This window comes from Notolepis coatsorum, assembly GCF_963971535.1.
Source record: "Notolepis coatsorum genome assembly, chromosome: 6".
NCBI lineage: Eukaryota > Metazoa > Chordata > Actinopteri > Aulopiformes > Paralepididae > Notolepis > Notolepis coatsorum.
Window position 1 is genome coordinate 69,320,933 of NC_140170.1, and position 127,500 is coordinate 69,448,432.

At 44.7% G+C, this 127,500-nt stretch overlaps 3 protein-coding genes across 4 annotated transcripts in view; all 3 read left to right on the forward strand.

Moving 5' to 3' along the window:
* The window catches only part of srgap2 (SLIT-ROBO Rho GTPase activating protein 2), a gene marked incomplete at its 5' end in the record, with an annotated part of 224,006 nt that extends 220,748 nt beyond the window's left edge, over positions 1 to 3,258 (forward strand). Inside the window, 2 exon segments of the mRNA XM_084315613.1 lie at positions 148 to 258; positions 2,399 to 3,258. Coding sequence (XP_084171739.1) covers positions 148 to 258; positions 2,399 to 2,968 — 681 coding nt within the window. The 3' untranslated portion in view covers positions 2,969 to 3,258.
* Positions 3,259 to 41,121: 37,863 nt separating this feature from the next.
* ikbke (inhibitor of nuclear factor kappa B kinase subunit epsilon) lies at positions 41,122 to 98,194 on the forward strand. 2 transcript variants are annotated; one of them, XM_084317454.1, is made up of 22 exons: positions 41,122 to 41,295; positions 41,642 to 41,733; positions 42,052 to 42,173; positions 43,165 to 43,302; positions 43,530 to 43,659; positions 49,553 to 49,734; positions 53,298 to 53,458; positions 62,890 to 63,000; positions 65,038 to 65,217; positions 66,251 to 66,447; positions 70,333 to 70,391; positions 72,074 to 72,165; positions 73,179 to 73,280; positions 73,527 to 73,584; positions 73,699 to 73,811; positions 80,244 to 80,320; positions 84,178 to 84,217; positions 85,005 to 85,106; positions 87,406 to 87,502; positions 89,548 to 89,642; positions 94,209 to 94,280; positions 94,388 to 98,194. In XM_084317454.1, exons 3-22 carry the CDS (start codon positions 42,063 to 42,065, stop codon positions 94,449 to 94,451), a joined length of 2,181 nt encoding a protein of 726 aa, XP_084173580.1. In that variant the 5' UTR covers positions 41,122 to 41,295; positions 41,642 to 41,733; positions 42,052 to 42,062; the 3' UTR covers positions 94,452 to 98,194. The 2 variants fall into 2 exon arrangements, with proteins under 2 accessions (XP_084173580.1, XP_084173581.1); XM_084317455.1 differs by lacking the exon at positions 41,642 to 41,733.
* Positions 98,195 to 117,293: 19,099 nt separating this feature from the next.
* The window catches only part of rassf5 (Ras association domain family member 5), a 113,636-nt gene continuing 103,429 nt past the window's right edge, over positions 117,294 to 127,500 (forward strand). The window contains 1 exon segment of the mRNA XM_084315614.1: positions 117,294 to 118,205. Coding sequence (XP_084171740.1) covers positions 117,350 to 118,205 — 856 coding nt within the window. The 5' untranslated portion in view covers positions 117,294 to 117,349.

The following is a 127,500-nucleotide window of genomic DNA, read 5'->3' on the forward strand; positions in this document are numbered from 1 at the left end:
ATTCCACATTTTAGCTTTTAACTGTCGATTGTTTTATCTTAATCTATTTCTTTCTGTAAAAGGTTAAAAGCAAAAAAAAAGGAAATACAATTGCTGTACAAGATCTGTTTGATTGTATTAAAGTGTGTGCCTTTGTTTCCCTTTTAGGTGGAGAGCCCGCAGTTACGCAAGACGAACTCAGCGGGGCGTTCTAAGAGCTTCAGTAACCACAGACCACTGGACCCTGAGGTTCTCTCCCAGTTGGAGCCCAGCTCACAGGTAGCAGTCGCACCTCTCTGTACCATTTCAAATAGCTTTTCTTTTGGTTAACAGGCGTACTACTGTCAATGTAGTAGTAGTGTCAATGTGTGTAGTAGTAGTAGCAGCAGCAGCAGCAGCAGTAGTAGTAGTAGTAGTAGTAGTAGTAGTAGTAGTAGTAGTAGTAGCAGTAGTAGTAGTAGTAGTAGTAGTAGTAGTAGTAGTAGTAGTAGTAGTGTCAATGTGTGTAGTAGTAGCAGCAGCAGCAGCAGCAGCAGTAGTAGTAGCAGTAGTAGTAGTAGTAGTAGTAGTAGTAGTAGCAGCAGTAGTAGTAGTAGTAGTAGTAGTAGTAGTAGTAGTAGTAGTAGTAGTAGTAGTAGTAGTAGTATTAGTAGCAGCAGCAGTAGTAGTAGTAGTAGTAGTAGTAGTAGTAGTAGTAGTAGTAGTAGTAGTACTAGCAGCAGTAGTAGTAGTAGTAGTAGTAGTAGTAGTAGTAGTAGTACTAGCAGTAGTAGTAGTAGTAGTAGTAGTAGTAGTAGTAGTAGTAGTAGTAGCAGCAGCAGTAGCAGTAGTAGTAGTAGTACTAGTACTAGTACTAGTAGTAGTAGTAGTAGTAGTAGTAGTAGTAGTAGTATAGCAGTACTAGTGTAGTATTCAGTCATCACACACAATACAAATTATGCACAATCATTCCAGACTGTCAACGGTCTTTGATTCTGGCAGTGACTGAAAAGGTACAGGCTGAAGTATAATGCAGAGTCAGCGGGTGGAAATCGATGGGTGGTAATCTGGACGTTGTGGACAGCGACTCCTACAGGTCGGTTGGGGACGCCTGCACAGCAGAGACAGGAAGTAGCGGGGGTAGTGTGAGCCTCCCACACGTTACACCTCGCCCAATGAGAGTCCGTGCTGGCAGGTGAAAAGATGTGACAGGCGGCCTCCTCGTGTATCGGAGGGGACACGTGATGCAAGGCTTATATCCTCCCTACAACCGGGCAGTGGGGCCATATGCGAGCAATGTTCAAGACAGGGGAGGGGAGAATTGGCACGGCGAAATTGGGATGGGAGAAAAAATAGAGAGGAGAAAAAGTGGATACAAAAAAATCGAATATTCCAATTAACACTTTGAGTGCCGGGACCCGTCTTTAGACGTCTTTGCTGGCCATGCTAAAGTTGCCGGAGGACGCGTTACGTCGTCCTTATATCAATATTTCAAAAATCTGCGATCGGATTCATATGTCCCCTCCGCTGGCCTGAGATCCACCAGCAGGACCCACTGAGCTCTCTGGCGGTTCAGGAGCGCCATCTGGTGGCCGATCGGCGCAATCGCCAAACAGGATGTTGAATAGAGGTTGTCATGACGACCGTAGTACTTCCGGGCGCTCGCTATAGTTCATGGGACTCTGGCTCGTCACGCTACACGGTGATCGATTGGCAATAACTCGATAAACAACATGATTTGGACGTATATACCATTATACAAGCTGGAGATGGACCGGGTAAAAATATATCCCATAATGATAAGATTTCTACTCGACGATGATCGCCCAACGGCGCGCGGAGACTGGGGTGAGTTTTAGCGTGTAACGTTACCGTCTTCGATACTAACTGCTATTATCAACATTTGACCCACATTAGATGATTGGTATAACGCTGCCCACGGAATTATAAACGCCCCCTCGCCCATCCGGTCAACATCAGATGACGTGTAGTAACTTCTAGAAGTACGTCTAGTTGGAATTTTTTATATCGCGCTGATTGCCATCAAACTGTATTTCATCATCAATATAATGCATTTGGGGCTATATATCACGTTCTGGAGAAAGCTGCAGAAAGAGATGAAAACATACATATACATTAGACCATACTTTACTATGAATATGTGAATGAAAAAGTTTAACGTTGCTACACAATGAACAATACATATAGGACTTTGAATGGGCCCTAATAATGGCAATGTAGCAATAGAATTTAAAAAGTTATAGCCCTGCAAAGAAGGGGACTTTCTCCATAGACAAATAGCGCTGGCAATCTATGGTATATCATGAATTTAACCTTAGGCAGCCAAAGTGTTAAACCTCCAAAAACGAAATAAAAAGTATTCACATTTGCAACTTTTCAAAACAAGCTTTACAAACCACGTTTTGTCACGTTTTTGCAGGAGATCGAGGCGGCGATGAGCTCCGCGCTGAGCGAGCTGCGGGAGCTGGAGAGGCAGAGCGCCTCCAAACACACCCACACCCCCGACGTGGTGCTGGACACGCTGGAGCAGCTGAAGGGCGTGTGCGGCGGGGGGGGAGGGGGCGGAGCCTCGGAGCCCTCCAGCCCGCTGCACTCCCGTCTGCTGCGGGACAGCGAGGGGGGCGGCGTCTCCGGCCACGGCCACCCGCTGCAGCGCAGCGCCTCGTCCGCCAGCGACGTGCCCTCCTCCTTCCGCCCCTCCAAGAGCCAGCCGCGGAGCCCCCTGCCCTCCTCCACCTCCCCCTCCCTCTCCTCCTCCTCCCTCTCCTCCTCCCTCTCCTCCTTCCGGGAGCCGCGCCCCCCCGCCACCAGGCCCAAGCCGGTGGTCTTCCCCAAGGGCGGTGGCGGGGGCGGGAGTCCCGCCATGGGCTCCCCGACCTCCACCGTGCCCCCCATGCCCATTCCTCCCCCTACCCACTCGCACTCTCTCCCTCACACCCCCCCTCCTCCGCCCCAGCCCCAGTCCAACGACAAGTCCTGTCCGGCTTAGGACCCTCCCCCCACCCACCCTGACCCGAATCAAACCCCAACCCCAAACTCACCCTATATCACATTTGATTCATATAGCTCTTCTTCATGTACATCATAGGACTACCTAACCCACTATCCCATGTGTAGCATCCCCCCCCCCCCATTCCCTTCTGGACTGCCCCCTACTGGCAGCTCTGATCATTGCAGCTCAACTACCACCTGCTGTAGACTAGCAGATGGATATCACAGGCAGGTCCTCCTCTCCTCTCCTCCCCTCTCCTCTCCTCTCCTCTCCTCTCCTCTCCTCTCCTCTCCTCTCCTCTCCTCTCCTCTCCTCTCCTCTCCTCCCCTCCCCTCCCCTCCCCTCCCCTCTCCTCTCCTCTCCTCTCCTCTCCTCTCCTCTCCTCTCCTCTCCTCTCCACTCCACTCCACTCCTCTCCTCTCCTCTCCTCTCCTCCCCTCTCCTCTCCTCTCCTCTCCTCTCCTCTCCTCTCTTCCCCTCCTCTCTCCTCTCCTCTCCTCTCTTCTCCTCTCAGTGAGTCCAGGGATCTGGACTCAAAACCACCTACACAAGGGAGCAGGACTCAGGATGGACATTGCATACAGGCGGACCTGAGGGAGAGCCCCAGAGCCTACATACACTAGCGTGTGTGATGCTTGAGTGTGTTTGCGTGGGCGTGCAAGAGTGTTGACTTACCTTTACACATACACACACACACACACACAGCTTTGATTGAGGAACAAAGAGCACTGTTTGATTTTCTTTTGTATAGTAGTTTCTATGACGACCCCCGAGTACTGGACTGGCTGGGAGCGTCGGAGCCTCTCAGAACAGACTGTGAAGTGCTGAGCTCTCTTTCTCACTCTGCAAACCCAACACACTGACTCGCTGCTCCAAACGGCAGGGGGGCGGGACCAGAGCGTGGCGGACAGACGGCCAGACGAATGGACGAAGAGACCAAAAAAGAAAATGAACATAAGAAAAAAGCCGGGGTGAAATCTCGCCATAAATCACACGCGATCAAGAGCTCGCGGCTTCTCTCTCTTCTCTCCTGCTAATGGGACGGCAACTACCCTCCCCCTCCCAGTAGGAGCAGCATAGCAACACGGTGTTTCAATAATACCTATAGCAGTGATCTGATGATCTCTGAATCTGTAGCAATAAACAGAAGACGCAGGCGGCAGGAGGTCTCTCTCCCCGCGGCCCGTGTGTCGGGGGGGGGGGGGGGGGGGGGGGGCGTGGAGACCCAGCATTTACAGAACCCACGCACCACGGTGAAGACGCACACACGGCGCGCATGCACGACCCCCGAGGCAGGTGTGTGTGTGGTGGTGTTTCTGCGGCAGCTATAGACCGTTCAGGTGGTCCTTGCATGCTTGGGCCACAGCAGGCAGACTGCATTAGTGAACTATATCTATCCTCTTTATCCAACAAGTTCAAATACACCTTTAGGGACCGTTAACGACACACAAAAAAAAGATTAAAAAACGTATAGCTTGCTCTTCTCTCTATATACTTCAAACTTTAACAGCAAAAAGGATATTCTTCTTATTATTTTAATGGTGTGTATGTATGTATGTATGTATGTTTAATAATCATAATGATAACTGGAAGCGCTGGGCTGAGGATCTGGGAGATTTGGTGAGACCGTAGGATTTAAATTAATAGAGCGTTCCCGTTCAGATGTGTGTTGTTCCGGTGGTTTGGCCCGGTGCCTCTTACAGACGTACCGGATGTTGTTTTTACTGCCCCGTGTGCCGCATCTTAAGGTGGTTTTCCGTAGGACGTGCGATAATGTCGTCGCGGAGAACCCGGCGGTGGTTTGTGACCCGGCGGACGGTATCATTCGGATGAACATTCCAGTGGCGGTCGGTGTCGGACATTCCAACTTTTTTCTTTTTTCTTCTTTTCTTTGTTTTTTTCTTTTGCATCTCCCTCTCTGTCCACACGTGAGACAATGCTACCAAATATAATTCTAAACTTTGTTTGAAACGTGGGGTATTTTGAATCTTGAATCAAGATTTAAATGTGGTGACATTGCCGTTTGTATTATGTATGTGTGTGTGTGTGTGTGTGTGTGTGTACAATTAATTCACTCTTCGTTAATGTAGACATTTAAATCTGGTCAAACCTTAAAATGATGCCAAACTTTGGACACCGGATTCTCCTGTTTGACAGCATTTTAAAGTAAGGCGATGACTATGAGGTCACGATTATTTTTCTATTTTTAGAGGACCAAATATGAGGTAGTATCATATATGCACGTTGCAAATATCGAAAGCTCTGTTGGAATACCACGCTGAGCGCAGCAGCCCTACTCGTGTTTCCGTGACGATATGAGAGTTGTATGGATGTGGTGTACAGTAGGTCGTATAGGAAGAGAATGCATTGTGACGCGCTAGCAAAGACTGTTACTCTCCATGCTACCCCTGCGGCTGAAAGGAACTATCTTCCTGAGGGGCGTTTTAGATGGAAGCACAACCAACCGCCTCATCCAAACTAGGGATGTTCGATATTGGCTTTTTTACCGATACCGATATACCGATATTGTCCAACTCTTAATTTCCGATACCGATATATGCAGGGTTTCCCCCCCAAAGAACGGAATAATTTCAGGTAATTAACATTACATATCTCTTGTTGTGGAATTAACACAACATTATGCATACTTTTGACAATAAATAAAATCTGAATTTGTTCTTACTTGCTTGCCTGGGTAAATAAAGGTTAAATAAATGTAAAAAAAAATAATAATTGAAAACCGATCATTTCCGATATCACATTTTAATGCCAATATCGGCCGATAATATCGGACATCCCTAATCCAAACACATCCTTAAACAACAACAGCCCGATTTCCTTGTAAGATAATGTAAATAAAGTACTAATCCACCACAGGAATTGGTTATAATGTTATCATAGCCAGTACCGTAATATATTGACTCATTTGCTAAATGTTTTGAAAAATGTGTATGTATTACAAATAATTAGATATATTACATATTCAAAGAATTTATACTTTTAACGTTTTCAGAAAGCTTTTGAGTTCCAGGAACCCGGGGCGGAGTGCTTTTACCTCGAGACGACTGAGAGACACTTCACTTTTCACCCCAAACCATAATGTTCTATCTTAACCATAACAGTTAAGCGTTAAAATGAACCATCATCATAGTATTGTTGTGTTTGTATCTGGGTGGGTGGGTGTCTTAGTCTAGTGGTCAGAGCACTCGCCCACGACCACAATCATAGTTTGTTTTGGATTTTCGCCGATACGATTTGCAAGACGGAAATATATTACTCATGGCTATAACATTACGTACATTATGTACCTTGTTTCCTGTGGTCGATTAGTACTTTATTTACATTTTCTGATGAGACTGTTGTAAACAAAGATGCTTTTATGATTACCTTCTTCCAATTGTTTATTAACACTCAGAATATACAGCATAACGGTAGAATATTGATCTGTGTAGCTGTCGGTGTGTGTGAGCATGCATGCATGAATGTGTGTGTGTGTGAGCGTGCATGAATGTGTGTGTGTGTGTGTGTGTGAGCGTGCATGAATGTGTGTGTGTGAGCGTGCATGAATGTGTGTGTGTGAGCGTGCATGAATGTGTGTGTGTGAGCATGCATGAATGTGTGTGTGAGCGTGCATGAATGTGTGTGCAGATTACTTCATAGTGAACACATTTTAGGGTATACCTCTTATGAAGGGAACCAACACAGAACTTGATGCGATAGAATGGCTTTCCCTGGTACACCATGACATGGCTGCTATAGAATGTTTGATATTGTTGTCACGAAAATCATTATTGGTTTGGTGCATGAGAAACAGAAAGTGTGTGTGTGTGTGTTTGTGTGTGTGTGTGTGTGTTCGCGCACCAAAGGAATCGCTTGGATGAACATTCCGGTAGTTGTGTTGGAACATTCCAACTTTCTTGTGTACGGTACGTCCAAGGAAACTATAAAAATAAGGAAGGGTCGGTCGCCCGGGTGGCGCACCGCAAACAGCACTACGGTGCAACACGGCCGTCCCGGGTTCGACTCCCGGACCCGGTGATCTTTGCCGAATGTCTTCCCCGATCTATCTCCCATTCCTCCTCTCTCTCTCTCTCTCTCTCTCTACCAGACTGCCCGGTAGCAAAAATCAATAAAAACCTACAAAAACATAACTTAAAGTAACATTCAAAAAAAATAAGGAAGGGTCATCACGTCACCGTGTAGCACATTAGTGACAAATGTGAAAACCTTCGGTTCGGACGACATCGATTGGATCACCATCTCCTTGTTTATGACCATTTAAACGTGAACGGGTCATTGCCTCGGATGTCAATCATCTGCAATTTGTTGCATTGTTAACTAGCTAACGTTTGATATATTGGTTGATGTATATTTCCTCAGATAGCTGGTATATTTAGAATTTTAGTACAGGCGTCAATAGAACGCTGTTATTCTGACGTGATGACCCTCCCTTCTCTTATATAGTTTCCTTGGGTATGTCCACACAAGAAACGATGTCCGTTTCCGTGACAACGCGATCCAAATTCTTCCGGCAGCCATCTCACAGTGTACCAGAGGAGATTCACCTACGATGCTCTAGAAACTGCCTTTTTCTATCTCCTTCTAGTTCTGCGATCCAACAGACTGCCGTCTCTGGAGACCGGCGGCGCACACAGGAATCACGCCTACGTCTCCCGAGAGCTCAAGAACACACAACATGTACCGTGTACATGTATACATACGTGTGATCGGACCCGAAACGCTAGAGACACGTGATGACGCGCGCCGGTCTCCGGTCGCAGCTCTCTCTCTCCACACCAGAGTTTAGAGAGGAGAGTTTACCCCGAGGCGTCATCTTCTATCGTTTATTCTTCGGTGTCTCTCCTCGCCCAGACCTGAAACCCAAACCTATAATTTGAAAAACGGTGCCATATATTTGGAAAAAGTTGAGGTATATTTGTTTTTGAAACGCGGACACATGCCTTGTGAATTCAGATGAACGAAGCCCTCGCATATATATATTTTTTTTTTTTCTTTCCTCCACGTTTTCAAAAAGTGTACCATCTTGCCCAGGTCTGTCCTCCTCTTCTCCTCTAATCGCTGCCAGCCCTCCCCAGGAGAGACACCGGAGACGTTCTGGATGAAAGTGCCATCACTTCTCACACCATTTCCCCCCCAGGGTCACTTTTAAACGTTATGGTTGCTTATAAACCTAACTCTTACTTAAACCCTTAACGTTAACCTCGCTGGAGACGTCACGCCCTGCCACTGAACATTTGACCCCTCCCCCTACCTCTCCCCACTTTTATTTGCTTAATTGACCTATCTCAAACCCTGCCCTCTTTTCTCCATCCTCCAATCACAGCTGTCGCTTTTCTCGAGGGAAGCAACAGCTGCGATTGGAGGATGGGGAAAAGAGGGCAGGGTTTGAGAGAAGTCGATTCCCTTGCGCTCGGTCTCTACCAGGTGGTTGGAATATAATTGTAAAGGTTTTATCTCTGTATACTGTATGTGTATTACCTGATGTGTCACTCTTACCTCATCATTACAACTGGAGGAAATGTGTGTGTGCGTGCGCAGGCGTGACGTGTGGCGAGGGAATATGCGTAGAGACATTAAATCACTTCACACACACACACACACAAGCACGCACATACATACACACACACACACACACACACGGCGGTTGGTGTGTTTTGGGCCCTGGTGGTGCTGTGATGGAGCCGGGAGCCTCTCTTCTTTGTTTCCACGCCGACTGTCACAAGTTTGATCAATCAATCATCGTGCACTTGAAATGACCGTGCGTGTGGACCGACCGAGTGGGGATGATTCGTTTTTTTTGTTGCCTTTTTTTTATTGAATATTGTTAAATATGCATTTTTGTGTCCATTTTGAAAAGAGCAGAACTGAAAAAAGAAGAAAAGGAAAAAAAAGACTGTAATGTCAAATCTATTCATAGTTGTCTCTGTATTACTGGAGAATCCTGTGTTCAGATGTACTTTGTATATACAATGTTGTACATTACAGAGGTACACTCTTTTTTTGGTACAATATTGTACAGTAATAGCAATAGTAGTTTAATCAAATAGGCCTTATATAATTCTATGTGTAGTTATTGTAGTAGAACTTTTTTTTTAATAAACATTGCTTGCTACAAAGGTCCTTGGTCTGATGGTTATAATCATAAAGTTGAAAGATTCTCTGAAATAATAATCAGTGTAATCTCAGTTTTTTTTTTATCCTTCACACGTGTGCAGGATTATTATTATTATACAATTATTAGAGTATTATTATTTCAGAGTAATTGAAAGTAGTGAAGCCAAATGAAGGATAAAATTTAAGATGAGATAAGATATTCCTTTATTTATTCAGGCATCATAGCAGCATGGGGAGGGGAGGCACCACAGGTATGGGCAGGGTAATAGTAGAAAGATCTGACTATAAAAATAAACGGTGTAAACAATATAATTAACTCTGAATATAAAGATATGAGAAAAATAAACTGTGTAAACAAAGGTGCAGATGAGGGTCTATATGCCCTATCGGTTATATTAAAAGTTAAAATAAATATAGGCAGGGGAGCTCCAGTAGCTCACCGCGTACCTCGAGCGCTATTTCGGCGCCGGGGACAACCGCGCTCGTCACGGATCTGGGGTAGCAAGTTCGATTCCCGGACAAAGCCGTAACTTTCTCAGAGTGTCTTCCCCCCATCTGTACCCCCATTCAACCTGTTTCTGTCGGTCATTCTTGACCAGAGAAAAAGTGATAAACGCAAAAAGAACCAGCGGAATGGTCAAAGTTTAAAAAAAAATAAAAAATATAGGCAATAAATAATTTGAAACTGAACATATACTATGAGTACGAGTAAACGGTAAACAGTATACACCAGTATACACAAGGTACCCAAACTGGCATTCAAGATTCAAGAGGTTTATTCATCACATACATGCACAAGACATATAGTGAAATGAAGGTGGCCATGCCCGCTTGGATTGTGCAAAAAAAATACAAATAATAATAGAATAGAAATAAAATATATACGTTATAGTCCTTGTAGGTTTAGATGGTTAGAGTCGAGACACACTTAGTGGTCAGACATTCCTAATAGTTCTCCAGCTGCTGGCTGTGGTCCATGCCCACGGTTGTGGAGCCTGATGCCCGCCGGCACGAAGGGCTGGCCGAGGCTGACCATCATATGGCTTATAAATATACTATGTCTATTTCAGGCACCTACATTACAACCATATGTATTGGGTTCAGATGCCTATGGGTTTCAGAGTAGTGTTCAAGTTCTCTCTCTCAAATGATTTAGCTTAAGGGTTACATGGTTGAAAATGTGTACAGGATAAGACGAGAAGATGGGCCTACTATACACCGTCAGCCTGAATTGCTGGGTTTGTCTTAAGGTGAGAAGAATGATGGTCCAATAGTTACCGAATGTTTTCAAGGACCCCAAATATACTACAAATGAGTCCAGGGAACCCATTTTTATAAAACTGTTGCCAATGTGACACAAATCTGAGACGATTTTGTTTGAGATATATTTGTGAGATAATTATGGAAAGAGTAGGCTAGGTCAAAACATCAGAGTAGTCATTATTATATAATGTTACCTTCTAGTGAATAAAACAACAGTGAAATGAAACCACGAACACCTGGCCTAGAGAAACCCTCATCAGGGACCCTAGACGTCGCACTTTGAGAATATAATGAATATGAACCACTGGATGTCGCCAAACTCGTTTCATAAACCTGTCATTTACTTCAAAGTTAAACTATACAATACCGTACGACGTTACTTAAAAATCCCATCAAATTAACTGACAAGATAAAACATTCGTATTAAAATGATCTTCGTCAGGCTACAATATATTTTGTCCTTGTGTCAGAGTAGGCAATACGGCCACATAGCCTACACAATCATTCACAATGCAAGACACTATAAAAGAAGGAGTGATGTGACGTTTGAAGCGAGGCGTCCGTGCGTGTATCGCCAGGCGGCCTTATTTCTAAACCTAGCCGCATTTCTGGCAAGACGCTCTCTGATTGGCCGACGCCTGTTTCTACACTGGTTAAGCTTAGGCACTCTTTCGAAGTTGGTTAAGGTTAGAGTTTGTCTTAGAGCGTGACGGCAAGTTCTATCGACGGTTAAGCTTAGGCACTCTTTCGAAGTTGGTTAAGGTTAGAGTTTGTCATAGAACGCCAGTAGTTTGCAGGCTGTTTGACGTGGAAATGGGCAAAGACACAGCTCGTCATGCGATTGGGCAAACGCGTCAGTGGCCAATCAGAGAGCGTCAGTCAGTGCCAATCAGAGAGCGTCTGCCAGAAATGCGGCTAGGTTTAGAAATAACGCATCGAGGCGTGTACTGATGACGTCCGAAGCCGCGTGTTTCGCGTCACTGATTCAGGAAATGGCTTCGGGATTGGCACGAAACGTGAAGTGTATACGAAGATGCAAGGAAACGCAATGTCCGTTCCCTATCCATTCACACTTGTGTGCACATAGGACATCATTACGTGTTTGTTTTCTTGTTTTGCCCGTTTTTTAGCTAACTGCTTTTTTTGCAAACGTCTTTTTTCGCGGACTTTACTTCTTTTTTTGCTGACTTATTTTTTGTGATGGAGCCAGCAAGAAAGAGGAGATTCATGTCCGCTGCATGGAACCATTTCGATCTGATCTCTCATAATAAGGTATGCACATACTAGTATTGCACTATTTTACTCTGTCAGTGTCTATTCTATCTTACTCTTTTTATTATTGTCTTTTTTTTTTAACTGAACCAAACCATAAACAAGGTGGCCTTTTGGGATGTTAGATCCTAAAAGTGAAAAACTGTCTGCACAGCTCATTTTATGGCTGTCTTTTTTCTGTTGTGAAGCACTTTGAGCTGCAGTTTCTGTATGACAGGTGCTAATATAACGTTTTTTTATTATTATTATTATTATTATTATTATTATTATTATTATTATTATTACACAGTGTATGCCTTGTTCTAATTTATTTCTTCAATGTTTTTGTATTTTAAAAGGTGAAGTGTAAGTTGTGTTCCAAGGACTTTGGATACAACGACAACACCTCATCTATGCTGAGGCATTATAGAGCCGTGCATGAGAGCAAGGAGACCAACCAAGGTGGACCAAGCTCAGGTAAACCATTTTAGAATGCAATGATAAAACGGCATAGGGCCGGATTAACGGCCGGGCCGTTTGGGCCACGGCCCGTGGGCCTCTAGTGACGAGGGGCCCCTCGTCACTAGATGTTACAAAGGATCAGATTAAACCGAATATATATATTTATTTATTGATATATATTGCATAGTATTTGTATATCGTTTGATATCCCCTGTATATTCCTTGTACATATACACGGAATATCCCTTTAGCCCAGACCATAATAGTTCATTCTCCTATTGGACAGCGGTCCACCGGCGCCAGGGACCGGCCTCCGGAGCCACGGTTCAAAGTCACCGTCAAGATGTGTCTGGACATGCCCGGCCTTGCCCAGGGATACGCGACAGAAATGAGAGTGGAACTAGTTTGTTCACCGTGCGTATAAATACGGCGCAGGTGAATGTAGAAGCCCCTTACCTTCCTTAGCATGTTACCGATAAGTTGAAGCCTCACCCACGATACAACGTGCGGTGAAGTATGGCCTGTTTGGCCCCAGAATAGAGCATCGAGACCGCGTGCGAATTAATAACTGAATTGTCAGAGTTTGGCGCTATACCGTCGAGTGCGACATATTTCTATTGAGTCTTTAATAGTCTATTTGTGTATAGTGTATCGTGCGGTTAGAATTCTACAGGGACCAGCATCTCCAACGCTTTCTCGTATTAGCTAGAGTTCTTATCCAGGCTGGGCCGACCACATGGCGCTTTCACCCGAGGAGACCTAGACGAGAGCCGTATGGACATGTACACTGGATTAATCTACCCGACGACTACATAGCCCTTTGCGGCTGGAATATATTTGCTTTGGTGCTTTGGTGATTTATGGAGCGGATAATCGCCGACGCTTGCACGTGTTGGATTTACCCTGCGAGGAGTCAAGTCGAGTCGGCGTCTCAGAGAGCCTGAGGTCGACTAGCTTTCTTCACTGTGGAGCTACAGTCTACAAGAGAACCAAGCTGTATTCGTCTGTGGATCAAGAGGCTACTGCACCGGCTTCTGTACCTGAAGTCTCCCTAGTCATCGTTGACCAGACGTCCTACTACCGACAGATCTTCTACCCCCCCTGCTGGCTTACAACCAGTGGGAACCCCTTCCAGTATCTCCCGCTATATTACTAGTGTACCATAGATATAATTCCCTAAGATTCAGGTTGTATAATTACCTCCTGCGTAACCAGAGAATGGACATTCGTTATTGATTTGCCTACGCATACTCCTTTGCCTTACAAGTGCATTCAAAGAATAATGTAAAGTATCCTATGTACCTTTTGCTCCATTAAATACTTGATTAATACCTTTGACTGGAACCGATTTCATTGTGGGAAGTGTTCATCATATTCATATATCGTGTACTGTATGGCCAGTAATTAAAGTACATAAATCGGTAGTGGTTTAATGATACCATACTTATCAATACAGTCAGGGAATTGTACCCCTCAGTTACACTAGAGGCCCCAAATTTTATTTTTTTTACTTTTATTTTTAATTCTTTTGGAGGCCCCACGTCACTAGAGGCCTTTTGGAGGCCCCTCGTCACTAGAGGCCCCACATTTAAAAAAAAAAAAATCGTATTTTGGAGATCGATGTCATACTGTGACACTGAAATGAAAAAATATTTCATCAACTAAAATATACAGTACGTCACGGTCACACCCTGCCGTCTGCAAGTGGCTAATCTTGAGTATTTTTTCTCCTCTTCATAAGAGTTTGAGGTTTTCCGTTTGAGGTAAAAACAGCAATAAAAAGTCAAAACATCCCAGCCCCGACGCCTGAATACTTTTACCAACGGATTTCCAGTTCCACGTTTGCGTTCTGCGCTCTGATTGGCCACTGATGTTTCTGGTAGCGCCAATCGTGTGACGCCTCTTTCTTTCACCGGTTAAGCTTAGGCACTCTTTCGAAGTTGGTTAAGGTTAGAGTTTGTCTTAGAGCAGGGCGATAGAACACCAGCCCTGATTCCATACTCTAACCTTAACCAACTTCGAAAGAGTCGCCTAAGAAACGTCAGTGGCCAAGATCGCACCAGAAACGTCAGTGGCCAATCAGATCGCAGAAATCGGTTGGTAAAAGAATAGACGCAGCCCGACACGAATGAGGCAGACTGGGATCATTATTCATGACAGACAGCAGAGACCCGCCGGTGCTGATAGCGGATATCATCGAGCTCCCCCTAGTGACTAGGGGCCTCCACTACACACTAGTAAAAAAAAAAAAATTTAAATACGGATTTTTTTTTTTATAATCACTTAATCAGATCCTCATCCAGTGTTTACTTTCACAGCATCTATAGTGACTACTAGTATCATCTCATCTCTATCTATTTTTATAAAAAAAATTGTATTGCAAATAAAAATATGATTGATTGTTTGATAATGAGGGGTGAGAGACGTTGAGTCGACGTGACACTGACGTCCAGGTCCAGGGGTCACTGTCAGGTCAGATCAGGTGACCACTGACCGTGAGAATTGCACTTGCAAGTTGATCAAGTAGGCTAAGACTCGAGTAGTGCTGTATCATATGAGACTCAAAAAACATGGATAAAAAAGTTAAACGGTGGGAAAGCGGAGCTGCTAAGTTAAAATCTAAACTGGAAAGGGACATAAAGAGCGTGTTACTTCGGCAAAGCATACCGACTATCTCTACTTTTTTCACCCCATCAGGTAAGGAGGCGGATAGCCCCCTGGCTAGCACTAATAGTAGCAGCAACGAGGCTGAGCCAGACGCCGCGGGCAGAGAGGACGAGAATGCTAACATTATTATTGATGCTAGCGACAGAGAAGAGGCAGCGGCAGCCTCTAGTTCAGCCGGCCCACCACCACCAGTGGCTGCCACCTGTTCGTATACGCCCGCCGCATCTCCACAGCCCAGCCCCAACACCAACACGAATGACTCTGACTCTGACTCTGAGGCAGACCGCGATGATGACAGCCTGCCGCCGGCGGTGCTTGAACATGAAAACCAGGATTGGTTGAACAACGTTACGGATCCAGCTTTATGGGAAGACACGAGCAGCGATAGGATCAAATCTGTGCTTATTGAGAGAGGTGCGTGCAGCATATCTTGTTATAATAATATCATATATTTGCATATCGTATGTCACAAATGTAACAGTACTGTATGTCATGTATGTCCCTATGCCATAAATGTCATGATGATGTCATATATGTTGTGTGTCAGTCATAAATTTAAATCCGCCCTAAAAACATGGCTCAGCAGCAACTCAAATTGGTCTTAACACTTTCAGTGCCACCAGATGGCGCCAGAGTTAGCGCTTGAATGCCACCATCGGCGCCAATGTTAACCTTAATATCGCCTAATCTATGTTTTAAATTATGGCTATGTGTCTAATCTGCCCCGTCGCTTATCAAAGAATCTTTTTCCAGTCAGTGCTGTCAAGGCAGATTGTTTTTTTATCGCTTCATTTCCGTTTGAGAGCATTTTGAAAAGCACCCGTTTTGAGGTAAAAAACAGCCCATTTTGGGCCATTCTGTAATAATCGTCTTTTACTGGAATATTCCAGAACGTTGATATTTGTCGGCCTATTTATGAATCGTTTTCAAATAAACGCTAGATGATCAATATTATACGTACACGCACGCCCATTCGAGCCGCGCGCTGATAACAGCCTTGTTCATTTCCTCTTGGATTTTTACAGTGAAACCGATAGAGGACATTTCACAAAACAGCTTATATCTTCATCAAAATGAGTCTGATTATCCTAACACTGATAACATAGATTCCTTACCTGACATCAGATGGTATCCAACTGGTATATTCCAATTCCTGATCACCATTCGAAAAAATCGATAAGTGTATAGATCCAACGTGTGTACAGTAGAACACATGATGGAGGCTCCAGAATGAACTGTGGTAACCCCGGCTGCATCAGTGGACTGGAAAATGTGGAGTACAGGATTTTTTTCCCCATCCATTTTCATTGAGTCCATTCCAAAATCCCTTATGTCATCTGGGAGACGATAGGGGGCGAGTCACATCTGATCGCCGGCGACTCTCGGGTAGACTAGGGTAGGCTCGCGTGATGCAATATGATTTCAAAAATTCAGAGAAATCTCGTGAGTGGCTTTCAACGTGATATTAATAATTCAGAGAAAACTCGTGAGTGGCATAGAAAGTGTTAATATGGTTTTTAGCTCTTTTATCATAACTTGCTTTTATTTCTCTTTATCATGAGTTGCTTTTAAGGGTTTGCGGATTTTCTTTTAACATTAGTTGACTGTATGAGTTGTCAGCTTAGGTGTTATTGTACACATTTTTAGGATGTGTCCTGTCTAGTGTACATGTCCATTTGTGTTTTTGTGCCTTTTATGTTCCATGTATGGACCACAATGGAAACAAGCCTTGGCTTTATTGTGTTTTATCCATTTTTGACCAGCGTGTTATTGTTTGTCTTTCAAATGTTTGTCCTACGATTGTGTCAAAATAAAGTATTCAATCAATTCAATCAATCAACTATGAATTGAAAATGGGGGACCCTGATGTAAACAAGACAAATGTCTTTCTCTGGTCTGCATCCCCTTAACAATTGTGTGTATTGATTTGAGCCGTACTGTATTGTACCCATTCTGCAATCTGTTAAATAAAGTTTTCATTAATTTATTCATTCAGGTGCAGCAGTTTTCCAAAACCGCAGATCCAACTACCCAGCCTCTGCCAGGGATAGGACCATTGGAGGCAAGACTCGCTACTTTAACAATGATTTACGTGCTTGCTGTTTACCAAATGGACAGAGAGTCACGAGGGAATGGATCATGTACTCTCCATCAAATGGTAATATCTATTGTTTCGCATGTAAGCTTTTCTCAAACAAGTGTCATCAGTTTGTAGAAGGCTTTAGCGACTGGAAACATTCAGAACGCATCGGAGAGCACGAGAGGAGTGATGAGCACAGGAGCTGCATGTTGTCTTTACACCAGAGATGCAAGGGCACAGCGACTATGGATTCATCCTTAATCAAACAAATGAAAGGAACAAGGCAATACCGGAGAGAAGTCCTCAAAAGAGTGGTGGCTGTTATCAAATTTCTCGGGGAGAGAGGGCTTGCCTTTAGAGGTGACAATGAATTGCTGGGGTCACCTCAAAATGGAAATTTCCTCGGGATTATTGAGTTGCTAGCTCAGTTTGACCCGTTTTTAGCTGGGCATATAGAGCAGTATGGACAGAAAGGCAGGGGAAATGTGTCTTATTTGTCATCGACAATTTGTGAGCAATTTATTGATGTCATGGCAGAGAAAACCAGACGGACTATTGCAGAGGAAATTCGGGAAGCAAAATACTTCTCTGTAGTTGTCGACTCAACCCCAGACCTCTCGCATGTCGACCAACTTACTTTTATTTTCAGATATGTCAACAAAGAAGGGAAAATTGTTGAACGTTTTCTGGCCTTTGAGCCAATTGAAAGCCATACGGGTGAAAGTTTGGCTGAATGTGTTGTTGCTATGGTTGACAGTTTAGGCTTGGAGTTGTCAAATTGCAGAGGCCAGTCATATGACAATGCAAGTAACATGTCTGGGAAGTACAATGGACTTCAAGCGCATCTAAAGAAGATAAATCCTTTAATACACTATGTTCCATGTGCAGCTCACTCCCTGAATTTAGTTGGAGTCAACGCCATAGAGGCCAGCAGCCCAGAGGTTGAAAACTACTTTGACACGTTACAGTCTTTGTATAATTTTTGTGCCTCCTCTACAAGCCGATGGGGCAAAGTATTTAGCAAAACGAGCGGAATAAGTTTGACATTGAAATCCCTCTCAGCTACAAGATGGAGCAGTCGAGCAGAATCCACCAAAGCTCTATCTGTAAACTACTCTAACATAAAGGAGGCACTTACAAAAATAGCAGGCTCAGATGAGGATAAAAGGGACACTAGAAATGAGGCAGGAGCACTCTGTGCTAAACTGGAGTATTTGGAAACAGCATTTATGGCCCATTTCTGGAATGCAATCCTTGACAGATTTCAAGCCACAAGCGCAATGTTACAAAAAAGTGACATTAACATTTTGACGGCGGTGAATCTTCTCCAGTCCTTGCGTGCTTTTGTTTCCTCACAACGTGACCAATTTGACATTTATGAAAAAGCAGCTCTGAATGCAGGTGTTCTCCAAACCTACAAGCGTGACCTACAACGAAGTAGAAAACTTAAAACCTTTGCAGATGAAGGGGGTGCAGATGATGTAAGCAGCCTACGTGATGGTGGACGGAATCAATTCAAAGTTGAGACGTTTTATGTAATCATAGACAAACTGGTGAGCTGTCTTGATCATCGCCTCTCTGCCTACAAGGACTTGACCGATATATTTGGGGTATTATTCAGCAACAGTGAGATCATAAAGCATGCCAATGCATTAGTCGGTGCTTATACATCTGACTTAAACAGCGGCTTTGCCAACGAGCTGCTACAGTTCAGATCATTCATGTCGGCTGAGAAAGATAATAAGTCACAGTCACCCACGAAGATGCTTAACACCATGTTGGAGCTTGGCCTGCAACCCGCCTTCCCGAACGTGTATGTAGCATTGAGGATGTTTCTCACTTTGCCGGTGACAAACTGTGAAGGGGAGCGATCGTTTTCCCAGTTGGCGAGAATAAAAAATGAACTGAGGACGACGATGAGTCAACAACGCCTGAAGTCTCTATCATTACTGGCAATAGAGTCTGAACTTGTCAGAGAAATTGACTTCAATTATGTGGTGGACGAGTTCGCAAGGAGAAAGGCCAGGAAGAAGACCATCGGTCCATCGGTCCATCGCATAAAGTAAGCTTACTATTCTTTTTTTTAATCAATATTTTTATTGTATTTTTTTTCTTTTATACATACATACATACATACATACATACATACATACATACATACATACATACATACATACATACATACAGCCCCACCCCCACCTAATAGACAGTCTCCTCCCCACCGTATGTAATGTATATATTCTCTCCCCACCGTATGTATATTTCTCTCCCGCCCACCCACCCCCTCCTAATGTACAGTCTCCTCCCCACCGTATATACTCTGTCAGGATCTATGGATAACAGTACTGTATATTTGCATATCATATATGTCACAAATGCAACAGTACTATATACCTGTATGTCATGTATGTCCCTATGCCATAAATGTCATGTCATATATGTTGTGCATGTCATACATGTCACTATGAATTGAAAATGGGGGACCCTGATGTAAACAAGACAAACGTCTTTCTCTGGTCTGCATCCCCTTAACAATTGTGTGTATTGAGCCGTACTGTATTATTTGTACCCATTCTGCAATCTGTTAAATAAAATTGTCATTCATTCATTCACAGACAGTAACACAGGACAAAAACACATTTCAACCCCCTCCCTTCCCTAATTATAATTTAAATTGACATTCACGTAAAAGTAAGCTTACTATTCTAATATTATATTCTTGTCTCAAGTTTGTGCATGTTTTTTTTTCTTCCTGAGGATGGCGCCATCCCCCCATCTAAACATGATGTGTTTCTTTTCTCTTCTTGATTGATTGATTGAAAACTTTATTAACAGATTGCAGAATGGGTACAGTACAGCTCAATAATTGTTAAGGGGATGCAGACCAGAGAAAGACTTTAGTCTTGTTTACATCAGGGTCCTCCATTTTCAATTCATCATAACATGTATGACATACATGACATACAGATAGACAGTACTGCTACATCTTGACATACCAGATTTGCAAATACAGTACTGTTTGTGATACGAAAAGAGTCCAGAAAAGAGAGTATATACATTTGGCGTAGAAACTGTACATTGGAGGAGGTTGGGTAGGTGGGGGGGGGGTGGGGTGGTGGAGGGGACTGTACATTGGAGGTGGTGGGGGCGGGGGGCGGTTGGGTAGGATGGGTGGGTGGGTGGGGGACACTGTACAACTGTACAAGCAAAACTGTACATTGGAATATTGACAACCATACTTGGTAATTTACTGTACATTGGAGGGGGTTGTGTTAGGACATTTACAGGGGCCAGTTTCGAATTGCAGTCTCCCTTAGGTGTTCTTTGAGAGTGTTTTTGAGTGTCATTCAGGCAAGCATTTGGATGCAAGGTTGCCGTAATAGTGGACTGTTTTGAAGTTTTCCTTGAAAGGCCATCTAATTTGCTGGCAAGAGCACAAACCTGGTCCAATTATAAACACCATAACACAGTTACATTTCTCATTGGCATTGCTCCTCAAGGATATGTCACATACATCTCTCGTGCTTGGGGAGGGAGAGTGAGTGACAAGCAGATAACTGAAGAGAGTAGCCTTCTAAATAATTTGTTACCCGGAGACATTGTTCTGGCAGACTGTGGCTTTACTATAGGGGATAGTGTAGGATTTTACTGTGCTTCATTGAAGATGCCTGCTTTCACAAAAGGGAAGAGCCAGCTATCTGCATATGAAGTTGAGCAAACAAGAAAACTCGTGAATGTGCGTATTCACGTGGAAAGGGTCATAGGATTAGTGAGAAGAAAGTACCAAATTCTGCAGAGTAGGGCCCTGCCCGTTGAACACATGACTGTAAAAACAGGCGAGTCACTGGCGCTGATTGATAAGATTGGAGTAATTTGCTGTGCATTATCCAATCTTTCTGACTCTGTTGTCCCACTGGAGTAAGCAATATTCTATTCATCCAAAGGTCAAATAGGAAAATAAGATACATGCCCTGCATAGTTTTGCATTCAATGATTTGCGGTAGATTTATGATTTATAAACAATGGGTCGATGTTTTCTCAGACCTCCACTAATGGGTGGGTGTAGTTCTAGCCCGGACTACAAATAGTTTAATGATAATATTGAATAATAATATTTCAAATATATGTATATGTCTCCCTCTACCTGTCTGTATGTCATTATTATTTTATTGAAATAAAAATATTAATTTCATTCAATTCATCTTTGTCATTTTTAAATCAGTTCTAATTAGATTTGAATGTGTTGAATGGTTGTTTGTAGTTAAACAATTTTTGAATCAGTTATTAAATTATTGTTGTCTTGAGAATCATATTCATATGTAGTCACAATGAAAATACTGGTTCCAACTGGGTGCTTGTTGTAGGATGTAGCTTACACCTGGAAAACATGGTCCAACTTGGTCGCTTTCTTTCTTCACAACATGTGACCATTTGAGTGAATATCATGTAGTAGTTTTCAGAGGAAACGGCCTAGGGGAAACCCAGGCACAACATGGAAATGTAACTCCTCTTCCCAGCTCCCAAGAACCACCAGCAACAAGCGATGTGAAGCCCTTTAGAAGGTTTATTTTGATCAGGGTGGGTTAACAACAAAAATAAAACAACCTAGGAATAACTACACAAACAAAAGAAACAATTAATTAACCTAAACTACCTATATATTTCAGATATCAATTTATTTTATTTGTGCCTATATAAATAAAGCTGTAAGATTTTGACCTGTTGTGATATTCATATTCCATAAACTACCATTTATTTACAATTTATTACAGGAATATGCACAGATTAAAGACAAACATGATTTGGTTCACTTTGAAGTGCTGTCCCAACACTTCAGGAAGAACAGTGTCCGAAGAACTCTTGAACTTTGGGAATGACATTGACCCAGAGTTCCGCATCAGGCAAAATCCTCTCTACAAAGATGTAATTTGTGTTCCACACTACAAAGTCACAATAGTCAGCACCCACAATGTGGAGCTGAGCCTGTACTTGGTAGTAGTACGCATGCTTCCTGTCCAGTTTCACATCGTCCCCATCGTTGATGAGACAGAAGCCCAGCGCCCTATTCCCCGTACCTGGCTAACTGAGTTAGCCGGATAATTTTCAGCATAGCTTGACTTAAGCCAGACATTTCCGTTCCCCGACGTCGGATTTTCTAAGTCGCTATGGCAACAGATCGAAAAGTTTGAACCTGCTCCAGAGCAGGTTTAGTTGAGTTAGCTGGATATAAGCTGGCCACTCCCTCGGAACAAAATGGCAGCTCCCTTCCTCAGAGATTGATTGATTGATTGGAAACTGTATTAACAGATTGCAGAATGGGGTACAATACAGTACGGCTCAATACACACAATTGTTAAGGGAATGCAGACCCAGAAAAAAAGACTTTCGTCTTGTTTACATCAGGGTCCCCCATTTTCAATTCATAATGACATTTATGGCATACATGACATACAGATATATCATGACATTTATGACCAGTGATGCCACAGATTACTTGTAAAAGTAATCTGATTACTGATTACTGATTACTCCTTTAAAAAGTAATCTTAGTTACTTTACTGATTACTTGATTATCAGAGTAACTTAGTTACTTTGAAAGTAACTAGGTTACGAAGTCGTCGTCCCTGCTGCTGCCACAACATAAGAATGACAAAAAAAATTGTAAAATGTACTCAGTTTGAGTAAAAGGTACTAATAGGGCAGGTAGGCCTATCTATAGATCTATAGATTTCACAAAAGATAAATGGTCAATAACACCACATGTAGGCTGATATGTAGCCTACCTTTGAGGCCTGCCCTATTCAGATATGGTTCTAATGTTCCTAGTGATGCATTGTGTTCTGTTTGTTTTGTTTAGTCCCAGCGTCCTGTGTTACTTCTTACTCTAAAGAAGAACTGCTGAACATTGGGAAATCAATCCCACTTGACATTTTCCCTCAACTACTCACCCGCTCCACGGATCTGTTGGATGTGCTCGTGAGGGGAACCGCGGTCTTCATCCAGGCTGTGAAGTGGGTCAGGCGGCAGCGCGGCAAAAGGGCTGGCTCCCTGGCTCGCCTCCGCCGGAGAGGATCTCGTCCTCCTCTCCCGGGTATATTCCTCTCAAACGTGAACTCTCTCTGCAATAAAATGGATGAGCTCCGGTCCCTCGTAGCAAAGAGCAATGACTTTCGCTCAACAGCAGTGTTCGCGTTCACGGAGACCCATCTGTCACAACAATAACAGCCGCGCCCACCAGCATGGAACAACGTGAGGTTGCGTGCTGTGACGTCACTCCCCCAATACAAGGAAATACAGCTCCGAACGTATTTTTGACAGTTTAAAACGAAATAAAATACTGCATTCCGCCTGCATTAGGAATTTATGATGCGATAGTAACGAAATAGTAACGCACAGCCACTTGGACAAGTAACTGCAATCAGATTACTGGCTTTTAAAGATTAACGCGTTAGATTACTATTTTCGGGGAAAAGTAATCAGATTACTGTAATGCGTTACTTAGTAACGCGTTAGTGGCATCACTGTTTATGACATGCATGACATACAGATATACAGATATATCATGACATTTATGACAAACATGACATACAGTACTGTTACATTTGTGACATACAAGATATGCAAATATACAGTACTGTTAAACAGAGATCCTAACAGAAAATATATATAAGAGGGGGAGGAAACTGTACATTGGGAGGGGGTGGGAGGGGGTGTTTGGACATTTACGGGGGCCAGTTTAGAATTGCAGCCTCCCGTAGGTGCTCTTTGATCCCATTATACCATTCTGAATAATGTTTTTGCGAGATGATTTCCAGAATGTATTGATTTCATAGAATGTGTGAAATAGGCCTATAATTAAAAACAATTTAAATACATTAAACTGGTAAAATAAATGCTTTTGAAATGTAAAATAATAGACCTATTCTGATAAATCATATTCAGCCTATGGATTTCCTATACTGCACGACACCTGTTTGAGCTGCGGGATGAGGCGCGCTTGTTTCTGATGGAGAATGCGTCCCAGATCGCTGCCCACCTCCGATGCCGACTAGATATCAATTGAGGGGGAATACGCACAGCTATACCTACCTATTCGAAAAAAACATTATCTGCACTGATTTATATAAAAAAACAAGTACAGATCACGTCTGAATGAATGTGGAGGACGATCTTCGAGTCGCTGTCTCCTAAATTAAACCCAGACTATGCCCATCCATCTCATTAGGTGAGTTGAACATTATAGCCTTCTAAATGAAACACGCTATATGTATTCATTTTATGGTTGTTTGATTTGTGTTATTTTGTGTAGTTATTGTGCGTGTTAAAAGCCTCCAATGCATATGTGTGCGTGTGAACGTTTGCATGTTTCAACCACCTCTATATAATAGTGGGGGTTGCGGCTCTCTGACACCGTTATTTCGGGGGTCGCGGCCTGAAAACTTTAGGAACGATGTATTTATTATATTACATGATACCTAAGCGCATACAGTACAGATAAGTATCTATTAATTCGTATCAATTAGATATACTCTTTATCTTTGGGCTTGTTTTTGTATACTTATTCTGAAAGAGTTGAAATAATTATTTTCGCTAGCAAGATCTCATTCGATTATTCATTCCATTAAGCCTATTGCCAGCAGTTACATTTAAATAAATATAATCTGATTGATTGGGGTAATGAGAGACTTGAAATGTGCCTATAGATTATGTATTTAACTTGTCAGCGAGGCTATTGAGCCGTACTGTATTGTACCCATTCTGCAATCTTGTTAATAAAGTTTTAAATCAATCAATCAATCAATGCCGTTAGAAAATCAGGATTTCTGCGATCGACACCTGCTGTCTTTTCAACTGAAGCGGCCGCGCGCACTTATCCTGAGTATCAAGTCTGGTTCGAATGAACGAGACTGAATCAGCGTTCGAGGAACAGGGAAATCCCGGATTCAAACATCGGGTTAATTGAATCTGGATAATGGGACTTTTGATCGACTTAGTTGAACCAGGTACGGGGAATAGGGCCCTGGTCTCCAGCACACAGGCGTAGATTGGCCTCCTCCTGTTTGCTGTGTGGGCACTAAAAGTTCACAATGAAAATAGTCACTTCTTCTGCATAGTATCTCCTTTTCAAATGTTCAGCTTCAAGATCTGTTAATTTCTCTCATGCACCACGTGCTGTTTCTATGTCTTTACAACATGTAGGAACATAAACTTTGCATTGAATTACAAAGTACTAGGTTACTCTACTCACAAATCCCAGTTCCATTAGTCACAATGCCAATACACCTGCTCTACTGTGTTATTGAGGTGTCACGTCACAATGCCAATACACCTGCTCTACTGTGGTATTGAGGACGTCAAAACATGAATGGTAAATGCATATCCAAATCCATACTGAAGAAATAGCTGGTACCTTTATCTCACAAACCCCAGTTCCATGACAGGCGCACGTGACAACTCCATCGGATGAGGCTCCCATTTATGGCCACTTCTGATTCAGCAAAAGTCCACTGTCCATGCAGGAGAAACCCTCATGGTCCACACTTTGCAGTTGTTCATATTTTCTTCTGGCTGTTGCCTCATATTTACATCCATACCTGTAATGCATACAAGTAGCAATAGAAAGAGAGAGTTGTACAACCATAATTAGTAACTGATTTACTAAATGTGATGTAGGTCAGCATTTATAGGGACAATTGTAGTGCACTGGTTTACATCATCCTACTCCAGACCTCAAAGATTAAACATACTCCTAGCCAGCCCTAACCTATGTGTCATAATAGGTCAATTGCAGATGTCCTTGTCTTGCAATTACTTTCCCCTAATAAATACCTTGTCACAGCTGTAGAGAGCTTGTGTGCCTCTGGGTAGCATATGGACTTGACCAAGGACTTTGACGGCTGTGAAATACTTGTCTGTAGAACCTGCTTCAGTTTAGAGGCTGTTATCCTTCCTGCTCTTTGGCGGAACCAGATTGTTGATGAGCTTTGGTTTCTGGTCTCCTCTACTGCCTGTGACTGTGTTAGCTCTTCCAGTCTGAAATCCTGGCATGCTTTCTGCAACTCTGTTGGAGGTAGCTGCAGTGTCTCTGGTGTCTTATACGCAGTTAGTGGTTTAGGTAGCTTGCTCACAGACTTTGGGACAAATTCTCTGCAATATGGTGACCTGGACATCAGTGCAGCACTTTTTGGGGAGTTTCTCTGTAAAGCCTTGAAAAACTGACTATATGTTTCTGATCCTTGCTTCACTCTTGGACACTGGACTGTGGGACTCTCATGTGTTTGTTTCTCTATAAGACAGATATTGCACAGCTTTAAAGAGAAACTTGGAACATATTATTGCACAGGTATTTTGCATTCAGTACTGTACACCTCTGCTCACCTGTCCTCCCTGCAATGGTATGATCTAGTTTTTGCTTTTTAGATTTTGCAGATGAAAAGTCTATAATCGCAACTGGAGCAGCAGGAATCTGAAAGCGCGAGAGGCATAGAGAATAGAAACGCTTTAAATGTACCCCTACATACAGCTCACACTGAAACAAAAGTAAATTATGTGCATTTGATTACCTTTTTGACATGTGATGGCATTAACCACTTGCACTTTTCCATAGTGCAGGACTCAGTCTCTCTCATTTTAACACCCACTTCAATGGCGAACAGAACTGCTCCAACATGCGAGCAGGATTCTGACAATCTGTATGTCATGATGAATTGAAAATGGGGGAACCTGATGTAAACAAGACGAAAGTCTTTTTCTGGTCTGCATCCTCTTAACAATTGTGTGTATTGAGCTGTACTGTACCCATTCTGCAATCTGTTAATAACATTTTCAATCAATCAATCAAAGGATAATTATCGGGATAAACAGGAGAGGATTCGGGACAACTGCTCGTTGTTCTGGACGTCTGGCCACCATCAGACACCTTCATGCCAGCTAGTTAGCATCATTTTACAACAGCGTTATGTAGTTAAACATACCTTGCGTTATTATGACTTACCCAGCCATACAATCACAATGTGCTGTGACAACTTCTCCATTTCGTTTCGCCACGATCCACGTTTTCAGCGGTGTTTCACCAGACCTCTGAGAATGGTTGACCTAGTAGCAAGGTAGAAAATAGTAGCTACAGTTTAGCCAGCTAACGTTTAGCGCATAGCCTGACGCCAGTGGTGTATCCATGTACATTAGAGTTGAAATAGCAATATAAAAGAGTGATTCTCAAGTAGATTTACTCACCCGCGCAAAAACAAGACGACAGTCATTCAATGCTGCTTTCGATCCGAGGTCGTTGACCCAACCACACACCAAATAGTTATAAGCCTCCAGACTCTTGTATGCCTTCATCTGGCTAGCCGTGTAGTAGGAGGTCTGGAGGACGAGGTAATTTGTTATGTCAATCGCCTCAACGCCAGGCAAATCGGTCAAGACGCGAGAGAAATCGCTTTTCCTCAGCGTGTACGGATCATATCCAATATGTTTTGAGATTTTCTGATGATACCTAGTGCGTGTAGGCTCGTCCAGCGCTTTTGCGTATTGACTTTCCATTGTTTTAAATCACTGTTCTTGACTTCCTGCCCCCCAGCTAAGTTTCGCGCGTCATCAAAATCACGTGACTGCAAACAAGCTATTAGAAAACAGTCATTTATATTTTAAATGTGAGTAATTAATGACATCTGTAATTTAATACTGCTTTTGTTTTTGTCATCAGGAGAGAAGAAGGATGTGGATGAGGCCTTGGTCAATATGGTGATCGAGGATTCCCAGCCCTTTAGTGTTGTGGAGGACAAAGGGTTCAGAAAGCTGGTTGGAGCTTTGAATCCTACCTATGTTCTCCCCACAAGACAGGTGCGTATGTATGTGAGCACATATACTGTAGCATTCTACCCCATTTCCCTTTGTCATTCCAAGACTGTTCTCTTCTTTCCTTTAGGCTTTGAAAGCTATGGTGGACGTCCGATACAAGGAGTCCAAGGAGAAAGCTAAAGCCATGGTGTCTAAGGCAACTGCGGTTGCCTTAACATGGGATATGTGGACCTCCATCAACACGGATGCATATCTAGCGGTGACGGGGCATTTCATAGATGCAAGCGCCACTTTGCATTTGGTTGTTTTGGGGGTTCTGCATTTCCCTGAGGCACATACTGCTGTCAATATGGCTAGAGTGAAAGCAGAAATGATGTCTGAGTGGGGCATTACTGAGAGTGCATTGCATTGTGACTGATGGTGCACAAAATATGGGTGCCTATGTGACGGTGCTTAATTTGCGTCACGCACTTTGTGTGGCGCATTCTTTAAATGTAATTAATTAAAAGGCTCTTGACCAGAACCCTGTGCTGGCTGAAATCCGGGCCAAAGGAAGGAAGATAGTGGGCTATTTCAAGAGCAGCACCACTGCAAAGGAGAGCTCCTTTTATTTCATTGCAATATTCTAAATGATGCTGTTTTATTTAAGTTGCTGCTGCAGTGACACTTGAATTAATCACTAATTGTTGGCTAATTTTATAGGAGAGACTGACGCAGGTGCAGAACCAAATGGGCCGGCCGACACTGAAGCTGATCCAAGAGGTGGATACCCGCTGGAACAGCACCTACCACAATGCTCCAGCGGCTGTATGACCTCAGGGAACCTGTAGGAGCAGCTCTGGCCGGCCTACGCACCGACATCGCCCCACTCTCACAGGAACAATATGACATCATGGCAGAATGCCTCAGAGTGCTGTCCCCATTCGACGATGCCACAGTTGAGCTGTCGGAGGAGAAGAGTGTCCGGCTCAAAGGTAATTCCCCTGCTGTCGATGCTACACGCTAACTCAAGAGAGCACGGCCATGGCTCAGAATGTGAGCAGACAACTGAGGGACAAGCTTAGCCTCATACAAACGATGGGTATCGTGTCCCTGGCGACACTGCTGGATCCCAGATACAAAAAGATTGGATTCTTTAGCCCTAATAAGGCAGCAGAGGCGGAGCAGAGGCTCATAGTGGAATGCAGTAAATGTATTCCAAGCAGCGCTTCTTCTTCCGCCTCCTGCTCATCATCATCGGAAGCTCCGCAGCCTGTGACTCAAGGTATGTAATGGACAGACACATTGTACTTGTGTTATTGTATTCAATCACTTACAGCCCGTTTGACTATCCTAGGTAACAAACTGTGGCGTCGTTTGGACACCACAGTCAAGGAGGCCAGGACCCAGGACCCCAGTGTCACTGCAGACGCAACAGTGTGGAGGTCCATAAGTTCCTATCCGAACCCAACACTGACAGAATGGAGAACCCCCTGGAGTACTGGGAGAGACAACGAAGCGTGTACCCTAACTTATATAAACTTGCTGTAAGGTAGGGGTGGACGGTATGAACGGTATACGGTATAAACGGTATTAATTTGCGCTACGGTATGGATTTGGACTACACCGTGCAACCGGTAGAAAAGGAAAAAAAGCAGCAATGTCGTAACCACAGTGGGAGGCACTAGCAGCAATGCGACACGTGCGCAGTGCAGGCTGCTACTAGTCTCATACCAACGGAGAAATGGCTGACAACGACGAGGAGGAATTGATCAAAAAGACCGGTGCAAATTCCATTATATGGACATGGTTTGGCTTTAAAACGACAGACACCGAGCAGAAAACGGTAATCTGTAAATATATATAAATACAATAGAGTATATATATGCAGGTGTTAATGGATATAATGTTGTAGTAACACAAGCACCTTCTCCTCTGTCCCTGCCATCATTCTGTTAGAAAAACAGACACAATACTATTTGTTTATTGGCATCATCATCACATCAAAGCTTCACACACCAAAGCCATGGTATCATTATAATCACTTTGCCTGTTCTACATTTATTGTCCACTTGATGGCACAGTAGAGCAAATGAAACACCATGAAGCTTCAACATAGGTGTGGTACTATTGGATGGAAAGCCATCACTATATTAATAGATCAAACGTTAGCTTGTTAACAATGCAAAAAATTGCAGAAGATCCTGACATCCGAGGTAATAATGTGTTTAAATGGTCATCAGTGAGCTGGATACAATCCTACCTGGAGGGGAGAGAACAGATGGTGGGGGTAAACGGTACCCTATCCCCCCCCCCCTCCCATTGAGCTGTGGTGTTCCACAAGGAAGCATACTAGGACCGCTACTGTTCCTAATTTATGCAAATGACATGTCGTCAGCTTGTGACTGCAACTTGTTCCTGTTTGCGGACGACTCAGCCCTGCTGGTCTCTGACAAGAACAAGTTACAGGTTGAAAAAACCCTCAGCTCGGAACTAGGCAAAATCTGCATATGGCTCGCCGATAACAAACTATCATTACACATGGTCAAAACAGAGTCCATTCTCTTCGGTTCAAATAACAAACTCAGCAAGACCGACGGCTTCTCAGTTACAGTGGGTGACAATATTGTCACAAGGAAAGATGAAATTACCTACCTGGATTCCATCCTAGAGCCAAATCTTTCCTGTGACAAAATGGCATCCAATGTAATAAAAAAAAAGTCAACCAACGAACTCTATTCTTGTACCGGATCTCCTCTCTGGTAAACAAGAATACCCTGAAGACTCTGGCAGGAGCGCTCATTCAAGGGTACTACGACTATGCTTGCACCTCATGGTACCAAAGCACCTCAAAGGCACTAAAAACCAAATTACAAACGTCAGACTACTGCTTGACCTGACTCCTAGATCCCACCTCACCCCTGCCCACTTTGACAACCTAGGATGGCTTAGAGTAGACGACAGAGTACAGCAACTTGCAATGGGCCTGGTCTACAAGATACACTGCACGACCAAGGTACCCATGTACATGTCAAAATACTTCCCAAAGGTCAGTGAATACCACGATCACAACACCAGAGGGAGCTCCACAAATCATGTTAAACCCAGATTCGGCTCAAACAATTATGCCACATCAATGTGGAACGCCCTACCCAAAGCTGTAAAGGAATGTGAATCACTACCCACTTTCAAAAACACTCTCAAAGAACACCTACGGGAGACTGCAATTCGAAACTGGCCCCCACAAATGTCCTAACCCAGTTGTACAGTAAATGACCAAGTATGGCTGTACACTGTACATTGGAATACTGACAAAGGCTGCCTTTGTCAGTATTCCAATGTACAGTGTCCCCCACACCCACCTCCAATGTACAGTGTCCCCCACCCCACCTACCCAACCTCCTCCAATGTACAGTTTCTACGTCAAATGTATATACACTCTTTTCTGGACACTTTTTGTATCACAAACAGTACTGTATTTGCAAATCTGGTATGTCATAAATGTATAGATGTAGCAGTACTGTAACTGAGGGGTACAATTCCCTGACTGTATTAATCAAGTATTGATATCATTAAATCACTACCGTCTTGTACATTACTGGCCAATACCGTACAAAGGTATATTAGATGACAACACTTCCACAATAACAGGTTTCCACTCAAATACTCATTTAGAATATTTATTACATCAAAATAGTATTACATTATATACTTTGTTCACTTTAGATGCGCTTATAAGGCAAAGAATGTGCAGGCAAATCAATAATGAATATTAAGTAATTAGATCTAGGGATATTCTGGGAAGGGGGGGTGTACTACCGGTTGTAAGCCAGCAGGGGGGGGCAATGCTCTATGAAAGTCAATGGTCCACGGAGGCGATATCACCCTTGTGTCAGCGGGGAATGCAGCCTGGTCCCAGGGTGCGTGCCGCGTAGGTGAAAGCCGTGGAGGTGAAAGCCGTGGAGCCTCTGGTACGACAGAGGCGGGCTCGAGTGATGGTCTCACGGGCAGGTGTAGATCCCACAGTAACAGTGGGGTAGGCGGTTCTCTGCTCCAGCAGCTTGGTCAAAGCAATGAAGAATAATAATCCTTGCCGGAAAGTGGCACTGCTGGCGGGGTGTAAATCCTCCGTGGTGCGTGGTAGTCCACGGTTGAACTTGACGTTACTACTATCCTATTAGCACGCGGAATAAGTGCTCTATGTAGACGCACAATTACTCACTTCACGTGGTCTTTGACTCGTAATGAAGGCTTTACTAATAAATAGAGAACGATACGTTAAACCAACGTACTAGGATAACACGAGGCTCTATCTTGGGGCAATGCGAGCCCTACTCTGCACCACACGTTGCGTAGTGGGTGAGGCTTTACTCGGTAACTGAACCAGACTGAACTGAAGGCGAACTGAAAAGGAATTCTACATTTCTTGCGCCCTATTTATATGTACCGTGAACAAATAGTACCATTCGTATTTTGGTAGCCGTATTCATGGGCAGAAGCCGGGCATGTACAGACATATCTCGTCGGTACCCTTGAAGTCAGCTCTAGGGGGTAAGGCACTGGCGCCTGGGGATCGCTTCCAATAGGAGAACGAATATTATGGTCTGTCCTGTAGACTAAAGGGATATTCCGTATATATGTACAAAGAATACACAAGGGATATCAAACGATATACAAATATTATACATGGGATCTCAGGCAATAAATATATATATTCGGTTTAATCTGACCCTTTGTAACAAGTACTGTCTATCTGTATGTCATGTATGTCATATGTTATGATGAATTGAAAATGGGGGACCCTGATGTAAACAAGACACAAGTCTTTCTCTGGTCTGCATCCCCTTAACAATTGTATGTATTGAGCTGTACTGTACTGTGCCCATTCTGCAATCTGTTAATAAAGTTTTCAATCAATCAATCAAAAACCCTTCCTTCTCTTATAGTTTCCTTGACGTCACACATCATCAGTCATCCATCCAATGGGAGATAGGTGTATGGCGCATGCTCAGATTGCGCTGGTGGAGTGCACTTCCACGTTACATGGAGCTCGTGAGGGCGTAGCTATGGTAGCTACAACCACTTATGTCAAGGCTCTAATCAAGATTCATTCATGCCCCGCCCCCGCTCTCTCCTATGAGCTCAAAACTCCAATAGGGGGTATCTGCAGAGCCGCAGAGCCAGGCTGGACGGGTTGGAGGCGGTCTGGACAAGTATTAGTGGTCTGGACAAGTATTTGCACTACTGCGCACCATTTTCAACTTCACTTTCGTCTCGTTTACATAGATCCCCCATTTTCAACTTACCTTCCCCCATTTTCAACCTTAACTTTCGTCTCGTTTACATAGGTACATAGACAGTAATGTTACATCTAGACATTTATGACATGTAATAATAGAGTAAACTTGTACATAGACAGTAATGTTACATCTAGACATACCAGATCTAGTAATAATAGAGTAAACTTAACTTTCGTCTCAGTAACAATGTTCATAAAGTGTACATCTAGACATTTATGTGTACATAGACAGTAATGTTACATCTAGACATACCAGATCTAGTAATAATAGAGTAAACTTAACTTTCGTCTCAGTAACAATGTTCATAAAGTGTACATCTAGACATTTATGACATACCAGATCTAGTAATAATAGAGTAAACTTAACTTTCGTCTCAGTAACAATGTTCATAAAGTGTACATCTAGACATTTATGACATACCAGATCTAGTAATAAATAGAGTAAACTTAACTTTCGTCTCAGTAACAATGTTCATAAAGTGTTGAGTGCTACAGTGTAGGTTAGTTTATTAGGACAAGTGCATGACAGTAAGGTTAGTTAGGGTTAGATTTTTTTTATTTAGATAATGGTTGAAGTAGTGAGTCTTTAGTCGACGGCGAAAGATTAGACGGGATTCGGCTGTCCTAACTGGGGTGGGTAGTTCATTCCACCATTGTGGGACAAGGACTAAGAATAGGCGACTTCTCTTTGATGACCCGACTTCTCTTTGATGACCCTCCCGGAGCTTGGATAGGAGTAGGAATAAACTGTACATATACAGCACTGTTTGAACCTGGCACACAACATACTTCACATGTCATTTTTCTTTTTGTGGAGACGAAGATGATGAGTACCGGTCTTCTCCTCAGACATATAAAATCAGTTTTTCAATACAAGTACGACTCAAGACACAGAACATTAGTATGCAAAATAAAAAATGAACACAGATTTTGAGTGTGAATGAACTTTATTTCAACAAGATTGCAGAATGGGTACAATACAGTACGGCTCAATACACACAATTGTTAAGGGGATGCAGACCAGAGAAAGAAGTTTTGTCTTGTCTTCTCGTACTGAAAACGTGACTGTTAGCACAGAGACGGCTGCAGTTACACACAGGGCCATTTTTTTTTTTTTTTTTTTTTTTTTTGTATTATTGCAAAACAAAACTTATTAAAAGTCAGTACTCAACACACAATGTATAATGAAACTTTCAGTAAAGGTGGTTAAAATATATGCAAGTACAGAAACAGGATAAAACAAAAATAGTCAATAATAACATTTTAACTGTATACAGTGTATATCCAGCGAAGTTACAATTATATAAATGTTAGTATATAATATACCCCTAATACCTATTTTCTAAAACCCTACACACATATGCTCCAGCTCAAACCCCCCCCTCCCGGACCCCCTCTTGGATAGTACCTCCATTATCCCTCACTCCTAACCAGACACTACCATTATAGGCTAGCTTTTATTCTCTCCACCACTTCTAACCACATTGACATTTTGGATTCATTGAGCCCCAGAATTCTTGCTGTAGATATTTCTTGATATATCACATCGAGATATGTAAGAAACCACACTTTCCGGCACATTTTTTCCGGTTGAAACCAACGTGATGCGATCAGTTTTTTAGCTACTGTGATACCCGATAAAACCAATCTTTTTAGTTGTGGATTCACTGCAAACTCAAAAACATCATTCAATAGCAATACCGCGGGGTGTACAGGTATATTCCAAAATACGAGTATTGATAATTGTTGGGACACATCTTTCCAGAATGCCTTAACTGGTGGGCAGTCCCAATACATATGCATAAATGTTCCTTCGTCCCCATTTGTACATTGGGAGCATTTGGAGTCTTGTATAAGCCCCATTTTGCACAGCCTTATAGGAGTCAAGTATGTCCTGTGAATATAGTTCAGATTGATTTGTTGATGATCCGGGTTCCTTGATGTAAGTCGGACATTTGCCCAGGCTCCTTGCCAATCAAAGTCATTTTCCAGGTCTGGTATATCCCTCCTCCAGACATTGTCTAGTTGAAGGGTTTCATACGAGGACGTTAGTAATTGATAATAAAAACCTGATACAAAACCTCCCAATGTATCTCTTTCATAGAAAAATTTGTGGTATCTGTGGTGTTCAATTGGTATGTGTAATGGAACACCGTGAGATCTCATACAAAGTCGTAACTGTATGTAAAAAAGCCATGTGGACTCGGTGAGGTTAAACTTTATGCATATTTCGACATAACTACAGAGGCCCTTGTTATTAAAAATATCCCCTAATGAGTGTATGCCTCTCTTCCCATATAGGGAATCTTATAGGTCGTTTTCCCATTAAGAGAGCATTGTTATTGAATATGGGAGTGTGATTATGCCATACTTGAGGGTTAGGAAATTTCCTTTGTGTTTCCCGCCATGTCCTGATTGCATGGGTAATTATTGGGCCAAATTCTCGCTCACAATGCTTGATTGAAAGTTTAGTGTATGCTATGTCTTTCAATCTCTGTGGGGCTACTATGTTTTCTTCTAATTTTCTCCAAGATACCAAAGCCTCGGGGTCAAACCATATCTTCTTCAATGGTCTTAATGTGAAGGCATTAAAATATTGTAAAAAATCTGGGACTGCCATGCCACCGTCTGCTTTATTTCTCTGTGCGGTGGATCTTTTTATGCGAGGTGGTTTGTTATTCCAAATAAATTTGTATGTGGAGGTTTGTAATCTTTTCCAGTAGCCCTCTGGAGGAGGTAACGGAAGCATTGAGCTGAAGAAATTGATTCTTGGTAATACATCCATCTTAACTATTGATACCCTTGCCTGTACTGAGTTTTTAAGTTTTGCCCACCTGTCCAGGTCGTCTTTGATTTTGTTTTGTATTTTTGTGTAATTGTGCTTCACCGTTTGTCTTATGGTGGGAAATATTTCCACACCCAAGCATCTGAAATGTTTGACCATGGGTATCGCACCTGGGAGGGTTGTCTCTTTTTTTGCACTGGTGTTAAGAGGAAGAAAAGCCGACTTAGGCCAATTTATTTTAAATCCCGATAAATCACCAAAGTTCTCTATCAACTTGAGTATAAGCGGCAATGTGTTGTTGGGGTTTTGCATGAACAATATTACGTCGTCCGCATATAAACTAATTTTATGATGTGTGCCCTTGATTACTATTGGTTCTATGTGTTGGGATTGTCTTATAAATTGTGCTAAAGGTTCTAATGATAGATCGAATAGTCCGGGACTAAGAGGGCAACCTTGTCTGGCTGAGCGTGATACCGGAAAGATATCGGAGATGAATGTGCCTGTTGTAATCCTGGCCGATGGGTCCTTGTATAGTACTTTAATCATATCAATGAAACCTTTTCCTAACCCCATCCTTTCCAATACTGCCCATAGAAACGACCATTCCAACCTGTCAAATGCTTTCATAGCATCCAGGGATAGTATCGCCTTAGGTGTGATGTCCTCTTTGTCTGTATCTAGTACGTGCAGTATTCGCCTTATGTTATCATTGATCAGGCGACCTTTTATGAAGCCTGTTTGGTCCGGATGAACTAAAGACGTCATATGCTTTTGCAATCTGATGGCTAATATCTTAGAGTACAGTTTGACATCAGTTCCGAGGAGGCTTAAAGGACGGTAACTACCGCACTCAGTGGGGTCTTTGTCTTTTTTGTGAAGAACTGAAATGAGTGCGGTATTTTGGTGTTCAATGAAGCTTCCCTCTTTGACTGAGTATAAGATCATATTTAGTAATAAGGGTCCAAATATGTCCCAGCAAGAAATGTACATTTCTGATGGGATACCGTCAATTCCCGGAGCTTTGCCGTTTTTCATTCCGGATATGGCCTTCTTGAGTTCTTCTAATGTGATCGGTACTTCTAACTGTTTAGCGTCTTCCTCCGTAAGTTTAGGGAGAGTAATTTGATTAAGATATGTGTCTAATTTGTCTTGATCAAAGGTCGTTTCTGAGTTATATAAATCGGAGTAGAATTCTTTGAATGTATCGTTTATTATTTTGGGTTCTGTTACTAGAGCTTGTTGTTTCCTAATGGCAGTTATATCTGCAAATTTTGCATTAATTCTTAGTCGCATGGCTAATAGGTGACTAGGTTTAGAACCTTGGAAGTACTGCTGTTGTCTAGTGCTGCGTATTTGCAATTCCGATTTTTGTCTGTACATTGCTTTGATCTCTGTCTTTAGAATGTTAACTTGGTTATCTAGTCTAGTAGAGTTGTTGTATTTTAAAGAATTAAAAAGAGTTGAGTAAAGCGTTTCCATTTCAGACAGTTTTGTGTTTTGATTTTTGCGCAATATGGAGGTAAATCTATCCGAGAAATCCTTGATCATATTCTTTACCGACATCCATAATATTCTGGGATCTTGCACCGAGTTAGCATTATCTTGTAGGAATACTGTGAGAGCTTCTTTAATTTGTGTAATGAATTCCTTGTTGTTAAGCAGCATCGAATTAAAACGCCATCTTGGGGCCCGGGCAGATAGTGTACCAAATGTTGCTTTCAGGATTAAGTAGCAGTGATCTGATAGCGCATTGGGTGTCATTTCCACTTCATATTTATCAAATATTCTCGGGGATGCAAAGACGTAATCAATTCTGGATAGTGTGTTGTGTCTCGCCGAACGACAGGAGTACTTGCGGGTCATGGGGTTAAGTGAACGCCATAAATCAGTTACTCCTGTTGATTTCGACCAATCTTTTAATGCTTTAGATGAATTCTTTTGTTCGCTGGAGAAGGAAAGGTAAGTTTTGTCCATCCTTGGGTTCCAAATGGCATTAAAATCCGCACATATTATATATGAGTACTCGGGATGGTTTAACATTTCTCCTGTTAGTGAAGTGAAGAAACCCACTTCGTACAAATTCGGGGCATATACCGCTGCCAATGCAATTTTCCTGTTATTGTGTATAATCCTAGCTATAGTTATGCGCCCCTCAGCATCCGACCATACCCCTTTCAATTCGATATTTAATTTGCGTCTGACGACTATGGCTACCCCTCTAGTTCTCGTAGCAAAAGAAGAGTGACTAATATTATGGTATATGTTATCCGCTAACGTATTTATGTCTCCCTCTAAAATGTGCGTTTCGCCTAATAGAGCCACGTCCACATGTTCTTTTTTCATCAGTGTGAGCACGCTTTTGCGCTTGTGTTGTTTGTTTATCCCACCGGTGTTCCATACCATTATATTCAAACTAGCCATAGTCTATGCATGTTTTCGTGTAGTTTTTTGTAATGTTTCTGGAGTATGAAGCTACAATAGATGCACATCCAATTAATGAGGTCCCGTTGAGAGCTGAGCTTAAAAACATATATATATACAAATAAAAATCCCCTATTTTCCCCTCACCCAGAAAGTCGAACATGCCTGTGTTCCAAGAACACATCCTCCGCGATTGACTTTCTCCCATGGTCCACCGGATTGCCCAAACTGAGCATTGTAATCCTAATTTTCCTATGCTAATTGCCATAGGATCTAACATTTCCATTCTATTGCAATAGAATGTCGCTTTTGGTCTTGCACCTTCCCTTACTGTAATGAAGTATTGTGATAAATAACATAAAAATAAAAATAAAAAATAAAATAAAAAAAGAGAATAAACCTTTATCGACATATTCCTTTGAACCCTCCACTAACGTGTGGGGAAAAAAAAGGAAAAGATTGTAGAGCAATATTGACACCTTAATGTGAAGAACATTGGAAAAGAATAATGTAAGTTAAAATATATTTAAAAAAATATAGAGTAATATTGACACCTTAATGTGAAGAACATTGGAAAAGAACAATGTAAGTTAAAATATATTTAAAAAATATAGAGTAATGAGAAGAAAAAATTAAATAAAATAAAAATCAATGGAAAGATATAGATAAGGAATAAGAGATAAATAATTATCAACGTGGAGAAGCCACTAGAACCGATTTAACTGATTAGATAAGATAGAAAAGCAGCGCCTTTTAGCGCTTCAATGTGCCTTTAATGGAGTGATTACTTAAATTGTTAGAATAACCTTGCTGTGCTCATACGTTTATGTGTGGTTAATTTTAAAGTATTATTAAGGACTGATTGCACTTCATTTAATTTATTATCTGCTATGTGTATACACACCGAATGTTATTGTTAGAGTTGTATGCTTCGTTGTCATGGTGCCTTATATTCTAGAAGGTTGTAGAATATACTAGTGCCTAGACTATTTTACTTTCCAGAATGATCTAAGAGACCCAGGGCATTTGAGCGATAAACCCAGAATATTCCAGATAGATCTTTTTGCAATGATATTTATTTGTCCCCTCAGAGACCAGAGACTGAAATTATAATGTATTATGAATCGTATTATACACAGTACACTTTGTTATAGACGACTTGCATATCGTTTGCTACTTTGATGAACACAACAATGTCATTCCAACACTGGTGGAATGACCTCATTGATGAACACAATAAAGTCATTCCAACACTGGTATATATTTAGAGAGAGGCTTAACTGTTTCCGGCATTTTCGTCCTGCTTTGGGTTATTTGCTACATTTTGATTCAGGAAATCCTCAGCTTCAAAAGGTGTATATGGACCTGACCTGCGGCCGTTATTGCCCAAGAATGATAACAGCGCCGGATATGCTAGCCTTGGCTTGTAGCCGGCTTTGTACAGCTTTTGCATCACATCTTTGTATGGTAGACGTCGGATGATGGCCTCTTTGCTCAAATCTTCGTAGATAAATATTGGTTTATCACCATACTTCAGCTTCCCACGTTGGTTGCGAGCATATTTGATGATGTCATCCCTTGTTGTAGTTTTCCGCAGAGTGACAATGATGACTCTCGGCCCGTTGATACTTTGCCCCTGGGAACCGATTCTGTAAACTTGTTCCACTTCTGGCACTTTGTTTGGATCGGTGTTATCCAAAATCGTTGATAACTCTTTTGGAAAGTTGATGTCTTCGCAGTTCACTGCTTCATCAAGCCCCACAATGCGGATGTTATTCCGCCTGTGGTAACGTTGGGTTTCTAGTTGCCTCTCCATCGCTTCGTTTTTAAGCCCTTGTATTTCCCTCCGATATTCCTCTTTCACTCTTTCCATCTCTTCTCCCATCTCTGTCATGCCACCTGCGTTCGCCTTGACTGCTTTTGTGTTTTCTGTCACCGAAATCTCCACTGTCGTGATTCGCTTTGACTGTGCATCGATCGCTTTCTTGACTTCTTCTAATTTCTCATCGATGCGATCGAATTTAGCCTCGATGCGATCGAATTTAGCATCGACGTTTGCCTCGAGCGCCTTGATGTGTGTAATCTGCAGGTTGGACTGTTCTACCATCTGTTCTTTCATCAGGTTAGACTGTTCTACCATCAGGTTAGTCAGTGTGTTGAAATCGGGTGGATTTCTGCTTTCTTCAGTTGGCGGCATATGGTAGATAGATGCAGTGACGTTGGAATCCATAAATCTGGCTGCTCTCGCTTTCACGGAGCTTGATTCTGTACCTTATTTTATGTTGGTCTCTATTAACTCAATTTCGGGGACCGTAATCGATGATCCCGGTAAATTGTCCTCTTCCTTCTCCTTCTCGGAGCTTGTCGCCGTCGGCTCAGAACCAGCGACGGTTAGGAAGTGTCTTCCTCGTTTTGTTACGTCCTGCGCCGTTGAAGTTGCCGTAGTTATTTTCTCTGCCGCCTTTCTACCTTTAACCATTTTGTCTTTTGATATGGTTAGTAGAGGGTCTTAACAATACATACGATGTGGTCTATTCTCTTTCTTTACTGTCCAAATAATGTTTTTAAACGAAAATAGCGTTGGTGGGAGCGGAGCAATTGCAAAATGCGTGCACTACATGTTGTGCTAAAACCGGAAGTCATTTTCAGGGCCATTTTCTTGTTCTGCCGGCGCAGTGCGCGCACACCACACTGTGAAAGAGTTCTTCTTCTTCTTGTTGTGATGTGAGAAAGAGTTAGGAAAAAATTGACTCTTTATACTCTCACGTGCTCCAGTCCACACGCATGCGCATACACATTGCGCACTCCAACACATTAGCGAGAGAGCCCCCCCCCTCATCCGCAATACTTGTCCAGACCACTAATACTTGTCCAGACCGCCTCCAACCCGTCCAGCCTGGCTCTGCGGCTCTGCAGATACCCCCTACTCCAAAATACCGGAAGTGTTGCGGTGGTGACGCCTACCGTACAGTAGCTCCATGGTTTCGTTTAGCCTTCCACTGAACTCGGAAGTGAGAGAAACCCAATTTCGCTGTCCTCGCCTTTCGTAGAAATATCTAATATGACAGACATAATAATAACCGTGGCACTGTTCGGGTGCCTGTCCTTGGACTCGGCATTCAGATGGTGAAACTGAAAGATACTCTTTCAAAGAGAACTCCTCTTGGCCGCGATACCAGGTGAATATACACGTTTGATTGATTGATTGATTGATTGAAAAGTTTATTAACAGATTGCAGAATGGGTAAAGCATAGACGCGTACAGTACAGCTCAATACATACAATTGTTAAGGGGATGCAGACCAGAGAAAGACTTTCGTCTTGTTTACATCAGGGTCCCCCATGTACGTTGTCATCATAATATCTCAAGGGGACGTCACCTCATCCATATTCCATCATTTCGATGTATTATTTTTGTTTTACAGTTTGGGCTATTGGACGAACGGACTGCGTTTCTGCAGCGAGTAATAACTATGAGACCCATGCAAATAAAAAACTATATTTTGACATAACCTGACGTCACAGGTTCGAGACCCCGGGCGACAGTCTGCCGCGAGAGAAATCAACAACAACAACAAGACCCGTCAAGTCGTAATCGTACCTCGTTTCGATCCGAGGTACAACACTAATAAATATATACACGTATACAATAATTAATTATTGTATTAGTAACTGTGAAGAGTGAAAGTCATACCGACTCTTAATGGAACTCTAAACGTCATGTCAGCAGGTGTACAAGTTCAAGTTTTGTTTTGTTTTATTTGTCACAGATATAATAAGTACATTACAGTGAAATGCTTGGTTCTGTATGAGCCCCCCGAGAATGTGCTTCATACAGTAAAAATAATAAAGGCCAAACAGTATACAAAATATACAATATATACACAAGGAGGAAGTGCTTACTTGTGTCTGTTGTTTTCTCTCTGGGGTTCTAGGCGTTGTGTGTATGTGCACGAGAGAGACGGACATGACAGGCAGCACAGCCAACTACCTGTGGTCCCTGGATGATGTTCTGGGACAAGGCGTCACGGCCAGCGTCTACAAGGCCCGCAACAAGGTAGTGGCACCTGGTGCCAGTGTTGTAGTACTCGAGTCCTGGACTGATTTTCAGGACTTGTGACTTGACTTGGACTTGAGCACTGATGACTCGGACTCGAGCATTGACTGCATTCGGACTCGGAAGGTGCAGTCGAGGACTCTGACTTGTTAATTGATAAATACAGTTATTTATTTAATATCTTTTTGGTAATAGGCCCTAATCATTTGGCATAAGATATTGATGGCTAGTGCATTTGTTTTGCTATTGTGTCACAAAGTAAATAAACTCCCTTTGAAATGGTGACCGCTGTTGTGTCATTTATGTTTAATGTAGACCTTTTTTTATTTGTATGTCAGCTCTTTGACTGCCAGAGGGGAGTGGACTCAACCTTGATGACTTGGACTCAGACTCAGACTAGGGTCATGGGGACTCGACTCGGACTCGACTCTGGCTCTTCTTTGGTGACTCGGACTTGGACTCGGACTCGAACACTGGGGACTCGAGATTCTGACTCGAGTTTTAGTGACTCGACTACAACACTGCCTGGTGCTGTTCTTTCTAGTGTGCAGCTTTGATGTGGCTGTAGGTGCGTGGAAGGAAGGTGTGCACATGTGGTCATGAGTCAGTAGATGCTGCTGACGTCTTTGCTCTAGTTATGCGATGTGTGACGCACAGTGACACTGTGGGAAAACAAGGTGAACTATGAACTGCAGGTTGATCACAGTGCACTATATATATCAGAGCTGAGAGATGTCGCCTAACGTGTCATACATTCTTTAACTTTTTTAATACTGCTGCAAGGAAATGCTACCTTCATATTCGGTACACCTCTAAGCCATTCTATACTGTATATGTATATATATATAGGCTATGTCCATGTATTTATTTTCCAGAATAGTATTATTTTTTGTTTTATTTCCACAAAAACACCTTCTTTTCATGTAACTTGCATAAATGTGGAAGCAGGCAATTGTGGGTCAAGTGTGCGTGTGCGTGTGTGCGTGTGCAGAGGACATGGGAGCAGGTAGCAGTCAAGGTGTTTAACAGTTACAGTTACAGCCGTCCCTACGAGGTCCAGATGAGAGAGTTTGAAATGCTGAGGAGACTCAACCACATCAACATCGTCAGGCTGTTCGCTGTGGAGGAGGTGAGGAGAGGGGGGGTGGGGGGGGGGAGGAGGGGGGGAGGGGAGGAGAGGAGAAAAGAGGAGCGAGGAAGATAAGATGGGAAAGATAAAGAAGTCACATGATACATGGTCTGTCTCTGTTTTAATTTGTCTCTCTGCCTTTCTCTCTCCATATGTCTCTCTCCTCTCTCTCTCTCTCTCTCTCTCTCTCTCTCTCTCTCTCTCTCTCTCTCTTTCTCTCTCTCTAGCTGCAGTCCAAACAGAAGGTGTTGGTGATGGAGTATTGTTCAGGAGGCAGTCTGCTTGGTCTACTGGAGGAGCCTAAGAATGCATTCGGTCTGCGTGAGACCGAGTTCCTCATCGTACTACAGTGTGTCGGTAAGAGAGAGAGAGCGAGAAACCGAGAGGAGAGAGAGACAGACAGACAGATGGAGAGCGAGAGAGAGAGGCAGGGATGCATTGCTCATGGGACGGGGTTGCACCAGCTTTTGTGAGCAGAAGCGCATGCACGCACATGCACGGATGTCAGGCATTAAAGCGTTCCGTCTTGGGACGGATATCCGTCCATTTGATTTGGAGATTCCGTCATTTGATTCGGAGTCGTGACGGATTTTAACCTGAGCCAATCAGAGTCGTCAAATATCCTTTTTTTCCCCTACCACGGCCGCACCGAGCAGTCATTTGCGAGCAATCGGCAAATTCTCAGGCAAATGCAACCAACCAGAAGGCGAGATTGTTCTGAGTTTACAGCCCTTTCACCCGCCTCCGCTGTGCTCAGCACCAATGGGAAGCGCCCATTTTCTTTTGATTTTCTGAAACTCCGCCATTGCTCTCTAGCGTCTAGCTCTACTCGCGAGTAAACTTGACTCATCAACAACATGCGGCAACTTTTACGAGACCGTAAGTTCATTTGACTTATTCTAGTCTAAAGAAACATATATATTACTATTGCTATTGATAAATCTAGGTAACGTGAATGCCACAAAACGAATGCCTTTTGTTAATCAGAACGTTATTTACGCGACAAGCAGTGTGTTGTCTTTGTTGTTGTTGTTGGTGGTGTTTCGTGTGTGTGCTTGCGCCGCTCGCTTTCTGATAAATGTATGAATGTTGATAAATCTAGGTAACGTTCGGTTAATGCCACAAAACGAATGACTTTGTTAATCAGAACGTTATTTGCGTTATCAATTGTTTTTAAGCTCAATAAACGTCTTTCTCCCATTTGTCCGGGAGATCTCTGGGTAACAGTACTGTATATTTGCATATCATATGTCACAAATGTAACATTACTATATGTAGTATGTCATGTATGTCACTATGAATTGAAAACGGGGGACCTGATGTAAACAAGACTTTCTCTGGTCTGCATCCCCTTAACAATTGTGTGTATTGAGCTGTACTGTATTGTACCCATTTTTCAATCTGTTAAATATTGATTGATTGTTATTAACAGATTGCAGAATGGGTACAATACAGTACAGCTCAATACACACTTGTTAAGGGGATGCAGAGACACAGAGTTCCCTGCCCCCTCCTCTCAGGTTTGGTGTGAATGATGGTCTGACTCAGGCAGAGCCATTTCATGGAAAAGTATTCTGTATTTTACTATGACAACTATGAGAAACTTGAAAAAACAAGGTGGCCTGTTGGGATGTTAGATCCTAATGTAAAAAACTGTGATTTTATATGTCTGCACTTTATGTGCTCATTTTATGCCTGTCTTTTTTCTGTTGTGAACAAGACAATACAAGATACTTTAATGCCACACAACAATGGTTGGTGGTAATTGTTTTCGGTACAGATTGTTAAGCACTGGTTACATCAACATGAAACAGACATCAAACGCCCCCCTCCCACCTCCCAATCCCACAATAGATACATATATACATATAGGACAGTCACGGTAACGGTGTCAGTCAGTGACAGATGCTTGCCCGTCTGTGCAAAGGGGGGCGGGCCAGGGTGTTCAGTGTTCGGACTGCTGTGGGGAAAAAACTGTTTGTGAAGCGTGTGTGTCTGGTTTGAATGGACCTGTAGCGACCTGAGGGCATGTGCTGGAATAAGTGGTGTGCTGGGTGAGAGGGGTCGTTGACTATTAATTTTTACCAGAGCGGGTGACTGTGCGTGAGGTGTAGATGGAGTCCAGAGAGGGGAGGGGACAGCCAATTATTTTGGAGGCTGTCTTGATGATTCGTTGGAGTTTGTGTTTGGTGTGTTTATCAGTGGAACCGTACCAGACTGTGATGGATGAGGTGAGGATACTTTGAATTATGGCAGTGTAAAATTGGACCAGCAGGTGTTGTTGGACTCTGTACTTCCTCAGTTGCCTGAGGAAGTACAGGCGCTGCTGGGCCTTTTTGATGATGGCAGTGGTGTTAATGTCCCATTTGAGTTTATTGCTGATGTGGGTGCCGAGGAACTTTAATGATTCAGTTAGGGTTATGGGTTGGTCTGCGATGGTTATTGGGAGTGTTGTGAAGGATCAGATTAAACCGAATATATATATTTATTTATGGATATATATTTAATAGTATTTGTATATCGTTTGATATCCCCTGTATATTCCTTGTATATATACACTGAATATCCCTTTAGTCTACTAACAGCCCATAATAGTTTCATTCTACCATTGGACGAGAACCTGGCGCCAGCAGCCAAGCCCCTTGGTTCAAGTTCAATCGTGCCGACGAACATGTCGTTACAAGCCCGGTTCCGCGTAGGAATACGTCTGGCGAAATACGAATGGTACTATTTGTTCACAGCGCATATATATATGGCGCAAGTAAAGTAGAACTTTCTTTTTAGTCCATTAGTCCTTTACCCTCCAACCTAGTAACAGACGTGAAGCCTCACCCACGACGCACGTGTGGTGCAGTATGGCCTACTTGGCCTCAGAATAGGCATTGAGACATCGTGTGGATTAATAGTTGAATTGTCATAGTTTGGCACTATACCGTCGAGTGGGACGTATTTCTATTAAGTTAATAATAGTCTATTATGTATGGTGCATCGTTCGGTTAGAGTTATAAAGTGAGCAGTACCCCCATCGTTCCTGACGTTATCTGGAGTCTTAACCAGGCTGGGCAGACCACGTGTGGTGCTTGCATCCGAGGAGCTCCGGGCCAGGACGAGTGGACCTGTACATTGGATTACTTCACCCGGACGACGGTGAGCCCTCCACGGCTTGGATTATCTACGTGCTTTGGGTGCTTTGATTATGCCATGGATAACAGCCAACACTGCTGAGTGTTGGAACTACCCCCCCGAGAGGAGTCCAGGTGAGACGGCGCTCTACCCCGAGTGAGGTCGCCTCACGTCTCTTCGTTGTGGACCGGCAGCTACCGTCCACCAGAGGGCCCAGCTGTATTCATCTGTGGACCGAGGTTCTGTGGGCACCGTGTTCAGCACTCTGAATTCTCCCAAGAATTCGTCGGCCAGATGGGATACCGCCAGCGGCTCTCCTAACCCCCCCCCCCCTACTGACTTACAACCAGCGGGACCCCCCTTTAGTGTATCCAGCTATAATCATTTAAGTACCATCGCTATAGTTCCCTAAAGAACCAGGTTGTATACTTGCTCCCTGCGTAACCAGAGATTGGACATTCAATGTTGATTTACCTACGAATACTCATTTGCCTTACAAGTGCATTTCAAATCATAAATGTCATTAAGTGAACGTTGTATATACCCTTTGCTATATAAAATATTCGATTTATACATTTGTGTGGACTTCGTTTCATCAGGTGGGAAAGTGTTCATCATATCTATATCATGTACTGGATGGCCAGAAGTTAAAGTACAAGCGGTAGTGGTTTAATAATACCATACTTATCAATACAGTCAGGGAATTGTACCCCTCAGTTACAGGGAGTATGGGTGTTTTTTTTGAAGTCCTGAAGTCTATGGCAATTTCCATGGTTTTGGAGGTGTTGAGCAGGAGGTTGTTGGATGAGCACCACCTCACTGCTCTGTCCACCTCCTGCCGGTAAATGGACTCGTCGTTGTTGGAGATGAGGCCCAGGATGGTGGTGTCGTCGGCGTATTTGAAGGCCTTGACTGAGCTGTCCAGGGGGGTGAATTGGTTAGTGTAGAGGGAAGCACTTTGAGCTGCAGTTTCTGTATGAAATGTGCTATACAAATAAAGTTATTATTATTACATCCTGTGCGCACGCGAGGGAACATTTATGCGCATGCCCGTCAATGACGTCAATAAAACGTAGTGCAACCAGCTTTGAAATCAGCAACGCACCACTGGAGAGAGGTAGAGACAGGGAGTGAGGATAAACATGCAGAGAGAGAGACGGAGAGGAGAAACAGATGCAGAGAGGAGAGAAAGAGAGAGGAGAAACGGATGCAGAGAGGAGAGAAAGAGAGAGGAGAAACAGATGCAGAGAGGAGAGAAAGAGAGAGGAGAAACAGATGCAGAGAGAGGAGAGAGAGGATAAACGGATGCAGAGAGGAGAGAGAGCGAGGAGAAACGGATGCAGAGAGAAAGAGAGCGGAGAAACGGATGCAGAGAGGAGAGAAAGAGGAGAAACGGATGCAGAGAGGAGAGAAAGAAAGAGGAGAAACGGATGCAGAGAGGAGAGAAAGAGGAGAAACGGATGCAGAGAGAGGAGAGAGAGGAGAAACGGGAGGAGAGAGAGGAGAAACGGATGCAGAGAGAGGAGAGGGAGGAGAAACGGATGCAGAGAGAGGAGAAACTGATGCAGAGAGAGGAGAGAGAGGAGAAACGGATGCAGAGAGGGGAGAAACAGATGCAGAGAGGGGAGAAACGGATGCAGAGAGAGGAGAAATGGATTCAGAGAGGAGAGAGAGGAGAAACGGATGCAGAGAGAGGAGAGCGAGGAGAAACGGATGCAGAGAGAGAGGAGAAACGGATGCAGAGAGAGAGGAGAAATGGATTCAGAGAGGAGAGCGCGGAGAAACGGATGAGAGGAGAAACAGATGCAGAGAGAGGAGAGCGAGGAGAAACGGATGCAGAGAGAGGAGAGAGGAGAAATGGATGCAGAGAGAGGAGAGAGGAGAAACGGATGCAGAGAGAGAGAGGAGAAACAGATGCAGAGAGAGAGAGGAGAAACGGATGCAGAGAGAGAGGAGAAACGGATGCAGAGAGAGGAGAAACGGATGCAGAGAGAGGAGAAACGGATGCAGAGAGAGGAGCGAGAGGAGAAACGGATGCAGAGAGAGAGGAGAAACGGATGCAGAGAGAGAGGAGAAATGGATGCAGAGAGAGGAGAGAGAGGAGAAACGGATGCAGAGAGAGAGGAGAAATGGATGCAGAGCAGTGGTGCGTTATTGAAATCATCTGGGGTTGCACGCACCTAATGGCGCCGCGCGCGCTCCCGCAAATGCGCATTTAATGTCCCCTCGCTTGAGCACAGACTAAAGACAGTGCCTAATTGCCTCTACGAATGGAATGTAACACATGTCATTCACAACAAGTTAGGTGTGAATATATCTGAGAACGTATTTAACACACCTGACGACCGGCGCTATTGATATGCAAATAGAGAGTACTTATCTGGGGTTGAGTGCAACCCCGTCCCATGAAGAACGCATGCCTGATGCAGAGAGAGAGGAGAAACAGATGCAGAGAGAGAGGAGAAACGGATGCAGAGAGAGAGGAGAAATGGATGCAGAGAGGAGAAACTGATGCAGATAGAGGAGAGAAAGAGAGATAGGAGAAACGGATGCAGAGAGAGAGGAGAAACGGATGCAGAGAGAAGAGAGAGAGGAGAAACGGTTGCAGAGGAGAAACGGATGCAGAGAGAAAGAGAGGAGAAACAGATGCATAGGAGAAACTGATGCAGAGAGAAAGAGAGGAGAAACAGATGCAGAGAGAGAGAGAGAAGAAACAAATGCAGAGAGAGAGAGGAGAAACTGATGCAGAGAGAGAGAGGAGAAACAGATGCAGAGAGAGAGAGGAGAAACAGATGCATAGGAGAAACTGATGCAGAGAGAAAGAGAGGAGAAACAGATGCAGAGAGAGAGAGAAGAAACAAATGCAGAGAGAGAGGAGAAACTGATGCAGAGAGAGAGACTGAGGAGTGGTTCCAGTACAGTAACGTTGGTCTCTTCCACTTCTCACCAGAGAGCAGACTAGACGTTCCTCCCTGCTTCACCTCCTGTGTTCCGCTTATTGTTTACATTCCCCAGTCAAACACAATCCCACAAGCGGCAGCAAAACAAGCTGCTTCTCTTGCACAATGCTCACCCCCCACCCCCCTGCATTCTGGAAATGAACTATTCCTCTGCCTATTGACTCCAGTGCAGGGGATGAACCACCTGCGCGAGAAAGGGGTGGTCCACCGGGACATCAAGCCCGGCAACATCATGCGTCAGGTGGGGGAGGACGGCCGGTCCGTCTACAAGCTGACCGACTTCGGAGCGGCCCGGGAGCTGGAGGACGACGAGAAGTTCATGTCCATCTATGGAACCGAGGAGTATCTGGTAATAACGATAATAACTTTTATTTATATACCGGTAGCACCATTCATACGCAAAACAGAAAAAAGCATTTCATATAAAAGTATTCTGTATTTTTGTATGACCACTAAAAGAAACTTGAACTTGAACACATTGTAGCTCAAAGTGCTTTACACAACAAAACTAAACACGAGGATACAAAATGTTTTAATAATAATAATTCAAAAGAAAAAACCTTAAAGTGATAAACAATGGTAATAAAACTATTGGATAAGATAGTAAAAATAGCTAAATAAGACAAACGGTAAGACAATAACATAATAAAAAATGACGAATAAAATAATAATAAAGACTGAAAAGTAAAAATGGTTAACACTTTGATTGCCTAAGGCTAAATTCATGATATACCATCCGTTGCCAGCTCTATTTAACATGGAGAAGTTCCCCTTCTTTGCAGGGCTATAACTTTTTAAATTCTATTGCTAGATTGCCATTATTAGGGCCCATTCAAGGTCCTATATGTATTGTTCATGGTGTAGCAACGTTAAACTTTTTCATTCACATATTCATACTAAAATATGATCTAAAGTATAAGTATGTTTTCATCTCTTTCTGCAGCTTTCTCCAGAACGTGATTTATAGCCCCAAATGCATTATATTGATGATGAAATACAGTTTGGTAGGAATCTGTGCGAGATCAAAAATTTCAATTGGACGTACTTCTAGAAGTTTCTACGTATCATCTGATGATGACCGGATGGGCGGGGGATCGTTTATAATTCCGTGGGCAGCGTTATACCATTCATCTAATGTGGGTCATATGTACATCAGATCAGTTAGTATCGAACACGGAAATATTACACGCTAAAACTCACCCCAGTCTCCGCGGGCCGTTGGGCGATCAGCGTGGGGTAGACAGTTTTCCATTATGGGATGTAAAAATACCCGGTCCATTTCCAGGTTGTATAATGGTATATACGTCCAAATCATGTTGTTTATCGAGTTATTGGCAACGGATCGCTATGTATTGTGTCAAGATGGAGTCGCGGGAGCTATAGAGAGTGGCCGGAAGTAATATGGGTGAACAGCACTTCATCCACATCACTTCCTGTTTGGCGCTTCTGCCGATCGGCCACCAGATGGCGCTCTTGAACCGCTAGAGGATTGAGAGGAGCTCAGAGCTGTGTGTGAAGGCTGCGGATGGAAAATATGATTCCGATCACAGATTTTTGAAATATTGATATCAAAGACGAGTTACGGCGTCTTCGGCAACTTGAGCATGGCGGGGAAGGACGCCTAAACTCGTCCTTTGGCAACTAAAGTGTTAAAATAATAATAGCTAAATTAGACCGTAAACGATAAGAAAAAATTAAATAACAGTAAAATAAAGAAACCCTGAGCCTCAGCCACGCTCGGCCACGCTCAGCTCAGCCACACTCAGCCACGCTCAGCCACGCTCATCCACGCTCATCCACGCTCATCCACGCTCATCCACGCTCATCCAAGCTCATCCACGCTCAGCCACCCTCAGCCACCCTCAGCCATGCTCAGCCACGCTCAGCTCAGCCACACTCAACCACGCTCTGCCACCCTCAGCCACGCTGTTCAAGACGTTTCGTCTTCTTCAGTAGCCGTGGTTTCATACGAGATAAAGAGAGTCGTCACTGAAACGGAAATGCTGAATGTGGTCGGAGGACTGCAGTGGCTCCCCAGTATAGAGTGGACGGGTGTAGAGACGTCGCATGTGAGGAAATAATAGGCCAAACAATTGGATGTAGTACAATAGTAAACAATTGGTAAATAAATATTGAGATCCAAATGAGAAAGACCCCCATGACACTTTATTCTAGAACAGCGGTTCTCAAACTACGGGTCGCGACCCAAAATGGGGTCGCACATTGGCATTTTTTATTTTTTTTTAATCCACTTTTTCTCCAATTTTCTACATTTCTCCCATCCCAATTTCCTATCATCCAATTCCACCCTCCCCTGTCACGGACGCTGTTTCTTGCCTCCCACAAGCCGGCTGCAATGTGGACTAAGTCATACATAGCACAAGTCCCCTCCGGTACTTGAGGTAACAGCAGTCGCATCTTTTCACCTGCGCAGCTCGATCTCTCAGTGGCGAGGAGTAACGCGTGGGAGGCTCACGCTGCCCCCGACACTTCCTGATTCTACTGCGCAGGCGCACCAACCGACCTGTAGGAGTCGCTGTCCACAACGCCCGATCCCCACCCATCAGTTTCCCACCCCCTAATACGGCCAATGTGTATTAGTATGAACGACCAGCTAAACTGAAAGCAATGTGGAGCGCTGGGCTCGCCTGTCTCCGCATTCGTGGCGAGCACCTTGCCCACTACGCCACGTAGCCGCCCGGCATTTTTTTTTTTTTTTAAATAAGTATGTTCTGGCAATATATTTTGGCTAAATATGCCTCGTTTTATAAATGTGTATTGATAACATAGTGCTGTAATACATTTTTTTAATAAATATTCATGATTAAGTTTAACAGCGTGTGCTTTTATTTTGTTTAACAGCGTGTGCTTTTATTCTTTAATTCTATGTTGAAATTATGCGATACATTAAGTGTGGGGTCGCCAAAAAAATCCTAAATAACATAGGGTCGCGGTATAAAAAAGTTTGAGAACCCCTGTTCTAGAAAGATCTCCTGTAAAAAAAAAAACTCTAACCCTAACTAACCTTACTGTCATGCACTTGTCCTAATAAACTAACCTACACTGTAACACGCAACACTTTGATGAACATTGTTACTCAGCTGATAGAGTTGTACCCTTCCTGATGACTTGTCGTACAGAACTTGTAAGTCGCTTTGGATAAAAGCGTCAGCTAAATGACTAAATGTAAATGAATATAAAAAACACTTTACTCTAGAAAGATCTCCTTGACACTGAGAATACCTTTACTCTTACTCATAGTATACATTCAGATTCAAATTCTTTATTGCCTATATTTATTGTTAACGTATAATATAACCAATGGGGCATACAGACCCTCATCTGCACATTTGTTTACACTGTTTAACATATTCTTTAGTGCTGTCAATAGATAAAGAAAATTAACTAATTAATCTCACAATTTTCTGTAATTAATCTAGATTAAAAATAGCATTTTTCTACTTAAGACCGAAGCTTGTAACAGATATTTACTTGAGTACAATCATGGAATTAATGTAAAATCAACACAAAGAAAGTATATTTAGATTCAAAGACCTGTGAAATACCTCCTGTGAAATACAAATGTTCAACAAAACCCTCAACATTGACTCAGCTAGACCTCTTTCTTATATCCGCGGTGCTAAGATTGAAGATGTTTCACTCCATAGATTAATCTAGATTCTTTAAATCATTTAAATGAATCTCCAAAGTTAAAGCATTCATTTTGACAGCCCTAATATTTTTATATTCAGATAAAATTTTATTGCGGTGTAAGCATGCTCCACAGCTCTGAGCACTGTGTCTGCCTGTCTCTGTTTGTGTGTGTGTGTGTGTGCATCTGCCTTTGTGTGTGTGTGCGTCTGCCTGTGTGTGTCTGCCTGTCTCTGTGTGTGTGTGTGTGTGTGTGTGCAGCACCCAGACATGTATGAGCGTGCCGTGCTGCGTAAGCCCCAGCAGAAGGCGTACGGCGTGAGCGTCGACCTCTGGAGCATCGGCGTGACCTTCTACCACGCGGCCACCGGCAGCCTGCCCTTCGTGCCGTACGGAGGACCGCGCCGGAACAAGCCCACCATGTGAGTCTGCAGCCCTCCAGGCATACATATATGTACATATACAGTACATATACATTTACATTTACATTTAGTCATTTAGCTGACGCTTTTATCCAAAGCGACTTACAAGTTCTGTATGACAAGTCATATATACATACCACACATATACATATACAGTACATATACATACCACACATATACATATACATATACAGTACATATACATACCACACATATACATATACAGTACATATACATACCACACATATACATATACATATACATACCACACATATACATATACATACCACACATATACATACCACACATATACATATACAGTACATATACATACCATACATATACATATAGCGTTACCTCAAGTACCGGAGGGGACTTGTGCTATGTATGACTTAGTCCACATTGCAGCCGGCTTGTGGGAGGCAAGAAACAGCGTCCGTGACAGGGGAGGGTGGAATTGGATGATACGAAATTGGGATGGGAGAAAAATATAGAAAATGGGAGAAAGTGGATCAAAAAAAAAAAAACATATACATACCACACATATACATGTACATACCACACATATACATGTACATATACATATACATACCACACTTATACATGTACATACCATACCATACATATACATACCACACATGTACATATACATGTACATACCATACATATACATACCACACATATACATGTACATATACATACCACACATATACATGTACATGTACATACCATACATATACATACCACACATATACATGTACATACCATACATATACATACCACACATATACATGTACATATACATACCACACTTATACATGTACATGTACATACCATACATATACATACCACACATATACATGTACATATACATGTACATACCATACATATACATACCACACATATACATACCACACATATACATGTACATAATGTACATACTACATACCATACATATACATACCACACATATACATACCACACTTATACATATACATATACTACATGTACATGAGTAAGCCTACCTCCGGTCAATGGTCTCTAACTACACACCCTCAAGACCCCTACGCTCTGCATCTTCTGGCCGCCTCAGACCTACTCCTATCCAAGCTCCGGGAGGGTCATCAAAGAGAAGTCGCCTATTCTCAGTCCTTGCCCCACAATGGTGGAATGAACTACCCACCCCAGTTAGGACAGCCGAAACACGTCCAATCTTTCGCCGTCGACTAAAGACTCACTTCTTCAACCATTATCTGAATTAAAAAAAAAAAAAAAAAATCTAACCCTAACTAACCATACTGTCATGCACTTGTCCTAATAAACTAACCTACACTGTAGCACTCAACACTTTGATGAACATTGTTACTCAGCTGATAGAGTTGTGCTCTTCCTGATGGCTTGTCGTACAGAACTTGTAAGTCGCTTTGGATAAAAGCGTCAGCTAAATGACTAAATGTAAATGTAAGTATGAGTAAGTAAAGTATACAGTATACACAGGTGCAGTATGCATAAGGTACCCTAACTGTTATAGTCCGTGCAGTTTAGGTGGGGTTGTTTCCTGGGACGACCCAAGCGCACATGGTGGTCCATAATCATGATACGTTTGGTAACACTTTGCTTAAGACATACAGTAATAAAGGATTGATAAGATCAGATATTCCTTTATTGATCCCCTTGGGGAAATTCAGGTGTCATGGCAGCATGGGGAGGGGAGGGGAGGGGGGGGCGTACAGGTATGGGCAGGGTAATAGTAGAAAGACATAAATATAGACGATACATTTTGATCAGAATATGAGAAAGAATAAACAATGTGTAAACAATATAATTAACTTGTTATATTATACGTTACAATAAATATAGGCAAAGTATCTGAATCAGAATCAGAATATATATACTATGAGTAAGAGTAAAAGTAAACAGTAGGGGAGCTCCAGTAGCTCACCGCGTACCTCGAACGCTATTTCGGCGTCGGGGACAACCGTGCGCGTCACGGATCTGGGGTAGCGAGTTCGACTCCCGGACTAGCCGTATTTTCTCAGAGTGTCTTTCCCCGATCTATACCCCCATTCAACCTGTTTCTGTCGGTCATGCTTGACCAGAAAAAAAAAAGCGATAAACGCTAAAAGAACCAGCTGACTGGTCAAAGTAAAAAAAAAAAAAAAAAAAAAAAAAAAAGTAAACAGTATACACAAGGTGCAGTAGACACAAGGTGCAGTATACACTAGGTGCAGTATACACAAGGTGCAGTATACACAAGGTGCAGTATACACAAGGTGCAGTATACACTAGGTGCAGTATACACAAGGCGCAGTAGACACAAGGCGCAGTATACACAAGGTGCAGTAGACACAAGGTGCAGTATACACAAGGTGCAGTATACACAGGGTGCAGTATACACAAGGTGCAGTATACACAGGGTGCAGTATACACAAGGCGCAGTATACACAAGGTGCAGTAGACACTAGGTGCAGTATACACTAGGTGCAGTATACACTAGGTGCAGTAAACAGTAGACACAAGGTGCAGTAGACACAAGGTGCAGTATACACTAGGTGCAGTATACACTAGGTGCAGTATACACAAGGTGCAGTAGACACAAGGCGCAGTAGACACAAGGTGCAGTATACACAAGGTGCAGTATACACAAGGTGCAGTATACACAAGGTGCAGTATACACTAGGTGCAGTAGACACAAGGTGCAGTAGACACAAGGTGCAGTATACACAAGGTGCAGTAGACACAAGGTGCAGTAGACACTAGGTGCAGTAGACACAAGGTGCAGTATACACAAGGTGCAGTATACACAGGGTGCAGTATACACAAGGCGCAGTATACACAAGGTGCAGTAGACACTAGGTGCAGTATAGAAAAGGTGCAGTAGACACAAGGTGCAGTATACACTAGGTGCAGTATACACTAGGTGCAGTATACACTAGGTGCAGTATACACTAGGTGCAGTATAGAAAAGGTGCAGTATACACTAGGTGTAGTATACACTAGGTGCAGTATAGAAAAGGTGCAGTAGACACTAGGTGCAGTAGACACTAGGTGCAGTAGACACTAGGTGCAGTAGACACACAAGGTGCAGTATACACAAGGTGCAGTTTACACAATGTGCAGTAGACACTAGGTGCAGTATACACTAGGTGCAGTATACACTAGGTGCAGTATAGAAAAGGTGCAGTAGACACAAGGTGCAGTAGACACAAGGTGCAGTTTACACAAGGTGCAGTTTACACAAGGTGCAGTTTACACAAGGTGCAGTTTACACAAGGTGCAGTAATACACAAGGTACCCTAACAGGCATCATGTACGTCATGCGTTGTAGCCCGTGCAGGTTTTGGTCAGACACATTCCTGAGGTGTTTTCTAATGGTGTCAGCCAGGAATAAGATTGTAGAGAACTTTATTATTCATTCATATTCATATTATTCATTGACTCAGGAGGTAGATCAGTCGTCTGGTAATCCGGAGGTTCCCGGTTTGATTCCCACTCCTCCTGGGCAGCGTGTCAAAGTGTTCTTCAGCAAGACACTTAAGCTCCTAATTTCTCCCGATGTGCAGGTCGGTACCTTCCGTGCTCGCCTCCGCAGTCGGTCTGTGAGTGAATGTGAGGAACAAATTGTAAATAGCTTTGGACAAAAGTGCTATATAAATGCAGGCATTTACCATCTACCATTCACAGAGGGAATTCTGTTGTTGTTGTTGTCAACAGCACTGTGCAGCACGACCAGAGGACAATGTACAGAGGCAGCCTATAAGAACAAAAAGAAAATATTGATAAAGATAACACTTTACGACTCCCTATGAGGTCATTTAAAAAAGGTGCCTCATTCTGGCTGTAATTAGTCTGGATATTGATATTAGGGCTGTCAATATTCCTCTAGAATCCCATCCAGAACTTAATGCATTATTATCTTTAATATTATAATCACATTTGTACTGCTCAAATTTTGCCTAGTACTATTAGCCTAGTATTATATGTACACAGGCCAATTCCAATGCCTACACTAACAGCATGTGATTGTTATGTACGTTCTGTCCACTAGAGGGCATTCCACTCAAAGCTATAGAGTTTTTGATTGATTGATTGAAAACTTTATTAACAGATTGCAGAATGGGTACAGTACAGTACAGCTCAATACATACAATTGTTAAGGGGATGCAGACCAGAGAAAGACTTTCGTCTTGTTTACATCAGGGTCCCCCATTTTCAATTCATCGTAACATATGACATATATATGACATACAGATAGACAGTACTGCTACATCTATACATTTATGACATACCAGATTTGCAAATACAGTACTGTTTGTGATACGAAAAGAGTCCAGAGAAAAAGTATATACATTTGACGTAGAAACTGTACATTGGAGGAGGTTGGGTAGGTGGGGGGGGGGGGGGGGGGGTTGGTGGGGGGTACTGTACATTGTAGGTGGGTGGGGTGGGGGGGAGGTTGGGTAGGAGTGGGGGGGGGGAGGTTGGGTAGGAGGGGTGGGGGGGGGACACTGTAGCAAAACTGTACTTTGTAATATTGACAAGACCATACTTGGTAATTTTTACTGTACATTGGAGGGGGTTGTGTTAGGACATTTACAGGGGCCAGTTTCGAATTGCAGTCTCCCGTAGGTGTTTTTTGAGTGTTTTTGAAAGTGGGTAGTGATTCACATTCCTTTACAGCTTTGGGTAGGGGAGTCAGACGTTCCAAAGTGACAACAATAACGTTCCAAAAGGACCCACCGTTACTTCCTGTTGCAATGTTTGCTAACTGAAATACACTTGGGTCTAAACTGTTCCCTAGCAACAGTGTTGAGATCAGAGGCTCTGTATAGGATTGTTAGTAACTGTCCAACTGTGCAATATGACTGTTTACACTGGTAACTGTTTACCTGCATATCGTTAGCCTCATAGGATAACTGCCTAAGGTCATTTTTCAAGACTTTCGGGAAAGAAGAAAAAACAAATTTTCCAGCAAATGTGTAAGAGTTTTTTATTTATATTTTGAAAATATGTATCACAAGGTGTATCAACAAGTTTGTACAAATACAAAAACATAACAATCATTGCATAACAGAGTACGGTGACTTAGGCTATTTTAAACAAAATAAGTCATGACATAGGCATTTTTTCCTCTTACATACTATTGTCATACAAACACTAGGCAGTTGTTTTACTTGCCTAAACATTACAAAAGTAGCACAGTTGTGGAAAACTTTAACATCCTGAACAGGTGGGTTAGATCTGTGGTCAGCCCAGCCGTGTTATCAGACCCAAGTAGGAACTTACAAGTGGGGCGGGAACTATTCTAGTCGCTGTGGTCCACTTGGTTGACCTAAGAAACATCAAAATGTAACTTTCCTAAACATAACTGTTTTTTAACTTGCCTAAACTTAACCAAAGTCCCACTCGGGTGCTGTGTTCACGCAGACTATTGATGAGGGAGGTTGTCATAGTAGTGGTGGGCCACTCTTGGTAGTGCTGGCTTCATTGCCTGCAAATCGTTGAATTTCCTGAGAGTAATCGGTAATTGGGCAGGAAAGAGTCGTTCCCAGTGGAACGCTTTTTTGGGGATGCTGAGTCGCTGACTCGCTGAGGCAGTTCCTCCCAGTCAGACTCAAAATCCAACTTGTACCGAATTCTACCATCTCCTGAGTACTGGAGAGCCCGAAGGTCATGGACTGTGGGGTCGCCAACTTTTCTACCTGGTCGGATGTTGGTGACATAGGCCCCAGATAACTTCATGAAATCGTCGTGATATACCTGGGTGACCTTGTATGGGGATGGCCGCAAACGTGCAGTGTCAAAGATGACAATGTAATCACGTGGAGTGTAAATATCTTTAGTGGTACGCCGTTCGATGCATGCATGGAGTCACACTCCATCTGTGTGTGCCCTGCAACCAAAAGTTTCTGTTCTATGGTGACACCATGCTTTATGGCCAGATCTAGGTATGCGTTTGCAATGGTACAACACCAATTTTGGTAGCCACAGCCATCAGACCAGATTACGACTTTTTTGAGGCTTGACTTGGCCTCTAGGAAAGACTCAAAGTGTTTGAACTGCAGATGGGCAAACACCTCGCTGCCGAGGGAGCCCTCATGCTCCTCCCAGGGGTAACAATACCCATCTTTGTTACCCAGGTTGAAGCAAGTGAAGTTGTGCATCTGTAATTTTGTTTTATAGTACATTGTACTCGCCTTTGTCTTAGGGCACAGAAGAACGCACTGAAGGTCCATTGTCCACACAGAGTTCATCACTGGATTCCTGTTTATCCCTTTCCTTTTCATCCTGAGCTTGAGCCTTTAACTTTCTGTGAGTAGTAATAGGTATCCTGATCTATATTTCCTACTCTGGCACCGACACATACATCACACTGGTCATTTTGTGGTCTGAACACAGAGTATTTCTGTTCACTGAACGCCTGTCGGAAATATGTCTCACTCAGGACCCGTGCTTCACTTTCACCAGCAGCTGTCTGGTATTCCTTGTACAGGTCACTTTGAATTGTTCCCGGCTCCAGAAACTTCTTATCCTGATAGGAGGGAATCTGGTGGCAGTAATGGGATGGAACGGTAGGCAGCCCAGAGAGCCATTCGTTCAGGAAGGTCTGGTCAGCATCAGATATGGGCACACATGGACCTAACAGGTGCAAAGAAAATATGGAAATTAGAATAGACTTGCAAGGGAATTGAACTAAGATCTTGGCCCTTCAGTCATATCATTCCTGGATAATAACCCCCCCCCCCTCCCTGCAATTTTAAATCCAATTTACAAGCATTCTTTATTTCGGAGTTACTTACCAGTCTTATTGCTCCTGGGTTTGGGCAGATCTTTATTGGCGTCGAGAGCTAACCATAATCCGATGGTTCTGGGGGCAATGCCAAGGGTTGAACAGAACATACTCTTACACACAGGTAGTTTACATCCATCTGCCTGTTGCAAGTGGTATAACTGAGACTTTGTTCTCCTTGATGCATTACCAGCTCTCTTCTGCTTTATAGACACCTGCAGGTAAAGGAAAGTAAAATAGCCAATCAAGATACATTACATTTAAAGCTGGACTGAAACCAATTAAGGAGGCAGTAGATGATAAATTTGATTATGAGTAACCACTTACATTTTCTACTAAAGTCCGGACATACACCTTGCGTGTGTCCCAGGACGACATGGTCCAGAATTGGTTGAAGATATCTCTTCTCTCTTCACCACTCAGCAGCTCACAACTTCGCTTCTTTGACTTCAAGCAGTGCTGTGATGTGCAGGGTGGTCCCATGGTCTTTGACTGTTTCTCCTGTCCCATTTTAATTTTGTAACATTCCCCCTTCATGTGCTTCTCTTTCATCACCAGTCGCTTCCACGTGTGAACAAAAGCTTACCAGATTAAATCAAAGTTAAAGATGAAAACATTTCACATGTGATGAGCCTCTGAAGTCAAATGTAATGTATAAATGCACAAGTCACATGAGTGAGTTAGGCAGAAAGGGATTTTTTAACATAACAAGTGTTCTGATTGGCTGAGGACACAGCCACTAAGCCAGGGTGGTGCAGCAGTGTGAGGAGAGTACAGTTAGGCAAAAATATCAATTTGGCCAAAAAATTACTTAGGCAGTTATCCTATGAGGCTAACGATATGTGATTGTCTCCACCAGTGATGGTCTAGTTGTATATATATCTGCTCCCACCAGAGGGCGCTCTAGGCGGAGCCACCCAGGTACCCTACCTTATGGCAACTATAAAAGGAAAGGTATCCACCCCTTTCGTTCTCTCCCCCAATGTCTCTCAGAGAGAGAAGAGTTGTACTACTGCTGCTTACATGTGAATAAAAGAAGCCACGCCAGTTCAGGCACAAGATAGAAACCATGCCTCTTGACCACATTATTGTCGCCCTAAATTGAGTTCTGTTAACAAACAGAATTCCAGTGAAACTATATTGTTTTGTTGTAATATTACTAATAAACATTTGGTAATTAATTACCAACAGATGATGGCTTTCTTTTTAAGACGGTGCTTCCCCCTAGTCGTGGAGTTCCCTCCTCTGCCAGTGTTGTAGTGGAGCACAGTTTTAATCTGTGATAATCCACCCGCCACAGATTCTGCAATAAAATGAGTTTGGAGGCTAAAATGGTAGATCAAATCTATGTGGTCTGAAGTCTGCAACATTTAAAATCACTTTACATGTCCCTTTTTAAAGTATAATTTAGCATGATTTTAGAAACCATAGTGGGTTTGCTTTATAAACTTCTAGTTTGGATGAACATTAGTGCCTATTCATTAGATTAGATTCAAATATATTGTCATACAGCACAAGTACAGTACAACAAAAATAAGTTTGGCATCCAACCAGAGTGCAAATGTAACGGTAAAGTGCAATAGTAATATACATGTGATTAAAATGGGTATAAAATATATAAATTAGTACTACTGAGTAGTAGTGTTAATCAGATGTATGTACAGAGTTGTAGTATTAATATGTACAGTGATACAGGTATAATAGCTTAGTAAGAGTAGGTAAGGCATATGTACAGGTATAGATATATTATTAATCTCTATGACACAGGAAGCCAGAGCTATTACGCTTTACAAAATGTTGATGTAGGATTAGGTCCATACTACATAATTTATTTGAATGACTATAGAACCAATTTTGAAAAGCATGCAGTACAAGAAAAGGGGGGGGAGGGGAAGGAAAATCTACTAACCTTCATCTTCTACTATTATACACTTTGCCACTAAGTAATCTACCTTGCCTATACTACATACTATGCTAATATGTCTTTACTACTATGCACTCAAGACTGTAGCACCCAAGTTCAACACTGTTTGATGAACAATCTTATTTACTCTTAGCTGCCAGAGTTGTACCCTTCCTGCTGACCTGTTGTACATAACTTGTAAGTCGCTTTGGATAATAGCGTCAGCTAAATCACTAAATGTAAATGTATGTTTGCATTGTAAGTAGTGAGTGAGTAAGTAGTAAGTACCACTTATACTACTATGGCTATACTACTATGCACTACTAGACGAACAATACCATTATTAGCTGCCAGTGGTGTACCCCTCCTGCTGACTTGTTGCACACAACTTGTAAGTGGCTTTGGGTTAAAAGCGTCAGCTAAATATAAGATAAGATGTTCCTTTATTAATCCCCTTGGGGATATTCAGGTGTCAAAGCAGCATGGGGGGGGGGGGGGGGGGGGGGGGTACAGAGCTTCACAGTCCAGTATCTATATACTATAGATACAATATAAAATATAAATACAAATACAATATAAAAAGGTACAAAATACAAGATGGTACAATGAGTGCAATAAATGTAAACGTAAGTAAGCGTGAGCTATGTGTGTTGTGTTGTGGTGTTGTTGTGTGTGTGGTGTCATGTGTGGTGTGTGTGTGTGTGGTATGTGTGTGTGTGGTGTGTGTGTGTTATGTAGGCACAAGATCACCACGGAGAAGCCAGTGGGAGCCATAGCGGGCGTCCAGAGGGAGGAGGAGGGGCCCATCCTGTGGAGCTACCACCTGCCTCACAGCTGCCAACTCTCACAGTGGGGACTTTCTTTCACTTTTCTTTGTCCGTCTGCAAATTAATGTGAATAAAAATGCGTCAATGCCAGAGATTGCATGTATTCATCATAAATACATGTTAAAACAACCAATCAACGTAGTCGACTAAGACCCATACAGCCTTAGAAATGGAATAACGTATCAATATTCTATTTCTACGCTTACGACCAAGGAATTGACCGATTTAACCCTTTCACTACCACACTAACCGTCTGTAGTGTGGTAGTGAAAGGGTTAACCTTGTGTAGTGTGAACCGTCTGTAGTGTGGTTGTGAAAGGGTTAACCTGTTGTCGTGTGGCAGTGAAAGGGTTAACATTCTGTATTGTCGCAGTGAAGGGGTTAACCCTTTGTCGTGTGACAGTGAAAGGGTTAACCTTCTGTATTGTCACAGTGAAAGGGTTAACCCTTTGTCGTGTGTGGCAGTGAAAGGGTTAACCTTCTGTGTAACTGAGGGGTACAATTCCCTGACTGTATTACTAGATATGATACTTACTACCACTACCTTTGTACTTTATATTCGGCCACCCAGTACTCGGCATAAATATATTATGATAAACACTCTCACGTAGATGAAACGGATCCAACACAAATGTACGAAGTCGAAGTATGTATTTATTACTACACAGCAATGGTGTGTAGAGCAAGCACTTAATCACTTAATTACATTTATGAATTGAAATAGTATGCACTTTTATGGCAAGAGTATTCGTTGGTATATCAATAGAGAATGTCCAATCTCTGGTGGCGCAGGCGGTAAATATACGACCTGGAATAGTTAAGGAATAACAGCAATGATACTTTAATGATTATAAGACTGGATACACTAGGGGGGGTAATCCGGTCGCTTGTAAGACAACAGGAGTAGGAAGGGGGGGGGGGTAGAGTCTGGCTGCCTCGTCCGGCTAAGGGTATCCTGGGTGAACCCACAGTAGTGCAGTTCAATGCGCCAGCGATCCTTGGACCACAGATGAAAGCAGCTGGACTCTCTGTGGGCCGGCTCTCTCCGGTCCACGGGGGAGAGACGTGAAGCGACCTCGTCTTGCAGAGCGTCTCCTCACCTTGCGTCCTCTCCAGGGGGGGGGGTTCCAACACACGGCAGTGTCGGGGGTCTTTATCCATGGAATAATCACTGTACACAAAGCATAATCCGTGCCTGGGAAGGCGGGCTGTCGTCGGTAGAATAATCCGGTATACAGGTCCACTCGCTCGTCGGCTCTGGGGCTCCTCGGATGCAGTCTCACATGGGGTCGACCATCCTGGATAAGCAGCCAGTTCTCTGCCCGAAACGATGGGGTACTGACTACGGTAGTATTCTCACCGCACGAAGCACTATATATTAACAGACTATTATTAGCTTAATAGACTACGTCCAACTCGACGATATAGTGCCAAATATGACTATTCAAATATTAATATACACGATGTCTCAATACCGATGGTAGGCCGAACTTGGCCTTACTCCCACACGTGGCGTCGCGGGGAGGCTTTACGTCTGTCACTCTATTGGAGGGTAAGAAACTGGACTGAAAAGGAAGTCCTACTTTAGTAGCGCAGTATATATACGCACTATGAACAAATAGTACCGTTAGTGGTGCGGTAGCCAGATTCCTACGCGGAACTAGGACTTGTTCGTACATGTTGAGCGGTACGTTTGAACTGGGTCTGGGGGGTATGGCAGCCTGGCACCAAGGTCTCGACCAATAGTAGAATGGAGACTATTATGGGATGTTCAGTAGGCTAGAATGGATATTCAATGCATATTGTACAAGGAATATACAAGGGATATCAAGGAATATTAGAGAATATACAAATACAATTAAATATATATATATAAATAAATATATATATTCGGTTTAATCTGGCCCTTCACAACATTCTGTATTGTCACAGTGAAAGGGTTAACCCTTTGTCGTGTGTGGCAGTGAAAGGGTTAACCTTCTGTATTGTCGCAGTGAAAGGGTTAACCCTGTGGTAGTGAACGGGTTAAGGAGCCTGCTGTTCCTCCCTCCTCCACCAGGGGCCTGAAGGGGCAGCTGGGCCCGGTGCTGGCCGGGATCCTGGAGGCCGACCAGGACCGCTGTTGGGCCTTTGACCAGTTCTTCACGGCCTCCACAGACGTGCTGCAGCGCACGGCCGTGCACCTGTTCTCCCTGCAGCAGGGCAGCGCCCACTGCGTCTACATGCACCACCACGACACGTAGGTCTACATACAGTCTACATACAGTCTACATGCACCCCCACGACACGTAGGTCTACATGCAGCAGGGCAGTGCCCACTGCGTCTACATGCACCCCCACGACACGTAGGTCTACATACAGTCTACATACAGTCTACATGCAGTCTACATGCAGTCTACATGCACCCCCACGACACGTAGGTCTACATACAGTCTACATGCACCACCACAACATGTAGGTCTACATACAGTCTACATGCACCACCACAACACGTAGGTCTACATACAGTCTACATGCACCACCACAACACGTAGGTCTACATACAGTACATGCACCACCACAACACGTAGGTCTACATACAGTCTACATACAGTCTACATAGTCTACATGCAGTCTACATGCACCACCACAACATGTAGGTCTACATACAGTCTACATGCAGTCTACATACAGTACATACAGTCTACATACAGTCTACATGCACCACCACAACACGTAGGTCTACATACAGTCTACATGCAGTCTACATGCACCACCACAACACGTCAGTCTACATACAGTCTACATACAGTCTACATGCACCCCCACAACACGTAGGTCTACATACAGTCTACATGCACCCCCACAACACGTAGGTCTACATACAGTCTACATGCAGTCTACATGCACCACCACAACACGTCAGTCTACATACAGTCTACATACAGTCTACATGCAGTCTACATGCACCACCACAACACGTCAGTCTACATACAGTCTACATGCAGTCTACATGCACCACCACAACACGTAGGTCTACATACAGTCTACATGCACCCCCACTACACGTAGGTCTACATACAGTCTACATGCACCACCACAACACGTAGGTCTACATACAGTCATTACATTATATATTACATACATATCAATTTTAAGCACACACCACTCTAAACATTACACACCCACATTAATATCCCCACGTTTCACTGTATGCTTGTATGCCGTGACAAATAAAACTCTTGACTTGACTTGTTATCTCTCTCTCCCTCCCCCTCCCTCCCTCCCTCCAGGGTGTCCATCTTCTTTGAGGAGGTGGCGTCTCAGACCGGGGTGGCGTTGGAGCAGCAGCACTTCTACTTCCTGGGTCATGACCTCTCTCTGGAGGGAAACACGAAGGTGGTGAACCTCCCCCCCACCTCGCTCGCCCAGCCGCTCCTCCTGCTCAGCCGCGCACCGGACACACACACTGGCCTGCCCTACAGAGAGCGTAAGACACACACACACACACACACACACACACACACACACACACACACACACACACACACACACACACACACTGGCCTGCCCTACAGAGAGCGTAAGACACACACACACACACACACACACTGGCCTGCCCTACAGAGAGCGTAAGACACACACACACACACACTGGCCTGCCCTACAGAGAGCGTAAGACACACACACACACACACTGGCCTGCCCTACAGAGAGCGTAAGAGACACACACACACACACACACACACACACACACACACTGGCCTGCCCTACAGAGAGCGTAAGAGACACACACACACACACTGGCCTGCCCTACAGAGAGCGTAAGAGACACACACACACACACACTGGCCTGCCCCACAGAGAGCGTAAGACACACACACACTGGCCTGCCCCACAGAGAGCGTAAGACACACACACACACTGGCCTGCCCCACAGAGAGCGTAAGACACACACACACACTGGCCTGCCCCACAGAGAGCGTAAGACACACACACACACACACACACACTGGCCTGCCCCACAGAGAGCGTAAGACACACACACACACACACTGGCCTGCCCTACAGAGAGCGTAAGACACACACACACACTGGCCTGCCCTACAGAGAGCGTAAGACACACACACACACACACTGGCCTGCCCTACAGAGAGCGTAAGACACACACACACACACACTGGCCTGCCCTACAGAGAGCGTAAGACACACACACACACACACACACACACACACACACACTGGCCTGCCCTACAGAGAGCGTAAGACAAGGCAGCAGTGGTTCGGCAAAAAATAGTTCAGACACAACATGTTTACAGGAAAGTTTTTGAATTGTATTTGGAGTGACACGGCTACACTGGCACACCTACTTCCAGTGAATGACGCTAAGCTAGGCTAACGGCGCGGCTGTTCCCTAAGCCTAATGCATGCGCAGATAAGAAGAGGGTATGTATCTGCTTGTCTAACTCCAGTGTAGATTGCAAATAAGCAACTTTCCCAAAGAGTTGGCATGTTCCTTTAAGGCTGAGGCCTCCGAGTCAAATCAAACACTAGTGAGTCCTTGTCTTAACTCAATCAGTGCCAGCTATTAGACTGGGTCCGCTGTAATTAGGCCAGCTTTCCATTACAACTTTTCACTGTGCGTCACATTGTTTGTAGAGCTAAATCTATATTTTATATTATAGCTATGTATCCAATATCATTGTCAATTGACAGTAAGAACCTTCCGTTCAAGATGCATAAAAGAATTGTTTTCTTCATCAATACGTTCCCGTTTTATACTGTGGTGAATATGAGTGTTATATCGGAATGATCTGGGATCATTCCTGCAAGGCTATTTATAAGGCGCTAAGCTAATAACGTTAAATCCATTGGCACGACACAGTTAAAAATCCAAATGCATATGATCTGTATTATGTTCCATCATGAATGCATGAAAGGGGGGGGGGGCGGGGGAAGTCGTTTCTGATTAATTGAGTGCCAATAACGGCATTCGTTATTACCACAACATAGGCTGATCTGGGGGATGGCTATTAAATCCTTGCACGACAAGCTGAAATTGACGTCAAATTGCTCTTACCTTTGGCTGGTTAGATTCCAAAAAGAATTTTCCAATTATTTGATCGCCATCTGGTAGATCATATGTCCATTGGCCCATGCCATAATCCTTTACTGCATAATGAATTCGGCATCCCAAAGAGTATTCCATGCGATCGAGTGAAGCCCTCGAGCAAACAGTGTGACACCTGGTCTGCAACAGGGGTTACTGCATTCTCGAGACAGCGCCACTACCAGGATCTGGTCGGTACTGCACCTTCGGACTCCCAATATGCATTTTCCAGCCAAAATACAGCTCTGTGACAGTGAATAGGATATTAACACTATGGTCGCCGAAAACGCCTTTGGACGTCTTTCCTAGCCATGCTCATTCTGCCGAAGACGCCGTAACTCGTCTTTGATATCAATAATTCAAAAATCTGTGATCGAAATCATATTTCTCCTCCGGGGACCTGAGATGTACAGCTGAGCTCCACTTAACTCTCTAGCGGTTCAAGAGCGCCATCTGGTGGCCGATCGGCAGATCGCCAACAGGAAGTGACTCGTCAAACAGGAAGTGCTCATCCATATTTCGTCCGGGCACTCGCGATCATTAGCAGGACTCTATCTCAACACACTGGATAATCAATCGCTCGCCCTAACTCAATAAACAACGTTATTTGGACGTATATAGTATTATACAACCTGGAAATAGGATCAACATCGGATCAACATCCCATAATCGAAAACTGTCTACTCCAAGCTGATCGTCCAACGGCGCGAGGAAGATACGGTGAGTTTCAACGTTATTTTCTAACGTCTTCTATACTAACTGATCTGATGATCATATGACCCACACTAGATGAATGGTATAACGTTGCCCACGGAATTATAAACGCCCCCTCGCCCATCCGGTCAATATCAGATGATACGTAGTAACTTCTAGAAGTACCTCCAGTTGAAATTTTTCATCTGGCACCGATCGCTACCAAACTGTATTTGATCATCAATATAATGCATTTGGGGCTATAAATCAAGTTCTGGAGAAAGCTGCAGAAAACGATAAAAACATACTTATACTTTAGACCAGTGGGGCCCAACCAGTCGATCGCGATCGACAGGTAGATCGCGGGCTGATTTCAAGTAGATCTTGATTAATAAAATTTGATTATTTAAAAAAAATAAAAAAAAATCTTTTTTTGCTAAATCAACTCTTCCTCTCCTTGTTAACTACAACAAGCAATGCTGTTTGTTATTTAAGATGAGGTCAGACTCGGCACTGACAGATTTGTGTTCATTATGCTGCTTTTATAAAGCCTCAAATGATGGCTTACAATATACAATTTTGGCTGGTAGCTCTCGGGCTAGGTGGTAAATAAAAAAGTAGATCTTGGTTCAAAAAAGGTTGGACACTCCTGCTCTAGACCATATTAGTATGAATATGTGAATGAAAAAGTATATCGTTGCTACACCCTGAACAATGGATATAGGACATTGAATGGGCCATAATAATGTCAATTTAGCAATAGAATTAAAAAAGTTATAGCCCTGCAAAGAAGGGGAACTTCTCCATAGACAAATAGAGCTGGCTAGGGATGGTAAATTATGAATTTAACCATGGCGATCAAAGTGTTAATATCGGGGAAAAAAAGGAAAACGAACCAAAAACGTAATATTATGTGGCTGGCACCCTACGGTTGTCGGGCAAACACGTAATATTACGTGGATGGCCCCGAATGAGTTAAGGCTGAGGACTCAGAATGAGTCAAATCAAACACTAGTGAGTCCTTGTCTTAAAAGAACACGCCAACATTTTGGGAAATTCGCTTATTGTCTTCTCCAGCGGACATGGCAGGTTAGCATATAGGCATTGTCCAACTAACACCTCTCCCCCGAAGGCTAACTGGCCATGTCCGCTTCCATTCATTGTGCTAAGCTAGGCTAAAATGCAGCCAGATAGCTTTCTACTGAACGCACAGAGAGGAAACTGGTATCTATCTTCTTGTCTCTGTCTGGAGAAGACGATGAGCTAATTTCCCAAATGTTGGCGTGTTCCTTTAAGGCTGAGGCCTCAGAGTCAAATCAAACACTAGTGAGTCCTTATCTTAAGGCTGAGGCCTCAGAATGAGTCAAATGAGCGGTCAGGTGGCGTAACGGAGATTGCGTTTGTCACCAACCCCGGAGCGGCTGGATTCGCAGAGGGGTTAGTTCCTTATGACGGATGCTAGTATGACTGACACCTGTAACACATGTACACACACCTTCTCTCTCTCGCTCTCTCTCTGTCTCTCATTCTCTCTCTCTGTCTCTTTCTCTCTCACTCACTCACTCACTGCAGCAGAGACTCCCGTCATCCCATCCAGGTTTGACGTGATAGCAGACTATAACTTCACCAAGGTACTGTCGCTGCTCTCCGCTCTTCTGTGTTCCACTCCAGGCCACTAGGTCACGCTGGTCTGCTAAATCCTAGTAGGACTGCCCCCTCTTAAAAGAACACGCCAACATTTGGGGAAATTAGCTTATCGTCACTCTTCTTAAGAGAGGGACAAGAATATGGATACCAGTTTTCTCTCTGTGTGTTCAGTAGAAAGCTATCTGGCTGCACGTTAGCATAGCTTAGCACAATGAATGGAAGCGGACATGGCCGGTTAGCCTAGGCATTGTCCAACTAACACCTCTCCAGAAGGCTAACTGGCCATGTCCGCTTCCATTCATTGTGCTAAGCTAGGCTAACATGCAGCCAGATAGCTTTCTACTGAACGCACAGAGAGAAAACTGGTATCCATCTTTTTGTCTCTCTCTGGAGAAGACTGTAAGCTAATTTCCCCAAATGTTGTCGTGTTCCTTTTACATTGCTGATATATATATTTTATACAACATGGGGTGGCGGCTGGGTAGTGTAGAGGGTTCAATTCCCGCTGTCAGCGGAGCATCCGGCTTGGTCAGTCGTCCCTATGAACACAATTGTCAGTGTTCGCGGGTGGGAAGCCAGTGGAGTATGAGTCCTGGTTGTGGGAGGGGATCTCTCGGAGAAAGTGTGAACCTCTGCACATGTTATGTTCTCCTAGTGAAACTTTCGCTGTCGGGTGAAAAGAAGCAGCTGGCGACTCCACATGTAGTGGAGAAGGCGTGTAGTTGTCTACACCCTCCCCAGACCGACAGTAGGGCAGCATGTGGTAGTCTACAACCTCCCCAGACCGACACACTGACAGTAGGGCAGCATGTGGTAGTCTACAACCTCCCCAGACCGACACACTGACAGTAGGGCAGCATGTGGTAGTCTACACCCTTCCCAGACCGACAGTAGGGAAGCATGTGGTAGTCTACACCCTCCCCAGACCGACAGTAGGGCAGCATGTGGTAGTCTACACCCTCCCCAGACTGACAGTAGGGCAGCATGTTGTAGTCTACACCCTCCCCCGACCGACACACTGACAGTAGGGCAGCATGTGGTAGTCTACACCCTCCCCAGACCGACAGTAGGGCAGCATGTTGTAGTCTACACCCTCCCCAGACCGACAGTAGGGAAGCATGTGGTAGTCTACACCCTCCCCAGACCGACAGTAGGGCAGCATGTGGTAGTCTACACCCTCCCCAGACCGACAGTAGGGAAGCATGTGGTAGTCTACACCCTCCCCAGACCGACAGTAGGGCAGCATGTGGTAGACTACACCCTCCCCAGACCGACAGTAGGGCAGCATGTGGTAGACTACACCCTCCCCAGACTGACAGTAGGGCAGCATGTGGTAGTCTACACCCTCCCCAGACCGACAGTAGGGCAGCATGTGGTAGTCTACACCCTCCCCAGACCGGCAGTAGGGCAACAAGAGGTTGCCGCGCAATCTCTTCTTGTCCATCGTTGCCCACGTTGGTCAGTTTATCACCACCTGTAGTCAATTAGTCATCTAATTGGTAGTTAGGGTTTTAGTCGACCAAGCCTTCTTTAAAGTTGTTACTAGAGAGTTACTAGTCCTTACTGGAACGTGGTACAGTATACAGTAAGTCAACATCAGCTACAACTGTGACAGTGATATGACATGTTGTCCACATGGTTCAGTCCCTGTCCTCTCTGTCTGCAGGTGATCGTGGGAGTGGTCCACCAGTATCTGAGGATAGTGCGCTCGATGCACACACAGAGACAGCTGCTACTGCAAGGATACTACAGCTACATGTGAGACACACACACACACACACACACACACACACACACACACACACACACACACACACACACACACACACACACACACACACACACACAGAGACAGCTGCTACTGCAAGGATACTACAGCTACATGTGAGACACACGCACACACACACACACACACACGCACACACACAGAGACAGCTGCTACTGCAAGGATACTACAGCTACATGTGAGACACACACACACACACACACACACACACACACACACACACACACACACACAGAGACAGCTGCTACTGCAAGGATACTACAGCTACATGTGAGACACACACACACACACACACACACACACACACACACACACACACACACACACACAGAGACAGCTGCTACTGCAAGGATACTACAGCTACATGTGAGACACACACACACACACACAGACACACACACACACACACATACACACACACACATACACACACACACACACAGACAGACACACACACATACACACACACACACATACACACACAGACACACACACATACACACACACACACACATACACACACACACATGCACGCGCACACACACACGCACACACATGCACACACACACACACACACACACAGAAGCAACTGCTACTGCAAGAATACTACAGCTATGTAATGTAAGACACACACTCTCCCTCATCTCATCTCCTATCTCCTCTCATCTCCTCATTTAATCTGATCTAATTTAATCGCTTCTCGTCTCATTTCATTTAATCTCATCTCTCCTCCCCTCCTCTCTCCTCTCTCCCCTCCTCCCCTCCTCCCCTCCTCTCTCCTCCTCCCCTCCTCTCTCCTCTCTCCCCTCCTCCTCCCCTCCTCTCTCCCCTCCTCCCCTCCTCCTCTCCTCTCCCCCCCTCCTCCCCTCCTCCTCATCTCTCCTCCCCTCCTCTCTCCTCCTCCCCTCCTCTCTCATCCCTCCCCTCCTCCCCTCCTCTCTCCCCTCCTCCCCTCCCCCCTCCTCCCCTCCTCTCTCCTCTCCAGGATGAACATGCAGAGACAGTGTGGAGAAGCTGTGTTGAGCATCAGGATGATCAGCATGAGGCTGCATACGTGCCTCGGCTCAGAACACAGGCTGCTGACACTGTGAGTCCAGCTGTACACAGAGCATCACTGTATCTGTGGATCATATAGATGGAGACCTATGGGTCCTATAGATAGTCCTAAAACATATCTGATGTACATTACCAAATACCTAAATTGAGAACTTTCTTTCTCTCACTCTATTTCTCTCTTCACCTCTCTTCACCTCTCTTTCTCTCTTCATCTCTAACTCTTTCTCTCTTCATCTCTAACTTCCTCTCTCTCTCTCTCTCTCTCTCTCTCTCTCAGAGGTCATAGCCCCCCAGAAACCCACGGCTCCATCGATAACAGCAATAAGCTGAGGCTGGTGAGAACCATTGGGACACAAGTGTGATTGACGGGGGGAGGGGTGTAGGGCGGGCGGGGACAGTGCTGTGACGGACAGGTGTCAGAACCACTGACTGTTGTCTCCTCCCTGCAGATCCGAGAGCACCTGCCTGTGTACGCCGCCGGGATCCAGGAGTTCCAGAAGCGGCTGGATCACCTGCACATAGAGCAGGCCAAGCTGTCGGAGAGCCTGGCCGACGACAAGAGGTGCGTCTGGGGGGGAGCGGCTCTATTTAGAACTTTATCACAATCACAATCAGGAAGGTCTTTATTGCCAAGTAGTTTTCACACACAAGGAATTTGCTTTGGTCGTTTCCGGTGCGACATTAACGGACAGACATTAACAGATAATAAAATAAAGAGGTGGAGTAAAAAAAAATATATATATATATATATGAACTAAGTTAAGCACAATATAATTATGAAATAAAATATAGGCCAGGGCTGTACAACTGTAAATAAAGAGGTTGAATAAAATAAAATGAGATATAAACTAAATTAAATATAGCACAATAGAATATAGTACAATTATAAGTAAACAATTTAATAAGAATAGGTCCTGGGCTGTACAACTGGGCAAGATGTGGTCAAGTATATATACACTAATTAGAATGAAATGACAATACAGTGGGATGGGATTATAATTAGCAGGGCTGTGCAATTGGGCAGTTATTTGCAAAGAGTATGAATCAGCGAAGTATGATGATGATGATGATGATGATGAATAGTTTATTTCTTTGTTTACAGATCAATCAAAAACACACTTGTGTGGACTTTCAAAAAAAAGAAAAAATACATATATTACAAATGTACATATTCAAAGTAAGCTCACACACAAAATCCAAACTCAATGACCGAAAAAAGGAATAGGCTGAAGCACATGCTTATTTTTGCCTATCCTTTACAATTCTTAAAAACTAAATATACTTTAATATAAGACATATGAACAAGTATGTTTTGATTGTTTATGATTGTTGTTTATAAGTGTATATTATATAGTCCAGTAGGGGTGTGTTAATGTAACACAGTGAGGGGTGCATAGAGCATTATACCTGTACATAGAGCATTATACCTGCACATAGAGCATTATACCTGTACATAGAGCATTATACCTGTACATAGAGCATTATACCTGTACATAGAGCATTATACCTGTACATAGAGCATTATACCTGCACATAGAGCATTATACCTGTACATAGAGCATTATACCTGTACATAGAGCATTATACCTGCACATAGAGCATTATACCTGTACATAGAGCATTATACCTGTACATAGAGCATTATACCTGCACATAGAGCATTATACCTGTACATGGAGCATTATACCTGCACATGGAGCATTATACCTGTACATAGAGCATTATACCTGTACATATAGCATTATACCTGTACATATAGCATTATACCTGTACATAGAGCATTATACCTGTACATAGAGCATTATACCTGCACATAGAGCATTATACCTGTACATAGAGCATTATACCTGTACATAGAGCATTATACCTGTACATAGAGCATTATACCTGTACATAGAGCATTATACCTGTACATAGAGCACTATACCTGTACATAGAGCATTATACCTGTACATAGAGCATTATACCTGTACATAGAGCATTATACCTGCACATAGAGCATTATACCTGTACATAGAGCATTATACCTGCACATAGAGCATTATACTGTACCTGCACATAGAGCATTATACTGTACCTGCACATCGAGCATTATACCTGTACATAGAGCATTATACCTGCACATAGAGCATTATACTGTACCTGCACATAGAGCATTATACTGTACCTGCACATAGAGCATTATACTGCACATATAGCATTATACCTGCACATAGAGCATTATACCTGCACATAGAGCATTATACTGTACCTGCACATAGAGCATTATACCTGCACATAGAGCATTATACCTGCACATAGAGCATTATACCCGTACATAGAGCATTATACCTGTACATAGAGCATTATACCTGTACATAGAGCATTATACTGTACCTGCACATAGAGCATTATACTGTACCTGCACATAGAGCATTATACTGCACATATAGCATTATACCTGCACATAGAGCATTATACCTGCACATAGAGCATTATACTGTACCTGCACATAGAGCATTATACCTGCACATAGAGCATTATACCTGCACATAGAGCATTATACCCGTACATAGAGCATTATACCTGTACATAGAGCATTATACCTGTACATAGAGCATTATACCTGTACATATAGCATTATACCTGCACATAGAGCATTATACCTGTACATAGAGCATTATACCTGTACATAGAGCATTATACCTGTACATAGAGCATTATACCTGTACATAGATCATTATACCTGCACATAGAGCATTATACCTGCACATAGAGCATTATACCTAGCATTATACCTGCACATAGATAATTATACATGCACATAGAGCATTATACCTGCACATAGAGCATTATACCTGCACATAGAGCATTATACATGCACATAGAGCATTATACTGTACCTGCACATAGAGCATTATACCTGTACATAGAGCATTATACCTGTACATAGAGCATTATACCTGCACATAGAGCATTATACCTGCACATAGAGCATTATACATGCACATAGAGCATTATACTGTACCTGCACATAGAGCATTATACCTGTACATAGAGCATTATACCTGTACATAGAGCATTATACCTGCACATAGAGCATTATACATGCACATAGAGCATTATACCTGCACATAGAGCATTATACCTGCACACATAGAGCATTATACCTGTACATAGAGCATTATACCTGCACATAGAGCACTATACATGCACATAGAGCATTATACCTGCACATAGAGCATTATACCTGCACATAGAGCATTATACCTGTACATAGAGCATTATACCTGCACATAGAGCATTATACCTGCACACATAGAGCATTATACCTGTACATAGAGCATTATACCTGCACATAGAGCACTATACATGCACATAGAGCATTATACCTGCACATAGAGCATTATACCTGTACATAGAGCATTATACCTGCACATAGAGCATTATACCTGCACATAGAGCATTATACCTGCACATAGAGCATTATACCTGCACATAGAGCATTATACCTGCACATAGAGCATTATACCTGCACATAGAGCACTATACCTGCACATAGAGCATTATACCTGCACATAGAGCACTATACCTGCACATAGAGCATTATACCTGCACATAGAGCATTATACCTGCACACATAGAGCATTATACTGTAACTGCACATAGAGCATTATACCTGTACATAGAGCATTATACCTGCACATAGAGCATTATACCTGCACATAGAGCACTATACTGTACCTGCACATAGAGCATTATACCTGCACATAGAGCATTATACCTGCACACATAGAGCATTATACTGTACCTACACATAGAGCATTATACCTGTACATAGAGCATTATACCTGCACATAGAGCATTATACCTGCACATAGAGCACTATACTATACCTGCACATAGAGCATTATACCTGCACATAGAGCATTATACCTGTACATAGATCATTATACCTGCACATAGAGCACTATACCTGCACATAGAGCATTATACCTGCACATAGAGCACTATACCTGCACATAGAGCATTATACTGTACCTGCACATAGAGCATTATACCTGCACATAGAGCACTATACTGCACATAGAGCATTATACCTGCACATAGAGCACTATACTGCACATAGAGCATTATACCTGCACATAGAGAATTATACTGTACCTGCACATAGAGCATTATACCTGCACATAGAGCACTATACCTGCACATAGAGCACTATACTGCACATAGAGCATTATACCTGCACATAGAGCATTATACTGTACATAGAGCATTATACTGTACCTGCACATAGAGCATTATACCTGCACATAGAGCACTATACTGTACCTGCACATAGAGCATTATACCTGCACATAGAGCATTATACTGTACCTGCACATAGAGCATTATACCTGTACATAGAGCATTATACCTGCACATAGAGCATTATACCTGCACATAGAGCATTATACCTGCACATAGAGCATTATACCTGCACATAGAGCACTATACCTGCACATAGAGCATTATACTGTACCTGCACATAGAGCATTATACCTGCACATAGAGCACTATACCTGCACATAGAGCACTATACTGCACATAGAGCATTATACCTGCACATAGAGCATTATACTGTACATAGAGCATTATACTGTACCTGCACATAGAGCATTATACCTGTACATAGAGCATTATACCTGCACATAGAGCATTATACCTGCACATAGAGCACTATACTGTACCTGCACATAGAGCATTATACCTGCACATAGAGCATTATACTGTACCTGCACATAGAGCATTATACCTGTACATAGGGCATTATACCTGCACATAGAGCATTATACCTGCACATAGAGCATTATACCTGTACATAGAGCATTATACCTGCACATAGAGCATTATACCTGCACATAGAGCACTATACCTGCACATAGAGCACTATACCTGTACATAGAGAATTATACCTGCACATAGAGCATTATACCTGCACATAGAGCATTATACCTGCACATAGAGCACTATACCTGCACATAGAGCATTATACCTGCACATAGAGAATTATACCTGCACATAGAGCACTATACCTGCACATAGAACATTATACCTGCACATAGAGAATTATACCTGCACATAGAGCATTATACTGTACCTGCACATAGAGCATTATACCTGCACATAGAGCACTATACCTGCACATAGAGCACTATACTGCACATAGAGCATTATACCTGCACATAGAGCATTATACTGTACATAGAGCATTATACTGTACCTGCACATAGAGCATTATACCTGCACATAGAGCACTATACATGCACATAGAGCACTATACTGTACCTGCACATAGAGCAGGCCAAGCTTTCCGAGAGCCTGGCCGACGACGAGAGGTGCGCCCGGGGGCGGAGAGCGGCTTTATTTATAACTTTATACTTCTCATCGGGAGCTCATCCAAAGTGCTGTGCCAAGCACTTAAAACGGATCAATAACAAACAGGGATAGGTCTGGTAAAGTGCACTATGGTAAAACAAAACACATGGGATGATAAATCAAAAGCAGCCAATAAAAGGCTGGAGAGTGGAAGTTGGTATTAGATGATTGGTAAAAGCTTCAGTCGTTCGAGTGGAGTGGAAGTTGGTAGTGGATGATCCATCACAAAATGGAGAGAGAACTGCCAGAATACATTTTAATGTTCGAATTCCATTAGGATTTTATTTTTTACATTTTTGATTGAACTACCAAACTGCAAGACTGATCTAAATAAAATAGAAAATAAAAAAACATTTTTGATATGAGGTGAACTTAAAAGTATCACTGGTTCTTGTGATTCTGGAAAAAATTTGCCTGCAATCCTACAAAGCACAGCCCAATGCCTAATGATGGTTTCCTGTTGGTAGCACCCATAATGGTACAAGAGAAACAAAAGATCTCTGTCACAACTTCCTCCTTCAATCAAGGTGCAGGAACTGGATACAACTATCCAGGAAGAAAAGAATCAGCAACTCTTGGAGGCCGATTGATGTTCTAAAAATAATGCTCTTTATTAATACAATTAAAACCAACGTGTTTCAGCAACAAGCCTTCATCAGGGTCACATGACAAAGAAAGAACAATGGAGCTTAAATACCCATAGAAAATGGCATCCACAGGGAACCATCAGACCAATCAGAAAACAGGTTACATTCCTAGACTCACCAATGAAATGTCCACATATACATCCATGACAGAGGCTTCAGCCAGTAAAAATTATCTATACAAAACTCTAAAAGCATAAACTATAAAGATTATGAGAATTAATTCACATTTAACTCCTCATTCATCCCATTACCACCCATTACCATTCCATTGGGCAACAGTGGCTCGGGAGGTAGAGCAGTCGCCTGGTAATCCGGAGGTTCCCGGGTTCGATTCCCGCTCCTCCCCGGGCAGTGTGTCAAAGTGTCCTTGAGCAAGACACTTAACCCCTAACTGCTCCCGATGTGCAGGTTGCCACCTTGCATGGTCGCCTCTGCCGTCGGTGTGTGAATGTGTGAGGAATTATGTTTATTATTATAGGTGGAGGTTTCTTATAAGTCTTCTGGGCTTTTCTGCCTCTTCCTGCACTGTGTATCTAAATAAACTTTGCTAATTACGCACCAAAGCTATGGATCAGCCTGCCTATGGACATTAGGCTCATTAAATATTTTCAAAAGTAAACTAAAAACCTACCTCTTCGCTGCAGCCTTTTTATGCACTCTGCCACTCAGATTAATGTCTGCACTTTATGCATTGCTTTTATTCTCTATTTTATACTTGTTTTATGTCTGCACTTTATGCATTGCTTTTATTCTGTCTATTCTCTGCTCATTCTATGCCCACGTCTATTTTATGTCTACATTACTGCTGTGAAGCACTTTGGGCTGCGATTCTTGTATGAAAGGTGCTATACAAATAACATTTATTATTATTATTATTATTATGATTCTGAGCTGATGGTCAGCATGGTCACATGACTGATGTGGCCTGACCTCTGACCTCTGCTCCCCAGCTGTCAGAAGATGGAGGTGCTGCTGGAGAAAATTGTGGCGGTCCACCAGCTGTTCCGCAAGGACAGGCTGACCGGCAGTAAGTCAGTATTTGTTGCGTTTCTGAGTGAGATACTGAGTGAACAAGGTCCAATACTGGTTGCAAAACACATGCCTACTCAAAAATAACTGTATGCATGATGTTCAGCAAACGACCAGTTGGCATCACAAGGTCTAATGTGTTTCTGGGGGGGGGGGTTGGAAATTGGTTTCCCATTTCAAGTACCTCAGAGTAATCTTGGACTTGAACCTATCCTTTAAGAAATGCATCAAAAAGGTGAAATGCACAATTCATTTTTATTTACCGTAATTTACCGGACTATAAGGCGCAGCAGCTAAATTGAATGATGTGTACATATATAAGCTGCACTGGACTATAAACCGCAGGTGTTTTAATGTTTAATTACCATATGTAAGGGTTCGTGCACAGAGGGGATTGTCGGGAAAGAGATGGCTGTTTGAGGAAGCTCCCATTTATTAACATTTTTGTTTAAACGGTAACGTTAGCTAGGTACTAACGTTAGCTCACGGAACGATAGCTAGTTAGCCAACGCTAGCCAGCACCTGCGAAAACGAATGCCAAACTGATGATATCAGACGTTGATATCAGGAGCTATCAGTAGCTAGCCAGCTAGATAACGTTAGACAATGCCTCATGTATTAAACTAAAGTGAATAGTTGACTGGGTCATTTTGTTTAAATAGTAACGTTAGCTAGGTAGCTAACGTTAGCTGACGGAACAACAATAGCTAGTTAGCCAACGCTAGCCAGCACCTGCGAAAACGAATGCCAAACTGATGATATCAGACGTTGATATCAGGAGCTATCAGTAGCTAGCCAGCTAGATAACATTAGACAATGCCTCATGTATTAAACTAAAGTGAATAGTTGACTGGGCCATTTTGTTTAATGCTTCAGTTATGTTGAAAGAGGAGCTCTGAGCTGCTCATGCACTCGACTCTTGCCGTAAGGGTTTGTTGACATGGGTCTGTGAGGGGGAGGAGGAGGGGCAAGGTGTGCACTGCTGCAGCAGCTGTGTGCCTGAGAGAAGAGCGAGTGAGAGTTAAAGGTGGTGGACTGTAACCTGTAAAATCCATAGATTTAGGAGGTCCCCTAGTGGCCGTTAGCTGTAAAAATCCATAGATTAGCCGCACCGTTATATAAGTCGCAGGGTCGAAAAATGGGGGAAAAGGCGCGGCTTATAGCCTTTTTTTAACAGTTGATGCTGCAAAAACTTCATTGCATGATATTCTCACACATTGAATACTGCTTCACAAACTGGTCGTTTGCTGGTGCCACTGTCATGGAACCCATTGAACAGCTTTTTCATAGAGCCATCAAGGTATTTGCTAGAAAACCATTGGCATACCACCATTGCAACATTGCTTTTTGAGCTTTGAAAATGTCAGTCTTAAAAAGTGCTTGTTTTATCTACAAATAGCTCCCCCTCCTATACAGGAATTCATATAAAAAAAAAAAATAACAATTGGACTTGGCACCAGGTCAGACACCAGAGGTCATGGTCCAACGTAGACTGACCACGTTTGGCCAAAACGTCCTGTCCTATGAAAGGCAGCCAAACGTGGAACAGTCTCCCCATTTCCCTAAGCCCTAAGGGAAAGCCCCACCCTTGCTTCTTTTAGAGGGCAACTCCAAAAAATGGCTGAAGACCAACCAGTCATGTGAGCACATGTGACATATCTCTAGCCACAAGCATTTTTGGTTATTTGTGTATTGCTGCTGCTATGTATTTGTAAATTTCTTACTGTTTTTTTTTTTATTGATCTTTTTCCCCCTCCTTTTTTTCCTCCGATTTTCTCCCATCCCAATGTTAGTCATTATGCCAATTCCCAATCCCCTTCCTGGTCGCTGCGCACTTACCCCCCACAGTCGGTCTGGGAGAGTGGAAGCTATCACGTGCTTCCTCCGACACACGTCTAGCCAATCAACCGCTTCTTTTCACCTGGCAGCACGGACTCTCACTGAGAGGGTGTAACGTGTGGAAGGATCACACTACCCCCCTTAGATCCTATCCGCGCTGAGCAGGCGCCCCGACCGAACTGTAGGAGTCGCTGTTTACAACGACCCGGACCCACCTCGCCAGCTTTCCCACCGTCTAATACAGCCAATTGTATTGGTGTGAACGGCCAGCCAAGCTGGTGACAACGCCGGAGCTGTGAGCTGGATTCGAACAGGCGAATCCACCGTCTCCGGTGTTGGTGATGAATGCAATCTCTGCTACGCCACCTGACCGCCCGAATTTCTTACTGTTTTAATATTGGGGGACAACGGATCTTCTTCTGGCGTGTGTCTTTAGACCTGCAGCTCCGTTGAGGCAAGCCAGGCCAACGTTTCATCGTCCAGTTCCATCAGACCGCGTTCTCCATACAGTGGCCGGTGTTTGGGGCAACTGGTGATGATATGTTCCACAGTCTGTGCAGGGGCTCCACACTCGCATGAGGCACTGTCCTTGAGGCCCCACCTCTTCATTGAGGCTCCGTAGCGTCCGACGCCGGCCCTTAGGCGGTTGAGGGTTGTCCACTGCTTCCGGGGGCAAGTCCTGACCAGGGACGTCCAGAGGGTCATTGATGTAGAGGTGCAGCCTGGATGGTTCTGCTGACCTCCACTGGTCCCTCCATCTTGTCCTGACCCAGGAGGCCTTGGAAGTGTCAGATGGTGTTGTGTGGAGTAGCCTGTAGGCTTGCATGGAAAAGGGGCGCCGTGACTTTAGGCGCACACGTCGTGGTGTCTCTGTGGTGGTATTGTGAAGGAGGTGGGATGCACTGATCTGTGTCTTGCGGGAAAGGGCCAGTGTGGCTGCTTCTCGTCTGATGGTAGCCGGGGCAATACCAGCGAGTACGGGCAGTTGGTTTACCGGTGTGGCTTGTAGGCAACCAGAGACTGTCCGCAGGACGCTGTTGAGAACAACATCCAGCTTCTTCACGTGGGTGCTACGGCAGTACTCTGCGGCAGAGAACACCAGGGCCAGTGAGGAGATGCGCAGTGTCTTTGTTGAGGCTCCCCATGTGGTGCCGGCTAGTCGTCGTATCAGCGCGGCACGGGCAGTTGTTTTTCCCTTGGCACCTTCCAGGTGTTGTTTGAATGACAGTGTTCTGTCAAGCTTCACACCGAGGTATGTGGGGGTATATTGGTACTGTAGCCGGACGTTATCCACCATGACGCTCATCTCACGGGTCGCTTCCCTGTTGTTGAGGTGGAACATTGTAGACATTGTCTTTCCCATGCTGAGCTTGAGACGCCAGTTCCTCAGGTATGAAGACAGGATGTTCATATCTTCAGTGAGGCCCTCTTCGGCTGCTTCCCAAGTTGGCTTGCTGAGTAGGATGGCCAGGTCGTCTGCATAGCCATACTGCTTTGATTGAGTTGCAGGCAGGTCGTATATGTAGATGTTAAACAGCATCGGTGCCAGCACTGAGCCCTGTGGGACGCCATTCCTAAGTTTCCTCACTCTGCTGCATTGGCCGTTGCTGGTGTGTAGCCGGAAACTGCGGTTGCTCAGCATCTCCATGATGAAGCTCACCATGTGCTTGTCTGGGATGGTTTCCAGAAGCTTCATGTGGAGACCACGCAGCCATACAGTGTCATATGCAGCTGTGAGATCCAGGAATACAGCGCCGGCCTTCTCCCCTGCCTGGAAGCTGTCCTCTATGTCTTGGCACAAGAGGGTCACCTGGACAACGGATGGAAATTAGCCTTGTGCTAAATCCGGCAATTTTTACACTCCACTGTGTTCATTAATTTAGCATTGTCTCATCCAAATAAACAAATAAAATAAATAAACTTTAGAGTGGATGTACTCTTTGATGTACACAGTGTGTGTCTCTGTGAGGACGTACTTAACTCTCCTGTCCTGTAACTTTCTCAATTTCACCACAGAGCTGCTGTACAACGATGAGCAAATCCACAAGTTTGAGAAGTGAGTGTGTTTGTGTATGTCGGTGTGTGTCTGCTCACAGCGAGACCTGGGTCACAGTGACGGCCCCCAGCTAGATCTCTGTAGTATTTAACTAAAGTATAGAGACCTGGATCACAGCGACGGGCCCAAGCTAGATCTCTAGTATTTAACGAGAGTATTTACATGCCATCATAGATAAATGTGTCACATTGATGTACATAATATCATGTCATAGATATGAAGTACAGACTATAAGAGATAATGACATGGAGATAGATGTGATTGGGAATGACATAGAGATATGAGTGAAGGCTATGTATGCGATTGTGCATGTGCATGTGTGTGATAGAAGGGGGGGTAGTGTGTGTGTGTGATAGAAGGGGGGGAGTGTGTGTATGTGTGTGATAGAAGGGGCGGTAGTGTGTATGATAGAAGGGGGGATAGTGTGTGTGTGTGTGTGATTGAAGGGGCGTTAGTGTGTACTGTATGTGTATGTATGATAGAAGGGGGGTTAGTATGTGTGTGTGATGGAAGGGGCGGTAGTGTGTGTGTGTATGTATGATAGAAGGGGGGTTAGTGTGTGTGTGATGGAAGGGGCGGTAGTGTGTGTGTGTGTGTACAGTATGTATGATAGAAGGGGGGGTAGTGTGTGTGTGTATGTATGATAGAAGGGGGGTTAGTGTGTGTGTGTGATTATAAAGAGAGAGAGAGAAGCGTGTTGGTAAATGTTCCTGTCAGTATCCATGTAGCCTGAAGATCCTCTGATCCTCAGATGCTCTGTGATCTTCTTGTCACCGTCTCCTCCCAGGATCCACCTGTCGTCTCACATGAAGCGTCTGAAGTCTCTGTTCAGAGAGGGCTGTGTTCAGAGATACAAAGAGCTGCTGGCCTCAGCCAAGACGTGGAGCAGGTCAGAGCACCTCCACACACCTGAAGTCCCAGTTCACCTCCACACATCTGAAGTCTTGGTTCACCTCCACACATCTAAAGTCCCAGTTCACCTCCACACATCTAAAGTCCCGGTTCACCTCCACACACCTGAAGTCCCAGTTCACCTCCACACATCTGAAGTCTTGGTTCACCTCCACACATCTAAAGTCCCAGTTCACCTCCACACATCTAAAGTCCCGGTTCACCTCCACACACCTGAAGTCCCGGTTCACCTCCACACATCTAAAGTCCCGGTTCACCTCCACACATCTAAAGTCCCAGTTCACCTCCACACATCTAAAGTTCCGGTTCACCTCCACACATCTAAAGTCCCAGTTCACCTCCACACATCTAAAGTCCCGGTTCACCTCCACACATCTAAAGTCCCAGTTCACCTCCACACATCTAAAGTCCCAGTTCACCTCCACACACCTGAAGTCCCAGTTCACCTCCACACATCTAAAGTCCCGGTTCACCTCCACACATCTAAAGTCCCGGTTCACCTCCACACACCTAAAGTCCCGGTTCACCTCCACACACCTGAAGTCCCAGTTCACCTCCACACATCTAAAGTCCCAGTTCACCTCCACACATCTAAAGTCCCGGTTCACCTCCACACATCTAAAGTCCCGGTTCACCTCCACACACCTGAAGTCCCGGTTCACCTCCACACAGCGCTGCACAACACATCTGAAGTCTCAATTCTAAGATGCATCGCGATGCGGACGTGGGCGAATCAGCATCGATGCAGTGACGGAACATAATAGATTACAATTTAAAGAATTTTAAATAAATTGCACCCTACAAATCAAATATATTATTATTGTATTATTAAAGCTAGTGCGCTGGTCATGCATCCACTCAACTCATAGAAAATACAGCATCAGGCTATTCTAAAAGTATTGATACTAATACTGATACTGATAAAAGAGTATTGAACCGTTTTTAACAGCTGTTAAAACAGTTTTCTAGTATCTGTATCATGCAACACTAGTAAAGACATTTATTTTGACATTCTGATTTAAGAACTTTCTAAATAAAAGTTAATTTATCTGACTGCTTGTATTAATTGATGAAAAAGTAGCCATGTGCAGTAATATAGATTATAAAATTGAGGATGTAATATATTATTGAGCTGCATCGTAGAATCGAATCGCGGACAGCTGAATCGTAATCGAATCGTGAGGCCAGTGAAGATTCACAGCTCTACTGTCTGACATGATGCTTACTAGCACAGGCCATGACTTCGCTGATCATTTTAGTGTTGAAAAACTTGGCATTGTTGGGCGGCTACGTGGCGTAGTGGGCAAGGCGCTCGCCACGAATGACTGAGACGTTGGGCTTGCTGTTCGAGCCCAGCGCTCCACATTGCTTTCAGTTTAGCTGGCCGTCCATACTAATACACATTGGCCGTATTAGGGGGTGGGAAACTGATGGGTGGGGATCGGGTGTTGTGGACAGCGACTCCTACAGGTCGGTTGGTGCGCCTGCGCAGTAGAATCAGGAAGTGTCGGGGGCAGCGTGAGCCTCCCACGCGTTACTCCTCGCCACTGAGAGATCGAGCTGCGCAGGTGAAAAGATGCGACTGCTGTTACCTCAAGTACCGGAGGGGACTTGTGCTATGTATGACTTAGTCCACATTGCAGCCGGCTTGTGGGAGGCAAGAAACAGCGTTCGTGACAGGGGAGGGTTGAATTGGATGATACGAAATTGGGATGGGAGAAAATATAGAAAATGGGAGAAAAAGTGGATAAAAAAAAAAAACTTGGCATTGTTGCTGCTTCCTTTTTTCCTATTTTAGCCTTCAAAAACCATTGAATTGAATTGAAATCCTTTATTTCAACTCGTAAGACACTGAGGTTTACCCTCATTTACAGCGACGACAAGCTTACAAAACAAGACGCAGATTATCAGCGATTTCATACATAATAGAGTCAGACACAATTATGAAAGAAGGAAGAACCTTGATGAACACGTCCTTTTCCACACAAAGCTCACAATATAATCATGTGTTCATACTGCAAATATCAAACATTATAATGAGTTTCATAGGCCTTGTGCACAAGTTGCTCCGTTACATGTGTAAGCTTTTAAGAAGCATCTAATGCACAGAACACCCCACACACAAATTGAATGAATAACACCAATTCATGATTGTGTTGATTTCGCACACTGTGTTCTACAGGGATTCATTGCCTCATGTGCTCAATAAGTGAGCAGGTACAGATAGGACTGACATGCTGCCTTCATAACCTTCATAACCTCCATAACCTCCCCAGCGTCCTCCTGGAGATGCAGAGCAGAATGGAGGACTTCAGCTCTTTCTCCAGAGGCCTGATGGACGACCTGGAGAGGTGTGAGGACCACCACAACCAGGTGAACATATCATAGATATTACATATACAGAGATGTGAAGACCACCACAACCAGGTGAACATATCATAGATATTACATATACAGAGCTGTGAGGACCACCACAACCAGGTGAACATATCATAGATATTACATGTACAGAGCTGTGAGGACCACCACAACCAGGTGAACATATCATAGATATTACATATACAGAGATGTGAAGACCACCACAACCAGGTGAACATATCATAGATATTACATATACAGAGATGTGAGGACCACCACAACCAGGTGAAGATATCATAGATACAGAGGTGTGAGGACCAGCACAACCAGGTGAAGATATCATAGATACAGAGGTGTGAGGACCACCACAACCAGGTGAAGATATCATAGATATTATACACTATATTATAGATAATACATATACACTATATCATAGATACTATACACTATATTATAGATAATACATATACACTATCAGATATTACAGGGATATACACTATATTGTACATATACACTATCAGATATTACAAGGATATACAATATATTATACATAATACATATACACTATATTATAGATAATACATATACACTATATTATAGATATTACAGGGATATACACTATTATAGGGCTGTCCCCGACTAAGGATTTGGATAGTCGACTATGATTGGACGAAATTTGCAGATAGTCGACTATTAGTCGACTATAAAAAATAAAAATAAATAAAAATAAAAAGTATAATATATATATATATTTTTTTTATCATTCCATTTGAGCTGTGGGGTTTGCTTAATGTCTGAAGGAGTCGACTGAAGGCTTCTTGTCCTCTGCAAAAGCATGCAATTGGTCCACTGATGGATACATCTTGATATTTGTCTAGTGTGTTCATTAGATGGGTGAAATCCTCTTTCAGTGCCTCTGTGCCTGTTTTCTTAGGCAGTTAGCCTCTGGTATGCGTGCCATTAGCGTTAGCCACGCTTCTAGGCCTCTTTTCTTTTGGAAAGGATAATATTTTTTATTTTATTTTTTGTATTCGACTAAGAGGTTGGCAGTCGACTACGACTCCTTTCGACCGATTAGTCGACTATTGGACTAATAGGGGTCAGCCCTACTATTATACATAATACAGGGCTATATTTACTGGTTGGAGGACACAGGCTACATCAGACAAGCGGTGCTCTCGTCAAGGACGATTTGTTTTTTTTTGTTTACAATTCAGATTCAGAAGTCATGCAATGGTGATATTGGTCTATATTTAGTGATTTTGAGTCAGGAAATGCACATTGAGAGTAACTGCAACATGCAGCAAGCCATGACCGTGCAGTAAGACCAGCCCTGCTGCACTGATGCTCAAACTTCACTTTGGTGGTGAACTCACTAAATCAACGGACACTGGAAAACAAACAAACTCAGAAATGTAAGATATATCTGCTCTAGGTTAGAAGCTTTTCCAGAAAACTGAAATGTATAATTTAATACGTATTTAAGGTTTTAATTTCACTGTAGTTTCACACTCTATTTTATTTGCTCGTCGATGGCAAGCGAGGAAAAAGACATCACCTGTACATACATTGTATATTGCTGTTGCACTTTACTGTTACATTTGCACTCTGGTTGGATGCCAAACTTATTTTCGTTGTACTGTACTTGTGCTGTATGATGACAATACATTTGAATCTAATCTAATCTGCTGCTCGCTCACATTGACCGAGTATGACGCTGCTGACTGCAGTTCACTTAACGGCCACCGGTGTCACTAATGACGAGGGATCTTCTTTGATCATTCCACCCAGCACATTTAAGAAGAATATCTCACATGTCATAAACTAGGGAGTCCTTTTCAGTCCATCCAAAAAAGTGTTTTGATATTTTGACATATTGGAAACTGAAAATGATGGCATTTGTTAGCAATGCTAGTGGAAGTCAATAAAAGCAGAATAAAGAGACGGAAAACATTTAAGTCGTTACAAGATTAAAGAAGTTGTCCAAGAATAAGGTGGATAAGGAACATTCTCTTGAGCGTCTCCTGTGTCTGTGCTCCCTGGTGTGACCCCCCCCTCAGGCTCTGGACAGAGTCCTGCTCACTCTGCAGCCTCGGACAGCAGCACAGGACCCAGCAGACACACCCAGAGACAACAAGGACCACATAGTCTCCAGGTGTGTGTGTGTGTCTCTCACTCTCTGTGTATGTCTCTCTCTCTCTCTCTCTCTCTCTCTCTCTCTCTCTCTCTCTCTCTCTCTCTCTCTCTCTCTCTCTCTCTCTCTCTCTCAGTATGTGTCTCTCGCTCTGTATGTCTTGCTCTCTGTGTATGTCTCTCTCCCTCTTGCTCTCTGTGTATGTGTCTCTCGCTCTGTATGTCTTGCTCTCTGTGTATGTCTCTCTCCCTCTTGCTCTCTGTGTATGTGTCTCTCGCTCTGTATGTCTTGCTCTCTGTGTATGTGTCTCTCCCTCTTGCTCTCTGTGTATGTGTCTCTCTCTCTCTCTCTCTCTCTCTCTCAGTATGTGTCTCTCGCTCTGTATGTCTTGCTCTCTGTGTATGTGTATCTCCCTCTTGCTCTCTGTGTATGTGTATCTCCCTCTTGCTCTCTGTGTATGTGTCTCTCTTGCTCTCTGTGTATGTGTCTCTCCCTCTTGCTCTCTGTGTATGTCTCTCTCCCTCTCGCTCTCTGTGTATGTGTCTCTCTTGCTCTCTGTGTATGTGTCTCTCCCTCTCGCTCTCTGTGTATGTGTCTCTCCCTCTTGCTCTGTGTATGTGTCTCTCCATCTTGCTCTCTGTGTATGTGTCTCTCCCTCTCGCTCTCTGTGTATGTGTCTCTCCCTCTCGCTCTCTGTGTATGTGTCTCTCCCTCTTGCTCTCTGTGTATGTGTCTCTCCCTCTTGCTCTCTGTGTATGTCTCTCTCCCTCTTGCTCTCTGTGTATGTCTCTCCCTCTTGCTCTCTGTGTATGTCTCTCCCTCTTGCTCTCTGTGTATGTCTCTCTCCCTCTTGCTCTCTGTGTATGTGTCTCCCTCTTGCTCTCTGTGTATGTCTCTCTCCCTCTTGCTCTCTGTGTATGTGTCTCTCCCTCTTGCTCTCTGTGTATGTCTCTCCCTCTTGCTCTCTGTGTATGTCTCTCTCCCTCTTGCTCTCTGTGTATGTCTCTCTCGCTCTCTGTGTATGTGTCTCTCCCTCTTGCTCTCTGTGTATGTGTCTCTCCCTCTTGCTCTCTGTGTATGTCTCTCTCCCTCTTGCTCTCTGTGTATGTCTCTCCCTCTTGCTCTCTGTGTATGTCTCTCTCCCTCTTGCTCTCTGTGTATGTGTCTCTCCCTCTTGCTCTCTGTGTATGTGTCTCTCCCTCTCGCTCTCTGTGTATGTCTCTCTCGCTCTCTGTGTATGTGTCTCTCCCTCTTGCTCTCTGTGTATGTGTCTCTCCCTCTTGCTCTCTGTGTATGTCTCTCTCCCTCTTGCTCTCTGTGTATGTCTCTCCCTCTTGCTCTCTGTGTATGTCTCTCTCCCTCTTGCTCTCTGTGTATGTGTCTCTCCCTCTTGCTCTCTGTGTATGTGTCTCTCCCTCTCGCTCTCTGTGTATGTGTCTCTCCCTCTTGCTCTGTGTATGTGTCTCTCCCTCTTGCTCTCTGTGTATGTCTCTCTCCCTCTTGCTCTCTGTGTATGTGTCTCTCCCTCTTGCTCTCTGTGTATGTGTCTCTCCCTCTTGCTCTCTGTGTATGTGTCTCTCCCTCTTGCTCTCTGTGTATGTGTCTCTCCCTCTCGCTCTCTGTGTATGTGTCTCTCCCTCTCGCTCTCTGTGTATGTGTCTCTCCCTCTTGCTCTCTGTGTATGTCTCTCTCCCTCTTGCTCTCTGTGTATGTGTCTCTCCCTCTTGCTCTCTGTGTATGTCTCTCTCCCTCTCGCTCTCTGTGTATGTGTCTCTCCCTCTCGCTCTCTGTGTATGTCTCTCTCCCTCTTGCTCTCTGTGTATGTGTCTCTCGCTCTGTATGTCTTGCTCTCTGTGTATGTGTCTCTCCCTCTTGCTCTCTGTGTATGTGTCTCTCTCTCTCTCTCTCTCTCTCTCTCTCTCTCTCTCTCTCAGTATGTGTCTCTCGCTCTGTATGTCTTGCTCTCTGTGTATGTGTATCTCCCTCTTGCTCTCTGTGTATGTGTATCTCCCTCTTGCTCTCTGTGTATGTGTCTCTCTTGCTCTCTGTGTATGTCTCTCTCCCTCTTGCTCTCTGTGTATGTGTCTCTCCCTCTTGCTCTCTGTGTATGTCTCTCTCCCTCTCGCTCTCTGTGTATGCGTCTCTCGCTCTGTATGTCTTGCTCTCTGTGTATGTCTCTCTCCCTCTTGCTCTCTGTGTATGTGTCTCTCCCTCTTGCTCTCTGTGTATGCGTCTCTCGCTCTGTATGTCTCGCTCTCTGTGTATGTCTCTCTTGCTCTCTGTGTATGCGTCTCTCGCTCTGTATGTCTCGCTCTCTGTGTATGTCTCTCTTGCTCTCTGTGTATGCGTCTCTCGCTCTGTATGTCTCGCTCTCTGTGTATGTCTCTCTCGCTCTGTGTATGTCTCTCTCCCTCTTGCTCTCTGTGTATGTGTCTCTCCCTCTTGCTCTCTGTGTATGTGTCTCTCCCTCTCGCTCTCTGTGTATGTCTCTCCCTCTCGCTCTCTGTGTATGTGTCTCTCCCTCTTGCTCTCTGTGTATGTGTCTCTCCCTCTTGCTCTCTGTGTATGTGTCTCTCCCTCTCGCTCTCTGTGTATGTGTCTCTCCCTCTTGCTCTCTGTGTATGTCTCTCTCCCTCTTGCTCTCTGTGTATGTGTCTCTCCCTCTTGCTCTCTGTGTATGTGTCTCTCCCTCTTGCTCTCTGTGTATGTGTCTCTCCCTCTCGCTCTCTGTGTATGTGTCTCTCCCTCTTGCTCTCTGTGTATGTCTCTCTCCCTCTTGCTCTCTGTGTATGTGTCTCTCCCTCTTGCTCTCTGTGTATGTCTCTCCCTCTCGCTCTCTGTGTATGTGTCTCTCCCTCTCGCTCTCTGTGTATGTCTCTCTCCCTCTTGCTCTCTGTGTATGCGTCTCTCGCTCTGTATGTCTTGCTCTCTGTGTATGTGTCTCTCGCTCTCTGTGTATGTGTCTCTCCCTCTCGCTCTCTGTGTATGTCTCTCTCGCTCTCTGTGTATGTGTCTCTCCCTCTCGCTCTCTGTGTATGTGTCTCTCCCTCTCGCTCTCTGTGTATGTGTCTCTCGCTCTCTGTGTATGTGTCTCTCCCTCTCGCTCTCTGTGTATGTCTCTCTCGCTCTCTGTGTATGTGTATCTCCCTCTCGCTCTCTGTGTATGTGTCTCTCCCTCTTGCTCTCTGTGTATGTGTCTCTCCCTCTCGCTCTCTGTGTATGTGTCTCTCCCTCTCGCTCTCTGTGTATGTCTCTCGCTCTCTGTGTATGTCTCTCTCCCTCTTGCTCTCTGTGTATGTCTCTCTCCCTCTTGCTCTCTGTGTATGTGTCTCTCCCTCTCGCTCTCTGTGTATGTGTCTCTCCCTCTTGCTCTCTGTGTATGTGTCTCTCCCTCTTGCTCTCTGTGTATGTCTCTCTCCCTCTCGCTCTCTGTGTATGTCTCTCTCCCTCTTGCTCTCTGTGTATGTGTCTCTCCCTCTCGCTCTCTGTGTATGTGTCTCTCCCTCTTGCTCTCTGTGTATGTCTCTCTCCCTCTTGCTCTCTGTGTATGTGTCTCTCCCTCTCGCTCTCTGTGTATGTGTCTCTCCCTCTTGCTCTCTGTGTATGTGTCTCTCCCTCTTGCTCTCTGTGTATGTCTCTCTCCCTCTTGCTCTCTGTGTATGTGTCTCTCCCTCTTGCTCTCTGTGTATGTGTCTCACTCTCTGTGTATGTGTCTCTCCCTCTTGCTCTCTGTGTATGTCTCTCTCCCTCTTGCTCTCTGTGTATGTGTCTCTCCCTCTTGCTCTCTGTGTATGTCTCTCTCCCTCTTGCTCTCTGTGTATGTGTCTCTCCCTCTTGCTCTGTGTATGTCTCTCTCCCTCTTGCTCTCTGTGTATGTGTCTCTCCCTCTTGCTCTCTGTGTATGTGTCTCTCCCTCTTGCTCTCTGTGTATGTGTCTCTCCCTCTTGCTCTCTGTGTATGTGTCTCTCCCTCTCGCTCTCTGTGTATGTGTCTCTCCCTCTCGCTCTCTGTGTATGTGTCTCTCCCTCTTGCTCTCTGTGTATGTCTCTCTCCCTCTTGCTCTCTGTGTATGTCTCTCTCCCTCTTGCTCTCTGTGTATGTCTCTCTCCCTCTTGCTCTCTGTGTATGTGTCTCTCCCTCTTGCTCTCTGTGTATGTGTCTCTCCCTCTTGCTCTCTGTGTATGTCTCTCTCCCTCTTGCTCTCTGTGTATGTGTCTCTCCCTCTTGCTCTCTGTGTATGTGTCTCTCCCTCTTGCTCTCTGTGTATGTGTCTCTCCATCTCGCTCTCTGTGTATGTGTCTCTCCCTCTTGCTCTCTGTGTATGTCTCTCTCCCTCTTGCTCTCTGTGTATGTCTCTCTCCCTCTTGCTCTCTGTGTATGTCTCTCTCCCTCTTGCTCTCTGTGTATGTGTCTCCCTCTTGCTCTCTGTGTATGTGTCTCTCCCTCTTGCTCTCTGTGTATGTCTCTCTCGCTCTGTGTGTGTGTACTGTATGTGTGTGTGTTTGTGTCTGTACACATATCTACTGTACAGTGTGTGTGTGTGTCAGAGAGAGACTAAAGTCGGTGAAATGCCTTCCCTCACTCCAGGATGCACCATCTGAAGGAGGAGATGGAGATCCTGGTCCGAGAACTACAGAGTAACAACAACCTCATAGAGAGGTCAGTGTATCCATGATCTCCGTCTGTCTGTCTGTGAGGCTCCACATTCCCACACGGCCGAGTTACATGTTGTCTAACCTAGCTTGTGTCTCTTGTGTGTCCTGCAGTTTGGGAGCAGTCAACTCACCAGCCGAGCTGGAGCCCGGTCTCTCCAGACCCTCCACCTTGTGACCGGAGTACAATGGCTCACAACAGACACAGACACGCACCCTACAGACACAGATACGCACCCTAGAGTTGTTTCCGGGTGACTGTAGGACAGTCTCGGCACGCTATAGGTTGTCAGGAGTATGGGCAGCGGCCAGTGGTGCAGTGGTGATTTCATAAGGGGTTGCACCGTGTTTTAATGATGCCACGTGCACCGCGCGCATGCGCATAAATGTTCCCGCGCGAATAAAGACGATGCCTAATTGCCTCTAGGAATGGAATGTAACACTTCATTCACAGGTTTTGTGTTGAATGGTCCAACTGTAGTATTTGAACACACCTGAGCTATTGTTATGCAAAGTAGCCAGGTGGGTACTTGGCGCAGAGTCGAGTGCAGCGCATTCTTGTGTGCACGCGCGTGCTCCTGCTCAAAGAGGTGGAACGGCGTGCAACCCCCATCCTATGACCACTGCATGACTGGCAGCGGCTACAGCCACTCATACTAGGCCACACAGTGAGGGCAGGTTCCTATCTTCTTGATACACACACACACACACACACACACACACAGGCGCTTTCGGACCAAGCAGTTCTGGGGACTCCCTGAATAAAAGCAGAATTACCTGTGACCGGTTGGACTGCAAAAAGGATTTCCCAGTTATCGATCGCCATCTGGTAGATCGATATGTCCATTGGCTGATCAATTATTCCTTTACTGCACACTGAAATCCGCGTCCCAAAACGTATTCCGTGCTACATGCTACAGGCATAGCTTCAGGTTAGCAGAAAACTACATTGAAGATCCAGAAAAAACAAGACAACGTCTGCCACAGGGAACACTGCATTATCGAGAGAGCGCCCCTACGAGGATCTGGCCGGTAATGCACTTTTTCGAATTCAAAGAGTAGGGTACTTCTGCAGTGCCGCTCGGTGACATTGAGTAGGTTATTAAAATGGAATAAAAGCCAAAACAATGTGGTTGGCCCTCTAGCATTGGATCCGAAACACGGACATGTCCGTGGTTGGCCGGGAAACGGTTAACATACCGTTGTATTAGTTTGGTACACTACATAGCCGTTCGGTATGGTACACACTGAAACTTGTTCGGTACGGATACGTGTACCTTTACACCCCTACCGCATAGGTATTTCAAGTACAATACGAGGTCAACTCTGGTGTCGTGTGTCTGCTTACAAGCCCTGCAGAGCACAGATGAGCACGCGGCTTCGTCTGATACCGTGAACTTGACCGATCACCGTGTACACTCATGGCTCCCTGAAGTAGGAGCTAAAGAAGGTCCTCAAAACTACGTTCTAATGCCTAATTTATACTCCGACGTCAAAGTGGTTGCAAAGGTTGCGGCTGGCCTGCCAAGCTCCTGCAAGCCTACCGGCAACGCCTACATGCAGCCAAAATGTAACTGCAAATCAACGTGAGCTGACGAGGACAGCTCAGAGCTGTGATTGGTCGCTGCCCTGGGCTGGGCTGTGATTGGCCGCGTACGCATTACTCTGACGTACTTCCATATTTACCATTTATCATCTCGGGAGCTCGGTCGCAGCGTTCCACTATCGATCGTCATCAACTACGTCACAAACATGGACCAAGTCGAAGAAAGACTGGCCGAGGAAAATATAGCCTTTTGTGCAACACAGCGCAGCATGGCCACCTAGTGGTTCGGCGATGTACTGCAACATATGCGTTGAACTGACGTGGAAGTACGTCGGTCTAGCTCCCACGTGCAAAATATCGACGACAGCCGACATCGAAGCAAAACTCTGCCTTAGGAACTAAGATTGTCCCCAGTTCCTGCAGCAGTGTGGACACACAAAAAGGAGTTAGTTCCTTCAATAGTTATTAGAACTAAGTTCCTCTGGTCCGAAAGCGCCTATGGATTGGACACACACACACACAAACAAATAAATATGCGTAATGAGACGGAGAGAGCAGGGGAGAGCAATGGCATACAAACACAAAATAATACTGACCCGCCTTGTTTAAAGAGGCCTTATCTTTCTTCAACAAACACCTCATAAATGCTCCCACTTACCTCTCCATCACCTACCAACAGATCATGGACATATACATCGGATATTACAGGAGCAGATCTTCTCCCTGTTCACCTCATTCGCCCCCTTTCTGTTTTGTTTCCCTCTGGTTGCTGAACCATCTCCGGTGACGTGGACGTTCCCAAACCAATGAACAATGCTGTATTTGTACAACAACAACAACAGGCCTGAGATTCTTCATTCAAAACAGGCGGCCCGCAAAGGCTAATAGATCCCATTCTAGATACCCTGCATGGGAAGGGGAAATACAAACACGGCAAGCTAGCAGCGTCCATGTTGTCTAGAAACATAATGTGACTATTGTAGACTTGAAGAAACACCAGAGGAAGAAGAAGAAGAGAACCAATAAAGGGATGAGTGTAGCAGAGATGCCTGAAGCCTAGTAAGCCTAATATCTCCCTCCTTACTGAAGCCTAGTAAGACTAATATCTCCCTCGGCCTGAAGCCTAGTAAGACTAATATCTCCCTTGACCTGAAGCCTAGTAAGACTAATATCTTCCTTGACCTGAAGCCTAGTAAGACTAATATCTCCCTCGGCCTGAAGCCTAGTAAGACTAATATCTCCCTTGACTTGAAGCCTAGTAAGACTAATATCTCCCTCGGCCTGAAGCCTAGTAAGACTAATATCTCCCTTGACCTGAAGCCTAGTAAGACTAATATCTCCCTTGACCTGAAACCTAGTAAGACTAATATCTCCATTGAACTGAAGCCTAATAAGCCTAATTTCTCTCTTGGCCTGAAGCCTAGTAAGACTAATTTCTCTCTTGGCCTGAAGCCTAGTAAGACTAATTTCTCTCTTGACCTGAAGCCTAGTAAGACTAATATCTCTTGACCTGAAGCCTAGTAAGGCTAATATCTCTCTCTTGACCTGAAGCCTAGTAAGGCTAATATATCTCTCTTGACCTGAAGCCTAGTAAGACTAATATCTCTCTTGGCCTGAAGCCTAGTAAGACTAATATCTCTCTTGGCCTGAAGCCTAGTAAGGCTAATATCTCCATTGACCTGAAGCCTAGTAAGGCTAATATCTCCTTTTGCCGGAAGCCTAGTAAGCCTAATATCTCCCTTGACCTGAAGCCTCGTAAGCCTAATATCTGAGGATCACACATATCCAACTGGCCGATAGATGTTTGGTTTCACCGTGCAAATCCAGGTGGTTTACACAAAGACAGGAGAAAGGAGGAAGTCCAGCGAGAAGGGAAGTTTAGAAGAGCGAGAGACGGAACGATGGGAGATGTAAGAGGGAGAGATCCTCTTACATCCACACAGACGCTCGGTACACACCTCATTAATGCCCTTAGTGTTATTGTATTTTTAATGGTCTGTCGCGGTGACAGAGTGTTATGGTACGTACTGTAACTCCAGAACGATTCCTAAAGCCGGAAGGATTTTTCTTTTGTCGCTTCATCTTTGGCCCACGGTCGTCATATTCTTCTGGAGAACTTTTAATGATGAGACGATATGAATGTCTGATATAATATAATACAATATGAATGTCGACTCCTGTCTTTGTCTGTCGTTGAAGAGACTCTTTGGGGAAGTAGCCAATTATACTGGACAGAAAAGACAGTGTCACAGAGCGTTCCTGTAATGGTTGATCTTTCAAATGGATGCACATTCCACATGACTTCATACCTAAGAGTACTTAGAAAGCACTGCAGGTCTGTGTATATAGTAATGTATCTCTGGAATAACGATGACTTGATTAAACCATTGATGGTAATGTTTCTGCTGTCTTCATTTCTCTGTTGTTGTGTAAGTAAGTACATTTTATTTATTTAACTAGTTTCACCAAAGTGCTGTATAAAATGGCACTATAATAAAACACAGTAAAACGTGGTAAACAAAGCAATAGAAATATGATAAATATAACAAGTCAGATAAAAATTAAGTCGACACAACATGAAACGGGGTATGTGAGATCAAACGATCCAGGCAAAAAAACACTCAGTTTAAAAGATAAAAGGCCTGCTGGGTAAACAGGTATGTTTTTAACCTGGATTTAAAGGCAGACAGGGAGGGAGTGGAGGCCATTCCACAGCTTTGGGGCAGCGACTGCAAAGACACGGTCGCCCTTAGTCTTCAGCCTAGATGGAGGGACCACCAGGAATCCATTAAATAAGAGGGAGCCAGGCCATTGAGCTTTATTGGGCTTTGAAAACATAAGACCTTAACATGGATACTGGACTGAGTCAGTGAAGGGAAGCTAAGACAAATAATAAGACCTTAACATTCATTCAAACCTTTATTTATTCTCGAAAAGGACAATTGAGGTCACCCTCATTTTCAATGTCGAGATTTACAATTAATTTAATTGTAAATTAAATTTATACAATATAATAATAATAAATAAACTATCTACATAGCACCTTTCACACATGGACTGCAGCACAAAGCAAATGAACATATGCATACAATTCGCATACAGTTGACAGAATAAAAACAATGCATAAAGTGCAGACATAAGAATAGGTATAAAAGTAGTGCAACGTAGAACGTGCAGACATAAGAATAGGCATAAAATAAGTACAGTGTTGCTTGAAGGCTTGCCCCCCCCCCCCCGAACAGCCAGTCCCCCAAACACCCCACACATCAATCCCCACCACAACATGGATCCTATACTGGACTGAGTCAGTGAAAGGAAGCAAAGACTAAGGTGAAGTCAGATGACCTTTCCTCGCTCTTAACCTTGTATATCCTTCTAGATCAGGGGTTCTCAAGCTTTTTTATACCACAACCCCATTTTATTTAGGATATTTTACACTGCGTAATTTCAACGTGGAATCAAGGAATATCAAAATAAAAGCACATGTTGTTGAACTTGATCATGCATATTTATTAGAAGATTGTATTACAGCACTATGTTATCAATATACATTTATAAAACGAGGCATATTTAGCCAAAATATGTTGCCAGAATTTTTTAAAGATTTGTTTTTCTTTCTACTTGCCAATGCGCGACCCCACTGTCACCTACCCACAACCCCACTTTAGGTCACGACCCGTAGTTTGAGAACCGCTGTTCTAGATGATATCATTCACTATATGGCCTCTTCTTTACCCCCCCCCCCCCCTGTGATCTTTCTTTTGCTGCATTGCTGCAGGACAGGAACCTACTGAAAACCAGCATTTCTGCCGACTATAGGACCCAAAAGTATTTGAATGGCCCTATTCCTGTTTAAACTAATTAAATTAAAAACTAGTGATTTCCCCCCGATCAAACCATTATAAATACAAAGCATGTTACCATTTTATGAAATCAAACCTTTATTTAAATGAGGTTTCCCTCATTTACAGCATATAAAATCATAACAACGAGATGAGGCAAAAAGCAGGGATAACAAATCAATTCAAACACAACTTTATTGACAGGTTGGAGATCAAAGTTTTAGATTCTGCAACAGGGGAGAATCTCAAGCTTTATTTTGTTTATTTGAATGTAGGCCTACTGCTTTTATACTACAGTACCCTTCTGTGTTCCTTTTATATATATTTTTATTCCAGAGAATCACAGTTTTTATACTGTGCCTTCTTTTTAACCTTTTTTTGTGTACAGCACTTTGGATTGCCTCCGTGTATGAAATGTGCTTTATAAATAAATTTGACTTGACTTTAAGGACTGTTGCAGTTCGGTCCATGAGCTAGAGGGGCATCATAGTGAAATTCAGATTCACCCTGTTCAGAGCAAACTCTGGGGACCTTAAGGACCAGCCAGAACGGGTTCCATAGATTCCAACATTCCATTCCAATCATGTTGTAGTATCAGGAGGTGGCTTACCAGTAATACCAGTAAGGGCCTTAAAAATACCAGTGTCAGTTGTGTATCTCCATCAGAGAGGACCAACCAACCTTCTCATAAAGGACACAGTGATGAGTGTTGTATCAAAGATAAGATGATCCTTTATTAATCCCCTTGGGGAAATGCCGGTGTCAAAGCAGCATAGGGGGTACAGTCCAGTATCTATATACACTATAGGTATAATATAAAATATAAATACAATATAAAAAGTACAAAATACAAGATAGCCCAGTGAGTGCACGTGGATATGAGTCTCTAGTTCTCACATCCCAAGTTTTGACAATGATCTCCTGGCAGCAGAGCCGGCTGTCCGAGCCCTTGGTTGTAGAGCCTGATGGCTGCCGTTATAAAGGACCGGCCCAGGCGGTTTGTGGTGTGTCGGGGGGGGATGAGTCTTTGGCTGAACGTGCTCTTCATTCTGGCAAAAAAAAATAGAGGCGGTGGGAGGGGTTCTCCAGGATGGAGATTTTCCTCATCCTCCTCTCAGCCACCACCTCTAGATTATCCAGCTCACCACCCACTATGGAGCTAGCCTTCTTCACCAGCTTGTTCAGCTTGCTGGAGTCCCTCGAGCTGATGTTTCCCCTCTTCTGCAGGTAGGGCAGAGTGATACAGTGTAATCGACTGTATGAATACATTCAACACCAGCTTGCGTATTTTGTCCCAAGGTTTTAAATGGACTTTTACAGTATCAATGCAATGGGGGGGGGGTAGCAAAGAAGCTGTCTGAGGAAACTCACCCGTCCCCCGTGAGTTGGGCCACGTGAGTTGGATGCAGCACAATGACAGTACAGAAAAATAACGGTAGTGTTTTTACATTTAGTCATTTAGCTGATGCTTTTCTCCAAAGCGACTTACAAGCTCTGTACGTCAAGTCAGCAGGAAGAGTACAACTCTGGCAGCTAATGGTAAGTAAGATTGTTCGTCAGACAGTGTCGAAATTGAGTGCTACAGTTTTGAGTGCATATTAGTATAGACATATTAGCATAGTAGGTAGTAATATAGGCAAGGTAGATTCCTTAGTAGCAGAGTAGTAAAAAATTGGTATTTCTTCATTTCAGATATTGATTGCAGAAGTGTGTTTTTAGTCGACGGTGGAAGATTGGGCAGGTTTCGGCTTTCCTGACAGGTGGGAAGTTCGTCCCACCGTTGTGGAGAGAGGACAGAGAGTTTGATTTGCAGTACTGTACACACTATCATATTCAGTCTCTACACTCAAATTACATGACCTTCTCTTTCAGTGTGTGTGGAGGGGAGCAGGTTCACACTTCACACTCAAAACAGGAAACGAACTGTTGCACGTGACAAAATGAGTTCATCTTTGTCTATTTCGTGGTTATGTGGTTGTCCTCGGCAGGGGGGGATTTGTGCCGATGGAAGGAGCAGACCTCCTTGCGGTCTCTTGATGACATTTTGGAAACTTTTAAATAAGTTTCCCACCAGTAGCCAAAATAAAAGAAAGTAGGCACATGATCAGGTTGTGTTTTCATCAGTCAGACCACTTTATTGTTTTCCTTCATCATGTGGTATTATGTCATGTTTAATACTGTGTTTTTAAATGGCTACAATAACACCCAAATGCTTTCATCTTTTATTGAGCGTTTTGTTCTGTACTGAGTTTTATTGAGTTATTTTTAAGTATGCACGCATAGCCCAGCAGGGGCTTGCAGAGAAAAAGCGTCACCGCCATACAGTAGGCCCTATAGTGAAGCGCTTCACCGTCATACAGTATATGTATGTTCCAACATTGAGATATTTTATTGTCACTTTAGCTGATTGGACACTGTTATTATGTGCTATATGATTTCAGTGTCTAAATACCTGAGTGAAAAAAGTAGTAGAACGCGCTCACCTCACTAGACTTGACACTGGGTGCTGTAACCTCTGATACTATACATAAAAAATAGGGAAACAAGTCCAGGCACACACTCCAGGTTTTTCCACATTTATTGGCAGCCTGAAATCATATCATGACGTTTAGGTGTGAACACACCTTTGGCTTGCAGTGTCTATACCTCAAACATCTCAAAAACTCAAACACATCACAACATGAAAATATCAGGCTATACACTACTTACTTGTTGGGCTCCGTTTCAGCATACGTCTAGCACATTTACATTTAGTCATTTAGCTGACGCTTTTATCCAAAGCGACTTACAAGTTCTGTACAACAAGTCATCAGGAAGGGCACAACTCTATCAGTTGAGTAACAATGTTCATCAAAGTGTTGAGTGCTACAGTGTAGGTTAGTTTATTAGGACAAGTGCATGACAGTAAGGTTAGTTAGGGTTAGAGTACTTTTTTTCTCTCTTCAGATAATGGTTGAAGAAGTGCATCTTTAGTCGATGGCGAAAGATTGGACAGGGTTTCGGTTGTCCTAACTGTGGTGGGCAGTTTGTTGTATTACACCTACTGTAGACCTCAGTATATTTTTACTGTATTTATTTACTGTATACTTTATTCCATTTTTATTCTATTTTACTCTACTCTTATCCTAGGCAACTTGATTTGATTAGTTTTAGTATTCTAATTCGTGACCTGTTCTGTCTAAATGTTTAAATGTTGAGCGATTTGCAGTGTCAAATAATTTCTATTCTATTCTATTCTATTCATTGTGGGGCAAGGACTGAGAATAGGCGGCTTCTCCTTGATGACCCTCCTGGAGCTCGGATAGGAGTGGGTCTGAGACGGCCAGAAGATGCAGAGCGTAGGGGTCTTGAGGGATTGGGTGGCTTGCCAAACTGGGGTTGGTTGGCTATTAATTGCCATCAAGGCAAGAATGACATGGGACCACATATTTGTAACACCTGTAGCCTACACCTCTCTTGAGATCGTTTTTATGACTTGATATTGTAAAAACCCATACCATATTACCATACCATTATTTCCACATCAGTGATGTACAGTACAGAATCTTCATCTTTTGCAATTTGGATGTTTGTTGGTTCATGTTTCAAGTTCAAGTTTGTTTATTATTTGTCACAACAAAATACAAAATGTGTTAGGGTTTGAAACCGACCTCAAACGCACGGCACAGACAGGTAGTTCAGAGTTAGCCAAATACTAGGGCGTATTTATTTTCAGAGTAAAAAAGGAGCAAGTAACAATCTTGAAACAAAGGGAGACTGCCTGCAGCAGAGTTATCTGCGGCTCTGCAGATCCTCTTGGTGTTCGAGGTGGGGAAACGGTCTTGACGCTGAAGCGGCTCTGCAGATACTCCCAGCTTCAACTCGAGGTGGAAAAGAGAGAGAGAGAGAGAGGTAAATAACAGTCCACATCACACAGAGGCAGTGCGGTCTCCTCCTCCCTTGCTGAGTCCAGAACAAACAAAACGAGATCTTCAGTGTTCACCACAACACACAATTTAGCTGAGGGTCAGTGCAAAACAAAAACGATAAACTTCTGTGTCTCTTCTAAACACACACCCCAGCTGAGTCCAGTGCAAGCAAATGATAATCTTCAGTGTCTCCTTTAACACACAACTTAGCTGAGTCAAGTGTAAGCAAAAATAGAACTCTTCAGTGTTCTTCAAAACACACAAAACTCACCAAAGCGCAAGAGTAAAGCGGGTAAACGAGGCGCAGCTCAAAACGGGGGACAAGGTCTTCACCAGCGGCAATCCACAGATGTCCTGGAGGGAGAGTAGACGAGGCACAGCAACAGGGAACAACAGGCAGAAACAGAAGTATTCAAAACGACCCGACATCGATTGAAGGGAAATCCCAGTATAAAAAGCCTCTGGGGCGCTAATCAAAAACTATGACAGGTGCGCGCTGGAATTGATACTTGCTCCAAAAGCGTGTGGCGGGGAATGCACCAATCAACACAGCACCTTAAAGGAGCGGAGCGTGTGGCGGGGAATGAACCAATCCTCACAGTACCCCCCCCTCCACGGGAGCCACTCGGCGACCAGCCCGACCCGGCTCGTCCGGGTGAGCACGATGGAAGTCGGTGATCAGGCCGGGGTCCATGATGAGCTGGCGGGAGACCCAGCTCCGTTCCTCTGGGCCGTATCCCTCCCAGTCCACCAGGTACTGGAACCCCCGACCCCGCCGACGAACGCCCATCAACCGGCGGACCTGCCACTGGGGGTGTCCGTCCACCATCTCGGGAGGAGGCGGGTCCGGAGCAGGAGGCATCAGGGGACTGAGAGAGACAGGCTTAACCCGGGACACATGAAAAACGGGGTGAATGCGCATGGACGCAGGAAGCTTAAGACTCACCGCCGCCGGACTGAGCACCTTCAGAACCTCAAAAGGACAGACGAACCGGGGGTTGAGCTTCTTGGCCGAGGACCGAAGCGGAAGGTCCTTTGCGGACAGCCACACCCTCTGCCCAGGGTGGTACGTCGGCGCAGGGACCCGGCTCCGGTCGGCCCCACGACTGGCGCGCTCCGATGACCGGAGCAGCGCAGTCCTGGCGATCTCCCAGACCCGACGGCACCGGTCGAGATGCTCCTGTACGGAGGGAACTGCCACTTCCGACTCCTGTGCAGGGAAAAGAGGGGGTTGGTAGCCCAGGGATACTTCAAAAGGTGAGAGGCCGGTGGCGGAACTGACCATGGAGTTGATGGAGTACTCGACCCAGGGAAGGAAACGGCTCCAAGAAGCAGGCTTCTCGGCAGCCACACACCGAAGAGCAGACTCCACGCTCTGGTTCATCCTCTCCGTTTGTCCGTTAGTCTGGGGATGATAACCAGAGGAAAGACTGACCGTTGCCCCCAATCCCTTGCAGAAAGCCCGCCATACCTGGGAAGTGAACTGGGGCCCCCGGTCCGAGACGACGTCCTGGGGAAACCCATGGAGGCGGAACACGTGGCGTGTCAGGAGGTCCGCCGTCTCGGCCGCCGAGGGAAGCTTGGGAAGGGCCACGAGGTGAACCCCTTTGCTGAACTGATCCACTACGGTCAGCAGGCACGTGTTCCCCTGGGAAGAAGGAAGTCCCGTGACGAAGTCCAACGCCACATGGGACCAAGGGCGGCTCGGAATGGGAAGCGGCTGCAGAAGCCCGGAGGGCGCCTGGTGGGAGGCCTTGCTGCGGGCGCAGACTGCGCAGGCCAGTACGAACTCCTTGACGCCGTTCCTCATGGTGGGCCACCAGAATCGCCAAGCCAGGAAGGAGAACGTGCGATGAACGCCTGGGTGGCAGGCGAACCGGCTGGTATGGCCCCACTGGAGGACCCGGGACCGGACTGAGTCGGGGACGAAGAGGCGATGAACCGGTACCTTGCCTGGAGCGCGATGGAAGCGTAGGGCACGCCTTACCACCCCCTCGATGCCCAAGGTGACCACTCCCACCACCCTGCCCTCTGGGAGGATGGGAGTCGGGTCCTCAGTGGTTGGGGCTCCCTTGGAGTGTAACCGGGACAGGGAGTCGGCCTTCGTGTTGCGGGAACCAGGGCGAAACGTCAGCGAGAAGTCGAAACGACTGAGGAAACTGGCCCATCTTGCCTGCCGGCCATTGAGGCGCTTGGAAGCACGGATATACGTCAAGTTCTTGTGGTCTGTCCAAATGGTGAATGGCTCCTCGGCCCCCTCTAGCCAATGACGCCACTCCTCCAAGGCAGCCACAACCGCCAGCAGCTCCCGATTGCCGATGTCGTAGTTCCTCTCGGCAGGGAGGAAACGACGTGAGTAGAAGGCGCACGGATGTACCTTCTGGTCCGTTGCCGACCGCTGAGATAAGATAGCCCCAAGTCCGGTATCCGAGGCGTCCACCTCTACGATGAACTGTCTCTTGGGGTCTGGATGGAGCAAGACAAGGTAGTGAACCTCTTCTTGAGGGAGCGGAACGCAGCACTCGCCGCTGGGGACCAGTCGAACGGCAGGGCGGGAGAGGTTAGCCTGGTCAGTGGTTCCGCCACCTGGCTGTAGTTCCGGATGAATCTTCGGTAGAAGTTGGCGAACCCGAGGAAGCTCTGTAACTCCTTCCGAGAGGTGGGTTCCGGCCACTCCTCCACGGCCCGGATCTTGCGAGGGTCAGCCCGGGTCAAGCCTCTCTCCACGATGAAGCCCAGGTAATCGACGGAGTCGGAGTGAAAACGGCACTTCTCTGCCTTGACGAAGAGCCGATTGTGGAGGAGGCGCTCCAGCACACGTCGGACATGCTGGATGTGTTCCTCGAGGGTCTTAGAGAAGATGAGGATGTCATCTAGGTATACCACCACAAACTCCTCCAGCATGTCACGAAGGACGTCGTTCATGAGCGCCTGGAATACCGCCGGAGCGTTGGTGAGGCCGAACGGCATTACCAGGTACTCGTAGTGGCCCCTGGGAGTCTTGAAGGCAGTCTTCCACTCATCGCCCTCTCGGATACAGACCAGGTGGTAGGCACTCCGGAGGTCCAGCTTGGTAAAGACGGTAGCCTGGGTGAGAGGTTCGAAGGTGGAGTTCATGAGAGGAAGAGGGTACTTGTTCTTAATGGTGATCTCGTTGAGCTGGCGATAGTCGATGCAGGGTCGAAGGTCTCCGTCCTTCTTCCCAACAAAGAAGAAACCGGCCGCCACAGGGGAGGAGGAAGGCCGAATGAGACCTGCTTCCAAGGACTCAGAGATATAACGATCCATCGCTGCCTTCTCAGGGACGGTCAGACTGTAGAGGCGGCTGCCGGGAAGGGGAGCCCCTGAGCGAAGGTCGATGGCACAGTCGTAAGGCCGGTGAGGCGGAAGGGCCTGAGCCCGGGACTTACTGAAAACCTCCTCGAGGTCGTGGTACTTGGGGGGTATCGTCGAGAGGTCCGGAGGCGGCTCACAAAGAGGGCTCCGGGGCGAGGGACAGGACGCCGCCTGAAGACACTGGGCATGACAGGCGGAGCTCCACCCTCTGATGGTACCGGAGGACCAGGCGATGTGGGGCTCATGCAGCACGAGCCAAGGCCTGCCCAGGACCACAGGGACAAGAGGAGAGCTGGTGATGAAAAACTGGAGTCTCTCAACGTGGTTACCAGCAATGGTGAGAAGGACTGGGACGGTGCGTTGAGTGATGTCAGCCAGGCGGTGTTGGTCCAACGCGAACACCTCCAAGGGTCTCACGAGGTCCTCTAGCGGAATGTTGGCCCGGGTAGCAAACTAGAAATCCAGGAAGCTCTCGTCAGCACCCGAGTCGATGAGTGCCTCCACCGTCGCCCGTTGGTCCGCCCAGGTCAGGGTGATGCTCATCAGACGACTAGGTGGTGCACGGTTCTGGGAACGAGAAAAACGGCTCACCAGGATCTCCCGGGGTCCCGGCGAGCCTGGTCTTTTGGCCGGGTGGGGCAGTTGGAGATACGGTGCCCCTCCCGGCCGCAGTAGAGGCAAAGGCCGGACCTGAACCTGGCCTCTCGTTCAGCCGGACTAAGGTGAGAGCGTCCCAGCTGCATGGGTTCCTCCTCGGGCGCCGAACGGGAGGGGAAAGGACCACCAGTCGTGGTGGAAGCAGGACGGGCCGCAGTACCGTCACGAGTGTGGGAGGTCTGGGTCACCTCTGGAGGTCCCAGTCGGGCTCTCTCACGCCTTCTCTCCCGGAGGCGTCCGTCGATGCGAATGGCGAGGCTGAATAGGTCCTCGAGGGACTCCGGTTCCTCACGGGTCGCGAGCTGGTCCCTTACAGCGTCGTTGAGCCCCCTCATGAAGGTGAGACGAAGCGCTTGGTCGTTCCACCCGCTCTCCGTTGCCGCCAGTCTGAACTCCAGCACGTAGTCGGTGACCCCGCTACTGCCCTGCCGGAAGGTGCCCAACCGAGCTCCTGGGTCCTGGCCATGGGCTGGGTGGTGGAAAACCCTGCGGAGCTCTGCCACGAAGTCTGGGTAGGAAAAACAGAAATCAGCCCCCATTGCCCAGGAGGCAGTAACCCACTGTGCTGCCCGGCCTGAGAGCAGGTTAGTCATGTACGCCACTCGGGCTCCCTCTGAAGTGAATCGGCTGGATTGATGACGAAAAACCAACTCACATTGCATGATGAATGTGGCACAATCCTCGAAGTTACCGTTGAACAACCGTGGTTCGGAGAGACGGGGCTCCCGAGGTGCGGGATCGGGAGGCGCGGGGCCTGCCACGGCTGCGGGTGGTGCTCTGGCCGAGACTCCTGAAGCAGGTGGGGTTACAAGCAGGGCGTTAAATGCGTCACTCAGAGTTTGTAATTGGTGAAGAATATCAGCCTGCTGATTACCCTGGGCTGTCTGTAGGGTAGCCAGAGAGCCAAGGGACTCCTGAATAGGCAGGACCTGGGCTCGGAGCTCCTGTACAGCAGCCGCAGCCGCACCCAGCTGTAGGCTGTGGTCGTTGGTTAATTCAATCTGGACCGCCAACGCGGTTCTGACTCTGTCTGTGTCGGCTGAGGTCGACATGGTCGGGTCGTAATGTTAGGGTTTGAAACCGACCTCAAACGCACGGCACAGACAGGTAGTTCAGAGTTAGCCAAATACTAGGGCGTATTTATTTTCAGAGTCAAAAAGGAGCAAGTAACAATCTTGAAACAAAGGGAGACTGCCTGCAGCAGTTATCTGCGGCTCTGCAGATCCTCTTGTTGTTCGAGGTGGGGAAACGGTCTTGACGCTGAAGCGGCTCTGCAGATACTCCCAGCTTCAACTCGAGGTGGAAAATAGAGAGAGAGAGAGAGGTAAATAACAGTACACATCACACAGAAGCAGTGCGGTCTCCTCCTCCCTTGCTGAGTCCAGAACAAACAAAACGAGATCTTCAGTGTTCACCACAACACACAATTTAGCTGAGGGTCAGTGCAAAACAAAAACGATAAACTTCTGTGTCTCTTCTTTTTTTTGATCAAATTTGTATTATTATTCACATGAAACAAGACAACACATTAACCACAATCACAGTACATAGAACTTCACAAGAAAATAACAAAAACAATAATAATAATACAGACTAACAATTATACAGACAAGAGAAAAGAAAACAGAGTTCAACCTTCTAAATTTTAATTCCAAGGGGTACTATCTAATAAATGGTCTTTCCCAGTGTTCAGCCCCGATTCCCGGCCGTGTGACCCTATATTAATAAAACGTACATCTCCAATCCACCACAAGGACCATTTTTTGAGAACACGACCCGAAAACAGAGCAATGAACCTTCATGAAAAAACAAAAACCTGTAGAGGTGTTCCATAGACTCACAGAGACAGTGTAAAAGTGGCCAAACAGTGAAGATAGTTAAATAGCTGCCCCCCCATAATATCCCCAGCTAAACTCAAGATGACAAGACAAAAGACAAGACAGACAAAACATTTCCTCCTCCCCCTCCCAAGAGACCGCCGGACTCACCCGAACACGCACCTCAACCCCGCTCAGCCGCACACTGCGGTCTTTACCTTCTCAGCTGCTGCGAACCATAGGTCAATTCCAGCCTGCCCCACCCCAATCACCCGGGCTGTGGATATCTCAAGATAAATCACATCCAATAGAGTTAGGGACCAGTTAATCATTGTAAGCTTCTCAGGCTCCTTCCATCTCATTGCTATTAGCTTCTTCGCTGCTGTGACGCCTGCTAGGACAACCCTTTTCAGTTGTACGGACGCGGGTAGTGTCGTTATATCGTTCAGGAGTAGCGTAACAGCTGTGAATGGGATAGTTAAGCCACACAGATCTGAAAGTTTGTCCGTTATTGACCTCCAGAAGCGGGCCACTGGTGGGCAATCCCAATACATATGCATATAAGTGCCAGTGGCCTTTTGAGAGCACAAAGTGCACCGAGAGTCGGTTATCAGTCCCATAGCATATAGCTTCCTAGGTGTAAGATAGGTCCTATGAATATAATTAAAATTTATTTGCTGGTGATTGGGGTTGCAGGAAGATAATGCCACATTTGCCCAAACATCATCCCAGTCAAACTCGGGGTCCAACTCCGGGATATCCACACGCCAGATTGTATCCAATGATACATTTTTATACGTGGATTGAATTAAGAGCGTATAAAAGTCGGAGACAAACCCTCTGGATGTCGTCCTGTCCACTATGAGCCTGAGGAAGGGGTGTGGGTGCAAGGCCTGAGCCCACGGTACGCCATGCGCCCTCAGTGCTGACCTTAGTTGAAGGTAAAGAAAGAAGGACTCGCCGGGAAGATCATAAAATTCTCTTAAGTCCTGAAACGCACAAAGGCCGTTCTTATCATAAATATCCTCCAGAGTATGCACTCCCCTCCTTTGCCATTGAGGAATATTAACCGGCTTGTGTCCAACAAGTAATTGCTGGTTATTAAAAATTGGAGAGTCCAGGTGCCAAGGGCATTTAACCCCACACGACCTCTGTACATTACGCCACGTTTGGATCACGTGAGTTATGATCGGTCCATACCTCAGCCGGCATTTCGAAATAGAGACAGTGGAGTACACTACATCCTGCAATCTTAGCGGAGATACCGCCGCCGCTTCTAAGGAGCGCCACGATACAGCCTCTACAGGGTCTAGCCAGCACATCAGAGGTCTCAGTGAAAAGGACCAGAAATAAAGTTTAAAATCAGGGATTGCGAGGCCCCCATCTTGTTTTCTACGTTGAGTAGTAGCCCTTTTGATTCTCGGGCGTTTGTTATTCCAGATAAACTTAGATACCATCGATTGTACCTTGCGCCAGTGGTCTATTGGAGGGGGCAGGGGAGCATTGAGCTAATACAATTTATCCTAGGCAGGATGTTCATTTTGATTATGGAAGCCCGGGCTTGTAAGGAGTTAGGAAGGGACGACCACCTGTCTAGATCCTGGCGTATTTTATCATAAGTACCCGTGAAGTTGTACTTAGTAGTTTGGTTCAGCGTGGGGAATATCTCTATGCCCAAGTATTTAAAATGTTCTACTATGGGGATATCAGCTGGTAGTCGTACCGCCTTGGCCAGTTCATTAAGAGGTAGGCAGGCTGATTTGTTCCAGTTAATCTTAAAACCTGACAATTTACCAAAGTCGTCGATTATCCTCAATCATTTTGTGGCCGACCGGGAGGGGTCGTCCATGAAAATCAGCAGGTCATCCGCATAGAGAGCAATTTTGTGTGGAGTATTGTTGACCATTATGGGGACGATGTCCTCCGATTGCCTAATAAATTGGGCCAAAGGTTCGAGGGAAAGCGCGAACAGTCCCGGGCTCAGAGGGCAACCCTGTCTAGAAGATCTGGAGACTGGAAAGAGTGTGGAACAGTTTTTGCCTGTCAGTATCATCGCAGACGGCGAGGCATACAGGACTTTAATCATATGAATAAAACTCTTTCCAAGACCCATGACCTCAAGTACCTTCCACAGGTATGACCACTCAAGTCTGTCAAACGCCTTCATGGCATCCAAAGACAGAACTGTGGATGGAGTTGTATTGTCTTTACTGTTATCGATTACATGCAACAGCCTCCTAAGATTATCTGCAGCCAGACGCCCCGGGATAAAACCAGTTTGATCGCAGTGTACCAATACAGGCATAAATCTCTGCAGGCGACGGGCCAGCACCTTGGCAAACACCTTTAAATCGGCCCCGAGAAGACTCAAGGGTCTATAGCTACCACAATCATTGGGATCTTTGTCCTTCTTGAGAAGTAAAGAAATCAACGCCATATTGACATCTCTTGAGAACTCCCCTTGTTCGATAGCGTAATTGATCATATCGAGCATCAATGGACCCAGTTGGTCCCAGAAAGCTGAATACACTTCGGGTGGAATACCATCCCAGCCTGGTGCCTTACCCCTCTGCATTTCAACAATCGTCTCCCTCAATTCTACGAGAGTAATCGGTCTCCCCAGTTCCTTGGCCTCTTCCTCAGAAATGTGGGGTATCTCAAGCCCGCCAATGAACGATTCAAATTTAGAGTCATCAAGATTACCCTCTGAGCTATATAACTGTGAGTAAAACTCTTTAAAAGTGTCATTGATCTTTTTCGAATCAGTAGTGACTGCACCCTGGCTCGTCCTAATCGAGGGGATATCCGAGAAATGATCATTTGAGCGTATTTTCATTGCCAATAGATGGCTAGGTCTGGAGCCGTGAAAATAGTAATTTTGTCTTGTCCTATGTATCAAGAACTCAGACTGTTGTTTAAGTATGGAGTTTATTTCTTTTTTGACTATCTTACGTTGTGTGTTTAGTCGTTCATTATAGTTAGTTTGCAAGGATGCGTATAGGTCCGCATATAATGATTCCAGTCCTTCTAGCTTTTTTGACCGGGATTTTCGCAAATTGGAGGCAAATAGTGTGACATGACCCCTGATAAATCCTTTCAATGCGTTCCACAGGACCCTAGGGTCTTCTACTGTGCCAACGTTGATCTGCAAAAATTCAGCTAGTTTACTCCTGAACTCAGAACAGAAGTCATCGTTCTTTAGCAAGGTCGAATTAAAACGCCATCTGGGAGCTCTTGCGGAGAGCCTGCCAAAGGTTGCCGTAAGGAAAATCCCCTTGTGGTCTGAGAGAGCCAAGGGAACCAATGAGACATCGAAACTATCAAACATATTAGGGGACGCGAATGCATAGTCAATTCGAGAGAAGCTTTTGTGTCTGGCTGACAGGTGAGAGTAATATTTGAGGGTGGGGTTGCATAAGCGCCAAAGGTCTGTGAGCCCTGTGTCTTTGGCCCACATCCTAAGGGCCTTAGAGGCCCGTTTTTGGTCGCTCGTTTCAGAGGGCCCGGACCTATCAATCTCCGCATCCCAGCACGCATTAAAATCGCCACCCACAATGAGAGCGTATCCATTAAGTTCCAACATATTCTTCGTGATTGTATTATAGAACGCTGAATCAAATGTGTTTGGAGCATACAATGCTATTATAGCCATCTTCCTATGCAAGAATTCAACTTTTGCTATAGTAATCCTTCCCTCCGTGTCCGACCATACATCCAAGATTTTGATATCAAGGTTACGTCTTGTAACTATGACTACTCCTTTCGTCTTATCATCGGCTGAGGATGAGGAGATAACGTGATATTGCCGATTTGCCAGTCTTGACACGTCACCTACCAATAAATGCGTCTCACTAAGGAGAGCAAGGTCAATATTTCTCCTCTTCAATAGCCAAAGGACACTGGCACGCTTGTGTGGGGCGTTAAGCCCTCCTGCGTTCCAAATTAAAATATTCAATTTAGCCATGGTCGAGCTTGTATAAATGCGTAGAGAACATACCAGTGCAGCCAGGCTGAGTACAGAGGTGCTGATCCCGGCGGGCCCGGACGGTCAATCCCAGGAGTTCAGAGGAGGAACAATTACACACATATAAAACAGTACATAAAACACATAAAAATACCACCCCAGCTACAACCCCCCCTCCTTCTACTCTAAACCCTAACCCCCCCGTCCTATTATAAGGCCCCCTATACCCACTCTCCAATCCCCACCCTATGCCCCATCCACTGAGGATGGTCATCTTCCTATCACTTCCCACTAGAGACATGGATCAATAAGACGCTCCCCACTCCAACCCCCCTCTAGATAAACCCCTGAGTAAACCCCCACTAGACTTCTGTGTCTCTTCTAAACACACACCCCAGCTGAGTCCAGTGCAAGCAAATGATAATCTTCAGTGTCTCCTTTAACACACAACTTAGCTGAGTCAAGTGTAAGCAAAAATAGAACTCTTCAGTGTTCTTCAAAACACACAAAACAGAATCGTCCAAAAAAGGGTTTGGTTCAAACTCACCAAAGCGCAAGAGTAAAGCGGGTAAACGAGGCGCAGCTCAAAACGGGGGACAAGGTCTTCACCAGCGGCAATCCACAGATGTCCTGGAGGGAGAGTAGACGAGGCACAGCAACGGGGAACAACAGGCAGAAACAGAAGTATTCAAAACGACCCGACATCGATTGAAGGGAAGTCCCAGTATAAAAAGCCTCTGGGGCGCTAATCAAAAACTATGACAGGTGCGCGCTGGAATTGATACTTGCTCCAAAAGCGTGTGGCGGGGAATGCACCAATCAACACAGCACCTTAAAGGAGCGGAGCGTGTGGCGGGGAATGCATCAATCAACACAGTACCTTAAAGGAGCGGAGCGTGTGGCGGGGAATGAACCAATCCTCACAAAATGCTTGTTTCTGTATGAGCCCCTGAGAGTGTGCTACATACAGTAAAAAAACAAAAAAGTAATTAAGAAGTAAGTAAAAGTAAGTAAAGGAATGTTCAGTCAATATACATATATACAATACAGAGTCAAATGAGTAACAGTGAGGTACAATGCAGAAATGAGATGAGGTACAGGGTGCAAATGAGGTATGAGTGTAGTGCAAATCTCAAGTGTGTTAAAGTGTCTAAAGTGAGTAAAGTGAGTGCTAAGGTGAGTGTTTGTTTAAAGTGAGTGTGTACAGGCAGCTGGGTGGCGCAGCGGACATTGCGCTCGTCACCAACGCACGAGACACCAGTATCGACTCCGGCTGTCAGTGTTGCCTCCGGCTTGGGCCAGCCGTCATACCAACTCAATTGGCAGAGTTAGCGGGAGGGAAGTCGATGGGGTGGTAATCTGGACGTTGTGGACATCGACTCCTACAGGTCGGACAGGGCGCCTGCACAGCAAAAGACAGGAGAGGGCGGGGGCAGTGTGAGCCTCCTACACGTTACTCCTCGCCAATGAGAGTCTGCGCTGGCAGGTGAAAAGAGAGCAGCTGGCTGTCTCCATATGTATCGGAGGAAGCATGTGATAGACCTCAGGGCAGTCTCGGACTGGGACCATAATTCCTACCGGGAATTTGACTCAGGCAAAAGTATCTTGCTGCGTAGTATCACGTGGTGGCACTGTAGAGGCTGTATATAGTTTAAATGAGACCTTCAGCACCATGGACAGCGACGCTGTCACAAAACGGACCATACAAGTTGTATACACTACACCAAAGTGTAGAATAACTACTTTCCAAATAATGGCTTGTCCAAATGTCGGGTTATAATATGAAAGTGTCCTTTATAGAAGTTTACCGGTGCACGTTACATTACATTTCTCTACTTCACTGGCGCTCTCTAGTCGATTCATTATAGTATCACTCACCCTCGCGCTGCTGCCGTCAGTTCAACATAATGACGCGCTCCTTATACATCTCAGTGGCTTCAATCTCAGCATCCAAATCATCCATCAGACTTATAGCTGTTCTATTTCACCGTCAGGTTCCAACAAACTGTCTTCTTTAACTCCCAGTACATCCAATAAAGTGATCAAGTGATCAACATCCGGAGTTTCCACGTCAATTTCAATGTCCATCTGATTCAAAACTTGCGTAATAACACCTCTGATTGCGCCCCGCTTTCGTCTCATTCTTTCAATTTTAGTCCGACGTTCGTCTTCACCCATTCTAGAGCTATCCGTTCATATCTCTCGGGTTTCGCCAGTTGATCTCATCATGATTTAAATTAATAGGCTTGTTTGAGATTGGCGACTGGCGAGGCCTGCGCATGCACACTGCATCGCGCTGGGTTGTGAATAACAAGTTAACTCATTCGTTCCTGCCTGCTTGCCTGAATTTATATATGCGCAAATAGAAACATGTATACCTGGCCTGCTTCGGAGTTCAGTGGCCTGACTGCGGGCACAAACAAACAAATTTAAAAATAAAAAAAAGCTTTGCCAGTCTGCCAGGGCAGCCAGGCCATGCCAGTCTGCCAGGCCACCGGGAAAACTCCCGCTGCTCCCGATGGTCAGTCCGCTAGTGCCTCAGGGCTCCCTAGAATGACCAGTAGAGGGCACATGCACGCAACGACCAGGTAGTGGAGGGGGGAATTGGCATAACGACTAAACATTGGGATGGGAGGAAAAACACAGAAAAATCAGGAGGAGAAAAAGAGGATACAAAATAATAATAATAATAAAGTGAGTGTGTACATGTGGATGTGTGTGCAGTGAGTGTAGATGATGGGTTGACTTGGTACATATTGTCATTGAGCATCCTGATGGCCTGGGGATAGAAGCTCCTTCTCAGTCTCTCTGTACTGGCCACGAGACTCCGGTAGTGCTTGCCTGACCGCAGCAGTTCAAAGAGGCAGTTGTTTGGGTGACTAGAGTATTTGATTATTCTCTTAGCCTTGGCCCTGCAACGCTTGTTATGAATGAACTGGAGGTGGGGCCGAACGGGCCACTCTCTGTAGTCTGCTGCGGTCTTGTGCGGTGCTATTCCCAAACCAGTCACTCATTTATTGTAGACTACGTTATTTTGAATTGCTCCTTATCCTATACTGTACTAATCCTAGTAATATAATTAGTAATCACCTGTACATTGTATATTACTATTGCACTTACATTTGCACTTTGGTTGGATGCCAAACTTCTATTGCACTTACATTTGCACTCTTATTGCCAATTTTTTTTTATCTACTTTTTTTCTCCTCCTTTTTCTGTGATTTTTCTCCCATCCCAATTTACCTCTCGTGCCAATTCTCCCTCCCCTGTCCTGATCGTTGCTCGCATGTGCCCCCCACTGGCCGGTCGTAGGGAGGATAGAAGCCCATCACATGTCCCCTCCAATACATGTGGAGGCAGCCAGTCACTTCTTTTCACCTGCCAGCGTGGACTCTCATTGGCGAGGAGTAACGTGTAGGAGGCTCACACTGCCCCCGCCATTTTCCTGTCTTTGCTGTGCAGGCGCCCTGACCGACCTGTAGGAGTCGCTGTTTACAACGACCAGACTACCACCCATCGACTCTCCTCCCGCTGACTCTGCCAAATGAGTCAGTATGACAGCCGGATTCAAGACCGGTGTGTCTCTTGCGTTGGTGACGAGCGCAATGTCCTCTGCGCCACCCAGCCGCCTTGCCAAATTTATTTTCATTGTACTGTACTTGTGCTGTATGATGACAATACATTTTAATCGCATAAATAGTGTTATTAGTACTAGAATATTTAATCTATGCGATATTAAATGTAATCCAAGGGATTAGTGCGCGCGCGGCTGATGCCACTTTAAAAAAGCGCGCGCGCCCATGACATTTGAACGCTGTCATCACATCCCCTGCGTGACGTCACTACTACACGTTTTGGCTCGTGTGCTTCTTCAACTCAAACGGAGTTTACATTCACAGCACGGCGACGGTACCGTGTACAACAAACACACACACCAAAAACACACTGACCCGCTGAACGCACACCACCACACACACACACACACGCTAATTAAGAGGGCAGGACAATGGCGTGTGTCAAACGCCTGGACTCCTCGGAACCGCAGCTGTTCGTCTTTAATAAACTGGCCGGCGGTGCGAGGAGGAGGAAAATCACGCTGCCGAGGAAGTCCTCCCTGGAGAAGATGCTGTTCAGGAAGAGCAGCGCGGCGACCGGCGACTGCGGCGGCTCGCCAGCAGCGGAGAAAACGACCATTCACCCGGTGTCACCAGGGGGGATGCCCGGGGTGGACGGGCAGAGATGCGCTGCTCTGCCGCCCGCTCAAGCGCCACGTAGCGCGGACTGCAGGCGCGGAGAGGAGCGCATGATGACGGGCGCCTGCGACGGTTGCGCGAAGAAGACAGCGGTCGCTACTACCACCGGGGAGAGTCAAAGCAGGGGGCAGGTCGGCTGGGACGGCAACGTCGACTGTGATCCAAACCGAAACACGGGTAGGGTGACTTCTTCGCTCATCAAGAAGACCATCATCCATGTCATGCCGAGCGCGTCGGCTGCCAGTGCCACCAACGGACATAGGAGACATTCGCACCGGGACGCGCTAAGCTCGAGACGCGGCAGCGGCGGCAGCGGCAACAACAATCAGATCGTCTCCACGGGCGGACCGTTGAGCAGAGATGCCGGCGGGCTGCCGCTGCTGGAGAGGCTGACGCAGGGCAGGACCGGGGTGGTGAGGCTCGCCCGCACCGCCGAGCATCACCGGAGGGAGCCGGCCTGGTCCATATTCCGCAATGAGGAACGGGACCCGCGCGTGAGGGCGGAGAAGGGCGAGGGACACCGGTTCGATTCCAAAGCCGTTATTATTACGCAGGACTGGTGCGACGTGTGCAGTCGCCAAATCACAGCGCAGGCGCTTAAGTGTCAAAGTGAGTGTGTTCATCATCATCATGCGTTCAAACGTTGTTGTTGTTGGTGTTTTGTTCGTGTCCTCTGGTAGTCTGTGGCAAAGGAGTGGTTGAACATAATATTAATACGTCAAGTCAAAGTCACCTTTATTGTCAATTGTCTATAGTGCAAGACATACAGAAAGTTGAAAGTCTGTTTCCCTCATGTCCACGGTGTATATAAAAAGACATAGACAATGTAAACAACACAAGTAAAAATGTAAGACACAATAAACAAACACACAATATATATACAGGACAGCAAGATATTACTGCTGCTGCTGCTGCTGCTGCTGCTGCTGCTGCTGCAGGCCACCTCAGGATAGGAGAACAGCAGCATGTCTGCTTCTGGTATGACTGACTGACTACCATTACAGAACACCCTGCACACATAAAAAAAAAAAAAAACATCCATGGTATCTTACAGGAAAAAGACTTGTGTGCCACAGTCCATGTAAATTGTCTTTTCATTGACATGACTGCAGATCCTTGAACATTTTATTAACAGATTGCAGAATGGGTACAATACACCGAGATGCAAACCAGAGAAAGACTTTCGTCTTGTTTACATCAGGGTCCCCCATCTTCAATTAATCAAACATAATGACATACATGACATACAGGTAGACAGTACTGTTGCATCTAGACATTTATGACATACCAGATCTACAAATATACAGTACTGTTTATGTGTACAAAAGGAGTCTAAAAAGAGAGTATATACATTTGAGGGGCAAGAAACTGTACATTGGAGGTGGTTGGGTGGGTGGAGTGGGGGGGGGGGGGGGGGGTTGGGTAGGCGGAGTGGGGGAAATTCAAACTGTACATTGGAGGTGGGTGGAGTGGGGGGGGGTTGGGTAGGCGGAGTGGGGGAAATTCAAACTGTACATTGGAGGGGGTTGGGTTTGGACATTTACAGTGGCCAGTTTCGAATTGCAGTCTCCCGTAGGTGCTCTTTGAGAGTGGTTTTGAAAGTGGGTAGTGATTCACATTCCTTTACAACTGTGGGTAGATTTACCCATTATGTGGCATAATTGCGAAACGTGTTTAGTCCCTTGTTTGAGCCGAATCTGGGTTTCACATGATTTGTGGAGCTCCCTCTGGTGTTGTGGTATTCACTGACCTTTGGGAAGTATTTTGACATGTACACATGAGTACCTTAGTGGTGTAGTGTATCTTGTAGACCAGGCCCATTGCAAGTTGCTGTACTCCATCCGTCTACTCCATCCTAGGTTGTCAAAGTGGGCAGGGGTGAGGTGGGTTCTAGGATTAAGGTCAAGCAGTAGTCTGACCAGTTTGTTTTGTGATGTTTGTAATTTTGTTTTTAGCGCCTTTTGAGGTGCTTTGGTACCATGAGGTGCAAGCATAGTCGTAGTACCCTTGAATGTGTTGTGACATGCTCTGGAGGTGGGTTATCTTGTTCATGTTTGGCTGGTTCACTGTTGGTTTACTGAAAGATACAACCACTGAAGCAGAGCAGAATACTAAACTCAAGTTGTGTGTGTGTGTGTATTGTGTGTGTAACAGAGGGGGAACCATGGTGCAGTTAAGGAGTGTGACATTGCCAAGCAGTTGGCTCCTGAATTGCAGCCAAAAGCCTCCTATGGAAACCCCATTATCTTGTCCCCCCAGCCTGCCTCCCAATGCTCTGGTGTCACACTGTGATTTGCAGCGTGAGCCCAAAGCCAGCTCTCTGAAACTGAGATAGAGAGGGGAGGGGGGGTGGGTTGGAACCACCGTGGAAATATCTTGGATTTCGACAAGCTCCAGCGGGTACAATACTATGTAAGGCGTAATGCAGAACGCTCGGGGAAAGTCTGTGGGAGTCTGGGAGAAAGCTTTAACGCAGGGGACTATTTTCAAGCCAGGATCACTTTCCACTCAGTGGATTCACAAAATGGATTTCTTTCAAATTCAAAACTTTTGGAATGGAAAGGTTATACTATCCCAACCTACTGACAAATGAATGAGAAGGAACGGATGACGGCAAGTTATGTCAATTTACGTTTTTTTAAAGTTTGAATTGATTTGAATTTGATTGAATAGTGAATTGATTTCCACCCACCCAGGAGTTTCAGGCTGAGTTTGTCACCTCACCCCTGTAAAAATTTACCCCGCATTCAGTCATCTCATCTGTTTGGACCCCTTTTTGAGTCATCCAGTCTGACTTCAAGTCAAGTCTGATCAAGTGTTCCTTTATTCAAGTGTCATAGCAGCATTGGGGAGGGGGGGGGTGTACAGGTAGGATAGGTGCATAGGTTAGAACATAATAATGATAATATTAATAATGACAATAGTGATGGTAGTAGTGAACAGTAGTGAGTGGCAGGATTGAATCAGACGGTAGTAATAGTGACAATGGTATACCGTAGTAACACACTGCACCAGAGTCCTAACAGTGTTTATTATTCAGTCAGATAGTCCTAACAGTTCTCAAGTTCTCCAGCCGTTAGTTCTCTAGCAATTTGTGGAGCCTGATGGCTACCGGCACGAAGGACTGGCCAAGGCGGTTAGTGGTGTGTCGTGGGGGGGATAAGTCTTGCGATTAATTCAATTCAAACCTTTATTTATTCTCAAAGACAATTGAGGTCACCCTCATTTTCAATGTCGTCGAGACTTTACAGACATTTCAATGCACACATTTCTACAATATAACAATAATAAATATGAATAACTATCTATATAGTACTTTTTGCACACATGGACCGCAGTCCATAGTACCCCACAGCAATTTAGTATAAAATGAACATAGACATACAATCAGCACACAATTGACAGAATAAAAAACAATGCATAAATTGCAGACATAAGGTATAAGGTATAGGTATAAAAGACAATAAAACGTGCAGACTTAAGAATAGGCATAAAATAAGTACAATGTCGCTCAAAGGCATGTGAAGTGAACCCCCCAGGAACAGTCAATCCCCAAATCAATCCCTACCAGATTCCCATCCAAGACACCCCCACCCCCCGATAAAGCACATAAACGTAAGCACACACACACACACACACGCATGCACGCACACACACACACACTCTCTCTCACACACACACACACACACACAGACTTCACCCTCTGAGGTGTCGTGGGCTGACGGCTGTAGTAACGGTACAAAAACCCATATATGTACTGTACATTACAACTTTCCGCGTGAGACCCCCACAAGGAAACTACTAACCTAAGATAAGATGTTCTTTTATTGATCCCCTTGAGGAAATTCGGGTGTCATAGCAGCATGGGCGAGGAGGGGGGGGGGTACAGGTATGGGCCGCAGGGTAATAGTAGAAAGACATAAATATATAGGCAATGAAATTAGATCTGAATATAAAAACACATGAGAAAAAAATAAACCGTGTAGACAATATAATTAACTCTGAATATAAAAATAACTCAGTTACTCATTTTTCTACTCTGTATTGTATATCAAGTTTCTTAAACACTTTAAGTGCCAAAAACGTGTTTAGGCGTCTTTCCTAGCCATGCTAAAGTTGCCGAGGACGCCCTAACTCGTCTTTAATATCAATATTTCAAAAATCTGTGATCGGAATCATATTTCCCCTCTGCAGCCTTCACACACAGTTCTGAGCTCCTCTCAATCCTCTAGCGGTTCAAGAGCGCCATCTGGTGGCCGATCGGCAGAAGCGCCAAACAGGAAGTCATGTGGATGAAGTGGTGATCACCCATATTACTTCCGGGCACTCGCTATAGGTCCCGGGACTCGATCTCGACACAATACATAGCGATCCGTTGCCAATAACTCGATAAACAACATGATCTGGACGTATATACTATTATACAACCTGGAAATGGACCTGGTATTTCGACATCCCATAATGGAAAACTGTCTACCCCACGCTGATCGCCCAACGGCCCGAGGAGACTGGGGTGAGTTTTAGCGTGTAATATTACCGTGTTCGATACTAACTGATCTGATGAACATATGACCCACATTGGATGAATGGTATAACGCTGCCCACGGAATTATAAACGCCCCCTCGCCCATCCGGTCAACATCAGATGACGTGTAGTAACTTCCAGAAGTCCGTCCAGTTGGAATTTTTATATCGCGCCGATTGCTATCAAACTATTTCATCATCAATATAATGCATTTGGGGCTATAAATCACGTTCTGGAGAAAGCTGCAGAAAGAGATGAAAACATACTTATACCTTAGACCATATTTTAGTATGAATATGTGAATGAAAAAGTTTAACGTTGCTACACCATGAACAATACATATAGGACCTTGAATGGGCCCTAATAATGGCAATCTAGCAATAGAATTTAAAAAGTTATAGCCCTGCAAAGAAGGGGAACTTCTCCATGTTAAATAGAGCTGGCAACGGATGGTATATCATGAATTTGGCCTTAGGCAATCAAAGTGTTAAGTATAGAACACTTTTGTTTATGTACTTTTGACTTTCTATTTTATACTTTATCTATTTTTATCTAGCACCCTCTCTGGAGCAAAACAGAAAAAAGCATTTCATATAAAAGTATTCTGTATTTTTTTGTGTGACAACTAATAAAGAAACTTGAAATAGGACAAAAATAAACAATGTAAACAAAGGTGGAACCTGTGGAGATCACTGTGGCTGTGGGGATGAACTGAACTGCTGACACCGTGCTCCCGTTAGTCCGAGGCCTTGAGTGAAGACTTGAGGGCTGGCCTGACCTGTACCCAACACTGTGTCCTCCCTGGTGTACAGAGAGAGTGTGGTGGTATCTATCTACCTCCAGCTGCTCTGCTCAGGGACACAGAGGAGGCTCTCAGAAAACACCCACTGTGTGTGTGTACCGGTACGTGTGTTTTGTCTGGCTCACATGCACCGTCAGACACCTTTTGAGCTCAGCCCTGAAGAGAGGGGAGAGAGGGTGTGTCTGCATGTGTGCGTGTCGATGTGCTTTGGTCATGTGTGCTTTGGTGTGTGTGTGTCTGACACGTAATTTTTCTTAACCCTTTCACTGCCACACTACAGAAGGTTAACCCTTTACACTATCACACTACCGACGGTAACCGATAGTAAGGGTTAACCTTCTGTAGTGTGGCAGTGAAAGGGTTAAGCATGTATGTGTGTCTAACATGCATGTCTGCCTGCATGTGTGCTTTGGTGTATGTGTGTGTGTGTTTACATACTTGCATGTGTGTGTGTGTTTACATGCTTGCATGTGTGTGTGTGTGTGTGTTTACATGCTTGCATGTGTGTGTGTTTACATGCTTGCATGTGTGTGTGTGTTTACATGCTTGTGTGTGTGTACTTTGGTTTATATGCAGTGTGCTTGCCTGCCTAGTGCCTACATGTGCTCTTTTGTGTGTGTGTGTGTGTGTGTGTTTACATGCTTGCATGTGTGTGTGTACTTTGGTTTATATGCAGTGTGCTTGCCTGCCTAGTGCCTACATGTGCTCTTTTGTGTGTGTGTGTGTACATGTATGTGCATGCATGTATTTGCGTGTGTATGTGTGTGCATGTGTACATGTATTTGACAGCAGAGCTGCCTGCATGTGCTCCTTTGTGTGTGTCTGCATGTGTGTGTGCACTGCGTGCGTGTGTGTGTGTGTGTGTGTGACTGCTGAGCTGGCAGCGTGTCAGCACCACTCTGTCATGGGGATGGCGCTGCTACTGCAGTGGACTCGGATAAGAGAAGGAGGGAACGAGGGAGGAGGGAATGAGGGAACAAGGGAACGAGGGAGGACTGGAAGTGTGGAGAGAATGGAACAGATAAAGGATGGACAGACTGACGGACACACGGGAACACAGGAAATGGAAAGGGAGAGAGAGAGAGAAGAGAAGTGGCTGGAAGACAGGATAAGAAAATAGTGGAAACGGCAAGGGGGAGAGAGATAGAGAGGGAGGGAGAGACGGGGAGAGGGAGGGAGAGAGAGAGAGACAGAGGGCGAGAGAGACAGAGGTTGGAGAGAAAGAGGGAGAGACGGAGAGGGTGAGAGACAGAGAGAGGGGGAGGGAGGGAGAGAGAGAAGAGAGGGAGAGAAAGAGGAGACAGGAGAGGAGAGAGTGTTTTTGTTTGTGTGGTTACTGGTTAGAGAGAGGAGAGGGAGAGAAAGGGAGAGAGGGAGAACGAGATAAGAAAATAGTGGAAACAGGGAGGGAGGGAGACAGAGATGGAGACAGAGGGAGAGGGAGAGAGAGACAGAGCGAGAGAGTGAGTATCAAGAGGAGAAACGGGGAGCTGAAATAAAGAGGGATGATGGAGGGAAGAGAGCCAGTGTGAGAGAGAGAATGGAGAGAGCCAGTGTGAGAGAGAGAATGGAGAGAGAGAGAGAGCTGGCCCGGTACTGCAGTGCTGTCTGATTTAGTGTGCCATCAGCAAGAGGCTCAGCGGAGCGAGAGAAGAGATTACTGGAGCACTATTCACACACGCACACACACGCACACGGCCACACGCACACACAGATCACAAGTTTGTCTCCAACCTCTGCAGAACTTTTAAGTAGGTCATTTTTCATGACTATCGCCGCAGATCAATACAGTCAGCTGGCTGATATCTATGCCAGACTGGTAATGGCTAAGAGGCATCTAAGAGGCTGCTAACGGTATCTAAGAGGCTGCTAACGATATCTAAGAGGCTGGTAACGGTATCTAAGAGGCTGCTAACGGTATCTTAGAGGCTGCTAACGGTATCTAAGAGGCTGCTAACGGTATCTTAGAGGCTGCTAACGGTATCTAAGAGGCTGCTAACGGTATCTTAGAGGCTGCTAACGGTATCTAAGTGGCTGCTAACGGTATCTAAGAGGCTGCTAACGTAGGGCTGGGCGATATGACGATATTATATAAATATCGGGTACAGTTCATTAACGATACACTTTTTTAACGTATCGTGGATATCGTGATGTTTTGCCCAAGAGGATTGTGTCGCGTCAATCTGGTCCACCCCGTTCAAACTTTTGAACAACGCCGCTCCCACACACACACTACTGCATCAAAGTTAGTACGTATGATTAACAAAGGCATTCGTTTTGTGGCATCAACATTATATAGTTACACGTTATATAGTTACACATCAGCGTATTTACCCAAACATAGCAACGTCCAATGACGACATAGATAGCAAGCGTTACTGTTCATATCTCAGTCCGTGCCGAGTTGTGCGTGCCCATTCTGCGGTCTGTTAATAAAGTTTTCAATCAGACAGATGTATGGAAAGGCTTTTATTATAACATTTGTTGCAGTAAAATCATTATGCCTCGTTGTCATGCTGCGGTGCGCTAGTAATCACTCGTCGGCTGCGGTGAGCTGTTGTTGTTGTCGTTGAGCTGAGCTCTCGTTAAAATCAAGGAGGGCATTCAGGAAGTAAAAAAAGAATAGCGCTGCTTGCCGATTGGTGCTAAGAACAGCAGGGCGGGTACAAGCGGTGTGACGTAATTGGCAGACTCGACTGTCAATCAAAATTATTATGTTGCCGGCTGAATGATTGAACGAATGAACGTTATTAACGATTGCAGAATGGGTACAATACAGTACAGCTCAATACAACAACAGTGGACTGACTGGAGGATGAAGACCAGAAAAAGACTTTCGGCTTTTTTACATAAGGGTCCTCCATTTTCAATTCATCAAAACATTTAGAGACATACAAATATACAGTAGTTTCATAAAAATGCTAAAATCCTATTGATTGATTGATTGATTGATTTAAAACTTTATTAACATATTGCAGAATGGGTACAGTACAGCTCAATACATACAATTGTTAAGGGGATGCAGACCAGCGAAAGACTTTCGTCTTGTTTACATCAGGGTCCCCCATTTTAGATTCATCATATTTCATATCTAAATTATATAATATCTCATTGCTAAATATATGCAATATATAATCTAATAATCCAATAATCTAAATCTAATATATAATATAAAAATGCTAAATGCATGGGTATTTTATTTTGTCTTTAATGTTAGCTTGCAAACTCAAATACTGTCTTGGTAAGCCTCATAATGAATTGTTTGGGGGAAAAAAGAAAAACATCGTGATGCGTATCGTGTATCGCCGAAAGGTCAGAAAATATCGTGATATCATATTTAGGCCATATCGCCCAGCCCTATGCTAACGGTATCTTAGAGGCTGCTAACGGTATCTAAGAGGCTGCTAACGGTATCTAAGAGGCTGCTAACGGTATTGCTAACGGTATCTAAGTGGCTGCTAACGGTATCTAAGAGGCTGCTAACGGTATCTAAGAGGCTGCTAACGGTATCTAAGAGGCTGCTAACGGTATCTAAGAGGCTGCTAACGGTATCTTAGAGGCTGGTAACGGTATCTAAGAGGCTGCTAACGGTATCTAAGAGGCTGCTAACGGTATCTAAGAGGCTGGTAACGGTATCTTAGAGGCTGCTAACGGTATCTAAGAGGCTGCTAACGGTATCTAAGAGGCTGCTAACGGTATCTAAGAGGCTGCTAACGGTATCTAAGAGGCTGCTAACGGTATCTAAGAGGCTGCTAACGGTATCTAAGAGGCTGCTAACGGTATCTAAGTGGCTGCTAACGGTATCTAAGAGGCTGCTAACGGTATCTAAGAGGCTGCTAACGGTATCTTAGAGGCTGCTAACGGTATCTAAGAGGCTGCTAACGGTATCTTAGAGGCTGCTAACGGTATCTAAGAGGCTGCTAACGGTATCTTAGAGGCTGCTAACGGTATCTAAGAGGCTGCTAACGGTATCTAAGAGGCTGCTAACGGTATCTTAGAGGCTGGTAACGGTATCTAAGAGGCTGCTAACGGTATCTTAGAGGCTGCTAACGGTATCTAAGAGGCTGCTAACGGTATCTTAGAGGCTGCTAACGGTATCTAAGAGGCTGCTAACGGTATCTTAGAGGCTGCTAACGGTATCTAAGAGGCTGCTAACGGTATCTTAGAGGCTGCTAACGGTATCTAAGAGGCTGCTAACGGTATCTAAGAGGCTGCTAACGGTATCTTAGAGGCTGGTAACGGTATCTAAGAGGCTGCTAACGGTATCTTAGAGGCTGCTAACGGTATCTAAGAGGCTGCTAACGGTATCTTAGAGGCTGGTAACGGTATCTAAGAGGCTGCTAACGGTATCTTAGAGGCTGCTAACGGTATCTAAGAGGCTGCTAACGGTATCTAAGAGGCTGGTAACGGTATCTAAGAGGCTGGTAACGGTATCTAAGAGGCTGCTAACGGTATCTAAGAGGCTGGTAACGGTATCTAAGAGGCTGGTAACGGTATCTAAGAGGCTGCTAACGGTATCTTAGAGGCTGCTAACGGTATCTAAGAGGCTGGTAACGGTATCTAAGAGGCTGCTAACG

Coding starts and splice junctions, on each gene's coding strand:
- ikbke (XM_084317454.1), top strand. CDS start 42,063: ATGTGCACGAGAGAGACGGACATGACAGGCAGCACAGCCAACTACCTG. Junction 70,392..72,073: donor CAGACTATAACTTCACCAAG/GTACTGTCGCTG, acceptor CTCTGTCTGCAG/GTGATCGTGGGAGTGGTCCA. Junction 73,281..73,526: donor GAACACAGGCTGCTGACACT/GTGAGTCCAGCT, acceptor TCTCTCTCTCAG/AGGTCATAGCCCCCCAGAAA.